Below are 144,179 nucleotides of genomic sequence, written 5' to 3'. Positions count from 1 at the left end.
CCAGATCTAAACTCTGGTTCTGGACCTTCTGTAGTGTAAAACCTTGACTCTCTATTCTTTACTATAGTTTCCCTGATAACTGATATTGGGTCTGATTATCATCTCTCAACCTGGCTTTACACCAGTGTGATAATCATGTAATAATTATGCCTAGCTTTTATCCAATGCTTTCCCGCAATAGATCTCAAAGTGATTTACAAAGGAAGTAAGCATCTGTATTTCTGTGTTACAGATGGGGAAACTGAGGCACAGAGCAGCAAAGTGATTTGCCCAAGGTCATCCTGTCGAACAGCCTTCGAGGCTGAAATAGAAACCAGGTCTCCTAAGCCAGTGGTTCTCAAAGCCGGTCCACTGCTTGTTCAGGGAAAGCTCCTGGCGGGCCGGACCGGTTTGTTTACCTGCTGAGTCTGCAGGTTCGGCTGGTCATGGCTCCCACTGGCCGCGGTTTGCTGCTCCAGGCCAATGGGGGCTGCGGGAAGGGTAGCCAGCACGTCACTTGGCCCACGTTGCTTCCCACAGCCCCTGCTGGCCTGGAGCGGCAAACCGCAGCCAGTGGGAGCCACGATCAGCCGAACCTGCGGATGCGGCAGGTAAATGAACTGGTCCGACCTGCCAGGGACTTTCCCTGAACAAGCGGCGGGCCGGCTTTGAGAACCACTGTCCAGAGCGCTATCCACTAGACAACACTGCCTCCCCAACTTAACTGGCTTCAGTGGAGGTAATGTAGGTCTGAGTTCTGTTCCCAGCTCTGCAACTGACCTGCTTCATGCCCTTGGACAAAGGCTTGCTCTGAGCCTCCGTTTCCTCATCTGTAAAATGGAAATACTGATGCTTACTTTCTTTGTCAATCACTTTGAGATCTATGGATGACAAACGCTACCTAAGAGCTAGGTATTATTATTAATCCTGATTTACACTGGTGTGAATGAGATCAGAAACAGGTCCCTTAGTGATAATTAAAACTCCATGTAAGATTAACCTATTTTTTAGCTTCTTATGACCTTCATCTGTGCAGACAACATGTCACAGAACAGGGTACAGGTTTGAAGATGAAAACAGCATGGGAAGCTTACAACCCTGAACATAAGAACAGCTATTCTGGGTCAGACCAAAGGTCCATCTAGCCCAGTATCCTGTCTTCCAACAGTGGCCAATGCCAGGTGCTTCAAAGGGAAAGTCCAGAAAAGATAATAATCAAGTGATCCATCCCCTGTTGCCCATTCCCAGCTTCTGGAAAACAGAGGCTAGGGACATCCCTGCCCATCCTGGCTAATAGCCTAACAGCTCTGTACATGGAACCGCCACTGAAGCCAACAGGAGTTTATCACGCAGGGTCAGGCCACAGGGACTAGTTCATCCAACAGCTTTTTGAGGTGGAGTATTTTAACTCTGGGTTTGGCAATGAGAATCCATTGGTGTCTGCTTTTCCTTGAATTTAAAGATGGGGAAAACTCAAATTCAAAAGCTTTTTTGCTTGGGCTTCTGCTAAACAGTCAGTATTTCAAAAGTGGATCTGAATTTCTTAGGTCTACAGAACGGGACTGGAAATCTCAAAAGAAGAGGCTTTCTTACAAGATTCCAATTCTGATCCAAGAGGACACAGACTTTCTCAGGACCCCAGACAGGCTGGTGCCTGGTTTTGTTCCTGTCTGGAAAGAAAAAAGGAAAGGAAACTGTATGTAAACGTCTCAGAATCTTCATGTAAAAAGGTTTGATTCAAGTTCTAAAAATAGGTGACACTCTGTGGCGCTCCTGATCATGTTCACTCAATTCACATAGCTAATTATTTGCTAGTCATACACCGTGATAAAGTGATGCTAAAGCTTCATTCTGGAAATAGCCTTGGTTCTTGACACCCCATGAGCCCATACCTTTCACATCATTAGGAGATGACAGTGTGCGCTTGCAGCTGACCAAACCTCATTTCTCCGCACTGTGCGAAGAATCACAGCACTGTGCATCTACGGCCTGTTAATCTGTATAATGACAAACTGAGCAGGATGTCTCAGGGGCTGGCATCTACACACAGAAGTCATTAATGGCTCCAGCTTCCGTGAAAACTCCCCTGCTTTGGCCTGCCAGATTCTTTCCAACCCAGTAGTGCTTGGGAAAAAGAATTCTGTCTCTAATAATAAAGTGGAATAATTATCTGGATGAGAGAGTGACAAAAATCGTTAGCTGCAATGGATGCAGAATATGTGAAGGACTAAGAGGGTACTAAAGATGCTAAATTCACTTTTCTCAGACTACTGTCTGAGTCTTGGATTTGCCTCCATTCACACTGAACTTTTTAAATGCAAAGCATTTTGATGGTGAATGCTGTTTTACATATTTTCTCCCCAATGAAATAGGGGGGCAATGCTCTGTGTATAACTGCAGCGAGCCATGCCTGCAGTGTGATAGCCATTTGTAGGTATCTTTAGTATCCCCTATTGGGTGTGGTGGGCCTCCTCCAGAAGTCATGCATGTTCAGGCTCATGTATGCAAACAATTCATGTCCACACATGAGCCGTGTGAACACATGTGCATGCAAAACAAATGCAGATACATACAGAGAACACCACACATGTTTTGATCTATATATGTGCTGTACCATGCATGTATGCAGGATGGATGTGTGATGCATGTATGCAAGCCGGAAGGCTGACCAGGTAATTTCACAGTACCCTTCACTCACTACAGAGAAGGAAAGGGTCACTGCAATTTTGCTTACCAATATTTCCACTCTGTCCTTGTTCATTAATAGTCTGTACTAGAGACTAATAACAAAGAATTACACAAGCAGGTTTAACATTTGATTAATGGGCCATCCATCATTCATTGAAACAGTTTTACTTGCTGTCTAAGAAAAAGCTAAGATTTGTCTATTAGATCTGCACTGTTTAACTAATGGTCAGTTCCACCAGGAATTAATCACATTATCACAATTTAAGATAAAATGTAGCAGATCACAGGGACATGGATGGAAAGATCAGAGAGACCGTGGAATATAAAGCATGCAAGAACAAGCTCATGGGCTAATTGAGTGGCTGCTTCACTTAAAAGCAAAGATTTATTTAAAATATATCATGGGAAGGCAATGACAGGAGATGATTTTGCCCCACTAATCTGGTACAATATTTCCTTGCTTGCTAAGGCTAGAGAGAGAACCAAGCTGAGAAGTTCACAGGCAGAGTTTGTACTGAACTGGAACTTTCCCAACGTTCAGGGTGTTCAGACCCAGAGTACTGGTTTGGGCAAGTGTTAGAGAGAAATCTAGGAGATGCAGATCTGAACTTTCCCAAAGTTCAAAAGATGAGCGTGTTTTTGTGGGGTGGGGTGGGGGCTGAGATTTGGGGAGAATTCCTCAGTGTTCTGAAGCTTTTTAACTTTGTTAGTGGGGAAAAGTAGAAAGGCAAAAGTCTTCTGTTCCTCAAAGTCCTCGGATGCCAGTTTTTAATCCATTGTTTTGGTGTTCAGTCTACTTCCTTCTTAACAAGACATATATATCCCACTCAACCCCAAATACTTAAACTTGGCTTCATAAGCCGTGCACAGTCTACACCCATGTTTTACATTCTCATTATAAATACCATAAACACTCTCAGAGGTGCTCATAAAACACAGGTGTCATCTTCAGGACATAAAGCTCTTGAACCATGAAGACTAAGATGAAATATTTACGTCGCTTAAAAAATATTGTTGCATATTCCCACAAATCTCACACAGACAAATTCAACCGCCACCCGTTTGAGCTTGTTTGTCAGGTCATCAGTTTGATTACTCACCACTTAGACAGAGCAGCCACCATTACCTTAATGTTTTCAGTTAGACCCACAGCTCCCTGCAATCTGGAAACCAAAGTTTTCCAATGTGTCATTTATTGAGAACACTGTAGCCTGAACCACATCCGTCCACTTACTTAATACCCTTAGGTGTCTTTCCTTAAACAAGTCTGACCTGAGTAAATCAAATCCATATCTCCTGATGGCGTGAACCCCAGAGCCTGCATGTCCATCTCCTGGCTGATTCACAGCAGCGTGATGCTGACTCTCCCTGACATTTCTCTCTGGAAAACATTATTGCTAACTTCATGTTTAGTGCCACTTCCGTCAGTCCAAAGCCTGAGATCCTTCCTCAGGTAAAATGCCATTGACTGCTTCTTAAAGGAAAGTTGGGTGTGGTGTTCAGGAACCCACTCTGGGCCGAAGCTGGTTCAAACACATCCTCTGTATGCAATACCTTTGCAGGGCCCTCCCCCAGGACCTTTTGTCTGGGAAATTGCACCCATTAAAGTTACAGTTTCCAATACCAAAATGGGATCAAGACATCTCATTCATTAAGGATTATAGGATTTGGTCCAGTCAGAATAATTGAAGATTACATGTTGCCAAAAATATTCCCGATATCTCAGTTTCACTACTTCACCCTTTCCTGCTTCCAATTCCCAGCATGTATGTAGGTGGTTGGTTCACAGCTGGGGGGATGATGAGTGTTGTTGGAGCAGGGAGCTCTAAGACATGTGCTTCTAGCAGATGGAAAGAAGGAATAAATTCTTACCCAGAAGCCCCTCACTTCTTTATTACCTGTTTTACTGTAACATCTAGGAGCCCATCATAGACCAGAACCCCAGGGCTCTAGGTGCTGTACAAACAGAACAAAAAAGATGACCCCTGCCCAAGCAGCTTACTCTATACATGTAAGACAAGAAATGTCAGATGGGGGAGTACAAGGAAATAATGAGATCAGTATGTAACAAGTGGGCAATAGAGGCTGGTATCATGGATTGACTGAAGGTGAGCATTGACAGCTCTGTAGCAAATGAGAGATGATCGGTAGGGTGGGGTTTGGCCTTGAAGGGCCTTGAAATTGAAGACAACCACTTTTTATTTCTTTATTTCCTTATTCGCTACATATGCCTCATTGCATTAAACAACTTGATATTTACTGTTTCTTTACTCAGCAGCTTACCAGGAGAAGCTTCTTGCGAGATACCCTCCAAATTCTTATTTCTGAGAGTGGTCAGCTGCATCTAGATCCAACCAAAATGGAACCTTAAATCTGGAAGAGGATTATCTAACCCAAAGACATGGGGCCAGATCCTCATCGTTTGCTGTTCCATTTGTGGAGCGAAGAGAAAGGACAACTGTCACATTATGGGAGCTGGGGATTCCCCTTGTGTAGAACAATCCTGAGGTGGCACAAAAGGCCAGTGTAGCCAGCTCTATCCCACTTCCTTGAGAATCTGAAAGTGGAAGGCAGCTAGGGTGAAAGTGATCATGAAATGGTAGAGTTCATGATTCTAAACTAAAGGAATGGCAGGAAGGAAAACTCACAATAAAGATAATGGAGTTCAAGAAGACAGACTTTAGCAAACTCAGGGAGTTGGTAGGTAAAATCCCATGGGAAGCAAGTCTAAGGAGAAAAACAGTTCAAGAGAGTTGTCAGTTTTTCAGAGACATTATTAAAGTCACAGGAGCAAACTATTCCACTGCTTAGGAAAGATAGGAAGCATGGCAAGAGACCACCCTGGCTTAATCAGGAGATATTCAAGAACATGAAACTCAAAGAGTCCTACAAAAAGTGGAAACTAGATCAAATCACAAAGGATGAATATAAACAAATAACACAAGTATGTAGGGACAAAATTAGAAAGACCACGGCACAAAATGAGATTAAACTATCTAGAGGCATAAAGTGCAACAAGAAAACATTCTACAAATACATTAGAAGCAAGAGGAAGACCAAGGATAGCGTAGGCCTGTTACTGAATGTGGAGTAGGAGGCAGAATAACAGAAAATGTGGAAGTGCTAAATGACTTTTTTGTTTCAATTTTCACTGAAAAGGTTAGTAGTGACTGGACATCTAATATAGTGAATATCACTGAAAATGAGGTAGGATCAGAGGCAAAAATAGAGAGAGAACAAGTTAAAAATGACTTAGACAAGTTAGAGGTCTTCAAAGTCACCAGGGCGTGATGAAATGCATCCTAGAATACTCAAGAAGCTGACTGAGGAGATAGCTGAGCCATTAGCAATTATCTTTGAAAAGTCATGGAAGACTAGGGTGACCAGACAGCAACTGTGAAAAAGCTGGATGGGGATGGGGGGTAATAGGCGCCTATATAAGAAAAAGTCCCAAAAAACAGGACTGAACTGTCCCTATTAAAATGGGACATCTGGTCACCCTATGGAAGACACAAGAGATTCCAGAAGACTGGAAAAGGGCAAATATAGTGCCAATCTATAAAAAGGGAAATAAGGACAATCCGGGGAATTACAGACCACTCAGCTTAACTTCCGCACCCGAAAGATAATGGAGCAAATAGTTAAGCAATCAATTTGCAAACACCTAGAAGATAATAAAGTGATAAGTAACAGTCAGCATGGGTTTGTCAAGAACAAATCATGTCACACCAGCCTGATAACTGTCTTTGACAGGGTAACAAGGCTGGGGGAGATGGGGAGAAGCAGTAAATCTGGTATATTTTGAATTTAGTAAGGCTTTTGATACTGAGCCGCATGACCTTCTCACAAACAAACTAGGGAAATGCAACCTAGATGGAGCTACTATAAGGTGGGTGCATAAATGGTTAGAAAGATGTTCCCAGAGAGTAGTTATCAGTGGTTCACAGTCATGCTGGAAGGGCATAATGCGTGGGGTCCCGCAGGGATCAGTTCTGGGTCCAGTTCCGTTCAATATCTTCATCAGTGATTTAGATAATGGCATAGAGCAGTGGCTCCCAAACTAGGGGCACCGCTTGTTCAGCGAAAGCCCCTGACAGGCCGGGCTGGTTTGTTTACCTGCCGCGTCTGCAAGTTTGGCCGATCGCAACTCCCACTGGCCGCGGTTCGCCATTCTCATCCAATGGGCACTGCAGGAAGTGACATGGGCTGAGGGACATGCTGGCCGCTGCTTCCCACAGCCCCATTGGCCTGGAGCAGCGAACCGCGGCCAGTGGGAGCCGCTATCGGCCGAACCTGCAGACGCGGCAGGTAAACAAACTGGCCCAGCCCGCCAGGGGCTTTCCCTGAACAAGAAGCAAACCTAGTTTGGGAACCACTGGCAAAGAGAGTACACTTATAAACTTTGCAGATGATACCAAGCTGGGAGGGGTTGCTAGTGCTTTGGAGAATAGGATTAAAATTCAAAATGATCTGGACAAACTGGAGAAATGGTCTGAAGTAAATAGGATGAAATTCCATAAAGGACAAATGCAAAGTACTCCACTTAGGAAGGAACAATCAGATGCACTCATACAAAATGGGAAATGACTGCCTAGGAAGGAGTACTGCGGAAAGGGATCTGGGGGTCATTGTGGATCACAAGCTAAATACGAGTCCACAGTGTAACACTGTTGCAAAAAAAAGTAAACATCAGTCTATGATGTATTAGCAGGAGTGCTGTAAGTAAGACTCAACCCTGTGCTGATTAGGCCTCAACTGGAGTAGTGTGTCCAATTCTGAGTGCCACATTTCAGGAAATATGTGGACAAACTGGAGAAAGTCCAGAGAAGAGGAACAAACATTACTAAAGGTCTAGAAAACATGACCTATGAGGGAAGACTGAAAGAATTGGGTTTGTTTAGTCTGGAGAAGAGAAGACAGGGGACATGATAACAGTTTTCGAGTACATTAAAGGTTGTTACAAGGAGGAGGGAGGTAAAACTGTTCTCATTAATCTCTGAGGATAGGACAAGAAACAATGGGCTTAAATTGCAGCAAGGACAGTTTAGATTGGAGATTAGGAAAAACTTCCTGTCAGGGTGATAAACACTGAAATAAATTGCCTAGGGAGGCTGTGGAATCTCCATCATTGGATATTTTTAAGAGCAGGTTAGACAAACACCTGTCAAGGATGGTCTAGATAATAGTTAGTCCTGCCGTGAGTGCAGGGGACTGGACTAGATGACCTCTTGAGGTCCCTTCCAGTCTGATGATTCCTCCTGCCCCACTCAAAGCATAGGGGGGACATGCCAGTGGTGAGAGGGGGTGTGGCTGAAGCCTGAATTGCTCAGGCAAATTTGGGCTGCCACTAGCTAGAGCATCCTTCAGTTACCCCACCGACTCTTTCCATCCTTTTCAGATCTGCTGGGAGGGGCTCAGACATCAGAGGCTCTGGAAAATCATGCCGATAAGGGGGAAAGAGAGTGGAAATGCTCACCGAATAACCGTAATTTGGGTAGGTTTCAGAGTAGCAGCCGTGTTAGTCTGTATTCGCAAAAAGAAAAGGAGGACTTTTCGCACCTTAGAGACTAACAAATTTATCTGAGCATAAGCTTTTGTGAGCTACAGCTCACTTCATCGGATGCATTCAGAGGAAAATACAGTGGGGAGATTTTATATATACAGAGAACATGAAACAACAGCTGGTGCCATACACACTGTAAGGAGAGTGATCACTTAAGATGAGCTAATACCAGCAGGAGAGCGGGGGCGGGGGGAAGCGAGGGGGAGAAAACCTTTTGTAGTGATAATCAAGGTGGGCCATTACCAGCAGTTGACAAGAACACCTGAGGAAGCGGGGGGGGGGGGCGGGCGGGGGCGGGGGGAAATAAACATGGGGAAATAGTTTTACTTTGTGTGATGACCCATCCACTCCCAGTCTCTATTCAAGCCTAAGTTAATTGTATCCAGTTTGCAAATTAATTCCAATTCAGCAGTCTCTCGTTGGAGTCTGTTTTCAAAGTTTTTTTGTTGAAGGATACTCACTTTGAGATCAGAAATTGAGTGACCAGAGAGATTGAAGTGTTCTCCGGCTGGTTTATGAATGTTATAATTCTTGACATCTGATTTGTGTCCATTTATTCTTTTACGTAGAGACTGTCCAGTTTGACCAATGTACATGGCAGAGGGGCATTGCTGGCACATGATGGCATATATCATATTGGTAGATGTGCAGGTGAACGAGCCTCTGATAGTGTGGCTGATGTCATTAGGCCCTGTGATGGTGTCCCCTGAATAGATATGTGGGCACAGTTGGCAACGGGCTTTGTTGCAAGGATAGGTTCCTGGGTTAGTGGTTCTGTTGTGTGGTATGTGGTTGCTGGTGAGTATTTGCTTCAGGTTGGGGGGCTGTCTGTAGGCAAGGACTGGCCTATCTCCCAAGATTTGTGAGAGTGTTGGGTCATCCTTCAGGATAGGTTGTAGATCCTTGATGATGCGCTGGAGAGGTTTTAGTTGGGGGCTGAAGGTGACGGCTAGTGGCGTTCTGTTATTTTCTTTGTTAGGCCTGTCCTGTAGTAGGTGACTTCTGGGAACTCTTCTGGCTCTATCAGTCTGTTTCTTCACTTCTGCAGGTGGGTAATGTAGTTGAAAGAATGCTTGATAGAGATCTTGTAGGTGTTTGTCTCTGTCTGAGGGGTTGGAGCAAATGCGGTTGTATCGCAGAGCTTGGCTATAGACGATGGATTGTGTGGTGTTGTCAGGGTGAAAGCTGGAGGCATGTAGGTAGGAATAGCGATCAGTAGGTTTCCGGTATAGGATGGTGTTTATGTGACCATCGTTTATTAGCACTGTAGTGTCCAGGAAGTGGATCTCTTGTGTGGACTGGACCAGGCTGAGGTTGATGGTGGGATGGAAATTGTTGAAATCATGGTGGAATTCCTCAAGGGCTTCTTTTCCATGGGTCCAGATGATGAAGATGTCATCAATATAGCGCAAGTAGAGTAGGGGCATTAGGGGACGAGAGCTGAGGAAGCGTTGTTCTAAGTCATCCATAAAAATGTTGGCATACTGTGGGGCCATGCGGGTACCCATAGCAGTGCCGCTGATCTGAAGGTATATATTGTCCCCAAATGTAAAATAGTTATGGGTAAGGACAAAGTCACAAAGTTCAGCCACCAGGTTAGCCGTGACATTATCAGGGATAGTGTTCTTGATGGCTTGTAGTCCATCTTTGTGTGGAATGTTGGTGTAGAGGGCTTCTACATCCATAGTGGCCAGGATGGTGTTATCAGGAAGATCACTGATGGATTGTAGTTTCCTCAGGAAGTCAGTGGTGTCTCGAAGGTAGCTGGGAGTGCTGGTAGCGTAGAGCCTGAGGAGGGAGTTTACAAAGCCAGACAATCCTGCTGTCAGGGTGCCAATGCCTGAGATGATAGGGCGCCCAGGATTTCCAGGTTTATGGATCTTGGGTGGTAGATTGAATATCCCAGGTCGGGGTTCTAGGGGTGTGTCTGTGCGGATTTGATCTTGTGCTTTTTCAGGGAGTTTCTTGAGCAAATGCTGTAGTTTCTTTTGGTAACTCTCAGTGGGATCAGAGGGTAATGGCTTGTAGAAAGTGGTGTTGGAGAGCTGCTGAGCAGCCTCTTGTTCATATTCCGACCTATTCATGATGACAACAGCACCTCCTTTGTCAGCCTTTTTGATTATGATGTCAGAGTTGTTTCTGAGGCTGTGGATGGCATTGTGTTCCGCACGGCTGAGGTTATGGGGCAAGTGATGCTGCTTTTCCACAATTTCAGCCTGTGCACGTTGGCGGAAGCACTCTATGTAGAAGTCCAGTCTGCTGTTTCCACCTTCAGGAGGAGTCCACCTAGAATCCTTCTTTTTGTAGTGTTGGTAGGGAGGTCTCTGTGGATTAGTAAGTTGTTCAGAGGTATGTTGGAAATATTTCTTGAGTCGGAGATGTCGAAAATAGGATTCTAGGTCACCACAGAACTGTATCATGTTCGTGGGGGTGGAGGGGCAGAAGGAGAGGCCCCAAGATAGGACAGCTGCTTCTGCTGGGCTGAGAGTTGTTGTGTGGTTGCTGGTATTTGCTTCAGATTGGGGGGCTGTCTGTAAGCAAGGACTGGCCTGTCTCCCAAGATCTGTGAGAGTGATGGGTCGTCCTTCAGGATAGGTTGTAGATCCTTGATGATGCGTTGGAGAGTAATTTGGGTCGTATTATTGGTTAAAAAGAGAGAAGGATTACATCAGTCTGGACATCAGACCCAATTATCTCTGTGCACCAGACCAAGAAGAAACATAGAAATTGACAGGGAGACCATTGTGTTTTAATTCACTTCCCCTTTTAAAAATGAGCATTTGTGCTAATGAAAGGTGTCCCTCATCACTGCAGCCCTCTGTTTCCCCCAGAACAACAATACCACAGACAGCAGCCCTTGAGCTGGTTCTTTCAATTTTATTATTTTTCATTGAGGGCTCTCAGGTTGATGCACAGACTTACAGAATTAGACATCTTGAATGATACCCCTGGAAATTAGGGGCTCCAGATTTACACCAGTGTCATTTAGGGGTGGTTTGTATGCAGAGTTGCACCAGTTTAACTCAAGGTTTGACTGTAAAGAGATTGTTAAATCAATGCAAAAGGCTGGGTAGACACTCTTATTTCACTTGAAATCGTGTTTATTTTGGCTTAGCTGAAACTGATTAGGAACAGGGTTAAACTAAACCAAAATAATCCACTCAACCCAAAGGCCAAGTCTACGTTAGAAACTACTGTCAATAGAGCAATCTCAGGTATGGGAGTGATTTTTTATGCAACGTTTCTGTACCGGCAAAAGCTCTAGTGTAGACAGTTAGACTGGCTTTGACCAGTAGAACATATTTCATTCCCTGAACTGGTATAAACTCTACTGTCAAAGGCACTTTTGCTTAATTGCTTGCATAAGCTGCATCTACATTAGGAAGTATTGTCGGCATAGTTATACAGGCTCATCTTTTCAATGTAGACCAAGCCTAAGCGTGTCCACACAGGAGCTTTGAACTAGTTTAATAAACTGGTGCAAGATTGTATGTAGAGAAGCCCTGAGAGTAGAATCTGGTCCTTTGTTTTCTTGAGACATGTGTTTTATTTAGTGTCATTCTTTGGCAGCACATAGCATCTCAGAGCCTTGTTAAGAAGCTGGATTTGGACCTGGTTATTAAACTAGGAGGGCTAGGAAATCAATGTGAAGGCCAATTTCTTCTTCTTCAGGCTCAATATCTGCTCTCCGATTTGCACATGGCTGTGATGGCTGCCGCACATTCCACTGGTACATGCAGAACATTCCTCGCAATCTAGTCACTGATTATTTGCTTTTTACTCATTTTAACACATCCACCTTCTCGCCATTATTTTGTCAACATATAGGATCCTGCACTTGCTCAGATAATTGCTGTGGGAGCATCTGTTTCTTACTTGGCATTGTTTCCCCCATGTTAGGCTCCTTAGCACAATACACCAAGGAGCTTAAAGCAGTCATAAAACTAGCTGGGAAATGATGCATCGCTTTTGACATGGCATTTCCACTGTGCCCATGTTACCAACTCCAGCAAGTCACTCTCCCCCGGAGGCCCAGAAATGCCCATTTTAATTTGGTTCTTTCAAATTCCTGCTGCAGTTTCTGGGTTGTGAAAAGGGGTTGCAGCCACATCTGCAGCTTGAACGTCATGCTGAGCCAAACGAGGGCAGCTTTCTGCAGAGTTCTCCTTCCGCTAGTCACCTATCATCCCAAGCTTGGAGAGGTTCTGCTTTGAGAACCAAACAAAGATCATAAAGGGGTCTGGTGCTCTCAAATGAGGTGGCTGAGCTCTGGTGGTGATGTCTACCAACCCTATTTAAACCCAAGCACTCTACTCTGCTGGGCTCTTATCATTTGATACTGCTGCCCATCACCATAGTACTAAGCACCAGCCACATAAAATCAACAGCAAAATGCCTAGTGGACTGGCCTGGTCCTCTGGTTTCCAAACCTGGGAGCTTTTTTGTGTTCATTATTTCTGAGCAGCAACCAAGGAAGGGGGTAATGTCTCCCAATTCCTTTATTCCCACCCCACCATCCCAGATCAATCTATTTCTTTTCATTTTTGTGGAAAAAAGTCAATATTTTCCCCAGGCAGCAAATGCTCTTTGTAAAGAATGTCATTTTATCAAAACCGCAAATTCCCTTTAAGAAAGAGTTTTGATGGAAAACTGGCAACCAGTTCTAGTGATTTAACAAAAGGGGTTCATTTGTTGGGAAGGACATGGATGGGACCGAACACAGATTTTGTCCTCACCCCAAATTACTAAGCCGTTATGATTTGTTCTATAAAATAAAAATAAAATCAGCTTTCGCTACAGAAAATTCTTTACCCTCTAGATGTGTTTAGAACGTATCTGAACAATTTCTTGGTTTTTGATTTAACCCTTGCATTACTCAACCCCTATTCACTCCCACTCTTCAGTGGTTTGAGCATTGGCCTGCTAAACCCAGGGTTGTGAGTTCAATCCTTGAGGGGGCCATTTAGGGATGTGGGGCAAAAATTGGGGATTGGTCCTGCTTTGAGCAGGGGGTTGGACTGGATGACCTCCTGAGGTCCCTTCCAACCTTAATATTCTATTATTCTATGATTCATGATACTTCTGGGGCTCAATATGCTGGTAAATGGGTAAAATGCTCTGGCCTGTTATGCAAGAAGTCAAACTCGCTGATATAACAGTCATATCTTGCCTTCCAGTCTATGAATTAATCTAGGACTACTCACTCATCTGTTTTGTCTGTTGTTATACTGTACGATCATCAAGGCAGGGATTATGTTTTACAATATGCTTACACTGTGCCTAGCTCCGCTGGGCCTTGATTTCAGTACATGGCTCAAGAATATTCCAGCAGAGAGGCTGCCTGCATACTTATTCCCAAATGACTCCAGATAAAATTCATAGAATCATAGATTATCAGGGTTGGAAGGGACCTCAGGAGATCATCTAGTCCAACTCCCTGCTCAAAGCAGGACCAATCCCCAATTTTTGGCCCACATCCCTAAATGGCCCCCTCAAGGATTGAACTCACAACCCTGGGGTTAGCAGGCCAATGCTCAAACCACTGAGCTATCCAAGAGACAAACTCTATTTTAAATTCAGATAAGCCTTCTCTGTCATCAGAGAGAGGAGCTAAAACCCACACCCTTGATTTTCTTTAGCTGAACAAACTCTTGGCTTGTGAGGAGATTTTAATTAGATTTTTCTTCACCGTCATTGCCGATCCTATGGCAACCTAGCTGGAAATGAAAAGATCAGACAAAGACACAGTATCCTCCTCCGAGAGAAATCTGTAACCCCAGCTTCACCCTTTTGGGGTGCCATGCGGAGTGGTGTATGGACAGAGCTGGGCAGAGGGGTTTAAATGCAATGACTTGTTCATGTTGTCTTGCATTGGGAAAGGGTATGTGGATGAAAGGGACAAATAATTGGAAAAAAAAATAAAGAAAGACCATTACAGCAACAGGATGGTTAACTGAATCCTTCCTAAGGTCATTTCACTGGGGCCTCGGCTTGTGAGCAGAGGATGGGACACATTTGCACCCATAGGCAGAGGTTGAGTGTAAGTTTTGAGGACTGCAGCAGGTTGCCACATATTGATTCCACTCCTAGCAGCAGCCAGTGTCAAAGGCTCCTAGACGCTGCAAAGCTCTAAAATGTAAACTGCTCTGCAAACACAACACAACACATCAGGTGCAGAGGGGGCTGATCCTCTAGGCTTGATTGTTCCTTGCAACTCATAGAGCAGAGCAGAGGTGCTAAAAGCCCGGGTGATGTTCTCCGGGGAGGGAGCCAGAGAACATGAATCCTGCCTGCCCAGAGGCTTTTTTGTGGGTGACTGTACATGAGTGGGGTCTGCATACTGGCCCTGATTCACAAAGTCCTTAAGCATTTGCTTTAGATTAAGCATATTCTTAAAGGCTTTGATGACTCAAGACCTCTGCAACCAAAGCAATACAGACACAAAGAAGCTTCTTCCCAAACAGTCCCCTTTCCCAGGGCTGATTTCTATTCAGCTGCTTCAGTGATTTAACTCAAACAAGCAAAGTCTAGAGACAGGATTTTACTTACATAAGCCAGCTGCTCCCACAGTTTGTGAGTCTTATGTGTCTCTCATATGTGAATGACTGTCAGCTATTTGTCTTGCTGATTTGGAGCTAATGAGACTCACCTGGTCTGACTGAGTCAGCGGGTAACTCTACATCTCCCCAACAAGTTCCTAAAGCCCTGTCACAATGGCCTTAATGAGCTGCCAGTGCCTCTTATGCTTCAGGTTTCAGATAGCAGTCCTGTTAGTCTGTATCTGCAAAAAGAAAAGGAGTACTCGTGGCACCTTAGAGACTAACAAATTTAAGTGAGCTGTAGCTCATGAAAGCTTATGCTCAGATAAATTTGTTAGTCTCTAAGCTGCCACAAATACTCCTGTTCTTATGCTTCAGCCATCCTAGGTGCAAAATTAAAGCAGGGACATCAGGGCAAATGGTTGCATCCTTGAAACAGGAAATTAATATTCAGCTATCCTCAATCCAAGCTACAATCTTGGGCCTCTAGTTTTGCATAGGCACCTGAGTACAGGTGTGCTATGTTCTTAAAATTTGGCATTTGCTGTCCTGCGGCAGAAGAGTGTGGCATCTGAGAAAGTACAATACAATTCTCATTCTGTACCTTTCAGCATAGGAATACTATGAAATTCAAAGTACAAAGCTGGAAGCAGGTGCAATAAGCAACAGTACTGAGATGGGAAAGCAGGACAAAATTCACAAAAAAAGGGATCTAAGATGTAGAATGGGGAAGAAACAGTCTAAGGAGACAATGGTCTTTGATATCATTCTATTGTATGAAATACAATACCCCCAGAGCGTACACCAATTAAGGTATAATTCCAGCATGAAGCTCTAGTTACTCCAGCTTTTCTTTTATTATTTATGCTGTCATTAGGATCCTTTGATGGAATTACAGCCTGATTATGTGCACTTGGAGAGTAAATTATACTTTATATTAGATTATTATTATTTACTATTATTAACTGCCTATATAAATAGTTGAGATAATACTTTTCTCACTGCAATACTTAGTGGTGACTTAGACACAAAAGTTGCAAGGAGATTAATGGCTCTGAATCTTTTATGAAGATTATTATTGTAATTATTATAATTATAATTCAGTACAAGGAACTATGTTAAGTGAACTTTAAGGTTCAAGTGAGAACTCAGAAGTGAAGAAATGTCACTGTTAAGGCACACCCACCCAGGCTCAACTCTGTCCCTTCCAGTACATGCATATTGATGATCTATAATTAAATGATCACATATTTTTCAAATAGTAGAATACAATTGCTTGATGGCATTTACATCACATTTTGTAATTGTTTTTCATTCCTTTATACTTCCGGTAATTGAGCTGTCATTGTGATGGAATGACACTATCCTGTAATAGCCCAAATTAACTTTACTGAATTAAATTAAACCTGATTGAATTAGGGTTAACACCCTGAACTATGACAGGGTTTCATCCCTCATTTTTCAAATAAACTTTTGGTTGCATTTGCAAAATTGGAGCTTGCACATTTTGCGCCTAGAACTGAATTTGTGGGCACAAAGCTGAGGATTTGCATCTCCGTCTGCTCAACCCCGGGCACCTCATCTCTGGTTGCTCGAGGCAGAGAGGCTCAGGGCGTGGCTACACTTGCAGATATAGAGTGCTGGGAGTTAAACCAGCCTTTGGAGACTGCAGCAGGGACAACGCGGCCTTGTGTTTACACTGTCAGATTCAAGCGCATTGGTGTGGCCACATTAGCAGCTCTTGCAACGCCACAGAGAGCAGTGCATTGTGGTAGCTATCTCAGCGAGCTAGTGGCTGCAACATGCTCTTCAAATGGGGGAGGAGGAGGAGAGTGTGACAGGGAGTGCATTGTGTGCATGTGGGGGGAGAGACAGCGTGTTTGGGGGGGCTGAGAGCATGTCAGCATGCTGTCTTGTAAGTTCAGACAGCAGCAGGCCCGCCTCCCCCCAACTCTCTCTCTCTCACACATTCACATCAGCAGCATTCCACAGTAATGGCTGCTTTGTCCCGGAGCCGATAACCAGCCGGCTGTCAGAAAGGGAGCTTTGAATGGGCATATCCGCATTCCTGCAGCCGATTCCAAAACAATGAGAAGAGTGGCCACTTGACTTCAGGGGATTATGGGACGTTTCCAGAGGCCAATCACGGCACAGTAACGCAACACCTCGTTCACACTGACGCCCGGGCGTTTCAGCTTCTCATGGAGGTGGATTACCAGGAGCGCTCCAGCTGCAGAGTCTGGGCCTCCAGCTGCAGAGTCCTTGCCAGTGTGGACGTGTCTGGAATTAGGGCTTCTGGGGCTGCGTTAATGTGCTCTAACTTGCAAGCGTAGCCAAGCCCTCAGTTTTGTGCCTGTAATTCATTTTGCCTTCATGACAGTGGGGGGAGGGGCACGTTGTGGGTGCTAACTTCAGCATGGAGAAAGTGAGTCCACCGTGCAGTTAGGGCGTTTGATCAAATCATAGTAGCGAGGAGATGCAGGAAAGGTTATTGGCCAAAAAATATCTTGAGCTAACCCTGCCTATGGAAGATATCATGTGAAGTCACCCACAACTGCACAAGGAGGATGTGGTTAATGTGTCTCACCAATGTACATTTCATGGGACGACAGTTCCTTTTCCTCATGAAAATTAGCAACACAACGTTTACCCCAGTGTCTACCTAATTACGTAGAGTATGGAAGGCTCAGCCAAGCATAGCTCAGCCTCGTGCTAAATCTGTTCATAATTATCACAAAACCCACCAGAGTGTTTGTAAAAACAACCTGCTTTGAAACTGAGAGAGTTTGCCGCTTTCAGGCATCAGAAATGGGTAGAACCACATATCCAGTGCAGGCTTGGGGAGAAGCAACTTATCCTAGCTTCAGGAGAAATGGAGCACATCTGAGTTTGTTTAAGGCACCACTCTTGGAGCTGAGTAGGGAGAAATATAGATATGCAAAGGAAAACCACAGCCCTCAGGATAAAGAGCAAAACCCCACAAAGTAGACAAACATGACTCACCATCCAGCCTCGGACACCTAAGGCATTTATGAGCTAGAAACAGCTGTAGTAATTTCTCCTTCTCTCCTCTAATCCTGACATTGCCTGAAATGAAATAATGGCTCTGTCCAACTGTTGGCTTCTACCACCTATTAAACAGTAATAACCTTTTGTCCACAGGCTTTTACTTTGCCCCGGATACCGGTTGTCTCATTTCCCAAAGTGGAAAGTCATTAACTAGAAATGCAATAGCACAGCTCATCAGCACATCACTCGCCTCCATCTCCAAGCTTTCCTGTCCTAACTGCCTCCTGCTTTTCAGCATAAATTAGTGCATTGAGCCTGCAGCTGTGGGCAGTTCTTTGCTCTTGGAAGAGAGAAAGAAAAAATTATGATGGCATGTCTCTCCTATTGCAAATACCCCGACTTGCACAGTCACCCTGAGTTGATGGTGACCTCAAAGGGCCCAATAGGTGGAAAGTCTGCAGATGGAGAGGTTATGGCTCTGGAAAGTGTCTGCCCTCAAGGAGACCCATAGTATGAAAAGTGGCCATTGCTGGCTGGGGAGCAGGAATGTCTAGGGAAGAGGGGCTGATTCCATGCGTCTGGTCAGCAGCCTCTGCAGTCCCGACCCCCAAGTGGACTGAGGGCTTGTTTACACTTAAAACACTACAGCGTCACAGCTGTCCCTCTGCAGTGCTTCAGTGTAGATGCTACCTACACCGACGGGACAGGTCCTCCCATTGATGTAGGTAATCCACCTCCCTGGGAGGTGGTAGCTAGGTCAATGGAAAAATTCTGTCCACTTAGCACTCTCTACATGGGGACTTAGCTTACCTACCCTGCTCAGGGATGTGGGTTTTTCACATCCCTGACCGACGTAGTTAAACCAACCTAATTTTCTAGAGTAGACCAGGCCTCTAATCCAGTGCTTCTCCACTGAAGCATTCTATTAGAGACTAAGGGCTTGTCTTCATGTACAGCACTACAGGTGTACCACTGTCCTGTTTGAGTGAAGATGCTACTACACCGACAGGAGAGCTTCTGCCATCGGCGTAGTTAGTCCACCTCCCTGAGTGGCAGGAGTTAAGTCGATGCAAGAAGCTCTTGTGTTGACATAGTGCTGTCTACATGGGGGGTTAGGTCGGTATAACTCTGTCACTCAGGAGGGGGATGTTTCCCCCCCCGAGCTATGTAGTTATACTGATATAGTCTGTAGTGTAGACCAGGCTAGATTAGGTTACAGAGGAAGAGAGATTAGATCTGATCAGATTAAATTAGATTCAACCCTCAAAAAATTTAGGGAGAGGCGTTTCTTGGATAATCATCCAACCTTTCCCTATTATGCTCACAGTGTAAACACACAGATAAATTAGATAAAAAAATAAAATACTTTTGCTGGAAAATTGCAATGTAACACAACTTTATTTCTTAGAATTCAGAACCCTACCACAAAAGAACCAAAACCAGAGAGAGACAAAGCAGGCTGACCCTCAAGCTGACCCTCAAACAGAGAGGCAAAACTCACCTCACCTTGCTCTAAGCTGGCTCTCTTACAATTGACTGCCGAGGAGACAGGTCACACCCTTTCCTACAGATCTCACTGGCCTGCAAGCAGAACCAGGAAACTCCTTAGGATTTAAGGTGACAACTTGTAAATTTTGCACAGTTTTCAATGCACCATACTCTGAACAGTTCAAGACACCAAAAGTGAGCTACCAGTCTTAAACATGCAAGGTTAAACTTTCTGGGCTGATATCTGCTGGGGATGGAATTACCCTAAAGAAAGTATTTTTTCCAATAATAAAAGGCAAATTGTCCTGCAGCTAAACTGCACAATATGAAAATGATCCCAAATCCTCCAAGGGCTTAATATGAAACAATTAAACAGTTAGCAGTGTTTTCACAAGATACGAAGGAATTAAGATGATATTATGGGCAATGGAGAGGACAAAACAGCATTGATAAACTCTGAGAGAGGGGGAGATAATATCTTTTATTGGACCAACTTCTGTTGGTAAAAGGGACAAGCTTTCAAGATACACAGAGCTCTTCTTCAGGTCTGGGAAAGGTACTCAGAGTGTCACAGGTAAATACAAAGTGGAACAGATTGTTAAGCATAAGGAGTTAACACGTGTTTGAATGGTAGAATCATAGGGTTAGAAGGGTCATCTAGTCTAACCCTGCCACGTTGCGGGATTTTGGTGTCTAAACCATCCAAGACAGATGGCTATCCAGCCCCCAGTGAATGAGCTTCCACAATCTCCCTAGGCATCTGTTCCATTGGCCCACTGTTCATACAGTCAGGAGGTTTTTCCTGAGATTTAATCTAAATCTACTCTGCTGTAGTTGGAACCCATCGCCTCTTGTCCTGCCCTCTATGGCAAGAGAGAACAACTTTTTCCCATCTTTTTTATGGCAGCCTTTCAAGTATTTGAAGACCACTCTCATGTCCCCCCTTAACCTCCTCTTTTCCAAACTAAACCTACCCATTCCTTCAGCCTTTGCTCATATGGATTGGATTCCATCCCTCTGATCATCTTTGTCGCTCACCTCTGGATCCTTTCCAATTTCTCTACATCCTTTCCTTACGTTGGTGACCAAAATTGGATGTGGTACTCCAGCTGAGGCCTAATCAGCACCAAGTAGAGCGGTTCTATCACCTCCCATGACTTGCATCCTATGCCTCTGTTAATGCAACCTCAAATTGCATTTGCTTTTTTTGCAGCATCATCACATTGCTGACTCATGTGGAGGCTGTGATCCACCACAACTCCCAGATCCTTCTCAGCAGCGCTGCTGCCAGGCCAGTTATCCCTTACTCTGTATGTGTGCATTTGGTTTTTCTTCCCTAGGTGTAGCACCTTACATTTGTCTTCATTGAATTTCATTCTGTTGTCTCTAGCCCAGTTCTCCAATTTATCAAGCTCCCTCTGAATTTTAGCTCTAGCCTCCAAAGTATCGGTAACCCCCACTCCAACTTTGTGTCATCTGCAAATTTGATCAGTGAGCTCTGTATTCCTACATTAATTCATTAATAAAGATGTTAAACAACACCGGACCGGAATAGATCCCCCTGGAACCGCATCTGAGACCTCCCTCCAATCCGACATCATTCCATTAATAGTTAGTCTTTGTCTGCAGTTGTTTAACCAATTAAGTGTCCACATAATGGTAGCTCTGCCAAGCCTGCATTTCTCCAGCTTACTTATCAGAATGTCACCTTGGACTGTGTTGCAAAGAGATCATTCAAAATGAAGTGGGCAATTAACAGTCTGTGACACTGATTACTTTCCCCACATCGGAAGAAGAGCTCTGTGCAGCTGGAAAGTTTGTCTCTTTCACCAATGGAAGCTGGTCCAATAAGAGGTATTATTTCACCCAACTTGTCTCTTTAATATCCTGGGACCAACATGGCTGCAACACTGCAAACAACAATTCATAATCACTTTGATGCTCTTTCAGCATCTCATGCAGAGACTTCTCATGGGGTAACGTGTTGGTGAGCCACTTCCCTCCTTTGTTAGAATACTGGCAGCTGTGTTTTTTATGAGAAGAACCTGTATATTGATTTATCTGGGAATCAAATGAGAAGAGAGGAGCAATAATCAAAGCTGGATATTATGAAAGCATGAATCAGAGCCGCCAAATCAGAGCTGGGAAGACAAGGGCATACTCTGCTAATGTTCTCACCAGAAGGCAGAATCAGAGCCACCAAATCAGAGCTGGGAAGACAAGGGCATACTCTGCTAATGTTCTCACCAGAAGGCAATAGGAACATGTAGAGAAAAAGATTCAAGGTATTCCTGTACCAGAGTTTTAAACAACACTCCGGAGATCCTCAGGGATGGTACTGAAACAACTGGGGCTCTTTGGGGCTGGGCCTGTCTGTTTGTTCTGGGTTTGTACAGCACAGTGGGGTCTTGCTCCATGACTAAATGATACTACTAATAAAATTGCAACCATAGAAAGCAATGTGAGTATAACAAAACCCCATCACAGTTCCTCAGTGGGGACTGAACCTGCAACCATTAACACCAAAAAGCACAGTTGCCCCACCTTGGACTAAATGAGTAACTCCATTAACTACTACAAGTAGTAGGCTTTTTTACGCTTGGCATGAAACAGCTTCTAGAGGGTGACATGACACATTTAACCAGTGGGTCATATAAGCAAAGGCAACACGATTAATAAACACCTTATATTTGTGTGTGACGGTCATTTGGCTTGGGGTGCAATCCAGACAAGAAATGGCTTGTGTCACTGCTTGCCCTGTAACCCAGGTTGCCTCACAATGCTTTTCTGCTGTAAACCCCAACTTGGGCTGCTCACCATTAGCCTACCAGCATGCACGTCACACCCAGAGCGTCTGTGTGTAGCTGCAGCCTGGGTCCAGGGACACTGACCCCAGCAGTCTGCCAGCAATGTACCAGCCTCGGTTACATCCAGCAAGGTGACCCCAACACACTCCCAGCCCTGAATTTCTCCAGAAACGAGTGCCATGCAGGGTACAGCCCTCTCTTAGACAGCGTAGAGAAAGAATATGGTTCATTGCTCTCATTGAGACAAAACCTCATGACAGCATATTAACTTAACTGGGGTAAATGCACCCTTACCTTTAAACACAGCACTAGTGGCTTAGATTAACAGTAACCTGAATTTATTAAGAAAAGAAGATAGGGTGAATTTTAAGTGACTACAAGTATGAGGAATAAAGATAGAGGTACAAGTAAAGCAAAATATGCTTCTAAAAGTCAAAAATTTAATCTAGAAATCTACAGGCTTTGTTCACCATGGTTTCTCTCACCAGCTGTTCTTTCCAGCCTTGGCTGACTTTACCTCAGTCAGGACCTGCCACAAAGAGTAAAGGGTGCAGGCTTTTCTTGTCTTCTTAGGTGAATGACCTTTGCCTACGCAGGTTTCTTACCTATATTCAGTTCCAGAGACTACAACTCCCCCCACCCCTTTCATTGAAGGACCCATCTTTCTCGGCTTGCAAGAGCTCTGTTCCCTTGTGTCTTTCTAGTCATGGATGGCAAAGATGGCTTCTTTCCTTGCTTATATCTTCCAAAGTTCAATGACCTTATTTCAGTGGTTCTCATACTGTGGATCGGGACCACAAAGTGGGTTGAGACCCCATTTTTAATGGGGTTGCCAGGGTTGGCTTAGACTTGCTGGGGCCCAGGGCCAAAGCCTGAGCCCCACTGCCCAGGCCAAAGCCAAAGCCTGAGCCCCACTGCCCGAGGCTGAAGCCAAAACCAGAGGGCTTCAGCCCTGGGCAGCAGGGTTCAAGTTACAGGCCCCCTGCCTTGAGCTGAAGCCCTTGGGCTTTGGCCCCCTTGCGCGGGGCAATGGGGCTCAGGCTTGCTCAGGCTTAGATCCCCACTCCTGGGGTGGGTAGTAATTTTTGTTGTCAGAAGGGGTTCACGGTGCAATGAAGTTTGAGAACCTCTGCCTTATTTCAAAAGGCAGGATGATGTCATGCTGTTCTTCTCCTCCCGTGAGCTTCCCATCCCCTTGGCTCCCAAATAGGGCTTCCATTGTTTTGACTGGTTTCAGAGTAGCAGCTGTGTTAGTCTGTATTCGGAAAAGAAAAGGAGTACTTGTGGCACCTTAGAGACTAACCAATTTATTTGAGCATGAGCTTTCGTGAGCTACAGCAACCGATGAAGTGAGCTGTAGCTCACGAAAGCTTATGCTCAAATAAATTGGTTAGTCTCTAAGGTGCCACAAGTCCTCCTTTTCTTATTGTTTTGATTGCAGTTTACACAGGAGACAGGTAAACAGCTGCCTTCTCTCCTGTCTGGGAGGAAACCTGCTTCTGCATTTTTGGCAGCAGACTTTAAAACATAGTGTCATTCAGTATCCATATTTCCCCATATAACATTAATACCTACATTTCACAATTATATTAATCACCCATGTCATTAGCTTTCAGAAAAGACCTCATCCTCTACACACTTATAATACAGTGATATTGTACGTAGTCACTTGCTTCAACTGCTTATCACTTGAAGTTCAGCTCCCCCTGTCTTTCTAGACCAGGGAACCTTTGCAACATACTTTTTGAAAAATAAAACCCAGACAAAGGTTCTCTCTCCTTGTGAGTGTAGACGCCATGCTGTTCCCCCCTCGCCGCATTGTTAGTGTGAGGTTTGCCTCCACACCTTGTTAGCTTGATGGGTCTGCTTACACAATATGTAAATACATTCTCATTATCTTTTAAAGTACTTTGGAAGTAACTCCCAGCATTCTCTGATGGAAAACTGTTCCATAGGAAAATTTTCAGCTGACTCTACTCAGACCTGTACTCACACTGGGAGTTAGTAGAAACCCCCACTTCCAGTATCCCACTGAAACCAAACGAATCTACTTGAAGTATAAGTTATTTCTCAAAGTGAGTAAAGGTATCAGAATCTTTTCTCCATGCTGTGTTGAGAGATGCTGGAAATTAAAATTACTTGTTTGTTTCTTTAAAAAGAAAAGGAGTATTTGTGGCACCTTAGAGACTAACAAATTTATTAGAGCAGTCTCTAAGGTGCCACAAGTCCTCCTTTTCTTTTTACGGATACAGACTAACACAGCTGCTACTCTGAAACGTGTTTGTTTCTTGTTAGTTGCTTGCTGAAGCCTACCTGTTTAACTCATCACAGACTTATTTATCTATTTAGTCACTGCATTAGATGCACTGCTATTTCCTCACCCCCTCCCCTACCACTCCCCTTCCCACCTCGCGGCTGGAGTGCTGAAGCAGTATAAAACACCAAAGGAGAGGAGAATAGAAGACCATTATGAGACTGCTGGGAACATAAATCAAAGAAGGAAGTGCATAAATGATGAAGCAGAATGTAAGGGAAAAAAATCTTTCAAGATTTAAATTGGGGAACTTTTTGATAGTGACGAATGCACTGTCTTCTTGATAAATTGCTGGTAATTTAATTCTAATAACTCTATGGCATCAGTGTCCGCTCATGTTCAGCCCTTCTGTTTCACTCCACTGCATTGTGTGGGCTTCACTCCTTTGCTAAAACCATAACTATAGCACTGAATCAGCTATGCTCCAAACCCTGGACAAACAAAGCCAAAGAAATCAAGACTGTGATCAGAAAGAATGAAGAAGGTGGGAGGGTGAGCATCATTCCTTTAACAAAGACGATAGGAACTTAGGATACTGGGAATTGTCCAGCTGAAACAGGCCAGGGCCTGTTTGGGCCACTATCCTGTCTCTGACAATAGCTAGAGAAAAAATGTAAGAAAGCTTCCATTAGGCAGTTTTGGGATAATCTGCCTCCCCATGGAAAGTTTCTTCCTAGCTCACATAAATCAGAGATTGGCTTATGCCCTGAAGCATGATGGTTTATATCCCAAACTTTTTAAAAGCCTCATTAATGTAACTCTAGATGTCTGTATATTACTATCATTATTTATGTGTATTATGGTAGCAACTGGAAGTCCCAGTAGGAGTCCTACTTTGCTAGATGCTATACAAACACATAACTAAAAGACAATCCTTGCCCCAAGAAGTTTACAGTTTAAGTATAAATGTTCATCTTCATTATATTCCTGCTTAGCTCTTGGTCTTAATGAGATCTTGTGGCAATGAGTTCCTCTGATGAATCGTAACTAAGAATCACTTCTATAACTTCACTTTCAAGAATCTATCTTCATAGTACAGATGAAAAATATACAAAGGGAGAAAGCAGAAGGGAGATAAATTTGGAGTTCAAATGAGGAATAGCTCACTGCAGTCAGCAGGGTTGTTTATGTGGGCAGAGTTGCTTGTGCATGTGGGTATTTCCAAGATTGGACTCTGTATTTGTAAAACTGAAGTGTTGCTAGATGTAGCAGAAATCTCTGTGATACTCCTTGAATGCTCATTTACATAAAGAAATTTTGAAAAAGATGAGAAACTGCCCACATGAAGAAGAGCAGCTAATGGTTGCCCCTACTCATGAAGTTTTAATCAGGATTATCTGTTTATTTATTAAATATGTTGCTCACTGAAACTTCAAAATATGGTCCCATCAGAGGTCTTTGGAAAGACTTCTGCCACTTTATTGTCTTGAGAATACAGGCTATTCCAAGACACCATTGAAATTCAGGACAGATTTTCTTTTCTCCTTAAAGATATGAACAGTCCTTTTGGGGCCAGATTCTGACATCCTTACACTGAATAGCACCCTACTCCTTGCATAGTTACATTACTTCAAATGGGACCACTTATTGAATGAAGTGGAGTGAAGCATGAGTAAAGGTCCCAGCATCTGACCATTTGACAATAGTGATTTGGCAGGCTAAATTATCAAAGGAACCACTGAGGTTGCATGTGAAGAAAAGCGTGCACACAGTAGCTGGTTTTTGCAATGACCTTCCTTTGTGGGCACATTTGTGTGATAGGTACTTCCAGAAAACCACCCCCCCGCCTCTTGCCCCAACCACCAGAGGAGCCTCCAGATCTCCTTGGCAGTTTGTTCAGCATGGCTGCACCCCAGAACTCAAAAATAATGGCTCTTTTCTTTGCATGTTTAAATACCAAAAAGACCTTCATTTTCTGTATTCTCCATCACATTCATTTATTAAATTGGCTTCTGTTATTTACAGTAATGAGGTTGTTAGGATGATACGTGTATATGTGTACAGCTATCTTAAATGTACCCACCTCGAGCTTTGTTCATGCAAAGAGTGGGTAGTTGATCTCATTTGCGAGATGAAAACTAATGTGCTGGGTTGAAATGTCAGAAATAATAATGGGTGGTTAGCTCCCTCGATGAAAGAAATACATCTCTCGGTGAAATAACCTGGATTTAATGTTCAAGATTGTTACACTGAATCGGATGCCAACCCTTGATAAGTTGCCTACAATTGAAAGCATTGTGGAAATTGAAAACATAATGTATCTCACTTAAGTGATTCACGCTATTAATATATAGAGTTTCCAAACTCCTGTTTATCAAAGACAAGCAGACTGGAGTATAAGTGCGTTTAAAAAAAAAAAAGAAAGAAAGAAGGAAGGAAGAAAAAACAAGAAAAGAAAACAAATGCATGTGCGTACAGAGATGAAAGAAGAAGTGAAATTATTTCTGAGAAATGAAACTTGGCATAGCTCTAACAGAAGCTGCTCTGTTTGGGCGAGATGAAAGAGAAGAGCACTGGGAAATACACAGCTTTTTAGTAGGGGAAGAGAATTGCAGAAATATCCCTGAACAACAGTGTTGATTTTAAGCACATAAGGAGAAAGGCAAGTCTCTTCAATTTGTTGCTTCCCTGCTTCACTGTGAAAAATCTCATGGCACTAACAGCTGTTTCAAATGGCTACCCAATGAATGGAGCATCCCATCTAGCCTCCCTATTGCCACATTGTTTGCAAATGCTGGCAGGAAGTCAGAAGCAAGACTGGAGAACGTTGGAGTTAAGTATAATTCTAGGTGTCATAGGCCAGTTAGCTTGGCATGGAGGGCAAGAATAGTATAGGAAAGGCTAGGAATTGTTGACCCTGAGATTCTTATCACCTTTCATGAAGAGTAGACATTTCTCATACACAATGGTGACGTTGATTCTTTAGGGCCATGACCCAACAACCCACTAAAGTCAATAGGAATCTTTCCATTGATTTCAAATGGACATTAGGTTTGGCCCTTCCTGAACATGACCCAGTACAGAAATATCAGATTTGCCACATCTGGATCAGAAGAAGTCATCGTGTTTGTTGCAGCTGACGTGGCGTGGCGTGGCGTGGCTTGGCTTGCACAACGGTTCTGAGTACCACTTTTCAGAACTCTGTACTAAGACTTGCCGTTTCCTACCAGCGTGGCAGTGTGGGTGATCCAGTGACTGGCTGGAATTGCTCCCACTTGAGCCCTTTCATTTAGGAAAGTCCTGCACCCAGGGCATGGAGATCCTTTTCAAGTGAGGGTTAGATTGGTTTTAGAGCTGGTCAGGAATTTTTGCAAGGCAACATTTTTTTGCCAAATGATCCTAATTTTTCAAAACTCAAGCTGTGCGTGAAACAGCATCAGGTTCAGTAGACTACCTAACTCGAACGATGGTTGGTTAAAAAAACAGGTTTTGAGATTGTTGAACTGGGAAGTTTCTTTATTTTTTTTTGAGTCAAAATGTTTTTTGGCTTTTGAAATCAAAACAAAATGTTTCGGCTGGCCCAAACGGACATTTTTATTTATTTATTTATTTTGGGGGCTTGGGTCTGAAATTTTTTTTTGAGATTTTGACTTTTCCTGATAGAAAAATCTTTTCCCATCCAGCCCTACTTATAAGTGACCATTATGGCGAGTCTCAGGCTCACCTCTAATCTCATACACCCACTTTTGCCAGAAAATCTGCCTTCATGTCAGCTTAACTGGTTACATGGTGATTCCCCTATTGCAGATGAGTCCTCAGGTGGCATAGAGCCAATGAGGCCCATTCTGTGTCCCCTCATTCCTGTCTGGCCATGTTATTAGGGATGCAGTGGAGGGTTAGGGCATGTTGCCACTCATGGCTGTGTTCCAGCAATCCCTGGCTTCAGAATGGAGGCTGTTGTAGCCAGGCATAATTTAGAGCAGCTCTGAGGCTGCTCCAAGTTACTCTGGGGACCGAACTGGACCCTGGCTGACCTAGCATTCAGGGCACACAAGGTCAATTAAAGTCACCTTTGCCCCCACCTTCACCTCAGCAGCACAGAAAGGCAAATGAAGATCTGACCTCAAAGCAGCAGGTTTGGTTTGCTCAGATGAAGTGGTCGGCTTTGCTAGAAAATGCAAGACTGGACAGGAAGGGAGACAGGAAGGCAGAAAGGGTGATTTGGGAATTATGAGTGTAGGAGTAGAAGTTTTGTTTTTAGCCTGTAGGAAAAGAAAAATGAGTTTCTTAAGCTTTAGTTTCTCAGGGAAACCTCGTTACTTTGCATTGAGATAAATGCTGCTCCTCTACTCACATTGCTTCTCTTTCAAAGTTAGCTGACCTGGAGTAATACATTTTGATTTTGATTTTAAGTGGTTTCACTTACCAGATGATAGCAAGCCTATTCCTCCTTTATGTTGCTCCAATGTATAAGTGGCATTTTATTAGCTTTATTACCTTGATTCTTGAGTAAGACTTAAATGGTTCCTGACAGTGTCCCACTTGCATCAATTAATTCCCGGGGCATTCGGATCTTCTCTGTCATTGAATCTCCACCACAGTCTGCATCACGAAGGGGTTTCTAATCATATTTAAGAAAGTTATAGTTCTATGCCTTCCTTATCATATTACACAGGAGTATCTTTTCATTGATTTCCTGTCCAGCAACCTGTTAGCCGGTCAATTAGCTCTCAAGGTTGATTCACAATATGTCCCTGAAATAGATAAATGCCCTTCTCCATCTTGAAATTCCCTTGATATGTATGACAACGATTCACCTTGTCCTATAGCTACTTAATAATATGTAACGTATAGAACAGCCTATATGAAAGAGCTGGTGACAAGTGCTCTCCAAAATATGCTTCTGTAAAACATGGCTGGAACTTCTCACGGAAGTTCTCAGAACTCAGTAAGAGAAGTTGAACCCTCAGAAACAATGACTGCATTTTAAAATAGGTGTTGCTGAACAAAACGGGACACAAGATTCTTGCAAAAGATAATGGAGAACAGGTAACCTAGAGTACCGTGTACGTAGAATCCATACAGCTATAGAGTACAATTTACAGTACCATGTATTGACATGGAAACGCAAGTGAAGTGTCCGTGATCAGCAGAGATAACCTCAGATCAAAACCTGGGGTCCAAACACTCTGAAATTTGCCTTTTTCTAAAACAGGCCATTAAAATCGAAGGATATATTTCTATGGACTTCAGTGGCTTTTGCATCAGGATTGGAACATTTCTTCTGGAAGGTGAGTTTTGTTTAGAAATTCTGACCCAGATCCATATGCTCTGATTCAGGTCCCTCTATACTCATCTGTGTCTAGCTTTGATCGTGTTTTCCCTTGGAGCCAGAATAAGCCATGGTTTGTTGCTGCAATTAATGCCATGGTTTTCTGGGCACTACAGCCAACATCAGAACTAGTGAAACGAGGCCTCCGATGGGCAGCTTGAACAGTGCAGACAATGTTTCCATTTTGCATGGCAACTTCCTTCAAGGTGATTCACTTGTAGGAGAAGAGTAAGTCAGAGACATTCCCCTTCAAGCATCTCAACCCACCCAAAACTGTCTGCCCTAAACATTCAAAAGTTTCCCACATACCTCCCCTCATTCCCTGTATGTTTTTCTATAGTTTGCACTTTCACTTGCTCACCTTGGTCTGCAGTTTCCATACTTTTGTGAAACTCCCCATTATCTAGAAATTTCACCAACAGATTGCATTCCAGTCCCTCTTGTGAGCAGCGTTGCTTTCAGTCTCAGGGTCTCGTCTCTCAGGGCCAACCTATCCTGCATGCATTCAGCCCAACTAAATGGACTCTGAGGACTGTAGAGCAGTGGTTCTCAACCAGGGATCTGGGGCTCCCTGGGGGACTGTGAGCAGGTTTCAGGGGGTCCCCAGGGCCAGCATTAGACTCGCTGCACAAAGCTGAAGCCCCACCGCATGGTGCTGAAACCTGGGGCCCTGAGCCCCACAACTCAGGGCTGAAGACAAAGCCTGAGCAACTTAGCTTTGCAGGGGCCAATGTGTCATGGAGCCCCAGGGAATTCCTCTGCTTGCTACCATCTAATGCTGGCCCTGGCTTTTAAATGCAGAAAACCAGTTGTTGTGGCACAGCTGGGCCATGCAGTTTTCATAGCATGTTGGGGGGCCTCAGAAAGAAAAAGGATGAGAACCCCTGCTGGAGAAGATGGGGGCCCACTGAGGTCCATAGAGTCATTTTGTAGCTACTACTGTTAGCCTTGCAGTTGCAATAGCCTCCACAGCTGCTATGTGCCTCCACCCCAGTGGATTTGTCCAGTGGATCCTCCTGCATCATCATGAATCTCCTATCCTGCCCCATGCCCGTACGCCCCTTCAGAGAGCCTCCTGCAGCATAGCTGCATGGTGCATGTGGGGTGCAGAACCTCACGTGGGCTACCCACATCCCCCTCCACTGTGGACCAATTCCAGTGTATTCAAGGCCTTCTATCATGCTTTTTTGGGCCACAAGATCTGGGATAAAGTTGCTGCTTTAAACCATCTCTCCCAGTGCAAGTCCTTTATGAGGGTGCTTGTGGCAGATGCTGTTCCCAGCCCACTCCTGCTGGCGCGGGCCAGCCCAGCAAGCTCACTCCCTTCTCCTTTCCTTTCTCTCTTGGGTCTTCCCATGATTTACTCTGACACCAGAGCCTTGTGGGGTTTCTATATTAACTCTATTGCATCTCAAATCTACCTTCCTCTGGGAGCCTGGGGGGCAATTCAGAAAGGCCCCCTCTCCTAAATACAGGAGTCTCACCGTTTCCCCCTGGGCCTGTGTAATAATTCAGGTGCGATTACTCTCCTTATATTCAAGAGTTCCCAGCCCCCATTCTGGGGCGTGTATGCTAGAAACCAGGCAGGCTTCTTCTCCAAAATCAGAAGTCCCACTGCCCTCCTTCTGCAACTGTGCAAATAATTCAGTCCTTCCAGCCTATGACTGGGAGAGCTCAGAAGGTGAGCATCCTCCTCTGGGTAGTGTCCCTCTTGCTATGAGGGAGGAGGCACTGGTAGCATATCAGCTACCATCCTTCCCAGAGCTCATCCTGGTTGGGTCAGGGAGAGGGGAGCCTTGCCCCACCCTATGTTACAAAGTTCCTGATCCTTGGCCCTCCTTAAACAGTGTTTTTTTCCCAAACATTAACTAATCCCCTGACATCATTTCTTCTCTCCCAATAACTGCCTCTGCAATTCCCTAGGTCCTCATGCACCCCAAACTCCTGGAACCTCAAAAAGCCCTGGGGTTGGCTGACCGCTAGTCCCTGCTGCCCTGAAAGGACAGTACCACTCCTGTTACAGTGCCATGCTTAACCCACATGTAAGATCTCACATATTTTATCTTGTAAATGCTCCCCGAAACTGTGCAAAACCCCACTAAACACTGGTATGTTTAACCCAGAGAGAGGAAAGAGGCCATTTTCGTTTCCTCAATGCCAAGGCAAGAAGAAATGGCTCCATATCCTTTCCTTTAAATGCATCTCTTCCAAAATGGCTACACAAAAAAGAAAAGTCCCTTGTGTGCCTGTCTCCTCTAGGAGATCCTGCTAAACAGCGGTTTCACCACATGGTCTTAACTCGAAGACGAAAGCTCACACTGCAGCCCAAGGGGCAGTTTTCACTACATTGTCTGGTTTCCATAACATGGGGATCCCTTCTGCCTGCATTCAAAGCACTTCATCTCCAGCACACTGTTGCTGAAGCATAAACTTGGTCAAATGACTTCTGCCTCTGATTCCTTTCGTTGTGTCATGTGGGGTAAATGTTCTGTAGAACTCCAGTTAGTCAGAGCCAAACTCCAATGTGCTGCATGTCCCCTTAATCTTAATTCAAAGTCCACTTGGCGTGATCTAGATGAAATAAATGATTCCAAGAAAGAATTCCCTACTATCATATTTACATAAACATGCTCAGGCTTCAAGCACGGCACGAGAGGGTGGGGAGTTAATATGACTTGCTGTTTTCACATGCATATGCAAGAGGCATTTAGAAAAAAGCTTCCCAGTTGTCCCCAGTGAATGGATCCACACCACTGCCAGGCAAGTATTGGTGTTATCTCCCCAGCATACAAAATATGTCCCCTTTGCAGGCTGTCAAGGTGGAAGCAGAGCCTTGTTCTGTGACACACACACAGATAATGGTGTGCATTGAAGAGAGTCTTTTTCACTTTTGTTTTACTTGCCACCAGGCTTTTTAAAATTTTGTGCTAGCCAAATACATGCTGTGTTTGATTCTCAAGGCATCATCAAGGCTTGCAGATTTTAACTTGAGGTGTGTGGGGGCATAGTCTTATCCCTTTATGATTTCCCCTGACAATTTGTTTTTTTCTGACTCAGGGAGAAATAAAACACAACCACCACAAAAACCCAGACCTCTCCAGATTCTGAGAGCAACACAAAACACTTGAGCCAGGCTCTCATAGTTACCTTGATGTCATCACAACCCCTTCATGTGTTTGTGTATCCTTCTCACTCTCAAGTGCCTGTGCAGTGTCACAGTCAATGAGTGTGGAGGTGTTTCCGTGTGTTATTTTCTAGCTTAGCAAGCACTTGTTTTTATTTCAGTGATGGTGAATTGCAAGTTATTTATGGGCCAACAAGACTCATGACCTTCTCATCCCTGCATTTTACTCCATTTCTATTCCCCACCCACCCACGGTTGTCACCTAGAGCATGGTAAATTCAAACAACATGGCTGGTGTTATAAATGGGCTCATTAACTTTATGAGCAATATTACCTTTATTTTGGTACCTCTGTGGTCCCAATCACTGTCATATCTGAGCACCAGAATGTCATTACAGAAGCGAAGATACTGGTCATCCACTCTCGTGCTTCAGGACACAAGTTCAGAGTAGTCAGGAAGGAATTCTACTCTGAAAACTCAGTTTCAATGCTGAGGAAAATGGGGGTGGGGGTGTGTATAATATTGTGACATTACCCAGGGTACAATTGGGACCACTGAACAGCTCTGTCCCCTTAGTTTGGTAGCCTGGGGTGCCTTTTATACTGCTTTTCTGTCAGAACTGCCACTCCTGGCCTACTCACACGGCCTTCAGTATTCAAAGTCACTCCCAGCTGAATACATGAATGCTATGGCCAGCCACTCATGAATTACATACAGCACAACACTAGCAAATCCCTAGTCCCAGTCTTGTTCCCCAGAAATGTGTGTCTGGTACTGCTGAGCACCCTCCTGAACAGTGCAAGCTCACAGAAAGTCCATCATTTCATCAATGGAAAATGATATTGCACCAGCCTTCTTATCACTGATGGAGTTTCCCACACACTCGAATTCATCGGTTAAGATAAAACAATACAACACATTTATTAACGACAGAAAGGTAGATTTTACGTGAGTACAAGTGACGATGCATAAAAGTCAGCATTGGTTACAAAAGAAAATAATCGCAAGCTAATGGCTAACTTAACAATAACAGAAGGTTTTCCTCACCAGACACTGCAGTAAATTTCACGGGCTGCATCCGCTTTCAGCCTGGGGCCCCTCCCTCTTAGTTCAGTGTCTTTCAGGCATTCACTGATGTCATGAGAAGAGAGATGGGAGGAGGAGAGGTGAGTTAGAGACCACTGTCTCTTATTCTTATACCCCTCTCCCTTCTTCGATTATCCCCAGCTGGGATGCTGATGACAAGCAGTCTCTTGTGGACAGGAGGTTTGAACCATCTCTGTGATAAAATGTAAATTTCTTGTTTACTTCTTGAGAATAGCTGCTTAAGCAGGTGATAGCCCTTTAACACCTGGCTGGAGCCAGAGGGTCTTTATCTGTGAAAAACTGTTTTGTGAGTGTTACCCAGAATTACAGCATATTTCAGTAACCATCATACAGTAGAATCTTATAACTTCACATATACTGTTGCTATGCATATTTCAACAGGATAATGATATTCAGCAGATTATGACTTTTCAAATGATACCTCACAAGGCATACTTTGTACAAAATTTATCATAGTCTTGTAAAAGTGGTGAACATAATGGTACAGACTGTCACAATTATGAATCAATAATATACAAAAGGTAGATTTCTCAGTTCTGATAACATTCTCCCCCCATGCATACACTTACAAAAAGATGAAGAAAGTCAATCATTTCCAGATCACTTGGTCCCTCTTGTCCGCTGAGGTGGTGCATGTCACAGCTGAGATCAGTCATCCTGAGTTAATATTTACAACAGTTAAAAAGAGGTTTCAGAGTAGCAGCCGTGTTAGTCTGTATTCGCAAAAAGAAAAGGAGTACTTGTGGCACCTTAGAGACTAACAAATTTATTTGAGCGTAAGCTTTCGTGAGTTACAGCTCACTTCATCGGATGTACTCTAAGGTGCCACAAGTACTCCTTTTCTTTTAACAGTTAAAAAGGTCATTTGCTTTCAGCAAATTATAACAGGTTTTTGCTAACCGGAACTGATCCATCCATTTTTCAGGGGGACTTGATATAGTTTAGAAAGGATCCCCCAAGGGCAGGTGTTCCCTGACTTTAGACCGTACAGTCTTTGGTCCAGGGCTTCCAAGGTATTTAGGCATCTCACTCCCATTGCACTATTTGTCAAAATTTAGGCAGAATGTGGCCTTAAAGGAGTAGTCTTCCCTTCCAACATAGCTGCTTCCTGAGAACACAGGGTGGATTTCAATTAACAAATAGCTAAATATTCCTGGGTATTTTTACCAGACAGTACACAGCAGATGGTACATTCCCCTGGGACCGCACATGCTAGAGGTAAAACAAGGCACACACAGGGACACAAGCTTTAATCGCCATAGCTCTATTGAATTAAACAGAGCGATGCCAAATGACATCAGATCTGGCTTCACAGCCCTTAACCCTTTAGGTTATTAAGATCCCATAGCAGAAATTGCTTTACTGCTTCTATTACTATTTAATAATACTCCAGTCAGGAGCCTGCAGTGAGGACAGAGGCACCATTGTGCTGGATTCTGTACAAAGATAAAGACAATCCCTGACCCTTAGAACTGGGTGAATAATGGATTTTTTGGTTCACTGGCAAGTCTGATTTTTCAAAATTATTTTGGGTAAAACAGAAAAGGAATTTTTAAAATCTGTTTGGTGAATTGAAAAGTCAAGAACCGCTTTGTTTTGGATTGAATGTATATATATAATAATATGGAGATATACCTATCTCATAGAACTGAAAGAGACCTTGAAGGGTCATCGAGTCCAGTCCCCTCCCTTCACAGCAGGACCAAGTACTGTCCCTTATTTTTGCCCCAGATCCCTAAAAGGCCCCCTCAAGGATTGAGCTCACAACCCTGGGTTTAGCAGGCCAATGCTCAAACCACCGAGCTATCCCTCCCCTCTATCATCTTGCTACCTGTAACATCTCATTTCAATGTCAAGCTTTTTTTCTTTTACTTAAAAAATTAAAGGAAATTTCAAAATACAAGTCATTTCAAATTGAAAAAATCCAAGTGTTTCATTCAGAAAATGTCAAAATAAAACTTTGGGGTTTTTTTTGGAACTGCGTTTTGGGCAGGTTGACGGAAACAGTCTGGTGAAATTGACACAAATTTACAAAATCTTTGAGCATTGCTGAATCTTTCTTTTTCACAGAAAAAAGTTTTGGTTGAAAAATTCACCCAGCTCTATTCACAATCTCCATTAGCTTTGAGATCTAATGATGAAAATCACTATATACACGCTAGGGACTGTATAATAATTATTAAGAACACAAACAGATGCAGACGCGGGGAATGCAACATGTAAACAAATTACTCTGATGAAACTGTCCATTTCCTATGCTGTCCACTGTGCTGTCCCAGCCCATGAGAACTGCTATTCAAACACTGGTGTGGATTCTGTAGTTCTTTGGATTGCAATCACTCAAACAGTGGAGTAAGCATGTACGTTTGCGGCTTTAGTAGTGGCTATGGTTTCATTTCTCGCTCTAAAAATGATCCAGAGACTTAAAAAAAAAAAAAAAACAGAAAAAAAACCCCTACGGCTCCTTCTCCAACTGGCTGGGGGGAGAGAAGCAGAAACCTCCCTGATTTTTTTTTTTTTTTTTTTTGGTATGTGTCACTAAATCAGGAGAACTGCAAAGCAGAAAAAAGCCACGACCTCTGTTTTCAACTGGATGAACAGCAGGATTATTTGGAGAAGATAAAATGCAAATGTAGGAAGGTCCACTGGGCCCAGCTCGTGCCATTCACACCCCTGTAACCGCACCCCACAAACTTGGCCCACTGGCATTTTTTTAACCACCAGAGGATTTTAAAATGAGTGACTGATGCTGAAATGTCACAGGGGCTCTTTTATTTTGCCATCTGGAAAGATCAAGACTGTATTTTTCTGACAATATATTTTCCAAGTGGAAAATCCATGAAATGAAAAACAATCTCAGCAGGGTCTCCTGATTGTTTGGAGGTTCTGCAGGCCTGAGTGTGCACTGACTGATGATAATCAGCAAAACTCACATGGAAATAATCACAAAACTCACTGAAAAAGCACAGGAACAGATCTGTGCAGACACATGCCTAGAACCCCGACCAGGGGTATTCTGTTTGCTACCCAAGATCCATAAACCTGGAAATCCTGGACGCCCCATCGTCTCAGGCATTGGCACCCTGACAGCAGGATTGTCTGGCTATGTGGGCTCTCTCCTCAGGCCCTGTGCTACCAGCACTCCCAGCTATCTTCGAGACACCACTGACTTCCTGAGGAAACTACAATCCATTGGTGATCTTCCAGAAAACACCATCCTGGCCACTATGAATGTAGAAGCCCTCCACACCAACATTCCACACAAAGATGGACTACAAGCCATCAGGAACAGTATTCCCGATAATGTCAAGGCAAACTTGGTGGCTGAATTTTGTGACTTTGTCCTCACCCATAACTATTTCACATTTGGGGACAATGTATACGTTCAGATCAGCGGCACTGCCATGGGTACCCGCATGGCCCCACAGTGTGTCAACATTTTTATGGCTGATTTAGAACAACGCTTCCTCAGCTCTCGACCCCTAATCGCCTACTCTACTTGTGCTACATTGGTGACCTCTTCATCATCCGGACCCATGGAAAAGAAGCCCTTGAGGAATTCCACCATGATTTCAACAATTTCCATCCCACCATCAACGTCAATCTAGACCAATCCACACAAGCGGTCCATTTCCTGGACACTACTGTTCTAATAAGCGATGGTCACATAAACACCACCCTATAACGGAAACCTACCGACTGCTTTACTTACCGACATGCCTCCAGCTTCCATCCAGGACATACCACACGATCCATTGTCTACAGCCAAGCTCTACGATACAACCACATTTGCTCCAACCCCTCAGACAGAGACAAACACCTACAAGATCTCTATCAAGCATTCTTAAAACTACAGTACCCACCTGCTGAAGTGAAGAAACAGATTGACAGAGCCAGAAGAGTACCCAGAAGTCACCTACTACAGGACAGGCCTAACAAAGAAAATAACAGAACACCACTAGCCGTCACCTTCAGCCCCCAACTAAAACCTCTCCAGCGCATCATCAAGGATCTACAACCTATCCTGAAGGACGATCCCTCACTCTCACAGATCTTGGGAGACAGGCCAGTCCTTGCTTACAGACAGCCCCCCAACCTGAAGCAAATACTCTCCAGCAACCACACACCACACAACAGAACCACTAATCCAAGAACCTATCCTTGCAACAAAACCCCGTTGCCAACTGTGTCCACATATCTATTCAGGGGACACCATCCTCAGGCCTAATCACATCAGCCACACTATCAGAAGCTCGTTCACCTGCACATCTACCAATGTGATATATGCCATCCTGTGCCAGCAATGCCCCTCTGCCTTGTACATTGGCCAAACCGACAGTCTCTACGCAAAAGAATAAATGGACACAAATCAGACATCAGGAATCAGAACATTCAAAAACCGATAGGAGAACACTTCAACCTCTCTGGCCACTCAGTAAAAGACTTAAGGGTGGCAATTTTGCAACAGAAAAGCTTCAAAACCAGACTCCAATGAGAAACTGCTGAGCTTGAATTAATATGCAAACTAGATACCATTAACTTGGGAGTGGTTGGGTCATTACACATATTGAATCTATTTCCTGAAGTTAAGTATCCTCACACCTTCTTGTCAACTGTCTAAATGGGCCGTCTTGATTATCACTACAAAAGTTTTTTTCTCCTACTGACAGTAGCTCATCTTAATTAATTAGCCTCTTACAGTTTGAATGGCAACTTCCACCTTCTCTGTATGTATATATATAACTTCTTACTATATGTTCCATTCTATGCATCTGATGAAGATGTAGTCCACGAAAGCTTATGCTCTAATACATTTGTTAGTCTCTAAGGTGCACAAGGACTCCTGTTCTTTTTATGGATTTCAATGATGCAGGACCAGACCCTGTATGTGCTTATCGTGGGGTGACTGGGAGTTCAAGGGCTTCATAAATTCTTTCTTTCCTTCCAGTTTTCAGCATGAAGAAAGATAACCCATTTTCAGTCCCCAGGTATATTTCAACTGGCCATTCTAGCCTAACCAAGTTCTCAGTGTAATTATTCATAAAAGAGGTAGGAAGCTGAAGAGCTAATAGTGATCTCCCACTCCCTACTGACATCATGCTTAGCCTAGGGCTGTTTCTTATTTTTAATAATCAGGCAACATAGATTCAAACAGGGCATGTGTCGAGGGCTGAACTTTCCTTTATTTGTTCCTTTAAAAGTTTCTGGCATGCACGCCCTCAGGACTAAGCAATACAGTGAAGCATAAGTTATTCTCTAGCTAATTCTTGGGAGCTGCCACTGTTAGGCATTGAATTTTAATAGGAAACGTCGGGATAATCTCCTTGTACCTGGAAGCTCCTCCACGGGATGACTTTTTCTAAACAGAATTAATGGCTTTTTCCCCCCCCAAAATCAGCATGATGTACATCTAATCCTGCTTGGCAGGCCATTTGTCATGGAGTACTCGTCTGCATTTATAAGGCAAGCACCTTTGGGTTTTTGCAGGGGGAGGAGTGGGTGGCTTCTCTGTCTTTGAATTGCCTTTACCATTGTGGGAATCAAACTCAGGCAAGTTCAAGTAGCTGAAGAAGTAAAATACTGACTACAGAGGGTGGGATTTCCAAAAAGTGCTCCCTGTTAGCCTAAACTTGCTCCCACTGAAATCAATGGGCTAACTGGGCTCACACTGAAGTCAACGTTCAACCCAATGTGATGAGTGTTTTTCAAAATCTCATGCAGAGTTTCCAGAGCTCAGACATTGTTCTAGGCTTGATTGGCTGTGTGCAAAGAACGTAAATATGTGGAGCTAAGGCTTAGGAAATAGCTAAGACAGGCAGAGTGGAGAGAGAGAGAGAGAGAGAGAGAGAGAGAGAGAGGCCCATTGACTTCACTAAGCTTTGGATCAGATCATATGAGAATTAGAGCTGCTCAAATACTGCAAAAATCATGCACATGAACATTGTGTTCCAATTCTGAATGGTTGGTTCAGCCTGGCCATATCTAGATCTCTTCTTTGCTGTTCACGAGCATTTCTGAGCACAGGCTTTCCTTCACAGGCTGTCTAGTGAATGATTCGGTTTTACACAAAAACACCTGTATTTGTCTGCAAACAAGAATATTCATTATTTGTTATTCTCTCTCTGTCACTCCTTTCCCTCTAGTTTCAGTCATCAAAACTGGGAATAGAAACAATACCGTGTGCCTTAGGTGACTAAGCCCACCCCTGGAATAACAAACGGCAAAGAGACACTGTCTCTAACACCCTATAGGCTGAAAGTTGCTCATACACATTCTTTGGCAAATACTTGCACATAAAAAGTCCTTTTACAAAGCTCTGATTGATTACCAGCAAACAGGCATCTGCAAGGAATATGTCAACCAGCACTAATGAGAATGGTCTGAGTTCTGAAGAGAGCTCCCAATAATAGTCTCTAAGGGCCATCAGCCTTGAGAGCGGTTTCCTCACTGAATCTCCAGAGCAGAGAGCCACAGAACACTTGCAGCGGGACTTCCTGACACCCCGTCGCAATGTCTTCGCCAAAACAATGAGTCACCAGGGTACAAGTCTTGACAGGACGACACACGTCAGGAGGTACCGCTGCAGTAATTTCCAGTCGCTTCTGGCTCACGCTCTGACCTCTTCCCCCATCACCTCGACTCTCCAGACGCATGGGCACATTCCGGGCCAGTGGGAGTCAGGAGGTTCCTAGGAGGTAAGAAGGGGTGTTTCCCCCTTTAGTCTGTTGCCCTCCTTGTTGTTAGGAACATAAGAGTGGCTATACTGGGTCAGACCAAAGGTCCATCTAGCCCAGTATCCTATCTTCTGACAGTGGCCAATGCCAGGTGCCCCAGAGGAAATGAACAGACCAGGGCAATTTGGTGTTTGGTGGAGGCTGGAGGAGCAGCAGCAATCACTGCCCCACCTCGGTTTGAGGGGCGGAGGATGTGGAAGGGGAAACCTCTCTCCCCCTCACTGGTACCCAAGGAGGGCCACACAATGTGATGTACTAGAAATCAGATGAAAAATGTTGAGTTTGCATCTCATCTGTCCATTATTACTGTGGGCACTGTCAGGGACAGACTCTCTGATGCTGTAAATCATCATAGCTTCATTGACTTCAGCTGAGTGACACCGATTTATACCAGCTGAGAACCTGGCCTTTAGTTTGTTTTCCAGAGAGCAGGGTACTCAGATACCACAATGATGGATGACCCTAGTCGGGCTTCTGATCCTTCAATGCACCCCCTTGTGGCTGAGCGTTTAATAGTCTGACCCCAGTTTCCCTTTGCTTGGGACAAGGTGGCCTATAGAACTTGGAGTCTCTTTAAGGCTCCAGCCCTCCGGCTGGGTTGTTTGAGTCAGCCCTTTTGGGGCAGTAAAGGGTCTCACCCCAAGGTCCTAGTGGCCCTGTGATGGGCCTCCATTCGCTGTTCCCGGGGTCATCTTCCTGTCCCTTCTTCATCAGGGAAGGGACAAAAGGAAGTCAAAACAGGGCCGGGAATAAAGTTCAATAGCCGGAGTTAGGACAAACAGCCCCAATCTGGGGCTTTGGCAGTCTTTGCCCTCCTTCAAGGTGGGGGACGGAGGCCCGCCCTCCCCTCTGGGTCCCAGCCCAGGGGCTCTATAGGCAGTCAAGGAGGGGGTGCTTAGGTCTCCTGCTGCCCCCCTCCCAGGGCTGCTTCCGACCTATGGCTTCTGCAAGTATCTGCTGTCTGGCAACTTTCCCTGAATCCTTCTGCCAGGAAACTGGCCTCGCTGGCTGGCTTTTTCCTATCCGGTGCTGTGGAGCTCCTCAGCGGCTCTCAGCCTTTCCAGTGCCCACTCTGCTCCGGCTGGGTTGCAGCTTTTTATCCCAGCTGTCACTAACCAGCCATTTAGCTGCAGTGAGGGATTGTTCTCTTCATTAACTCTTTAGTGTCCACTGCCCGGTGGGGCCTACATACCCCATCACAGTGACCCTTGTAAAACCTTGATGAAACCTAGGGCATATGTCTGCACAGCCCCGCAGTTCAGATTACGGGTGTGTAAATTGCAACACGCACTAGGGTGCTGCTCTGTAACTGCTCCATGTAGGCCCTGTGAGCACAAACTAAAAGGCACCTAGTTTACATTAATGTGTCCTGTTTCAGCTAGTGTGTGCTGCCATTTACACTGCCATAGACCAAACTGTGGGGCCATGCAGACAGGCCCCCAGATAGATGATAGATCTGAAACCAGCATGAGGTTTCAGCTCTCTGACCGCTACTGAATCTTTTGAGATGCATGCTGCATTTAACACTGTTCCTGGATGAACAGGGGGCATGAGTAGTAAATTATTCCTCCTTCTATTTTCATAGCCAGCCAACCAGTTACAGTATTTATGTTGCAAGCAGGGGGTCTGAGGGAAGCTCTGACCAATGCCATCCCGAAAAAAACAACGGGCAAATCAGACAGCCAGGATCTGCAGCAGAATACTAATGACTGTTGTTATTATTTAATTATTTAACTGCATGGTGTCCAAAACTGCACTAGGGACCATTGCCATCAATGAGAGTTAGGTGCGTAACCTGCTTTGGGGCATCTGAAAATCCCACCAGGTGCCTGTCTGAATTTTAAGACATCTAAATACGTTTGTAAATCTGGCCCTAAAAGCTTTTACACACAGGTAGTGCCCCAAAGAGCATACGATAAAACCCGAGCCTTTGGAGCCTGCCTCAGAAATCAGAAACTGGTGCTACTTAATTCCCTGCTGTTCCTGGTTCTCACTGGGAAGTTTTCTTCCCAGAAAAGAGATGCTCTTAACCCAAGCAGTGTGTATTATGAAAGTATGAATTAATGGGTTTAAGAGCCAGCCCTACTTGCTGTAAAAGTTCTTCTTTCAAAACAAGTCCCAGTAAAATGATTTAGTTATTGTTTCCCCCTAAAAGCCAGGGGTCTCCTTAGACGATAATGACATTTGTGTCTTCAGCTGACAGCCAAGTCAACAGAGGAAACAGCACTGAGGAGCTGGAGTGAAAGGCAGTAGCTCCAACACCCCTTTGGCTTCATTCGAGAGGGAATGAGGAAATGGTAAGTGCAAATGGACAGCGAGCAGTGAGAAATAAGCCTGCAATACTTCTCCTTTTGTTGTGCTCAGGAGAAGAATGAAAAAGATTCATTTCCGAGGAAAGTTTTTGCAAGATCTCTTGGTGGATGTTTTCAAGTTAGTTGCTCTATTGACCTTTCAAGAAATGAAACGGGCTTCTAGTTCTTGAAGGGGGTTTCTATAGCATGGTGGTTATAAAGCAGCACCTTTGAACCACTCACAGAAATGTTAAAAGCTACGAGATAAGATGGTTAACAGTGGAAATTTAGGCCTTTCAATTATTGGTCCAATGCCTGTTAAAGTCAGTGGGTTTAATGACTTCAGTGAGCATTGGATAGAGCCCCTGCTGATCAGGATTAACAAGACTTCTCCATTCCATAGCACTTCATTAAAAGCATATTCAAACACTGAGACAGCACCATTTCTGTACACAGTAGATCATGATTTGTGAGGTTGGAGAAAACTCCAGGATCAAGAAAAATAGATCTCTGCAAATCTCTGATCACCTCCATTGGAAGGGAAGTAATCCCCACAACATGCTGTTCAGGGACCTGTTGCTAAGCATGGTATTTGGGTGTAAATGTGCTGCTACACTGAGATGAAATTTGAGTGGAAGGGAAGAGTGGTGGAAATGGGTTTCTCGTGCTTCTGCTTCCAACTGTTCCTGCCCTTCTGGTGTGAGAACATGCCAGCGCAAGAGTGCAGGCTCAATGAGTGCCTTACCTCTTCCAATGTACAGTATTTTAAAGGGACAATTTGTTCTTTATATAAAAAAGGGCCACTGCTTTGTGATAATATGCTCACTTCCCACTGAAGATGGAGGTTCAAATCCTGATTAAGCCATAATGGACAATTAGTCAAATTTATCTCCAGTGAAGTCATTGGAGTTATACCTGGTATGAAGCTTGCCCAAAGAGTTCTATGATCTTACCTGTATCTTTGTGCATCAGAAATGATTGATTCTTTCATTTACAGGATAATTTTTAGAACTGCAATATGTAGATAGTAAACTAATGGGGGGCAGTGGGAACTTATCTAACTATATGGTCTGTGAGGTGCCTTTCGGCATGATACTACTATTAATTATTATTTATTATCAAAACCTAGCTCTTGGATAGTATAATAGTGAATCCTAACTATAACCCATAGCTCTATTCCCTCTATCCTGCTGTAGTCTCTTCTCTTGTATATCTGACATCCTCTCTTTTACTGCATAAGTAACAGCAGTCAATAATACTGTTTATCTTTAAGAGAAACAATAAGTAACCAAGCCTCATGCAGTAATATGCTATGTAGAGTGCTAATTCCTAGGTATTAAATCAGGCATGCAGCTCTCATTATTGCAGCTAATTCCCAGTTCTCAACAAAAAATTACCCAATAAAACATTATGAAAATAAAGTGTTTCCTAAGTGACCAAAATGTGAGCTGACACTGTAGACAAGCTAAGAGATGTGCAAACACTGCTGGTGATGCATTGTTTATACAAGAACATTGGAGACTTTTGAAAGAAAGAAATAATGATGCCTTGTTACCAATTAATTTGTGTCTCCCATCCCATATTAGAGCCCCAAAGGAGAGAAAAATTAGGAAAAAGTTATTAATACACATACACATAACATGCAGCCTTAACTATGCTGTTGTGACTAGCTCCAGCATAATGGATCAAATGGGATAGGTACAGAATTCAAATTAATGTATAAAGAGATGGTTTAAAGATGTTATAAAGATTTTATTGCCTCTTGTTTAGGATGACCTGAATAAGGTTCTGATTCAGCAATTCACTTAAGCACATGCTTAATTTTAAGCATATGAGAAGTTCCACTGAAATCAACGTTTATAGCTCGGCGCATGTTTAAGAACCTTGATGCATCAAGTCTGAACTCAGCAGGGTTTCTTCCCATTATACACACCGGATTTCATTCTTATGCTACTAATGCTAAACTTCTTTTTGTTTCTATATATTGGGACCTACCCTATATTCACTGCATTCCTCAAATCCCCATTGAGGCCTATGGAAATGCTCAGTATAAAAGGAATTCAGAAGTGGGCCATGGGACCAAATTAATCTCTGGTGCATTTCTACTGACTTCAGCAGCCTTACAGCAGGAAACAGAGAACCTATGGAGTGAAATCCTGATTCCAGAGAAGTCAATGACAAAAGTTCTATTGACTTCAGTGAGGCCAGAATTTCACCCACAGTGCTTGAAATGCTTTTCAATATGCTAATCAACTATTCCTGCTTCCACAGGAAACATACAAAGCTCCAATTTCCATCAAAACATGCCATCTGGTTATAAAGCCTTTATGATATGTTGGGATAGGCTGCTGAATAGAGGAAGGATAACAGTCATTCTATAATAGAATTCATTCTTTTTCATTTTGCATGTGTCTGAGTTTGTGAATATAATTCATATTGCCATTATCAGACCATTCATATCCCGATGTTATTAAAGGCCAAAGTGCCTTTTATTTCCTTAGTGTGTTCTGCACACAGAGGGCTGGTACTATATTTAATTTAAGTTCTATAATAATGTATATATTATAGTTGCTAACTTCCCCAATCCTACTTCCCTCTCTAGATGGAAAGAGAAGTAGATAGATAGACAGATATTATCAACATAATTATATACTATAGTCAGAGAAATATTTATAAAAAAGTATGCATGATTAATAAGTATTGCCAAAGCATAGTCACAAAAGATTTTAGAAACAAATTATTTGAAATTATATATAATTGCAGGTATGTATATGGACAATACAACACACACACACATATGTAATATACATTTTGAACACCAATGCAAGAAGGTAAAAAACAGATATTGTCAATATATAATTTGTGTGTATTTGTAATACATATATATGTATGTATATAATTTTTCTCCCTTTCTTACATTGATATTGAATATTTTATATTGTTATGAGAGAGGCAGATTTATTAAAACAAAGAAATCGTTATAGGCATCAAATAAAGAATTACTGTTTGACAGCATGAGAAACTTTAGCTGTCTATTGTGCCTTTAGTTCTGACAGAGCTGAGGTTTGTGCAAATGCCTTTAGCAACTTGTACCAGCAGAAGGATTCATCGGCTTCATGGAATTTGCATAAAAGCAGCCTAATACCATTGGCTGGATAGAATGGATAAAGAACTGGGGAAGAGCATAAGCTACATTTTAAATGATTTCATTAAAGCAATGTGCGATGGTCCGTGGGTTTCAAAGAGCACAAACGCTGAAAGGCAAAGTGATAAATGTTTGTTATGAGCCCCTAGAGTTGCAAAGCATAGTCTCCCTTAAACAGAGTACAGAAAATCCCGTGGGCGCTCCAAACCAGTATGTATGCTGATGGGTTTGCATAGTTACTGTGTGATTGTGATTCTTAGACTGTTTCCTATTCTGAAATCTTGAGCTCTCAGACCTTGAGACCCATTCCTGAATATCCCCACTCCCAGTCCTAAACCTGCATTTTCTCTGCGGCAGCTACAGGTTTTGGTTACCTGAAAGAGTCACATGGACAAAATTGGGAAGAAAGTATTAAAACAAACTGGATTTAGTGCTTGGGTATGTCCCTCTTATTTTGTAAGTTTCATTTCTCCCCATGTGGCGTCTTTATGCCCCTCACCACCAATTCCCTCACTTCTTGCCAGTGGCCCCCACTGTTCTAACTTTTCAAGTTGCATCTGTTATGTGATCCAGCCCTTCTGTGTGTTTGCTCTGCCGTCACTTTTGGCACTGTCTGCCAGTCTGATTACTGCTGAATTTACACCAAAGGAACACACGACAAGGAAAGAGACAAACCAGCGTAGTTGGGCTTTGTTGATTTTCTTTAAGTCAAAAGAGTCTCTGAAATCTGTAACAACTAAAATGCCCAGGCTCAAAGACAGATCGATGCTGTATAGTCTAAGCTCTGCAGGCCATCTGGGATTGCCTTGCGGAGCACCACAAATACATGGGCTGCTGCTCCAAAAACAAAGAGTACTGGGTTATTATATTATTATTATTTCTATTATGGTAGCACCTGGAGATCAGGAATCAGGGCCCCATTGTTCTGGGGCTGGACAAAGGAACAGTAATAGACAGTCGCTGCCCCAGAGAGGTCACATTGTAAACAGACAAAGGGATGGGATCCGAAGCAGAGACATAGCGAGAGGCAGTGACTCACCCAAGGTCTCACAGTAGGTGAGTGGCAGAGCTGGGAAGAGAACCCAGGTTTCTGGACCCTGAGTCCAGTGTGCTGGCCCCTAGATTAGGCTTCCTCTCCATTGTGCATGCAGGCCTTAAAAAATGGCATTGAACAAGAAATAAGTGCGGTCTAATGCTGTGCCATTCCTGAAAATCGGAAACATATAAAAACATTACAGCTAGAAAGAGGCTCTGATTGCTGTTCCAGAGATTGTATCTAACTAATAGCATTACTGTGACCTAAAATCCCTCCCGGCTATTAGTTAGTCCCCGTTTCAGAGATCATGCTTATATAAATTAGATTTTCTAAGCTGGTAGGTGAGAAGCAAAGCAATGTTTATGAATGGCAATTTAGCCTTAGGCCAACGCACAACCCCCCTCCCCCCCAAAAGTATTACAATGAAACTTAAACCTAAATCTAACATTATAACATATTCAAATGCTTAAATAAAGATGAAAAAGGACATACAGCATTAAATCAGCGCTGATCACCAGGCCACTTGCCTTTTTCTTATTTGAACAGCTGCTCATAGGCAGATGAGAGGGTTGTCCAATGTATTCAAAGACACCTCTCTCCTTTGGCAGCCCCTCTTGCTAGAACTTGCTGTCCAATCTGTGCCCGTTCTTTTCCAGAGGCCAACTTGCTGGCCCAGGGGAAGACAAGGGGAAGGGAGGCATGAAAGGGAAAAAAAATCTGCAGAGAAATGATGCATCAAAACGGTCAAGAGTCCTGGTAATTGTCAGAAAGTGTCTTATCATCCAAAAAATGCCACAGGGTCCCAGTTCCTGAACACCAGGGCATTCTAATCATATCCACTTCAGTGTTTCACAGCTGGAATCTGAACTTTAGCAAGCATGAGAACGTAATTTCCCACAAGGCTCATAGTTAACTGACAATTACCCCACATTTCAGTCTGAACTGGTTTGAAGACAATGACCTTTGGATTTGTCTCATGGTTTCTCTAAGGGAGGAGGAAGATCAAGATTCTGAGGTATCGGTTTAATTCTGGAGGTTGCACGAGGAGTAGAACTGTGTGCAGAACTGTTGCCAGCTCAGCCGTAATAAAAAATTTTCCAAATGCTTCAGCGAACTGAAAAGTAAAGAAAAAATTGATTTGGGGTCAAAAATATTTTGTTTCCATTTTGATCTTTTCAAAAAACTTTTAAATAAAATTGAAGGACATTTAAAAAAAATCATTTAAAAGCGGAAGTATGAAACATTTCATTGAAAAAATGTCAAAATGAAATGTTTGGATTTTTTCAGATTCCCCCGCCCCCAATTGAAGCACTTTGGTTTGGTCAATCCAAATCTGCATTTTTCACTGAAAAAGTTTTGGCCAATAATTTCTCCCAGTCCTAATGAGAAGGAAGGGCCTGTACCTCCTTGCTTTTGACTGAATGACAAAACTCCCCTAAATCCATTCCGCGTTTGGCCTTTCTCTTTCACTACAATTCTAACTTTTCTGAACCCAGAGTCACTAAGAGCCCTGTTAAGTAGTTATGTCTTATCTGAGATTATGGATTAAAGTATTCCGTGTATTAGCAAAAGTCCCGTCCAGACACTCACTTTAACTCTGATGTTGCTGTTAAAGTGGAAGGTGAACATAATTCAGTTGAGGGCTTTTGAGAAGTGGGGAGGGACGTAGGCTTTGGAAGGCTTTGAACATCCCTCCTTGAAGTAGCTCTGACATACAGCCTCCTCCTCTATTCCTCCAACCCTGGGAGCACTAAAAGATGACGCCACTCGGCGTGACGTGACGGTCTCTGACAAGGTATCAAGCTGCCGGAGTGACCTTTGGTGAGATAACTGCAGTTTTCATCGTCTGCTGCTCTCATCCTGTAGGCTCACCTGTCTGTGAGTGTGTCCAATTATCTCAGCAATCCTGAATGCCTTTGAGAATACCCTCCAAATGAACTGGCACTTAACTAAATGCCACTTGTGTCTTCCTTCTCCGCTCTGCCGCAGGAGCCGTTTCTCAAAGGAGTGAGAGCGAATAAGGACACCTTTTATTTGCTGATAGGGAACCATTTGAACATTCTCTCATGAGTGACTTGGTGGGCTGTGCATAGGCGGGAGGAGGCTGAAATGGCTGCCATTTTCTGCGCGTGTTTGCTGACCATCAGGGAACATATCAGACACGAAGTTTACCTCAAAGGAATCGGCCGCGTGACCTTTTGCGCTGAAAGGTCACACAGCACATCTGTTTCCCCTGAAGCAGATTGGGATTAACTTGTTACAGGGGCCTTTGGTGGCTAGAAACATGTCCTTTAAAAAAAAATTAACAACGTGCTCTGGTTCTGCATCACCCCCTCATTAATCAGGATAAGGGGCTCAGTATGGGAGGAAAGAAAAAGTATTTCCATAAACAATATTTGCTGCCTGGCTTTCAAGGCTGCACCTTGGCACATGGTCTGATAAGCTCCGGGTAAGTAAGCTTCTAGGGCTAAGATAGACCATTCGTGGAATACTGTGGAGAAAAGCCCAATTGACTAGGAGGTGGTGCTGGTCACCAACATGGCAGCACTTTTCTACTTGAATCATTACTACCGATCACGAAAGTGTTAAGAGACACTGTGTTGCTGAAGACACCATCTTTCTGAGGAAACTTCTAAGTGACATCCTGGGGGAAAGTTTTCAAAGGCACAAGGGCAGTTGAGCCTCCCATCTCCCATCTGTGCCTTTCAAAATCTTCGCCCTGATCAATTATCATGAAAAATTTCTTGGGACTTTTCACAGAACAGTGATGTCAACCAAAAGCAAAGCCTCTATCAGGAAACTGAACCACTCTGAAATGGAGCCCTGGTTTATGAGCGAGCTCCATGTTCTAAACCATTGTAGAGGGATGACTCAGACTAACCAATTTGACCTTTTGTGGACATATTTTTGGAAACTGGCAGAACATTTGTCCCTAATTGCATAGGTCTTGTCATTGATAATAAGAACAAATTCATTTGATGCTGAGGATGAGATCTACACAAAGAATAGACAAGCTCTAATAATGTATTTTTAATGTATGGTGTTGTGCAGAGATGGCTGCGTTGGACGAGGTGATAGAACCTCCTCTGTTACTGACTAGACTATTCAACGTAGCTCCAGCAATCAGGTGTTACTGCCAAATATTGCTGGGTAAAGCTGGTCTGAAAAACTGTGACAAAACCATTTTCCTTTGAGAAATTCAGTTTCAATTACATGGAAATATTTTGCGAAATCCTGTCGGTTTTGCCAAAGTTTCATTTTGGAGAAAAATATCAGGAAGAAAAAGTTCTGAAAAGGGACAGTTTTGATTTTTCCTTTCAAAATGATTTTTGGCTTCAGAATTTTTTATTTTGTATTACATTATAGATTATTGTTGAGATAAAATGTTTTTTTTTTTTTCAAAATTTTCTTTCATGGAGAATTTTGGGTTTCGTTGCTCATTGGAATGAAAACAAATGTTGAACTTTCCAAATCTTCTGTGAACTGGAATTTCTGTTCTCTGGACAGCTCTGCTGCTGGACATCCCTATGCTGGGGAGTTGTTTTATTCTTTTATGGGGACTTTGACTGTAAGCTCCTTGAGGCAGGGCCTGCCTTTTTTTCTGTGCTTATACATAGTACAGTGGGGTTCTGGTCCATGACTAGGGTTCCCAAGCGCTATGGTAATTGAAATAAATAATAAAATAATAATAATAGTGACTGTGTTTGTAATGTTTTTGACTCCTAAAGGAGAGGACAGCTATAGAGAGCCAAGTTTCTCTCCCTCTTACACTGTTGCTGCTGAATTGTTCAATATCTGAGTAGAAAAATCTGTTTTCTGAAAGATCAAAAGAAAAAGAGTAATTTAAGTGGGTGAGCGAGCAGCTTTGAGCTTTTATTGTTGGGTAGATTTGTGATAGTTCGGATGAATTTTAACCACTTCTTCCACACAGCTGCATTAGGAACATTAAAAATAAAAGCAAGCAACCACCACAACAAAAACCCCACTAGCTATCATTTCCTTCTGTTAATGTTTTATGGAGCTCTCTCATTCTGTCATCAGAGGAAATTCTCAGACACACTCATCTGGCATCAAAGGGATTCATTTTGTTCTATCCTTGGCAGAAGCTGAGGGCTGCAGCTGAGAGGAGAGAAGCAAGTTTGAATGAGGAAAGGGATGCAATTCCCATGTGAGGATCAGGTGGGCCCAGAGCCCTTTAAGTTCCATGTGCAATTCACATGTATTGCTTTTATTCAGGTTACACTCATTGCCCCGAGAGGTGACATTTTTGGTTCTAACCCTCTACAAGGCTGTATGTGGCATCTACATCTTACTGCCTTGCGTGTTACGAGAGAGATAAGTGGAAAGTGTCTCACCATGCCCTTTCAGTGAGTGGTGGCTTGCGTCCCTCTGACCCTTCCCTCTCCACCTTATTTACCACTGCAGTAACCCAAGAGGAAGTGAGGAAATAGGGGCTAGTGAAAAGGTTAAAGTTGGTGTCTGTGAGTCTGCAAATAGGTTATAGCTTCATTTGAGCTGGATCTGAAATACTAGCTGTCTGACAGGAGGAACTGCAGAAGGCTGACCATGTCAGTCTGGAACAAGCATCCTAAAGTTTGGGTGTTTAAAACCTACTTCTTGTGAGATTTTCAGCATCACTTTTCAGACCCAAGGTGTTATGAATAGTTGGAATCAGATTTGATTACCCATTCAAATTTCTGGGGGCTTCTTTAATTGAAATCTCCAAGTCTTCCCCCCTCCCACCCCAAAGTTGTCCATTATAAATGGAACAAAAACATTGACTCCTTTGCATGATTTGCGAAACTGGGGTTTGTAAAATGACGTCAGACTTGGAAAATTCTGGGTGAAAATCTCCCACTGTGTGCATGCCGACAGACTCTTAGCCACAGATATTTTGTGTTGTTTCTAGCAGATATTTCACCAAAAGCTTTCACAACTAATCCAGGGGCTGAATCAGCAAAACAACAAAGGTAAAGCAACTTTTTGGAAAGGCTGCTCAATGCATTGTATTCTAGTTTCTGGCACTGCCCAGGAAATGAGATATCGAATCACATGCTGCTCAGAGACATTCGGTCTTAAATTTCTGCCTGAGTGCTTTCTGCACATTTTGGATTTTCTCAGTGATTACTGTGTCACTCAGGTGGTCCCCAAACTTCTGCTTCAGTAACACCCTAATGATTTTGATGCACCGCTCATCCATCATGGGCTTAGCCTCCCGAAAGGTGTTCCCTCTCCTTCCTGTGATGGAGTGGCTCTGTATATAGTCGGACGTGAACAGCTTGTAGAGTAGTGTTTTGCAGGCAGTGCTGATTTTCTGGTCGAATCGGATGGCCTCTTTCAGCTGCTCTTTCGTGTATCCATTAAAGAGTTCCACCACCTCGCATTGCTGCCTGTGGGGTTCTTCCTGAAAGGACAGTGATTCCAGCCGCTGCACCTTCCGTTTCAGGGAGAGAATCTCTTGGTGAAGATCTACTATGATTCTCTCCAGTTGCTCAATCTTCTCGGTCCTAGAAAATAAAATAAAGCATATAACATGCATGCCTGTCACAAAGCGCCATTCTCCTTCAGCTAGCAATGGGTGTGACATGTCAGTTCAGCGTGCATTGCCCACTGAATACCCAAGCTACCTGAGTCTGAAAAACTGGGCTGGGAAGAGCAGACCTGCACCTTCACTTTTCATTAATTACCTTTCCATTTCACCAGGGCCAAAATCTTTCTGAACTACCTCAAAATCATCTGTTTCTGGGGAACCTTCAGTCTTTGGTTCATCACAGCTAGAAAAAAACAAACAGACCAACAAGCAATGGAAGATGGTTCATATTTATTTCGTAAGTGCTCTGTGGTCTAAAGTGTACAACACAGCATTTTGTGAAAACCCAGCCAACTCCAATATCATGTGGCATCCCAAGTAAACGAGGTAGATATCTTGTAATACAGAATACTGCCATTCATGGTTTGGTTCACACTTAAATGATTACATAAGGGACAGGGCAGTGGAAATTCAGGCCCTAACTATGACTTCAACTGAGTTATTCTGGATTTACACTGGTATAACTGAGGGCAGTTTCTGGCTCTATGTGGAGGGCAGGAAGAGCTGCCTCAATTTCGACTTTGTCCTTCATGGATCCTTTGTGGTCGGAATAGGCAGCTCTCCTCAATTGCCCCAGATCCCCTGGAACTCCCCTTTGTCCTCAAAGTTGTGTCAACAAGGCAGGACAAACCAATCTATATGAAGCAAGCAGCATCAGGAAATGGAACCACAGCTAGTGAACCAGAAGTGGAGACTATGAGAGGCACTTTGAAACCTTCATTGTCCTTACGGCTTATGGGAATATTACCTGTTGGTATGGATGTGCTGCTGACACTTAGCTAGAATGCCATCTGACTTCCTTTTCATTGTCAGGGTGATGTACTCTAGAAAGAGGGTCGGAGCAGGAAGCAAAAGACAGATGTGAAATTGTCATCACCTGGATACCTTGGTCTCCAGAGCATGTTCATCTAAGTACTTCTGTTTGATGTTCCCAAGTTCCCAACAGCATGATGTTCCCAACAGCATGGCTCAAACATGCTGTCTTTGGCTTGAACTGTTGGAGTTTTGTTACAGGCAGAAAGAAAAACCTTCATCACAATATATAGTTGTAATTCAACCACAATATCCTTAGCAAGGCACAGTGCCATCAGTGAAGAAACTGGACGAGGGGAACATGGATCATGAAGGTGAAAAAGTCTATGGACACTAGTGTAGTCATTTGCACAAATGGCAAACACACAGAAAACAAGATGGTTACTTTCAGGGAGTTTTAGTATGTGTATATGGATGAATTGATAGGTAAACCTGAAACAGGTCAGATGTTCAGGTCAGCACACTTTTGGGTACTTTACAATTAATTAAACAAATAAATTATATTAGGAGTGTGCTTCACTGGCTTGTGTGGAAAGAATTGTGAGCATATGAGAAAAGAGCTGGTGATCTCAGCGTGCTTTGGATCACACAAAAGCCACTACCACAGAGTTGTCACCTTGGTGAGCAGCCCCACTGGAGAACAGACACCAAGGATGGAAAGAACTCAACTCTCACCATTACAGTTCTCACTCCCAGGGAAAATACATGTGCATTGGTCTGCAGCCCACACTGCAGAGAAACAGGAATTCAGAGCCCCTCTGACACTTTTCACTAACACCAACATTAAAAGTTAAAAATAGCCAAGCGTGGAATAAAATAAAACATTCGACTCATTCACAGACAATAATCCCAGCTGGTTTACCTCTGGTAGCTGTACCAGGCCTTGCTTCTTCATTCTGGGATGTGCCAGGCACAGCCAGGGTCAAGAACGGAGATGGTGATTTGAAGGCCGTGGAAGAGTGATAAGGTGCTGACATGGTGCAGTGGGATCTAGTCGTGCTAGTCAGGATGCGCCTCTCCTTTAAGACAGAAGAGACGGCAGCATCATTCTCGAGCCCTGCGTCTTCATCCCTGACCAGCGGTTTGACGTAGACGCTCCTGTCATCGTTGTATTTGCGAAAGGAGCTTCCTGGCATCCATTTTGGAAAAGTCTTCCTTGATTTTTTAGTTTGGGATGGCAGCCCACTGTGCACTGCTGGTTCTTCTTCTGAAAGCAACATGGGGCATGTATGGTAAATGGCAATACCACAATGACATATATTGCAACATTACACCGCTAGAGCCCTACTGCCCACAGCAGTGTTCTCAGTCCTTGCCACATGGACGCTGTCGGATGGTTCATTAGGCATGGGATAAGGATATATTTATGATCCATCCATTAAAGAAAAATGCACCGGGGTATAAGGTTACTATATTGAATTACTTTCCTCCAGAAATACACTGCCTGCTGAATATTAATCCTCCTGTGCAAAACCCCACACTTACTTAGCTTCTCAAAGAGTTGTCTATTTTCCTGCAGCCTTTTCTCTAAGATATCTTTATGCTCTGTTGGAAGAAAAGGGTTTTCAATGTTCATTTCACTTGTTTCTAGAGGCTGCTCCCAAGAGGCATAAGTCTAGGATGGATAATGATCACTTACCGCTTATGCCTTCCACGACCCCCCAATACAGACCACTGAAGCCAGGGCAGCGGGCTAGCACCTGCTCACCCACCGCATACAGATGAAATGGCTTTCGGGGTTCTTTGATGTTTTCGATGTTGATCACACGGCTGCCGTCTGGCCAGCTGATTAGAACATAAAGCTTGGCAGCCATTTGGACCAGCACCACCTAGAAGAGAAGATAAGGAACAAGAATCCATGCCAGGGGTATTTCACCTATGTTCCAGAGCACACCCACTTTAATTATTAGGGATGCAGAGGAAACTGCTGATTGCCTAGAACTTTTGGAGATCAGGCCTCTCATTTGGGTGCCTAATTTCAGATTTAGGTACACCCATCTTTGAAAGTCTTGTCTATTATTCACTGTGAATAGTGTGTTTAGCCTCAGTGAAGTGCTTGCTTACAGTGTTATTATGATGTCTTTTTAATGTCTGATGAATGCGGCGTGTTTATCAGCAGCTTATGGTCGTTCATTAAAAGGAGTAAATTCAAATATTGTACATCTATTCAAGGACTTGCTTCAGGGCAAAAATAATGCTAACAGCATGGTTGTCCTGGAAATAATCAGGTTAACTGGGAGCTCAGCTGCTGTAGTGGTGAGTGCTCTGATAATGCCTACAAATCACTAGAATTACAAAAATAACCAGGCCAGAGTGTCTGTAACCACTCTCCAGTTCCTGACAGCAGATCGTTTTTGCACTGGTATTTGTAATCTGGCAATGCTGGGATCACCTTGCAGTACAGAAGCATGCCAAAACGCTGCCCGCTGTGATCAGGAGCAGCACAGAAACAAACCCTACCTGGGAATTTGTATTGACAATGAGAGTAGCACGTGGAACACTTGCCCCTGCAACAAATTCCCTTCCCTCCTTTCTGCTGTTCCCCTGATTCTCGGCGTCGTTTGTACTGAACTCTTCCAGTTTTCTCCTGGAGATTGCTCATTGAGGGGACTACAGGTACAGGCCTGCGGGGATGTCATTGTTGTTGTTTGGTATTTTTTTAAAAGAGAAACTGCAGTTCCAACAATGACCTATATCGTCTCAAGCCATCCAGGGCTGGCCGGAGCGGTGAGAGCTATTTGTCAATGCAGAGAATTTTATACAGCATCAGACTTCAATGGAATCATGGCAATTTCCCATCTGCTGAGACTCAGACCCACTGTACTTGAAAGGCAGCACAAAACCAATAGACCGTTCGGACTAAACCAAAATAACCTAGGAATGAGAATATTATGGTCTGAAGGCATGTTCTACCCCAGCCGAGTGACAGCCATACTGCAAACAACATTTGAAAGCTAAGTTCTTTGGGGGGGGGGAGCCAATTAATTCCTTCAAACCCAGAATTTCAGGAAAGTGCATGCACTTTTGTGTGCCTGGTTTGCATGCCCGGGTGGCGTATCCGCTCTCATGACAACTGCAAAGGAAAATTCGGACATGTCACTGGTCATTTGCACAGGCGGTGACAGCACTGCATGGAAAGCGCCCAGTCCCCCTACCCAGCACTCAGCACACTTTGGGCACAGACAGCCCAAGCCACGCACCACCCTCTTCCAAAAATCAAAAGTTACTTTGAAAGAAGTTCTCTTGTGACCAGCCAGGCTAGGTGGTCAGTGAAAAGACCATGTGGCCCAGTGGCTAGCCATGAACTAGGAGACAGGAGATTTGAGTTCTATTCGATCACTGGCCTGCTGGATGAGCTTGAATAAGTCCTTCCGATCTCTGTACCTCAGTTTCCCCATCGGTCAAATAGGAATAATGACACTGCCCTCCATTGTAAAGTGCTTTAAGATGCATGAATGAAAGACTCTCTATAGGAATACTAGTATTATTGCACGACTTGATCTCTTTTTAAGCACGCTGGAGAAAATGTGGGTGTGGCTTTTCCACAAAGAAAGCCAACTCTGTATGAACTCCTCCACAGGCAGAGTGGAAAGTGTTGGTCACGTTAAAACTTGCCTGCCGATGAGAGAATTTATAGGCCCAAAACCATCGCTCCATGCTCTTCTTTAGCTTGCAAATTCTGTCATCTGTGCACACAGCAGGAATTGTGCTAAACTTCTTTCTGCCAAAGGACCACACACTTCATGGACTAGAACCTCAAAGTCATTCTACTCTATTTAAAACGGGTGACTGTTTTCTCTTAAATTTGCTTAGAATACTCCCTGTTAAAATGTTATGTAGTCTTTCCTTTACAACTGGAACTGCACAAGTTAGTTTCCAGTGTAAGTGGACATCCATTGTTATTATTATTTGTATTACAGTAGCACCTAGAGGCCTGAATCAGGGTCCCATTGTGTTAGGAGCTGTACAAACACCTAACATGAGTCAGTCCTGCTCTGAAGAGCTTACAAACAAAACTGACAGGGCAGACAAAGAGGACAATCTGCAAAGTACTCCACTTAGGAAGGAACAATCAACTGCACACATAAAAATGGGAAATGACTGCCTAGGAAGGAGTACTGTGGAAAGGGATCTGGGGGTCATAGTGGATCACAAGCTAAATGTGAGTCAACAGTATAACGCTGTTGCAAAAAAAGCAAACATCCTTCTGGGATGTATTAGCAGGAGTGTTGAAAGCAAGACACGCTCTACTCCACGCTGATTAGGCCTCAACTGGAATATTGTGTCCAGTTCTGGGTGCCACATTTCAGGAAAGATGTGGACAAATTGGAGTAAGTCCAGAGGAGAGCAACAAAAATGATTAAAGGTCTAGAAATCATGACCTATGAGGAAAGATTGAAAAAACTGGCTTGTTAGTCTGGAGAAGAGAAGACTGAAGGGAGACATGATAACACTTTGCCAGTACATAACAGGTTACAAAGAGGAGGGTGAAAATTATTCTTGTTAACCTCCGAGGATAGGACAAGAAGCAATGGGCTTACATTGCAGCAAGGGAGGTTTAGGTTGGACAACTTGAACAAACTGTCCAGTGAGGTTGTGGAATCTCCATGGGAGGTATTTAAGAACCAGTTAGACAAACACCTGTCAGAAATGGTCTAGTTGTTGCATAGTCCTGCCTTGAGTGCAGGGGGCTGGACTAGATGAACTATTGAGGTCCCTTCCAGTCCTACACTTCAATGATTATATGATTTAAAAGATGAGAATGTGAACCAAAGAGAGATTAAGTGACTTGCCAGTGGTCACACAGGAATGTATGGTGGAGCTGGGATTTGAAGCCAGACGTCCTGAGGGCCAGTTCAGCTCCTTAACCTCAAGGTCATCCTTCCTCTCCAGTATTAGAATTATTAACGGCATTTCACCGTGGTGCCTGGTACTCTGGCTTGGATCGCTGCAACACAATAGGTGCCCCAGGAGTAACTGGCACAAGGGGAGGAGCATGTACAGAGCTGAAGCAGTGGCGTTGCACCGCTGGCCTGTGGACATCCTCCAAATGGGAGCTTACAGAACAATACGGGAAACACGAGGGGAGCCCAAGGCCCTGCTGGTGACTCTGATCACACAGAAAAATGGAACGGTGGGGGAGTCTGGGTTACGCCCTGAAATGGAAAGTTGGGCTGTTTTTGTTCCAGGCATTATTGCATTGCATGGTCCCTGGATATAGGAAGCCTTTAACAAGCTCACAAAGATTCTGATGGCCTCAATGACACTCAGCAGTACTGTCCTCCAGAAACACACCCATTTGTTTGAACAGGAGCACAAGGGGAGGAAGGTAAGCCCCACTGTCTGGTGGTAAAAATCTATGGCAGACACCAGACAGGTTTATTGGAGACAGAGGATAACCCAGAGCATTTACACACGGGAGCAAAGACTTGTTACAGCACAGAACAAGAGGGAGAAGGGAGCAAACAAAATGCATAGGTCAGACCTCACCCAATCCAAACTGGTTTCCTCTGGTTTCATGACCACCACCACCCTCCCCCGATTAAAGGCTTGGTGTTTCCTGCCCCATCCACATTGATCCCATTCACTCTGGGCGCTGAATCATTCTTGGAGAATTCAGAGTAGCAGCCGTGTTAGTCTGTATTCGCAAAAAGAACAGGAGGACTTGTGGCACCTTAGAGACTAACTCATTTATTTGAGCATAAGCTTTCGGGAGCGACAGCTCACTTCATCGGATGCATACAGTAGAAAATACAGTGGGGAGATTTATATACATAGAGAACATGAAACAATGGGTGTTACCATACAGACTGTAACCAGAGTGATCACTTAAGGTCTCTAAGGTGCCACAAGTCCTCCTTTTCTTCTTGGAGAATTGTTTCATCTTCCACCCATTCTCAAAAGGAGTTTGCTTGCAAAAGCAACTAACTTTCCGAGTCTTATGTACAATAGCTGCCCTTCTAGTAAATACTAGCCCCTGATTCGTTCCAATTCCACTCCCTCGGCTAGGCCGTGTCAATGAGTTTTTAATATGGTATAATATTTTATCTTGTGTTAATTGGCTTGTCTCCAAGCCCCGGTCTGCTATCGCTGTACAGCCTTAGAGCTTTACAGCACTAGGCTGCAGATAACCCTGCTCTTTAGACCACAAAAGGTTACAAAGAGACTAAGCTACCGGTTGGGATGAATGCACAGCTGTGACTTCACCATCCCTTAAATTAACAAATAGGTTTCCAGATCTGTTTTACCGCAGCTAATGATCCAAGCAACTAACAACTCCAGCCTGAAAAGGAACTTTTAAAAGATGTTTTCCTTTTCACTAATCTTCAGAAGCGGCTCTTGTCCCCTCCAGCCCCACTTGCTCTCCTAATTTTTATTTCATTTTAAAGAATACAACTAAATGAACAATCCACATAGACAAAGAGAAAGAGCAAGAGAGAGAGAGAAAGAGAGAGAGAGATCAAATCCTGATAACAATAGATCTCAGTCCTTGCCTGGTTAGCACTGCTTCAGTTGCAGAGTCTTGCAAAATGTCTCCTGTCTATCCAGCTCTCAGCTGCCTGCTGCAGAAGAGAAGGTGATCGTAAAATTCTTTTGCCTTGTGTGTGTGTCCCCTCACCACAAGTCCTTGCCAGGTTTCTGTTGTCTGGATAAGGAGCCCCACACTGTAAAACAAATATTCCCCCCCCCCTTCTTTCTTTAGCCTCTGTCAGTCTGTTTCTTACACGAAGAGTGAGCAGAAAAGGAGAGGAAAAAGCCTTGGGTTTTTTGGAGCATGAATAAACCTTGCATTTCCATGAGTTATTCATGAATAATTCATGAAAATACATGATTAATTCAGGTTCATGAATTATTCAGGCATAATTCTCGAACATTCCTGGTTAATTCATGCTTGCACAGTGAGTAAGGGAGTCAGGATTCTTTTCTCCCCGAGAGGGAAGAAGAAGAGGCTCGCAAACCTGCATGTACACGGCCCGTTTCTGCACTTATAAGAAAACATTCTCCAGGCCCTTTGGAAACGAGAAGAGGAGGGAGAGCATTAATATGCCTGCAGCCTTCTGGTTGTGGGGAATAAAAGGAACTTGCACACAAAAGAAAAGAGCTTGGCAGCTAGTAACTCTCTTTCAAAAACACCGCACAAGTCTGATTATGCATTTCCTTCTATTCCTGCTGCCGAATCCTTCCCTAGCTGAGATTCCTCTCAGTCATCTGATTGGGTTACATAGTAACCTGCCATGTAAGGAAAACAACAACACCTACAGGCCTATGGTTGAGGAATCAATGCCCTTGCAAACTTGAAAAACAAATTGATTTATTTTCACAGTCCTTCAAAGCTCGGGCTCCAGGTTGTGCTTGGCTTGGCTGAGTAATTGTGTTATTCTCGGTCTCAGCAAACAGTGGGGCACCCTGACTTACACATCAACCTATCGGACATATCTAGCTGGCAGTTCGCAACTCTGCTGGGAGTCTACCATTACAATACACTGGGTTCATTTACAGAGAACTGTTGACACTCAATTGCTTTAATGACACAGGAAGTGACATACATCCCCTATGTGAGTCAGGCTTACAGCGGGTGGTAATGACCTCTTGGCTATAGTCAGACAGCTAGCGTGTGGTCTAGTGGTTAGATCAGACAACACACTCAGGACTCCATTCCCAGTTCTGCCAGTGGCCCTCTTGGGTAAGTTACAATGCACAATCTTACTCACCCTGAGAAGCACTTTACTCCTCAAGTAGACCCATTGAAAGCATGAATAAAGGTACTACAGTCTGGTCCTAACCCTGTTTGCACCTGTGAAATGGGTGTAATAATGAGAGATCCAGCTTGCTCTGGATTTGGGGTTTGTCTTCAAAACCCCAGATCCAGAATTCTCCCCTCAAGGGTTTTGCGTCTGGGCTGGCTTAGGAAGTAGAATTGGTTCAGGTGTTGCCAAGGATGTCCAAAAACTCATTGGACGAGCTGATTTCACATCCTTTCTGGCACTGTTCAAGGTGGCCGACATCCCGTGAGATCGACTGGCCTCCCAGGATTTCCTCCATTTCAGACTGAGAATTCAGGAGAACAGCTTGTGAGATTTCTGCTCAAGTTGATGGGCGAGTAGCACAGAAAGCCCCTTTCAGAGGGAACCCCTGTCAAGATTATCTGGGTCAACAGTGAGTGATGATCTCTGGGAGGTCCTGGCTGTGACCTGAGCTCAGTTCTAATATCAGTGGCAGCTTCTGGTATCAGCAATAGCTCAGAATGAGGCAATTAGGAGAGTCAGCTGAAAAAATGCCAGGAGTCAGCAGATAAGGATTCTACAGACACTTTTAAAGGCAGGGAAGTTAAAGCTTACGTATGTGTTCAATGTTCCCCCCAACACACACACAGATTGGTCAGTGGGGACATGCAGCATAGAAAGCTATGCTTCACTCAGCTTGGATGTTTGAGGTGACTGAACTCTGTAACAAAGCTGGGAGTGGGACCTATAGCCCCTAGGCAACACCCCCTCCAACGTAGGGGACCAGATAGCAAGTATGAAAAATCAGAACACTTTTTTTCAGAGGGTGGGGGGGATAGTTGTGTATATAAGACAAAGCCCCTAATCTTGGGGGGCCTCGTCACCCTACTCCAGAGTCACTGAGTCCTGCAGTTCTTGGGGGGGGATATATCAGAGGGGCATCTTCCCTTGAATTTATAGCAGCAGGATGAAGCGAGCCTTGTACATGCCAACCCCAGGGGCACAGCTTATTCAAGGGATAGGCACGCCATTACCCAGCATTTAGAATTCATCCGACCTGCCCACTAGCAGTGGCATCATGTGATTGCACAAGCTAGCCCCGGCTATCTGTATTGCTTGGAGAGGTGGGCTTTCCTGTTTTGGGGTAACAGCTACCTACCGGTATAATGGTCTGCCTCTTTTTCATGCTCAAAGCCTCCCTGCCCACCGACAGTCAGGGGCCAAGCATGTGTGCTCATGGCACTGTCTGCGAATGAATAATCGGTGGCTCACTGTCAGCCTGGGACTTGGTCATGAATTATTCATTGCCATGCCTGGGTCATTCACACATGCAGAGTCAGGCATGGGTTCTTCATATGATGTCAGAGTGACAGGACAAGCCATCCTTATGTCTCTGTATTCAGGAAGGAAGAGGGTGCACAGAGAACATAAGAACAGATGAGTGTTGGCCATCCTGGAGAAACACTGGCTGGGTCGGATAGTTAATGCTATTTCGGATTGTGTACCCCGAGCATTCAAAAATCATGACTCTGGCCCCAAGATTGGAAAAATAACACATTTGGGGCACTATTTATTTGCCTACTGGTGGCTGAGTCACATTTCCAAGCTTTTCTTTGCAGCCATGAGGGCTAGGAAACTTATTTAAACAAAAGCTGAGATTCCCATGAAATCACAGGACTCCAGGAGCTAGAGAAAAATATTTCCAGACCCACGATAAAATAGTAACAGATGTCAAGGGGCCAGCACAAGTTCTATATCTCTTTTAAGTACCACTCACACCCTATTTGAGTGGAGAATCAGTTTTGTGCTGCAATTTTCCTTCTTTTGCCATCTGGCAGACTTCCCCCATCCTATTCATTAAAGTTAAAGCTACTGAATTGATGTCTTTGCTTTGTTTTGACAATGAGTGTCGTGTTTTTGCACTGCCGTCATGGCTGACGTCAGTCCAATTCTGGAAATAAGCTTTAGAAGTGAACTCTTCCAGTCAAGCCAGTAGAGAGGGCAGAAATGCATTTGTTCTAAGTCCTCCAGCACATATTGGCTTGCTGGCTACCTTGCTCTTTTATTTCTGGGTGACAGAGTTGGGGATTTTCAAATTCCTTATTCACCCGCTTTGTGGTGGGTTTAATGAAACCTCACAAAAGCTAGAGTCATGTGAAACTCCCTCAGTTTGTGGATTTGTGGCAAAGTCAAAATTCAGCTGTAGCTCGTTCATCAAAAAGTGACACCAGTTTAGTTTCTAGACTTATTGCATCTTGCTTGCAATTCGTTTCACCTCTGAATTTGGCCTTATGGTAGCACAGCTGTCAGAGTTTAAAGTGATTTGACCAACACAAAGCTGAGAGCTATGAAACTGTGACCGCATATAGATATTAACTGGAGAAAAAGGCTAACACAATATTTTACCTCTGCTCCTGATCCTTGTTAGGCTTGGCTTATCATTCTTTGGGGGTGAAAGATTTGGGGGTGAATTCTTTCTTACCTTAGACAGGGCCAGGAAAAGACGTTTCCTACCCATACCGTCCTGGAATGCAGATGCTGCTATTCTGAATGGCCTAGAAGTGTCTGCAGCAATGTGGTGTGCATCAGTGGGGTTTACTCAATTCCTTTTATGCTCATTAAAAATAATACACTCTCATTAACTCGCTGGGCAGCACACAAGCTTCCACTGCTAACTTTGTTTTGCTTCTCAGTTTGCATCTCGCTCCCCACTGCAGTGACATGAGACAGGGGATGGAGCGGAATCCAACGTATAGCTCTGTCTCGGCATCTGTATTTCCCACCAGATAAACATCCTGATTTAACAATCTGAACTCTGCAGGAGGAGTTAGTTAGGGCTAGGCTGTATCAGGTAGACACATTCTAACAGTAGGGGGCAGCGTGGAGACATCACCCCAGAGGGAGTTCCCCAAAGCTTCATGGCTCAGGCAGACAAAATGACTGTGAGCAGAGGAAACATGGTCCAAAGTGGCACAGCATAGATTCTTCCCAGGCCAGGCACTCATGGACCCCAGAGACAATAGCTGCTGCCCCACCATTGAAAAGGGTGCAATGTGGGATCCCACCCAAACAGCATGGTGCTATCCAAGGTAGAAGCAATATACAAGAACTAAGCTGGTGGGAGGCGGGGAGCAAGGATCCTTGCCCTCTCTCTCCGCTTTGTACCCATCCAGGGGCTGGGCACAAGCTTGTTCTAACTCCAGCAGGTAAGTAATGATGAGAGCAGATATGGTAGCAGTGCAGTTGCTTTAAAATGCCCCCATTCATTTTGAAAACTTACATCCCATCTACCCTGTAATTCCTATTGTGATGAGTGACCCGACATGATAGCCTCCTAGTGTAGCTCGTCATCGAGTAGGACCAGAGCATGTGCTGAACTGTGTTACCATTCTGCCAAAGCTCAAAGCTGTAGTATAGTTCAGTCCCACGAATCCTTGTTCACCATGAGGAGGTGGATGAGGCATTTCTAGAACAAATAACAGAAGTATCCAGACCACAAACCCTGGTAGTACTGGTGGACTTTAACTATCCATACATCTGTTGGAAAAGTAATACGGCAAAACGCAAAATGTCCAGTAAGTTCTTGTAATGTACAGGGGACAGCTTTTTGTTTCAGGAAGTGGAGGAAGTGACCAGAGGGGACAGACATTTTTTACTTCATTCTGGCTAACAGGGAGGAATTGGTTGCAAATCTGAAGGCAATTGGAGTGACAGTGATCGTGAAATGAGCGATTCCATGATTCTAAAGCAAAGGAAGGAGTAAGAGCAGCAGTCTGAGGACAATGGACTTGGTAGGTAAGTTTAGAAAAACAGAAAAAGATAGAAAAATATAAACAATGAAAGGATGAAAGACAAGAGACAAGATGTGGGCCTTGGATGACTGCACCACACAGAGCAGTGTGGGTAGATAGAAAAGCTGATCAAAGCACTGTGATAGCAAACAGTTGTCTGGATTGCTTGTAAATTCAAATGAAATCCAGGACTGCTGGAATACCTGAGAACCTAGTGAACAAGTGGTAGGGATCAGATGAAAACATGGTGCCAATCAGCGGCAACGTTCAACTGAAATTCTCAGATTCATTTGGATCTCGCCCACCTTATCATCAGCTCACTTTATACGGGTAAAATTTGCATGTATCATTTTGTGCCCTCGAAATGAACTGTGGTTGTGTAGCCAAGTATTTGCCCCTCTTGTCTCCCCCTCTGACTTGTGCCCTCAACCAAGAAGCAGAAGAGTCTGCATGTAGATTTGTGCCCACTGCTGCAATGAAGGGGCAAATTCTACACCCACACCTTGCAGCCGCAAAGAGGAGGCAGCCCTTTGGAAAATTCAACCCACCGCAGATGAATGAAGAAAAGGGTCAGCTGGCAGTCTGTGGGGTTGAACAGTGCAATACAATGGCGAGGTTGGATGGAAATAAAATTGGCTGGAGATCAAAGCAACACGCAGGCAGAATGTTGATGAGTGCCATAAAAATGCCTGTAAATAATTAAGGCCAGGAAAGAGTTCAGCTCCCAGAAGAGCTGCAAGATTTTCTAAAGGACTCTGTATGCTGGGTGAGCCCCTAAAATTACTGCTAGCGGATGGAGATTCACTATTAGCTGACGTGGGTCTGTGTTATGTTCCAAAGACCCATCGCTCTTGTGCCCCTGTGGCATTTGTTCTCTCCAGCTCGGGGTCTATATTTATGCAGCTCACAAATCCATTACAACAGATGCTGCTCAACTGCTGTGTTTGTTTGGTTTCCCTGCTGCTCCATATAGGCAATTTGTTTAATCAGATTTTGGTCCAAACAGATAAGCATGGAATAAGGGTTGCCATATGGCTTTTTTTTTTTCTTTTAAACCTTCTTGTGTGCTGGGGTTTGGTTTATTTGCTAGGCAGGCTGGGATGTATCAGATTTTATTGTCTTTAAATATTAAAGATCCTGCAGCATGTGAATAAAAGAGAAAGGCATCTCTGGATATTTGTGCAGTTTGCAAAAACAGTCTCAAGTCTCCAATGAAGTTAACATCGCCTCAATTTCTGTGAAAAAATTCAGCTCAACAGAGAAGAGATTTGCTACCCATGTTGCTCAAGCCATCCTACAGAGAATTGTGGGTGGGAGATAGTTTTCATTCCTATGGGAAGGAAGAAATCTTATATGAATCCTGGGAAACCTTTTTCAGGAAGCATTCAGAGTGACTGGTGCACTTAAGGAGACATCTGCTCACCATATTCCATGGGAGGAGGATTTGAGAAGGAACTGACTATGCTCTGTGCTTTTTGGGGTTCCATATTTGGTGTTTTACAGTGATCACCTTTCCCCAGACTATTTTCTTTCCTACACATTTACCTGCTATGTTGGTCAGCTGTAGCGAACAAAGGGACTAGATTCCTAGCCATGCTTTACCCACTTTGCATCAGTCTTCAGGCCCAATTCTATTAACCTTCCTCAGATGGAACAATATTTTACTCCATACATAGTCCCACTGAAATCAAGGGAGTACCGTGAGGAGTAAGGTCCTATTTAGACAACAAGAGTAGCCCTGTCAAAATCTGACTGTTTTTTCAAGCAGACTCTCATTAAGTCTTTCCCCTTTGGGACATCAGAATGCACGTTCTCCAGGGCTGGTCTCATCTGATTCAATGCATAAGGTATGAAAAACCTGAGGATCTCATAAATCATATGGAATCATAGAATTATAGGACTGGAAGGGACCTCGAGAGGTCATCTAGTCCCGTCCCCTGCACTCATGGCAGGACTGAGTATTATCAGTATCAAATATAGTATATCACCACAATTTCTGTTGTATTCTTTAAAGTTCTGCAAATTCTATGCTTACATTCATAAATATACAGGATTCCACTTCAGAGAACCTAAATCCATTTCCACCTCCTCAACTGCCAGCACATGAAAACGAAGAATTCTATTCTAGGTTAGCAAAAGGGAACTCTGAATATTGGTAGAAAGCGTGTATTTATGCAGACTGTGACATATTAAAAACTGGAACTCTATTTCATTTACAAGTGGATTAAGAAAACACAGTGTCCAAGATTTGCAATATTGACAACTCAAAGAATATTTCAGCCCCAGCAAATAGAGAGAGAGAGAGAGAGAGATATTTTTCAATGTTAGAAAAATATATCAGTGCAGATATGAGTATAAAAGAAGCAGTATCTGGATTATATGAAGCTTTGAATAATTTTGCTAAAGAGTAAGAACTGGCTTTCATAAAGAGATGATACGATAAAAATTGAGGGAGAGGCAGGGAAATAGATATGGGGTCTGATTCTGTTTTTATGCAGGACCCAGTCCAACTAACACATGTTTGCATGAGTTGCTTTACTCAGATGCATATTCCCTCTCTTCCACTGGAAAATCAACAATATTTAAAACATATTGAATTAATTCCCCACCCCTTAGCAGCAGTTAGATGTTCTGTTGTAAATCTCTGGATGGGAAAAGATGACATTATCTTACTCTAACCAAAATTGGCAAATATTCATGATAGGAAGCCTTAGTAACTAAAAAAAAAGAAAGTGGAAACATATTTTGAAATGTATTTAACATTTATTATAATAATTGAGGAAAAATCTTTCCAGATGTCAAGTCCACAGAGTTTCAGTCAATTAATGACAACACTGTGGTCTTGTTCAGTAAATTTCCTTTGTTTTGTTTTGATATGAAAACCTCAATAAAGGTACATAATTACCAACAATCAATAATTATTTGTTACCTAACTGTAACCTCTTCATTCCCTGACTTTTAAAATCAGACTCCATACAATGGAACACAGATAATAACACAGACATACATATTTTGCACGGAGAGCTATACTTTGTGAAACCAGTATTTAAAATTTTGCAACCGCAGAATGATGACTTCATTTTAAGGTTGTCTAGCAATGAAATGAGCAAACTGAGTTCTGTGTTTTGGGAAACCAAGATCAGGAGTTGTTTGGATGCGGATCCTATCTTTATCAAAACAGACAAAAATGATGGTTGTAGGAAGGGAAGTCTGGATAAAAAGCTCAAATTTTTATCATTTGCTGTGTAGAATTAATGTTGCTTTAACGTATTGTTAGCAGCAGATACACCCTCACTACTTACTAAAGGCAGCCATTTTAGTGTGCAGTAATATTTCAGTAATTAACCCTGGTGAATGTTGGGAGTTACATTGCTCATTAATTTTTTCTGCTACTGTGCAGAGGAGTGAGATCCATAAAGCTCCTGCTGTTCGTCAACCACCGAACTGAGATCCGTGCTACAACACAGTGTCCTCAGCATCTTATCATAGAGAGCAACCTGCTGACTCCTCATATCCTTCTCAGAACACCACCACTGGGGAGTGAAAAGGGGAATGTCTCCATCCAAGCAAAAATACAGGCTATTTCCCAGACCAGTGAAGAGGCCAGTACGACAGTGGAGCATGTCTGGAGGCCTGTAGTGGGGGTATACACTGCAGAAGAGGCTGGCTGAGTGTCTGGGATGGACCAATGATGAGGAACATGTCTACTGTGGCCTGTGCTTGTGGCATAGCATCCCAGCCTATGACTCAGTGAGTCCACCCCTGGGTAGAACTGCTCACTGTGGATCACCAGGGAAAATGCACTGCTGTGGTACAAAGGTCAGGCCCACAGAGAGCCCAGATGGGGAGGGATACTCAATCGATTAGCAAAGTCTACTTGGTCTATCTCCTCTTTCAGGTGGAAGACGCAACAGACAGATTCATTAGGAATGTAGAATGGAACTCAATCATTATTTATGGGCCATGTGCCAGACATTACAGAAGTCACTGCTTGTACCATAGAGAGACCACATGGTGGCATATTACATTTGTAATAAATGTAGGAACCGAGGCTTACATTGTGGGGGAAGGGGGATGCGAAGCAAAATTTGACCTAGATTAATGAGGCTGGACTAAGCTGTGTTTTAAGTACAGTTGACAGTATACTCTATCAGAGGATAGCGAGCACATGTTCAATAACCAGCAATGGCTAATAAGGATGTCGCTTCTGATTCAGCGAGCCAGCCGTACTCAGCAAAGCATTTAAACATGATGTGGAGAATGAGGGCAATATCTCAACTGTTTGTATAGCTATCAGGCACATCTTAATTTACCTAGTTACTATTATCCTGTCTGACTGCACAGAGTTAAATCAAAGGAGGCTGTTGGGGGAAACAAACAGGGAATTAAACAATGATAGAGGTAAGATACCTTAATGAAACAATGGGGGGGCGGGGTTGGAGGGGAGCTATTAATTGGGAAATGCCTTTGCCTGGGTCCAACCAGGCTAGCAAGATTGATCCTTCCCAGATCCAAACCGAGGCTCCAAGGGGTAACCAAACCTTTCTAGGACCCTGGACCTAAAACAGGAAGGTGTTATGTGGCCAGCAGTGGCTGGAGAGGAATCTCTGGCCAAGAGACACGGAGAATGTTTCCAGGGATTATCTGTTATCCCCAGCCCAGGAATAGGCTGGTTTAGGCTAGTGAAATTTACCAGCCCTGGCAGGGAAAGAACAAAGTATAGGTAAGAGGCAGGCATTGTTCTAACTCTTGTCTCTGATCACCACATACCTTGGATGAACAAATAGCTCATGCTTTGTTTTGCAGGAGCTGTTTTTGAGTCACTTTAATTAGCTGGTCCCAGAGTAAAAGGGCGTACAGATGTCAAAGCCAGTTGGGCTTGTCACATTAACACAGCTGGAAAACAGAGGGCTGCCCAGTCCCAGAATGGCTGAACTGCAGGGCTCCACCCTTGAGAGAGGGGATGGAGGCAAGGCCTGTCACTGCACAGGGGGGCACTCGAAAGGGACAAAATGGAGTCTCACCCTGTAACCTGTTTGCACATATGCTTAACCCACTGGCTTCAGTGTGTTTAAGTGCTTTGCTGAATAGAGTTGGATGTAAGCATTTGTTTAAATGCTTTGTTGAATTGGAGCCCCACTTACTACTATTTATTATTTGTGTTATGGTAGCATCTAGAGGCCTCAGGTGAAATCCAGGCTTGGTTGTGCTAGGCTCTCTGCAGACATTAAGGTTTCATGTTATTAAAATTCCTTCTTACTAGCATAGCATGCCGCCCACTGCACTGCTTATTCTAGCATTTCCTCAGGCTACACACAAGCCTCCTGCCAACCCAACACTTATCTGTATTAGTTCCTTTTGTCACCTTCCAACTACTGACAGTGTTGGACTAACTTGTAAGCCTTTAGTTTCTAATGCTGTACCTGTCTGTCCTGTGTGTTCACCACCCCCTTTCCTCCTGGGGAAGGTGATTCCAATGGCGGAATGTTTCCCTGCTAGTATTTTAATGCACAATTACATATCGTGGCAGTTGGTGATTTTTATGTCATTCTTTAATTATTGCTGGAATTGATATATTCAGCAATCACAAAACATCTTGGGGTGGCTCTAGTATTAGAAACTTAAGAAACCCAATTCTTCTTCTTATGTGATGTCTCCATTACTGGAGGCTTGCTACCATAGTAGCCCATTCTGTATGATCCTCTGCTAAACTCTTTGTGGATGAATAGACCTTTAGACTCACCCAGGACACCATGCTGTCCATCCAAGATCTTCTTTTCTTGTCTCATGTTCTTCTGACATCAACTTTCCCTTCCAGTGCCCATAAACATGCATCTATCCTTAAAATGTGCCCTACAGATCAAAACTCTCTTTTCATACGATCTCCAACTAGCATTTGCTGAGTTCCAGTCAACCCGAGTTATATACATTGATTTAGCTTGCAATCTAAATAGATAAAGAAACAAAATCCAGGAATCCTGAGTCTGAAACCACTGCCCAATCCACAGAGCCACTCTGCCACTATTATAGTGAGTGATCACGTCCAGGAGATTCAAGAACAAGTCCAAGTTAAGATTCCAATCCAAGTTTCGTGTTCAATGGGATACTTGTATTTAGGATTAGCAGGACTAGCCCCTCAGGGAGTCTTTTCATTGACCTTACATGGAATTGGATAGGAATGTGAGGAGGGCTTTAAACTAGGTTCACCGGGGGAAGGAGACCAAAGCCCTGAGGTAAGTGGGAGGAAGCACAGGCAGGAATGTCTGTGAGGGGAGGGCTCCTGCCTCATACTGAGAATGAGGGGCTATCAGCAGGTTATCTCAAGTGCTTATATACAAATGCACAAAGCCTTGGAAACAAGCAGGGAGAACTGGAGGTCCTGGTGATGTCAAGGAATTATGACGTGATTGGAATAACAGAGACTTGGTGGGATAACTCACATGACTGGAGTACTGTCATGGATGGATATAAACTGTTCAGGAAGGACAGGCAGGGCAGAAAAGGTGGGGGAGTAGCACTGTATGTAAGGGAGCAGTATGACTGCTCAGAGCTCCGGTACGAAACTGCAGAAAAACCTGAGTGTCTCTGGATTAAGTTTAGAAGTGTGAGCAACAAGGGTCATGTCGTGGTGGGAGTCTGCTATAGACCACCGGACCAGGGGGATGAGGTGGATGAGGCTTTCTTCCGGCAACTCGCAGAAGCTACTAGATCGCACGCCCTGGTTCTCATGGGTGACTTTAATTTTCCTGATATCTGCTGGGAGAGCAATATGGTGGTGCATAGACAATCCAGGAAGTTTTTGGAAAATGTAGGGGACAATTTCCTGGTGCAAGTGCTAGAGGAGCCAACTGGGGGGGAGCTTTTCTTGACCTGATGCTCACAAACCGGGAAGAATTAGTGGGGGAAGCAAAAGTGGATGGGAATCTGGGAGGCAGTGACCATGAGTTGGTTGAGTTCAGGATCCTGACACAGGGAAGAAAGGTAAGCAGCAGGATACAGACCCTGGACTTCAGGAAAGCAGACTTCGACTCCCTCAGGGAACGGATGGGTAGGATCCCCTGGGGGACTAACATGAAGGGGAAAGGAGTCCAGGAGAACTGGCTGTATTTCGAGGAATCCCTGTTGAGGTTACAGGGACAAACCATCCCGATGTGTCGAAAGAATAGTAAATATGGCAGGCGACCAGCTTGCCTTAACGGTGAAATCCTAGCGGATCTTAAACATAAAAAAGAAGCTTACAAGAAGTGGAAGTTGGACATATGACCAGGGAAGAGTATAAAAATATTGCTCGGGCATGTAGGAATGAAATCAGGAGGGATTTCAGTCGCACCTGGAGCTGCAGCTAGCAAGAGATGTCAAGAGTAACAAGAAGGGTTTCTTCAGGTATGTTGGCAACAAAAAGAAAGCCAAGGAAAGTGTGGGCACCTTACTGAATGAGGGAGGCAACCTAGTGACAGAGGATGTGGAAAAAGCTAATGTACTCAATGATTTTTTTGCCTCTGTCTTCACTAACAAGATCAGCTCCCAGACTGCGGCGCTGGGCATCACAGCATGGGGAGTAGATGGCCAGCCCTCTGTGGAGATAGAGGTGGTTAGGGACTATTTAGAAAAGCTGGACGTGCACAAGTCCATGGGGCCGGACGCGTTGCATCCGAGACTGCTAAAGAAATTGGCGGCTGTGATTGCAGAGCCATTGGCCATTATCTTTGAAAACTTGTGGCAAACGGGGGAAGTCCCAGATGACTGGAAAAAGGCTAATGTAGTGCCAATCTTTAAAAAAGGGAAGAAGGAGGATCCTGAAAACTACAGGCCAGTCAGCCTCACCTCAGTCCCTGGAAAAATCATGGAGCAGGTCCTCAAAGAATCAATCCTGAAGCACTTACATGAGAGGAAAGTGATCAGGAACAGTCAGCATGGATTCACCAAGGGAAGGTCATGCCTGACGAATCTAATTGCCTTTTATGATGAGATTACTGGTTCTGTGGATGAAGGGAAAGCAGTGGATGTATTGTTTCTTGACTTTAGCAAAGCGTTTGACACGGTCTCCCACAGTATTCTTGTCAGCAAGTTAAAGAAGTATGGGCTGGATGAATGCACTATAAGGTGGGTAGAAAGTTGGCTAGATTGTCGGGCTCAACGGGTAGTGATCAATGGCTCCATGTCTAGTTGGCAGCCGGTATCAAGTGGAATGCCCCAAGGGTCGGTCCTGTGGCCGGTTTTGTTCAATATCTTCATAAATGATCTGGAGGATGGTGTGGATTGCACTCTCAGCAAATTTGCAGATGATACTAAACTAGGAGGAGTGGTAGATACGCTGGAGGGCAGGGATAGGATACAGAGGGATCTAGACAAATTGGAGGATTGGGCCAAAAGAAATCTGATGAGGTTCAATAAGGATAAGTGCAGGGTCCTGCACTTAGTACAGAAGAACCCAATGCACCGCTAAAGACTAGGGACCGAATGGCTAGGCAGCAGTTCTGCGGAAAAGGACCTAGGGGTGACAGTGGACGAGAAGCTGGATATGAGTCAGCAGTGTGCCCTTGTTGCCAAGAAGGCCAATGGCATTTTGGGATGTATAAGCAGGGGCATAGCGAGCAGATCGAGGGACGTGATCGTCCCCCTCTATTTGACATTGGTGAGGCCTCATCTGGAGTACTGTGTCCAGTTTTGGGCCCCACACTACAAGAAGGATGTGGATAAATTGGTTTAGGTTGGATATTAGGAAAAACTTTTTCACTAGGAGGGTGGTGAAACACTGGAATGCGTTACCTAGGGAAGTGGTAGAATCTCCTTCCTTAGAAGTTTTTAAGGTCAGGCTTGACAAAGCCCTGGCTGGGATGATTTAATTGGGGATTGGTCCTGCTTTGAGCAGGGGGTTGGACTAGATGACCTCCTGAGGTCCCTTCTAACCCTTATATTCTATGATTCTATGAATGGACACAGTTTGTGAAAAACCCTCACATAATATAAAATTATTACTATCAGTGAGTGAAGATGATGTGTTTGGTGCTGTACAGAACATGGAGGGAATCCCATAAATAATCTTTGATCCAAGAAGCAGAAAAATAAGTTCCATCTGTCAGAATGTTCACTGTGAATTTTCACTCATCTTCCCATGGGATCTTTAATTATCACAAGTGGGCAGGACCATAGGTTCATAGTCACACCTCAAATTCAACGACTTCAGTAGCACAGCATCCCACAATGTCTCTATGGTGCAGTGGTTACTTCAGATTCAGTGGGAAGAGGGCCAACTTGTGAAACACCAGCACCACTAGAAGCCTTGCATCTCAGGACTGATCCATGTTGTTCTTGCTTATAGTTATCCTCTCAGAAAATCAATAAAACTCCATGTTAAGTGTGTGATACAACTCCAGGGGCCAATTCTCCTCTCACATCTGTTTTACACGCCACTGAAGCCGTTCCTGATTTACACCAGTGCAAATGATGTATTTCCAGAGTGCAATGGGTAGAACAGAAACAAAAAATATCCAGCTTCAATATCTAACAGTCTAAGAAATATTGTGCCATTAAAGGATACAAAGGCTAACAGGCAAGTCACTTCATTAATGCTATGTTTGTTTTTTTCACATAAGTATTGCTATGCGCTAATGTTGTCTCATTGTCAGCTGATAACAGTACCACCAACCTGATACCCCTACTGCAACATATCACTAATGTATGGAGTCCTGAAGAGGATGTCGTGTGGGGCATTCAAGACTCAGTGAAATCCATGTGCTGAAGCATCAAATACAATTATGCTCAGATTCTGTAAAAAAGGCACTTTGTTATTAAACAATCAATGTCTTGCAGGTCATATCTCCCTAGATATTGACAAATCTAGTTGCTGGAATTGTTAGAAGCACCACAGAGAAAAAATAGCAAAAGAACAAGTTGTTTTGTATCCCGTCCCATGGGCCACCAGCAGAATTTTAATTCCAGACTCTGTTGCCACTGCTAATTAATGAGGTATAAATGGAAAGTACACACCAGTGACTTGTCACACAGTGAGTGCCTGAGCCAGGAACAGAACCCAAGAGTCCTGGCTTCAACTTGCAAGAACCCCATTATAATGACTCCATTAAAGAGAGTGAGCTCACCTATAATTATGTTTAGCCACGTTTCCCTGATTCTTTCTTGTTCTGGTGGGGGATGTAGAGGACTGTAAAGAACAGAAGTATTTTACATTTAATGAAGCATTTTCTTTCATCAACAGTAACACAAATCTGCTTCTCGAGTGCCAGGATTTCCCTGCGAACAGCAAACGCAAATCACAGGCTGGGATGGCTGGATGTGATTAGGAAGAAATTAGCACTGTCTGTGGAGGGAAGAGAAAGGAAAGGCAGAAGGGATATTTTGAGCAAACCGGTGCATTATGAGTCTATCTGTGGCTCTATCCGTTGTCTGAGAATTGTACTGGTCCTGGGTAATTTGCAACCTTAAGCAAATTTGAAAATATCAGTCCTCATGCCCCCTTCATGTCACTCCTGTGCTAAAGCACCCCTTGGGATTTTGCAGCCCTTGACAGCTGCCTGTTTTATTTGGTTATGCTTTGTTCACAGATGCTGGGACTAGGGGTGCGTGGGGGCTGCCGCACCCCCTGGCTTGAAGTGCTTCCCATCATATCCAGGGTTTACAGTTTGGTTCAATGGCTCTCAGCACCCCCACTGTACACATTGTTCCAGCATCCCTGTCTTGGTTGTTTACTCAGCATTAAGAATACGAGGAAACACACAGACACAAATAACTGTATTTACTAACTCAACACAAACATACAAGACCTGGCTACATATGTACATGGCTGCTCTGGTAGGTTCTGGTGGCTTCTGCAATATTATGCCAAAATATTGAAAGGGATGTGACCTAATTCCTAGACACAGTGGAGTTTGGGGGTAAAGAGAAATCGGTGGAGGCCTCTGCAAGCTGGAGATGTGGTGTTCAGGGATCACTCTGTGCTAAAGGAGCTCGCAAAAGCTCTGCTTTATTCTGTGGCCAGTTGCAACTGGCTGTGTCTAACCCAGGGATTGGCAGCCTTTGGCACGCGGCCCGTCATGGAAATCCACTGATGGGCCGGGACTGTTTGTTTACCTGCAGCATCCGCAGGTTTGGCCAATTGCAGCTCCTACTGGCTGCAGTTCGCCGTCCCAGGCCAATGGGGGCTGCCGAGGGATGTGCTGGCCACCGCTTCCTGCAGCCCCCATTGGCCTGGAACAGTGAACTGCGTCCAGTGGGAGCTGCGATTGGCTGAACCTGTGGACGCTGCAGGTAAACTAACCATCTCAGCCAGCTAGCGGCTTTCCCTGACGGGCCACGTGCCAAAAGTTGCTGATCCCTGGTCTAACCACAAGAGCTCCACAGCGCCTCTGTCTGGGATGCTCTCTGTCTGGGATGCTCAGCCCTTAAAGGTGCAGCCTCCCTCCCCCATATACCACAATGGCATGTCCAATGCCCCCCATTCAAAAGCCATACTCAGATTTGGGACAGTTCTGGACAGGATCTGCTGGCAAACTTCACAGATGCCCTCTCAGCCCTTCACACCACCCCAGAAAGGAACAGAGAGAGAAAATGGATCCAAACATCCCTAAACTTTGGGGGAATGTAGTTCTGGATGTGCACGGCTACCGATGTTCATTGCCTTGTCCTTTTCCAACATCTAGCCACAGTGTTATCTCTATAACACTTACGGCAATGAGTCTGTAGGCTGATTATACACGTGGTCTCCAGCCCTACCTCCTCCCATGCAGGGGGCAGTCGGAATGCTACTGCTCATGCTACTGGGTATAAATGAGTGAGTGTGGTAGCCAGTGCTACAGATCTTAAAGGGGATGTGCCTAACCTTAACCATGCCGTGGTCCCCAGGGCAGCATGGCTAACCCAGTATAGCCAGAGTCCCTGCTCAGTGCCCTGGCTCCAGCACCCGCTAGAGATACCAGAAAATGTATCAGACAAGTGCTTTGTCAAATATTATTTGGCCTGCTCTGTCTACTTTAGACTCAGGACCGATTGCAAACCCCTTCCATGAGTGAACAGTTGCTCTCATGAAGAGTTCCATGGAAGTCAATGGCTTTTCTTGGGAAAGTAACTGCTCACCAATGTAAATGGTTCCCAACCTGGCCCACAGATACCTCATGTGCCAACACTGTGGTATCAGCATGCTTATCAGGTACAGGCGATATGCTCCTGAATTTGCTCAGTTGACAACATTGATTTCTTCATCTCAGGAGACAGGCTGGCCCCCACCTCCAGCCTTTTCAGTCTTGCAAAGACGGTTCATAGCAATGAACATTTTTCTCTTTTGTTTTTCTTCCCTGGGACCCTCACTGACCTTTGATTTTTAATATGACAGCTATTTTCACATTGCCATGTTAACTGCAGAAATTCACTGCCTGTCACATCAACGGCCAATTCAATAGCACCTGTTTCTCTGCTCATGGGGATCTCCTCAAGGAATAGCAGATTAGTAAGCGGGGAAGAGTGGGTGGGAGAAGCGAATTGACCGGAATAGCTTCTATAGATTCCCTCTTCAGAGGAGTGCGTGGTAATCTGAGGAAGAGGTGGAGGGAGCAGGGGTTGAGGAGAGGCTATTGGTTTAGCGTTCACACTTACAAAACACAACACAGCATGTGGGGATGTGTGGGTGTACACAACCCATCTGGTGCGTTGACACAAGCCATCACCCTCATGAATGGGTCTGGCAATCTGGGCCCCAGCTTCTAATCTTGACTTGCTGGGTAAATTACTAAATGTCTCTCAGCCTCCCTATTCCCTTGTGTAGAATGAGGACAATGATCCTCGCCTTATTCACGTCCGAGGATTGTGGAAAATGTCACACTTCTAGGGTAGTTGCTCCTGTATTCCCCTGCTGTGGTCCCTCGAGAACACCCACTTAAGGTTTCTGGCTCCCAGCTGCCACCTAATTTGGGTGGAGACCTGTTTCTCTCTCCTTCCTGTCCAGAGGTTTTCAGGCTGCACAACTCCCTGCCTTACACTGTGATAACCCCAGCAAGTCCGTCTGCCTAGTGGCCAGCGCCCGTGCTTTGCTTTGCGAAGACTATGACCAGTATATAGCCAGTAGTTACAAATTACCACACAGCTCCTTCTAAGCAAGCACATTTGTTGTCAAGGTAAAAGGATTACAGAGAAAACATGTAAAAACAATGGAAGTTCCAATACGCCTGCTAAAAGCTCACCAGAGATCACCCGTCTGTCTTGTGGGGCCCTAGTAGGCCAGAGTCTTCCCAACCCTTCTGCAAGGGTTGGGACCCCTTGCAGAGAAGGCCCTGTCTGTTTGCTGGATCTGAAAGAAGGCCCGAGTCATTTTAAATGCAGCCTTTTTATGCCCAAAAGTCCTTTCTTTGTCCATGGGTCTCTGGAAAACTCAGTTTGAAACAGCATGTGCAAGCCTCCCCACCTCTCTGGAGGTGTTTACAACCTCAGTGATTCACTTTAATCACCCCCCCCCCACACACACACACACTGTTTTTAGCTCCTAGGGGAAGCTGTGGCAACCCTCCCCAGAGTTGCACAGGATCCCTGGCCACAGAGATACAAACACACACCAGTCACAAAGGTAAGACCATATGTTTCCCCACAGACACTGCATGTGGTTGCAATACCTGTCACATAAGACGTAACCAATCAATGTTTGTAAAGAGCATAGTGTTAAGGCTAGTCAGCGGCAGAGGAAGGAATGGAACTTCAGTACCTCCTAGAACCAGATCATTGCTCGTTGCCCTGGGATGAGACCTTGCAGCCCTACCTCATCCTTGCTGATAATTCCCAAGAGTGGATGGTTGAGGAGAAAGGGTTTTTCATGCCTGCATTTGGATTCTAGCAACACGCAAATGAACAAAAAATAATTCAAAATTCCATGGACACTGAAATTTTGTGATACAAAAGCTGCTCAAAACAATAAGGGGAAAATATGTGGAATCAAGTTTACGAAATGTCAACAGTCGCACCCAGCTCTCAAAAACAGTTTAGTAAACAGAGAGAGAGGATTTGTCGTGCCAGTCCAGGTTATTAACCTATGTAGCCCATTATCCTGCCACTAATTATCTAGGGATCATAAGCAGGTGAAATATGTATTGTTTTTATTCCCAGAGCAACTAGGGACCCTATCAGTATTGCATTAGCACCTACAGGCCCACATCAAGCTCAGGGCACCATTGTGTTGGACACTCGATATATGGGGACAGTCAGTCTTTGTCCTGAATAGGTTGCAATCTAAACAGACAGATAAAGAGGGAGAAAAAGGGACACAGCACATAACTAGAAGATTGTAAACTGAGGCACAGACAGATTAAATGAACTGCCCGAGGTCAGACAGGAGCCTGTGGCACAACTGGGAATTGAGCCCAGGTGTCCTGTGTCCTAGTAGTCCATGCCCCATGCACAAGACCATTCCTCCTCCATGGCAGGGTACATTTGCAGGAGGGCATTGTTCCTCACTGTGGGTACAATTTGCACATATAGAATAATTGGCATCTATTCAATTGTGCAATGCTGTACAGAGGGGAGCAGTCGGAAATCCCTTTCTGCCCCCTATAATTCATACCTTCATAGATTCCAAGGCCAGAAGGGCCTATAGTGACCAACTAGTCTGATCTCCCAAATGACACAGGCCGGAGAACTTCCCCGAAATAATTCCTAGAGAAGATCTTTTAGAAAAACATCCAATCCTGATTCTAAAATGATCAGTAATGGACAATCCACCATGATCCTGGGTAATTGTTCCAACGATGAATTACTCTCTCCATTAAAAATGTACACCTTATTTCCAGGCTAGCTTCAACTTCCAGCCATGGGAGGACATTATACCTTTCTCTGCTAGACTGATGAGCCCATTATTAAAGATGTGTTCCCCATGTAGATATTTATCGACTATAATAAAGTCATCCCTTAACCTTCTCTTTGTTACGCTAAATAGACTGAGCTCTTTGAGTCTATTCCTATCCGGCATGTGTTCCAGTCCTTTACCTTTATCTTATTCCCTGCAGCATGAGCTTTGAGTCACTCCAACTGCTGCTATTCATCACAAAGTTACCCATCCTTTCCAAGCATTCTAGCCATTGTGTCTGACTCACATTCAGGCTTGATATCACATTCATCTGTTTGAGAGAAGTGACTAATGAGATGATGGGGGGGGGGGGAAGAGGGGAGACCCTTCATTAGTCGCAAACAAACAACATTTCTGGAAACTGTCTGTTTTAAGAATGGATTTAGTGACAATGAAAATGAAGGACTAAGCAGCATCTCCGAGGGTGGGCAACTTCTGTGCTATTTACCTCCACATAGCTCTGTCATTGCAATTCATTTATGGTCTGCAAAACCTGCTGCTGCTACAGTTCTGCCCTTGTGCCCCACTTCCCTGTCCCACACAGTTTGGTCCTGACTTTCAATTCCCCAAGTAATTCTGAGTCCCCTGTTTGCCGATCAGTGATGCTGTATTGTGCACACAGATGCCTGATGATTCCATTTGTTATGATGGAGACCAAAAGGACATAATGATTTGCTGTTTATTGTAAAGTATGGCAAAGAAAAATCACCCCTTCTGCCAAAATAGCTGAAATTGCCTTATTATTTCTGACTGATTTTGTTTCCCCCGATTCTGGGGCAGCTCCTCGGCTGCTGTTAATAAGCAAAGCTCCACTAACATCAACGGAAGGCAAAATGATTTACTGCATTTTGCGTGGGTAGGGAACTGACCCATTCTGTACAATCATTTGCATGTTAAATAAACAAATACCCTTAGAACAGTTTTAACAAAACCTATCACTAAAGCTGCTTCTGTCAATCCACTTTCTTACCTGATCACTCAGAAAGCAAAATTTTATCTTTAGATTGATTAAAGCATTAAAAGAAAGCAGGAAGTGGTTTGTTTCCTAAGGATTTAGAATGATGTGAAGCAGCTGGAAGGAGTAATTTTTACCTAAGGCCGGGCTGTCCTTATTTACTGTTCTTTCAATTATTTTGGCATCCTGTTGTTTTAAAGTCTCTCCTTTTATTCTGTTCTTCAAATTTTGATTGATCTTTTCAGACTCCCATAGTTTGCTGATAATTTAATGCTCAATAAACGGTAAATGAAAATGAAAGCTGAGCTAGAGATGAAATAACCCATGTAAAGAACTTAGTACCTGCTTTGGAGGATAGAGTTGTTTGGAGCCGAGAATTTGTGTGTGGTCTATTTGGAGGTGAGGTTGTTTTGCTGACAGAACCCTTCCATGCTTGAACTGGGGTCACCAATATTTGATGCCTTATTCAAAGAATCCTGCTTCCAGTCTGCCCTGGAGAATGACATCACAGCACTGGAAATGCGAGTGGGCTGTTATTAGAATATAAATCCTGGACGAACTGTACTGTGCCTTTCACGTAAGATTGAGGGTCCAATTACAGCAGAGAAAATATCTTTTGTAAAGAAGCATGCTGAATGTGATAAGGACAGTGATTATAAAGCTCTGTAGAACCAGATCTGTGCCAGAACATTAGGGGGCAGGCCCGCTGGAGGGAGAAGAAGCAGCTGATCTGATCAAGTTCCTGGAGAACTTGGTTCCACACACCCCACGCAGCTGATATAACCAGGGATCCCACAGACAGATGTAGGATGAATCTATTAAATAAATTAACCACACAAGTGCATGCCTAATTTGTGCATATAACTCCTGGGAGTATTCAAGCAAATCAGGCAACTGGCACACAAATGACAACCACAGTCCATTTGTGCATGCAGTTGTCCAGGTAGTTTGCACAGGCACCGTGCTTATGTGCAAAATTTAGGCTCAGAATAGCACCCTTAACTTGTTTAAAAATATGGCCTGTAATTTCAATGTCTCCGAGTCCTATCCAGGCTGACACTGGATCCAGTTCAGGTGCCAGACAGTGCTTAAGATCCTCTTTTAGCACCGTGTATTAGAGACCAATTAGCCATCTAAAAATCAGCTGTTGTCTGTCACATCAAAGGGACCTAATCTGGAAAGGCACTTCCCTCTTCGTTTTTTATAACAATCTATCTCATCCTTAAAAGCGGCAAAGAGTCCTGTGGCACCTTATAGACTAACAGAAGTATTGGAGCATGAGCTTTCATGGGTGAATACCCACTTTGTCGGATGCATGTAGTGGAAATTTCCAGAGGCACATATAAATATGGAAGCAAGAATCAGGCCAGGGATAACAAGGTTAGTCAGGGAGGATGAGGCCCTCTTCTAGCAGTTGAGGTGTGAACACCAAGGAAGAAGAAACTGCTTTTGTAGCCAGTTTTGTAGCTGGTTGCAAGTATAAAGAAAGATTACAGAAATGGCAATGGAGGATAAAACAAATGGCTTCCACTTTAAAAAGTGAGAATTTCAAAGTCTGTGGACAAGGGCCACAACAGCACTGTCAAGAAGAGTTGCAATTGCTAACTCTGGCTGTAATGGAGGTATTTGCTGTCCTGAATGACTTATGATTCCCTGAAGAACAGAAGGATATGAACTATGAAGATTTGATTGAAGTTTGTACCCCAAACTAACTTCCCAGCTGAGAGACAGTTCAGTTCTAAATGAACTGGGGTCATTCAGGAGAAAGACCGTTGGTCACTGCGGACAGCTCAGAGAAACTATAGGCTCAATCTGCAGAAGCAGTCAAAAGAGCAAAAAAATGCTCGTATGTACATACACAGGGATAGAAAATAATATGGAGCATATTCTAAATGCTTTCGGCACATTGATGATAAACCCTCCTATCCTCATAGCAGGAATGACGCATTCAGTTCTGATCAGCCCATCTCTAGATAGCAGAAATAGAAGGGATTTGGTGAATGGCAACAAAAATGAATAGAGGCATGGAAAGAGAGTTGGAAGAGATTGGGATCGTTTAAATTAGAAAAGGGAAGGATGAGGCATGATAGGATAGACGCATGTCAAATACTAAATGAAATAAAGATAAAACCGATGCTGCTGTTTAGCCTTTAATCACAACAGGAGAACAACAGAACATCCAGTGCACCTACACTGCAGGGGGGGAAGAGGGGCGAGGGGGGGCGGTGGATGACAAAACAAAACACATCCCGCAGCAGCAAGTGTCAGAGCCTGGATCAACTGACTCGGGCTTGCAGGCCTTACACTCTGGGGCTAAAAACAGCACTGCAGACATCCCCCCTCAGGCTGGAGCCTGGGCTCTGAAACCCAGCCCAGGCAGTAGGTCTCCTAGAGAATGTCTGCACGGCCCTTTTTAGCCCTGTAGAGCAACCCTTGTGAGCCCGTGTCAGTTGACCCAGGAGTTGAGACTCCCTTATGCTGGTTTTTTTTTGTTTGTTGTTTGTTTCTTTTGTAGAGTATATGTACCCAATGAAACGGAAAGGAAATACTTTTTAAAACAACCCATAATTAACCTCTTGAATTCACTGCCCCAGGGCACCTTGGACCCAAAGGCTTAGCAACATTCAGAAACAGGATTAGACATTTCTAAGGGTAATGGGAACTTCACAGTTACCTCAGAAGGAATACTTTGGGGCAGAAGCCAACCACACACTGATGAGTGGAAAAGTGTAAAACAATTTGGGCCTGTCTGCGTGGCTTGTTATTGACTCAGAGCTGTTTGTAGTGCAGAATAAAATGGAATCAAATGCTCCGCATTGGGCTCGAGGTCATATAACTAATGCAAAATATGAGAATGAAAACGTGTTACAGTGTTATTTCTGAAGAGGCCTACAAGACAACATTTGCTAATGCTATTCTGGCAGAAACTGATACAGTGTTGAAAATCTATAGTCAAGGTGAAGTAAAGGCCTTCAGGTAGCTATTGGTCAATGTAAAGGAGAAGGGTATTTGGTTGCAGACTGCCATTCATTGATACAGAAGGCGAAGGGCATTCACTAATCAGCAGAAATTGGCTTAACAACATAAAGTTGGACTGAACTCATGTGAACCATGTGTTTTTGATTGAAACCAGACTTGGGCTTAGTGAAAGGCAGAAGAGCCTAGCTAAAGGTAGCATCAAATGCCAGTCTGAGTTTCATAAAAGCTCTGTAAGCCACAATGCGCTCTTCATGTTGGGCACATGAACTCTGCCTTACACCCTGGTGATGATTTCTCACTGTGGGGAAACCTGGCCCCAGCTCAGAGCCATTCTTCTCTGTCATTGCAGAGAATGTCACTTGCTTTGATCCAACGTTACCTACATTCCTCCCAAATCTGGAGCCCCAATTCTTCTATTGTCAAAAATCAGCCATACAGAATCATGAAAGCAGGACTGTAGAAAAAGCCGTTTACACTAATGGAAGGAATCAGGCTGCATTGTACCTTTCCTAAACGTTTTTTGTCTCTCTGATTTTGGAGCTTGGTCATGCAGTTGCACCTGCATTGGGACCGTGGTGAGTTGAGATGTATGCTCCCAATCTTGGTATAGTGAGGCAGGATGGATACATATAATGGGCTGGATTCGCTATTGAGACCTATCCCTTATCTGTCATTTAGGGGGTGCAAAGAGACTGTAAACTGGCTGCAAATTGCCAGCAGACTTTCCTTGTGTAGGTGAGCTCCCTGTTGGCAAAAGTGTCAGCTCCAGTCTGGTGTCTGATGCTCCTGATCTAAGGAGCATGTCAGGGGTAGAGTACCAGGAAGAGGTCATAGAGCTCTTCTCTGCATCTATCTGCTGCTCCAGAGAGTCCGTTAAGGATTCCAAATCAGAGGTGGAACTTACAGCCGACTGGCAGTCACTCTAAGTGGCATCAGTGGGGGTGAGGCTAGTCCCAAGAATCAGGGAGATGGAACCAACACCGGGAGCTCCCCGACACCACCATCACCCCTTTTCCTGTGCGGAGCAGAGCCTGGGCACCGGACAGAATCGGCCTCAGGGTCTCCTGTCCAAGGAGAGTGCTGCAGTTACTCACAGTCATCAAGCTCCACAAGAGCTCTCCTGTCGACATAATAAAACCTCCTCTGCAAGAGGCAGTAGCTATGTTGGCAGGAGAAGCTCTCCTGCTGACATAACGCTGTCCACACCAGGGCTCATGTCGGTGTAACGTATGTCGCTCCGGGGATTGGTTTATTCACAACCCTTAGTGATATAACTTCTGCCGACATAAGCTGCAGTGTAGACATACCCTCAGCCTCTTTTCACTCTCAAAACTTCCGACTGACAGTTCTCCCCCTCCCTCTCATTAGTGTCCATTAAATGGCCCTCCTTACTCTACCCAGCTGTAACATTAACAAGCTGCAACAGACTATCTTAATGACCAGGCCTCAACTCGCCAGGCCTCAGGCTGGATGCACGATTCTGGTTACCATGGATGCAGAAGCTTGCATGCAGTTGACAGAATGAGATAGCCCGCAAGAAGCAGGGAATGAGGATTCTCAAGGCTTGTCTGGGGTTTTGCCTGTCTCTGTTTTTTACCTCACATAAGCCTCTTCTTATTTCATCCACCTCACATACTCTCCCTCCTGCTCTGGGACTTGATAGCACCTGAAAAATTTGCATGATCAAAATACAGCTAGTGATGTAGGAAGCTTCCTCTCATTCCCCTTCACAGCAACTGAGATCCTCAGGCCGCTGGATTAAGAAGTGTCTGTGGAGATGGTGGAAGGGCATTCTCACTTCAGCCAGATAGCAAATGACTTTTAAATTTGGAGTTTTCATCAAAAATCAGCAGAAAAAACAATTCCTCCCACACACCTAAGATTATTGGTTTGAGAAGTGAAACATGCAACTTCTTCCTGTTTCTTTCAATATAATTCACTGTAGGTCACACAAGGGCCTTTCATTTGTATTGTCACATGGTACCATGGATACAACACCTTTCCAATGGACTCTCCATAATGCAGATTGTGATAATATATTTATGAGAAAAGGTTATGGATAGGCAGGATTTATAATTACTGAAATCTTTAGCTTTGCTGAACATACTCTCCAGAATGGAGGAACTTCTCTTGCTAGAGCCAGTGGGTTTTCAGCTCACCTTCTGTGGAAGTGGGGTTACAATGAAAGACTTGATCAAGGCACATCAAGAGATGGAGCCCCAAGAGATGTGAGTAGGTGAGCTAAGCTTCTCTAAAATGTCCTAGACAACCAGGCAGCGTGTCCGTGTTTGGTTTTTGCAGTCACTGCAATCTATGTGTGCTCGCGCATTAAACAAAACTCTATCTGCACAAACATACTCTTAACAAGATGCTCCATGTGTGTGCACACAGGGCAATGTCCCTCTGCGTGTGCACAGGCTAAGCAAGATGGAGGAGGTGTGTGTGTGTGGGCACGTGCATAACCAATTATCAGACTCTTCCAGCTCTGCAAAATAAATTAATAATCCAGTGTACAGAGTGACAGAAAAATGAGGTCTCAGCTGAGCAATGGGCTGTTTTGAATTCTCCTCATTAGGTCATTAATTATCGGCTTCTTCAAACTGCATGTGGACAAAATGTAATTGCTTCATTGACACTGCACATTCAATAGCCATTTCAGTTTATTAGTGTTCTTCCTGCTGTGGATGCTAACACTAAAAAGTCTTTTCAATATAACTTGTAAAGTTTATTTCTGCTCTGGAAGAAAGAATGCCTGGATAACGTTGAGACACTGATATCCCAAAGGAATGCCTCCATAGAAAGTGGTATAATACATGGCCCAAAACCTACCCAGGATTTCTGGGTCTCAAAATCTGTTGCAGACTTTAATCCTCACTGAGATAACACTCTTGGAAACCACTAACAGAGTGCATGTTGCAGCTGGTCCACTGCAGGATAACTGCCTGGTACTGCTGCCACCTTGTGGAGCCTCTTCTTTAGCTGAAGTGATAGAGGCCTGTGCTCTGGTAGTGAAGGTCTACAGATCAAACACTGCTGACAGCTGATGCGGGAAGGAGGGTCCCACTGCAGTACCATTCATTTTAGTGGGAATTATATCTCAGTAAGGAATTGCTTTGTGGGGGGAGTGGTGAATACCTTTCATCTGAAGGATCCCAGAGCATTTCACAAAATTTGTAGTGCCCTATTTATTACTGGGTCTGTGCTGATTTCCACCAATGCAATTTCAGCCAGGAAAACAGACCCAACAGTGGAAGGTCTGTCATGGGGAGAGTAGTGTGGATGATTTTCAGTTTGCTGGCCGTTCTGAAAAAAAAATTGTTTTGGATCAACACAAAAAAAATATTCAAATTTTTCCCTGAACCAAAAACTCAGAACCCGAAATGAAATGCTTTGTTTTCATTTTGAAATTGACACATTCTTTAAAATAAAATATGTAAAAATAACTTGAAAACAAAAGTTTTGAACTGAAAAATCAACACATTTAGAATCTTAGGAATTTTTTTGTTTTGTTTTTCAGCTAAAACAATTAGTCAAGTTAGACATGTGGCAAAACATTTAGCTCAACACAAATCTGCATTTTTGGCTAAAAATATTTTCACACAGCCCTAGTGTGAGGCTATCACCAGCAGAAAGCAACAACAGTGAATCCTTTCTGGGGCAAGCAGTACTTGCTAGTGCAGAAGGATACAATCTGCAAATTGCACCTTCTTGCACCAATGGGTCTTAAGACTGGTGGCTCTTATTTACTGGGGCTATTTGCACAGGCAAGAGAGGCTGGTAGAGTTCTGTTTAAATCAAGAAGCTCTTTAATTGACATTGGTCAATGTGTTAAATGTGATTTTATTATTTTACATTGGTATTTAAATTGTGCTCTCAGTAAAAGACTTCGCCTAAGTCCCACCTGCTTTTCCATTCCTTTCGATATTAGCCTGTTAGTTGAGTCTCAAATCTGCCAAGGCGGAAAAGGGTGAGAAGCATGTTCTTTGTGCCAGACATTCCTTGACATGCTACTACGTTCCAGCCTCACCATAAACTCACACAGATGGTCCCCTGGAGACTTTCAGAGCAGTTGCTTGGAATTCACTGCATAATCCAACAGAACATGATTGCTTGTACATTAATCATAGCAAGGATCTCAACTCGTGCTTGGCTGTGCACTTACAAGACAAATTTCTTAATTATTACTCTTCCCTTTTTTGTTTTTATCTTGTCCATGAGGAAGGGAGACAAATCTTCCATTAAGGTGAATACATTTTTCTACTCGCTGTGTTGGATAATGGTGTATAATAGACTTGTCACTTATCAGCCTGTTCCCTGCCTGCCTCACACTCAAAAATTCTACAGTCACTTACAAACTGAACTAACTGATTCCCAGGCCTTCCTGAGAGAACTCCTCCTCTTGTCAGACTTATGAATTCATCCCAAAACTCCATTTCGCATCTCATCCATGAAATGCAAAGAATACGCCGGCTTGTTTATCTTCCCTACGCAGGAGCCAATGGAGTGTGCGGAAGGTCCTTGAAGGTAATGGAGTCAGTCCGCAAGCCAAGGGGGTAAGTGATTCCATCAGCGCAGTCTATTACCTCATTTACAGAGAAGAGAATATCTGGAAACTATGGGATTTACAGGTCACTAGTATATTTTACAGGAGACTCTAGAAAGGGTTAGAGATGGATGCATGGCCACAAAGCTCCGATCCAGCCCTGAGCTCTCACAAACCTCAGAGCTATTCAAATGGAATGTTCTGGTTGGAACCCACCTCTATAAAGCACCTGTTCTTTTGGTTCCTGTTTGAAGAGGACTACATTAATGTGAACTAGGAACCTTTTAGTAGGTGCTCACAGCATCCACATGGGGGAGTTACACCGCAGCACTTTGATGCGCACTGCTATTCACACCTCCATAGTGTGAACTGCGGGGCAGTGTAGACAAGCCCTTCATCGAGCACTGTATTAAGGGTCACATGAGTTGGGGAGCACTATCTAACATGCTGGAATTATTGGAAAGGGTGCTCCAATCAAGACACTCAACTATTGTTTCAAAATATTATCTGATTTAATCAGAATAAAAATGACCAGAAATCCATACTGGCCCACTTCACCGGTCCATTCTCTAATGGTCCCAGTTCAGTAATGAAGAGGAGTGCTGTGTAAATTCTGGTGTACATGAAGGAATAAATTATTAAAAGGGTTTTGACCAGGACTTCTATTTTGTGTGCAAAATTTGCACCTGCACTAGGGTTTCTGGGGCCATGAAAGATCTCTGAGTTTTTAAAAAAAAATTAACAATTTTTTCCCCACATTTCATTTACTGACAGAGAAAGATTGCACATACACATATTCTAAGTAGAATTAATCCTGCTCTAGGTATACTTACTCCTGTTTCAGTGCAGGGGGATAGACTAGATGACCCCATAAGGTCCCTTCCAACCATATATTTTGATGATTCTATGATTATCTCATGTTCAAGACATTCAAAATTTCTTTCTAAACTACATGACGCTACATTAGCTAAAGATAGTCAAAACCTTCATTGTAACTCATTTTGAAGAGACATTTGTATTTCCTTTTCCTAATAATAAGCACTAGAACAATTAAACTCAGCCCATCAGACCTTTTATGTTCATTTCCAGTGGTGCATATGGTGAGAGTTTCCCCATCCCTGTCCTATTGCATCTACATTCTGCTTTCGCGGCTTTTCTGAATCATTCATGAAAACTAGAATGTGACCCTTGCTCTCCCTTGTCTTCATCTGCAGGTGTCTGGAGCTGAGTCAAGGTCAGCCAGATGAAACCAAAGCACAAAAGGACAATTAGTTGTTTATTAGAAAGGTGGGAGGAAGGAAGTCTTTGCTGTGCCTACCTCGTTAAATCATCAGCAATATTGCAGAGATAATGGAAGGACAAGGTGATGACTCTTCCCAAACTGGCTTTGCAATGTCATCATTACTGTCATTAAGACAAAGAATATCACAGTTGAGTCACAATGGCCTCTCCTCTCTGTCTGTTGCCCAGCATCTGCCATGATGAAAATGGTACCTCAGCCTGTCAGAAAGAGGTGTGTTTGTTTGTTTTTTGCTGGAGCACTGAGTCTGGTTTTCCAGCTTTCTCCTGAACAAGGAGTATTTTGTAGGTGGTGAAAATGAGGGTGATATTTGACCCAAAATGAGTTTTTTTATCTGAGGCTTGGTTTTTCAAGTTTTGTAGACTTTCTACTTTTCTTGGGCTTCTTTGCTAGCCACATCTCCATGGATTTCCTAGGATTCACCTTATAGTTTTATGCCTGGGGGATCACCTCTCCCCCCATGAGATACTGCCACACCAGCAGTCAGCAGAGGTGCATGAGCTGGATTCTCTTCACTATAAAAGAGAGGAAAGGAGCTGGCAGGGAATACTTTGTGAGGAGCCCTAGAACTTGCTCTTCCACCTTGGTCTGAAACAGCCTGAATTTGCTGACTTTCCGTGTGTCCTGCAAAGACATTGTTCTCTCTGCATCATAAGCACCATGGAAGAAAGAGGTGGAATGGACAAACAGCCAACGTACACATCACCATCACCACTTGCTGTTGATATCAGTCATTCAATGTCAACTGCACTGTCCCTAGGACAGTGATGATTATGAGAGTAGAAAATGGGCACAGTTGAATCCTAGGATCTTCTTTTATTTGTTACCCTTTTTCTGCCTGAGGTTATCACAAAATAGCCTTTTTCTACTGGCCTAGACAATAGCTATTGTTATCTTCAAAGGCTCTGGTCACTGGCTCTCAATGGGTGAGATTTGCCCCTGTGCAGAGATCACACACAAGGCCTTTGCATTTTATTGATAGAATCTTAAAAGATGCTCATGGCTTGTTCACAGGGCAAATTTCACACTACTTGAAATAGTTGCCAGGAAAGGACTGGAGATACCTGTGTTGGCAGTGGAATAACTGATATGGTCCTTACAATACATTCCCTCAATTCAACCTCCCTGAAATGAAGTGGCTAATGTAACTTTGAAGAGTTGGCTAGACAATGACAGAAGCGTTACTGCTATAAGAAAAAGCCCTCATTTCATGACCATGTCCTCAACACCAAAACTTCATCCCTACAGAGCTGTGCAATGAAGCAGACATGTCCAGGGAATGGGGTTCTGAAGTTAGGTTAGATGGACCTAGTCCATTCTGAAGCTTCATTGAGAATAACTGCTGACACCTATGTACGTGGTCCAGCAGCAGTGAGGGAGTTAGTATGAATATATCTAAGAAGTGACAGTCAGAGAACAAATAGAAAATTGCCTTGGAGAATTAAGGGAGAAAAGAAAGAGAATACATTAAGTAATAAAACACAATAAAAATGCATTGTTCCAAATGGCTGGGAAGAATGCAGATAAAAAAACCAAGAGAAACAAATTCACATCATAGCAAAACTAGCCGATAGAGACTGTGGCAATCAATGCAGAGACAAGCCTTTCAGAAGAAAGGCATCAGAAAGTGTGCGCTCCATACAATGTGTCAAATTGAAGAGAGCTCATGCTAAATAGAAACAAAGTGAGCTCCTGACAAGTCAGTCCACCTTTCCATTATAGAAGAGACAATGATACTTGGGATGATTTTTGATATCTCCAGGGGTATGGATGGGGTATAGATAGGAATCTCTCCTTCTTCGAAGTGCCTGAACCAGAATGCCTGTGTTTGCTCTTTATGTTTTTTGTAACTTGCGGTTTCCTATATTATAACTAAGAGAATTGTACCTCGGTGATTCATTGAGGTTCAGTACAAACACAGTGGATAAAAAAAAACATATTCTTCAAATGTGTGATATGTACTAACAGTATTGCCCAATATTCATGTTCCTCCTTTCATCCTAATGCATCCTAAAATATTTCACAAAATGTATTAACAACTCAGTCAACTGTTAACATGCAGCCACCTCTGGAGTGGAGCGTAACCGCTAGGCGCACAACTAGATCACAGCACAACCAAGAAGGAAGTGAAATTTCTGCCAAAGACACTGCTACACATATGAAGAGTGCTCTGTGGTACCTTTAGCCTTAACATCAGTCCCCCAACCAGGGCACCTCCTTCCCTCTGGCCTCTGGTTGATTCTCACATGTGCTACAAACGCACAGTAGCCACAGAACCAGGCTGATCCCTGGGCCTGGCCCCCACCCTGAGAACAAACCCTCAACTGGCCCAGCTGTGCGCCCACAGCTGGGGCAACAGCAGCGCCGCATGCCCCGTCCAGTCCCTTCTCAGATGGCAGTCCCATGCTCCAGTCAGATGAGAGCTGGCCTGGGAAGTAGTGGGGGGGATTTTCTGCTAGCTCTGTAGTCAAATAGGGTTCTGGCCAATCCCCTAACCACTCAGGGCTCTGAGACAGGGTCAGCCTTAAACAGTTGCCAAGTTTCTACTCGCACAGAGCCAAACACACTTGCCCCACCCCCTGCCCTGCCCCTCCTCATAGGCCCACCCATGCCCCGCCCCTTCTTTGAGGCCCCGCCCCTGATCACTCCATCCCCCCTCCCTCTGTCACTCACTCTCCCCACCCTCACTCACTCGCTCATTTTCGCCAGGCTGGCTCGGGGACTGGAGTGCAGGAGGGGGTGAGGGCTCCGGCTGGGGGGTGGGGGCTTCAGGGCGGGGCCAGAAATGAGGAGTTCAGAGTGCAGGAGGGAGCTCCAGGCTGAGGCAGGGAGTTGGGATGCAAGAGGGGATGAGGGCTTCCACTGGGGGTGCAGGCTCTGGGGTGGGGCCAAGGAAGAGGGGTTTAAGGTGCAGGAGGGGGCTCTAGGCTGGGGAGTTCAGAGTATGGGAGGGGGCTCTGGGATGAGGCAGGGGGTTGGGGTGTGGGAGGAGGTATAGGCTCTGGGCTGGGGGTGTGGGTTCTGGGGTGGGGTCAGAAATGAGGGGTTCAGAGTGCGGAAGGGGACTCTGGGCTTGGGCAGGGAGTTGGGGTGAGGGCTCTGGCTGGGGGTGAGGGCTCTGGGGTGGGGCTGAGGATGAAAGGTTTGGGATGCACGAGGATGCTTCAGGCTGGGATCGAGGGGTTCAGAGGCTGGGAGGGGGGATCAGGGCTGGGGCAGGGGGTTGGGGCCTGGGAGGGGGTCAGTTGTGCAGGCTTTGGGCAGTGCTTACCTCAAGCAGCTCCTGGAAGCAACGGCATGTCCCCGCTCGCGCTCCTATGCGGAGGCGCGGCCAGGCGTCTCTGCGCCCTGCCCCGTCCGCAGGTACTGCCCCCGCAGCTCCCATTGGCCATGGTTCCCAGCCAGTGGGAGCTGCAGGGGGTGGCACGTGGAACGGGAGCAGTGTGCAGAGCCCCCTGGCTTCCCCTACACATCGGAGCCGGAGCAGGGACATGCTGGCTGCTTCCCGGGAGCTGCGTGGCGTGGAGGCTAGCAGGGTGTCTGCCAGACCCATTGCACGGTGCCACCAACCAGATAATCAATAGCCTAGTCAGCAGTACTGACCGGAGCCGCCTGGTCACCTTAAGCCTTCACAGCACTGCTGCAGATATGGAGACACCACATCGGTAGCAGTCTTGCCGTAGAATGTGGTGCTCTCTCGGTTTTATTGGCACATAAGCTTGAGATGACAGCATTATTCATGAGTGGCGAAGGCAGGACCGAATTATGCAGATGATTCCAAATGGCCGTGCTGTTCTGGTTAGACAATTGTTGGAATTGGTATTTTTTTCATCCATTCTGCACGGGAAGCCAGGTTGCCTGTGTTACTCCAGGCCACATTTTAAAAGGACAGTCTCTATTTTGCAGCCTCTTCCTGTATATTATAATGTGCATTGCACAGGTGTCGAAGAAGGGGACTAGGTTTCATTTATCACTAACTATCCTAATTAGTTTCCACAGTGATGAAGTCCAAGAGCTTTCTAGTGGACCAGCGAGCATACAGGAAAAGTCCTGCTGAATCAAACCCAGAGACAGAGAGGTGGATGGAGACATTTCGCATCTTCTTAACACATAAACGGACACATGGCACTTTCCTTGGTTCATCTGAATATCCTATAATGTACAGCTAATCCAATTCACCTAACATCTCAGGCTGGAAAGGATTCTATTTATGTCTGTATCTAACAGCAAAATTGCATCTATAGTCAAGAACTCTGTCTTGAGGAGGTATACGCCTGGGGATTAAACCATCTCTTTTTCTCACTTTCAGTAGTGCTAAAATCATATCATATCAACTCAGCAGCAGGCCTATAATATGTTTATAGATATATCTACATTTTTCAAGGAAGGAAGATACAGAACCCTCTTGTTGATAACCATCTAATCAAAATTTTCACATGCTTTTCAGAAAGAGTTGCCATCAAGTTTTCTTATTTATCCCCTTGTGGTAGATTATTTCCTTTTTGTTTTTATTATCTATACCAGTTTAATTCGAGAGCCTACTGGGGCCATTTAAAATTGCTTGGCTATATATATTAGGGTGGCGAGAATTTTAAAATCTGTGCTTGCCGGGGTAGATCCAAGTGTTTCTGTCACTAAAGGCCTGGAGTGCCCATCCTCTACTGAAATGTCATAGATGTTCCTAAACCCTGATGATTCTTAAGATATCAGACATTCAGACTGATAGTTGTCTAGGATGGAATAGAACAAATGTAGTTTCATAGCTCTGGTTTATCTGTTCAACAACTGGAAGGAGAAAGAAAGAAGGAAAATTCCAATATTTATTACAAAATAGCTTTTCTACATATCAGGGTATCACAGATGTAAGCCGCATACCTACAAATGCACACATGCATAACTTTACTCACTTGAGTGGTCCCATCAACTTAAATGGGACTACTCATATGGGTAACATTAGCCACATTTGTCTCTCACCATTGGTTCATCAATAAACAACAATAGCAGCTGCATTCCCTTCCCCCTCATGAAATGCAGAAACAGGGTTCGGTTTGATTTACATTTTTCTTACTGTTCTAAAAGGATAAATTTCAATCCAAAAAGTTAAGTCAGTTGAAAATCATACTTCAGCTAGTCCACTTAAATAATTACCATTCCATTCTTCATACTTGGTCCGTTGCTCATTGGGGTTCCTAATTCTGTCCTCTATTATTCATCCCAGTCTGAATTACTGAGAAAACATGCCTACCATGTGTTGTTTCTTTTGGCGCTACACATTCTGTGTTTGTCTTTTTAATGAAAGACTTTAACTGGCAGCCAGATACACAGTGGATATAAAACTAGAAATCATTCAAGACTGGAGGATAATTCTTTAATTCCTGTTCTTGTTTGCTTTCATTTTAAATGTGTGTTATAAGGGGGAAAAATAATGAAACAATGAGACTGCATTAGATTTGCCAGCGCAATTAGAGAGGTTCTTTATGGGCCCAGTTCTGATCAAATTGAAGTCTACAGCAAAACTCCCACTGACCAGAGTGGCTTTATAAGCAGGAAAAGAATCAAATTAGTTCTAATTAGGCAAAAAGTCAATTGCCCGTGTGCAATTAGCAGACTTCATGACAGCAGATGTTTATGGAGGAAACTTAAGCGAGTCTGCTTGTGATCTATGGATGTACAATACAGGGCACAGTTTTTTGTAAAGCAGAGTCTAGTCCTGCTGTATTGACATTGTGCCGTGAAAATAATTGCCTGACCATATGGGAGAATGACGTTAGAGGAGAGAGAACTGTGTTGTGTCCGACAGCTTCACATTCTGCTGCTGCCAGTAATGGCCAGCTGCATTGGAATGCTATGTTATATAGGCAGGTATTTTAGTGAATGACAACTGGGAGACAGTTTTCCCAATGTGCAGCTCTGCATAAGTTCCTGTTGACCTTTACAACCATCTGGAGTGGGATTCATCCCTGGTATCACAGAAGGAGAGAGCAAGTGTTAACTAAACAACCAGCATTTGCAAGCCAGAAGAGAAGATGAAGCAAGATAGATAGTCTGGGCATGCAGCCACAAATCTGAACTCAGGTGCATGGTCCTAAAGAGGACTTAAGTCCCAGCAAGGGTCATGAGAGTGCCTGATAACAGTGATCTACCAGATTGCATTCCACAGATAATGAGCAACAGATACCCATCACAGTGAAATTTCCATGATGGGAGACTGAACCAGTTCAGGATGATTTGCCTCTGTGCAGACTTTATGTATCATCAGAATGGTAAGTTGTCTGCTTAAGAAGAAAATCCTTGTCATAAATATAAAGGGAAGGGTAACCACCTTTCTGTATACAGTGCTATAAAATCCCTCCTGGCCAGAGGCAAAACCCTTTCACCTGTAAAGGGTTAAGAAGCTAAGGTAACCTCGCTGACACCTGACCCAAAGTGACCAATGACGGGACAAGATATTTTCAAATCTGGAGGGGGAGTGGACAAAGGGTTTTGTCTGTCTGTGTGATGCTTTTGGAAGGAACAGATCAGGAATGCAAGCCTTACAACTCCTGTAAAGTTAGTAAGTAATCTAGCTAGAAAATGCGTTAGATTTTCTTTTGTTTAATGGCTTGTAAAATAAGCTGTGCTGGAGGGAATGTGTATTCCTGATTTTGTGTCTTTTTTGTAACTTAAGGTTTTGCCTAGAGGGATTCTCTATGTTTTCAATCTGATTACCCTGTAAAGTATTTACCATTCTGATTTTACAGAGGTGATTCTTTTACCTTTTCTTTAATTAAAATTCTTCTTTTAAGAACCTGATTGATTTTTCATTGTTCTTAAGATCCAAGGGTTTGCGTCTGTGTTCACCTGTACCAATTGGTGAGGATTATTATCAGCCTTACCCAAGAAAGGGGGTGTAGGGCTTGGGGGGGGGATATTTTGAGGGAAAGATGTCTCAAAGTGGTCTCTTTCCCTGTACTTTGTTTAAAACGCTTGGAGATGGCAGCATACTGTTCAAGGACAAGGCAAAGTTTGTACCTCAGGGAAGTTTTTAACCTAAGCTGGTAAGAATAAGCTTAGGGGGTCTTTCATGCAGGTCCCCACATCTGTACTCTAGAGTTCAGAGTGGGGAAGGAATCTTGACAATCCTGTTTTAAAGTAGACTGCTCCTGAATATAGTTTAGAGACAAAGAGCAAGATTTGCAAGACTGGGCAGGTGTCAAACTCGCATGAGCAAATACAGAGTGTGCATGCAAAAATCAAGTATTTACGTGCATAAAGTAAGAGCCTCAGCTAGCATAGATCAGCATAGCCCAACTGAAGTCAATGCAGCTGGGCTGATTTCAATTAGTTGAGGATCTGACCCACATCAATGTCCAACCAGGATCATACTGTATCTGCCCCCATGTGTAATAAACAGATACCTGGTCTGTATGAGCACACTGGGTCTTTATGCACAGGGGTTTAAGGAGGTTGAAATAGCATGGGGAGCTCCCCTTGGCACTAGCCAAGGAGGAGAGGAAATGTGAGGGAGCCCAACTTACCCACACCAAGGCAGATACGTGAGAGCACTTACTCCACTTTTTAGCAGAGGCAGGGAAGCTATGTTCCTTCCCTGCCAAGCCCTGTTTCCTCTTACTCCAACACTTGCTTGTGCATATAGATTAGGTATGTGAACCTATACTGACAGATGTAATCTTAAAAATCTGCCCCCCCAAATGACTCAGCAATGGTATGTGGGGCATTAAGTGGTCCGCCGAGACCCTCGGCAATTTTCTAGTGGTCCGCGAAAAAAAATGTTTGAGAACCACTGTTCTAGCAGAATCGTGTAGTGTACACCCCCTTTTCATATTTAAGTCACGATGCATGTACGAGTAGTACAATGACTCTACAGACCCAGGGAGTAGTTATACTCCCCAGCAAAACCTCACACAATGATGCTGTTTTTATGAAGGGTGGTGTTGTACCAAGATCCAAGGCCCTGGGCAGTTGTACAAAAAGATCCATGGGGTCTTTAACAGCCCTCTAACCCCCCTGAGAGTAGCAGCGAGATGTTGGTGGTTTCACATATCATCCCCCAGGATGGCAACTCTCACGGTGCCACCCTATAATAGACCACAAAGGTTGTAGGCCTAACTCCTGAAATATGTGAACCCAACATTTCCATTTCCCAAGGTGAGAGTGGGACTAGCTGAACCCCAGGGCCACTACTTCTGCACTGATGAACACTACTTAAATGGGGTAACATTTACCAGCTGTCTCACTTTATCTAAAGCCAAATAAAGGCGGGAATGGGAATGGGTTTAATCAAGAGATTAAACCACAGGTGACTGTCCATGGTACATGATGTAGGGTGACTGCGAATGCACCTGTAGGCCCAACTAAAAGAAATAACAACTCAGCCTGTTGCGCTGCCAGAAAATGGGGAGGAATTTTTAATTTCCAAGCTTCGTTTCCTGGGCCAGATTCTCCACTGTCATAAATCTTCAAAGCTCCATTGAAGTCATTACACCAGCTGAGGCTCTGACCTTATGTTCAGACAAGACACAAACAGATTAAGGAAATTGCTTTGGGGATGTTTACATAATCTGGTTTTCTTCTTTTGCTAAGGGGAAAGGAATTTGCCCAGCTTTGTGCCTTCAATTCCCTGTTGGTTATCAGCAAGGACACCTAACTAAAGTTGTGCTCTAGGGGCATTGTTAAGCAAAGATAGCATCTGCCATTTTTTCTTCAATTAGCACTGGTGCCAATATATACTGACTTGTTGCAGATGGGTTTCTTCTGTTTAGTTCTATGGTTTCTGGGAGACAGCAGTCTGGTTACAAAGAAAGTGGCAGGCATAATGGCTGAGTGCCACGTAATAAGCTGGAAGGATAATGCAGAAGAGGGGACACCTGTGTGAAATGTGCTTTCTCAGTGCTGTCTGCAAAAGGACTTAGGAGAAATAAATCAAAGGAAAAGCTTGAGCTGTTCATCCAGTCCCAACAGTTTGGGGGTGATTAGAATGGGGGCCAAGAGCAGGATGCACCCATGGCAAATGCCTGCAGGCTAAAGTAAGATAAAATTGACTGATGAACTATGCAACAAAGTGTTTTTGGGGGCGGGTTAAATCTCTGTTGTCTTTGTTCCAAATCTCTTTCCTGTTAATGAGGTTTGTCGATCACTAGGAATTAGCTAATGGGGGATAAATACAGTGGGATTTGCTTTCTCGCCATACTGCTTGCAAGAGCACAGCACAGATCAAATTTGGCTCCCCAAAATCCAATTTTCACTCCTACTGATGAATTTGCCCTTGTTCCCATTGAGTGGTGCAGCCGCATTGTGTGCTGACTCAGTTACCCAATGTGCTGGAAAGTGGAGACAGACACGAAGGGGACACAACATTTGGGGAAGGGTGGATCTGTTTGTAGGGCTGAACAGCTAAACAGCTGGCTGTAGCCCATCTCTACTACAAAGGGAAAAGAAAGGAAAATGAACGAACCTAAGAGATGAGCTTGTCGCAGCCTTTGCTCAGTCATGCAGGGGCATAAGAAGAAGCAGAGCGCCCTTTGATCCTCCCGTAGCAACCCGCATGGAACCTGGAGGGTTCAGCATGTGAGCACATGGCTAGAATACTAGCTCCATTTGCAGGAGCTCTGCATGGGCCTCTTAATAAAAAGCCAGTTTAGTTTTACAAGCATTGAGTCCTTTCATGTTATTCCCTTGCGCAGGATACACAGAACACAGCTTAGCCTTCTCAGATTGGGAATGCAACCATGAGGGGCAGAGCAGCCACTATTCACCCCATACTTCCCCTTCCCAGGCAAGTAGTTGGGGTGGGAGTAGAGAGGGAAGAGGAGCAGAAGATACTAACAGTATTAAAATGTCCCCTCTTCCTTGGCACTTAAGTTCATGTCGTAACTGGTTGTCAAAAGTATCATCTTGGACTGGAAAAAATATTCTCACTTGAGCCCATGAAATGGCTCCAGTCTTAACTCCCTAGTTTGTCTAATGACTTCTACAGTAGCACCTGGAATGCCATTAAATCCAGAAGAATGGTATTCTCTGCTGGGTTAGAGGAAAAAGTAGCAAGTTGAACGTTGTGGGTGGGTGCCCACAAATAACCATGTTAGCAAAGAGGTTATTATAAAGAAGATGGTGATCAATTGTCCTCTGAGGGTAGAACAAGAAGAAATCAGTTTAGTTTTCAACAAGGGAGATTTAGATTAGATATTAGGAAAAACATTCTAACTATAAGGATAGTTAAGCTCTGGAACTGCTCATCTAGAGAGGTTGTGGAGTCCCTGTCACTGGAAGTTTTTAAGAACAGGTTAGACAACCACCTGTCAGGGATGGTCTAGGTACACGTTATCCTGCCTCAGCCCAGGGGGATGGACTGGATGACCTCTTGAAGTCCCTTCTAGTCCTACATTTCAATGACTCTATGTTACCAGAGATTTTAGAGAGTGGGTTTGCATTTTGGTCAGAAATGGATAAATGAAGAAAAACTATGTGCCATTGTGATGCTGTATGATTGAAATATGACCACGTATGTCATTGATGTGACTGGCTCATGTGACCTTGGACTCCATCTTCTTCCTGTACGTTTCCACAAACTGTACTGGGGACTTTGTTTGGGACGGTAAAATTCCATCCACATGGAAGAGGATATAAAAGACCCTGCTGGAAACATCTCCATTTTGTCTTCATTTCCGGCTTCATTTCTCTGGACAAGATTTCGAACAAGGAAGCTCTAAACAAGGACTAATGACCCCCAGGCTGTTTGGGTAATTTCCAGAGGGACTTTTTGCAGATTAGCAGTTTATTCCATCACTGCTTCAAACCTGACACAAGAACTTTGCAATGTTTCTATGTGTATGAGTGCTTTAGCCTTTTTAACTCTCTATTTCTTTTCTCTTATATTGTAGCTATCAAAGGATTGGCAACAGCATGACCATGGGGTAAGATCTGAGTTATATATTGACCTGGCTATGTGGCTGATCTCTTGAGATCAGAAGAACCCTTTTTTGATTAAATATTTTTCAATAACCGCTCATCATAAAATCTAGTGTCTGGGTGGTAAAATAAGTGCTGGAATGCCCAAGGCAACTGCATTCTTGACTTCTTGTTAACCAGTGTGGTGAGACAGCAGTTTACTTTTGTTACTGGCTTGGTATATCTAATGGTAGAATAACCACCAGTTTAGGGTGAGTCTGCCCTATTTCGCAGCAGTTTGTCCTGAATCTGGTATTCTCAGCTGTGACCCACTGAAGCACAGTGACAACCATGATTCTATAATAATCATTCAGACATTTCTAAATCATGAAAATAAATAAATAACAGGCAGCCTAAAATATGTATTGATTTTTTTAAATTGGTGTGTGCCAGTTCATCTGATTTTCTAACCATTTCTCCCCCTCCACAACCTGACAAAAGAAATAGTTCATGTCACTCAGGAAATCAACCAAATCAATTTCAATTATCAGCCCCCACTAGACACATCTATCACTCCTGAGAAGAGAAGGCAGCTGGAATATAACTTCAGGACTGACCAGCAGGCTGCACTTGAGTGACAGTTAAAGTTTGAGGATGACAGTCCTTGTCTGTGTTTGCGATATTCTGTCCAGATTCTAATAACTGAACCCTTCAATGCACAAAATAATTAGAAAACCTCTCTCCTTGTGCAGATGGATTTAGCAGCCCAACTGGGATTTGCATTAGTGCTGGACTAGAAGCGACGATCAAGGAGCGCTTCTATCATTGAACTTCTCCATAGTGATGATAAAGCTTAAATTAGGAAATGAGTTCTGAGTTTGGCTTTAGTTTCCACTTGGAATTCAGTACTTCTGAGTTTGCCACAACCACTTTTCTCCCTTCAGAGGCCTAGTGAGCCGCTCATGAACAACTCATAGGAGGAAACTTGTTTGCAGATGCTGTGTTCATTCATTGAATAACTATCACTGGTGATTAGACTCATAGAAACTAGTCTCTTTTGTGAATGAACTGTGAGCTGATAAATGGGACTAAAAATGCAATGATATTTTTCGCTTGCCCAACTGTAGCTGCCAGACTGTCATTCATACGAGCCCCAAACATGCCCACAATTGTTAAGAGATCCCTTAAAATCACAGCCAAATGTCTGCAAGCTTGAGTATGGTTTACTCTCCAAGTATGGAATCAGTCTCTTTTTGGATGTGAAGTTGTCTGGATCTGAAATCTTGCCATTGGAAATAATGTTGGATTAGATTCCTGCCAAGCTGACACAGCACAGTGCTACAGAGACTCTTGAAGGCCAGGTACATCCATCAGAGTTGGCCCTTATCATGCTAACTTTCAGCAGAAGACAGCGGCTTTGAACAGCAGTGACTGAATGGGGGTTATAATGGTATGCAATTAGGAGAACCATGGAGTGTATTATCCCAAAAAGCCCAGGTATATCTAATGGTTGGCTAATTGTGCCAATTAACAGTGGCTAATTCTGTGAAATGGCAAATCAGGGTCAAGTGATATTTCACTTGATAATGGGAAAGCAAAGACCTGATTGCAAAATTGTGGGTTTTAAAGGAATTTCAGAGGTTATCTGGGGATTTTAAATCGCCTTTATTCTCCATTCTTCTGAGGTGAGGATCAGCCACTGCAATAAACTCCACGGTCTACTGGTCCCTCTCCTCTTGGAACTCTGTGGCAAAGGATGAAAGGGTGGAACCAGGGCATTCTGGGGGAAAGTCGCAAAATTGCATTGGCAGAAATGACAATGCTTGTTGAGTTAAAATGGTGAAAAGACTATAATAAAAAGTGAGTGGTCTCTGAAAAGTATGAATGAGCTAGATAAGATCCATGACAATCTTGCTTAACCCTCTCCCAAAAGACAAGAATCAGAAGGCTCAGAAAAATATTAAAAGGCAATGTATTTAGGATGGAATATATATATATATATATTTACTGTGTGGAATACGCTTCCTGAGGTACTAGGTCAATTGGCTTAGGGTGTTCTACCCTTACAAAATCGTATCACAATAACTAACTTGGTGTAAAACACTTTAAATCAAATGACACTAAATCAAAATAGGACACTTTCATTTTGCAAGAAGGTTCACACCCAGACTTGCACTGAAAGAACACAAAGTGTGGATTCAAACCAATTCAGTTATTTCCAATGCAAGTTTGTGTGTAGAGTAGCCCTTAGTATTTTCCAGAAAGCGAATAGATATTTATATAAACAAGGATATTGTCTGAAACTATACTATCGAGAAAATAAGAGGATTATTAATCTTCATGCTTCAGGACATTAACTGGAATCAAGGGAGAAATTTCACTGCAAGGTATAATGTTGCGCAATTCGACTCATATGGGAGTTTTACTCCTTTCTGAGATACAGTCTTGGAAGTGTCTAGCATCGATCCCTATCAAAGGTAAGACACTAGACAAAATGGACTATTTGTCTGTTTCAATAAGCCAGTTCTTATGCCCCCTTCAACAAAATTCACTGGTTTTGCCTCATGTGTAGGGCCCTACCAAATTCACAGTCCATTCTGGTCAATTTCACGGTCATAGGATTTTTTAAATAGTAAATTTCATTATTTCAGCTATTTAAATCTGAAATGTCATGGTGTTGTAATTGTAGGGGCCTGACCCAAAAAGGAGCTGTGGGGGAGAGGTCACAAGGTTATTGTGGGGAGGGGTTGCAGTACTGGATGTCATTTTAAAGACACACTACAGCTCAGATAGAAGTTACTGGGCTTGATGCAGAAATTATTGAATGAGGTTCTCTGGCCTGTTTATGCAGGCGATCAGACTAGATGATCATAATGGTCCCTTCTGGCCTTAAAATCGATGAATTTATTAATAAAACTCCTCACAGTCCTGGCCTATGTGCTGCAGGACATAATTCTTTCCCAACTTCAATTTGGCAATCAATAAGGCAGCAAGAGCAGCCAAGGTTAAGTGTTTTCTCCAGTGGATACCCACCTTGAGAAGCCATTTGTTGAATGAATACAATGATAACTGGAGGTATTAAGTTGTACTAGTCTGCATGACCTCTACCCTGTTATCGTCCAGCAATTGCACACCCAGCTGTGGTGGCAAAGGCTATTTGGGAATCTACGTACCAATGAAAAGATAAAGGGCTAAGATGCCTTTTGTGTTCCCCCAGCTCTGGGGCTGTCCGGAAGTTGACCCAGCCCACAGAGTAATTAAAACCTCATTGGGTCTGCCCTAAATTCCCCACCACCACCAACCACCTCAGGCCATTCTAGCAGTTGGAGGTCACCGAACTGCAGGGATACCCTGCCACATCTCTTACGATGAGAGCAAGGAGAGTGGTTAGTATAGTACCACTGTGCTGGGTCTAGCCCCTTAACACACCAAGACTCCTCGGGGAGCTGTTGAAGATGGATTTCCAGTTGTTTTGCACTACAGGAGCAGTCTAAAGCAGCTGGAACGGACCCAGGAATTGGGCCCATCACTCAGATGATCAAAAAACACAGAATAAAGAGATTTTCTCCCCTTCCATCTACTTCAGCTTTCAGACTAATAATATATTCCTCATCCAAACTTCTTAATACCATGATAAATTATTATCAGCTGCCCTTCTGTCATTCGGGGACTGCTTGACATCTGCAAGTTATTCTAGAGGCTGTGTTGGGGTTTTAAAGATTTCCCCCCAATAGTTTTTTGAAAGATGTCATTTCCTGGTAAAAGACGGTCTCTCTCCAGACTAGGCAAAGAACTTCCTCCATCTCTCCACTGCTTTGCATTGAAAACAAACTGCCTGATCCACCCCCCAGCTGCTTCAGTGCATATGCACAGCCTCTGAACAGCCTGTTTGGTAAAGGTGCGAGCTGATTGTGTTTCATTTGGGTTTTGTAATTTTAAAGAATTGGTCAGGTGCTCAAAGCCTGTGAATGGGACCTTTTATTGATTCCAAATCAAAGTAAAACAATAAATCATCTGGGATGGATTTGACCAGAAACCAAGAATTAAAATACTCGGCATCCCAATTCCTAATCCAATCCTCATGGCTGTCTAAATCACCATTCCCACTCTTCACAATGTTTCATCCAGGTGCTATGAATGACAGATACTGAATGCTCACCTCGTCAGTAATCAGTCTGATTCTTCTGCTCTGGCTCTGGCTGGTTACTTGGATTGATGGCTCTTTTTTGCCGTTCATTTAGGAGGAAGGCTGAGAGTGGTAAAAGGCATCACTCTTTGTTCTGTGAATTCATTCCCTGTCCCATTCTTCTGACTGGTACGGCAAACCATGTGACGCCCGGTGTTCCACTAATTCATTGCATGCTCTAACTTTAGGCAGAGGAGGAGGAAAAGTGGGAGGCAGCGTGCTGCGATGACAGACAAAAATCTACAGGATTTTAAGCAATTGCATTTGCTGGGGGCTGATCCTCAAAAACAAGGGCTGGAGGTTCGAGCTGGTTGGGATTTTTTATTTTATTTTTTATTTTTATCTCATGAACATTTCCATTGAAAACACACCCATTTTTGACCAGCTCTACTGGAGGTCCATGCATCTTGCCTCCAATGAATGCTTGAGGAATGCTAATGAAGTTCTGCCACCTCTATGGAAACATACCTCACAGAGGGACACCACAGAGTTAAGCAGAGCTGTTGCTTGGTGTAGCACAAAGGGGATGAGGAAAGGGTTGCTATGACCCAGAAGCAGATCTCCGTCCCAGTATCGATAATAGCCGTATCACACAGGGAATGTTCCCATGCTGCCAGGCTATGGAAGCTTGGGAGTGAGACTGGGGAAAACGTATTTATTGCCATGCCAACTCAGATCATGGTCAAATTAATCCAATAGCCAGTCTCAACAGCCCAGCTGCTTCAAAGGAAACCTGCAGAAGGCAATTATGGAATAACCTGCCTATAGGGAAAGTTTCTTCCCAACCTTTATTAGTTAGACATCAGCTTATGGCTTCATTAGTGGATATAAATTATCGCCTACCATGAGGGAACTTTCCAAGGTGTAGAGGAATGACCTCTGTCAGGCAGTGTATAAAGGAAAAAAAAGGACCTTGAGATGCATTGTAACCTTTCCATGATAATAAATAATGTATCAGTACATTCTGTGAATGTTAATTATATTCATATCTGGAACAGCTTGCATGCAAAGCACTTAATTCCCTTTCAATTATTAGGCAAAGGAGCCAAACAGAAAAGGTCAATTAACTGGGTGTGGCCAAGAATCATTAGGGATCTCTCAAACCTAAGGAAGATCTGAGCCTGGCTGGACATAGACCCATTGACAGTTAGAGTCCCTATTACATAGGACACAGGACTGCCAATGACGTCCTGGGTCATCAAGTCCAGTGCACTGCTATCATAGGCAACCCCGTCATATAATCCTGTTAAAAAATTCATTGAGCTCCATCTTAAAACTAGTATGAAATTGTTTGCCCTTCCTACTCCTACTGGGAGGCTGTTCCAGAACCTCACTCCTCTGATTTCCAGGCTAAATTTATTCATGGCCAGTTTATACCCATTTGTTCTTGTGCCAACATTGTTCTCTAGCTTAAATAGTTCTTCTCCTTCCCTAGTATTTACCCCCCTGGTCAATCATATCCCCTCTCAGCCTGCCCTTTGCTAGGCTAAACAAGCCAACCTCTTTGAGTCTCCTCATGTCAGATAGGTTCTCCATTTCCCTGATCATCCTAGTTGCCATTCTCTGCACCTGTTCCCATTTGAATTCACCTTTCTTGAACATGGGTGACCAGAATTGTGCACCGTATTCCATATAACATACAGGAATGTTTTCTAATAGGTGTTGTCACCACAACAGATGTCTGTTGGTATTGCTCCTGCCTCCAAGAATTTGGCTTGTGTTAATGCTGAGGCTAGAGTGCAGGTCTAGGCTTTGTGGACTGCTGAACTGCTGGACAGAGCTCCACAAGGACAGGGTCCCTTCCACAAGGACCCCTTCTTGAAATGTCCCATATTCCAGGGGTCTGGAGCTGAAAATGTCCCCAAAACTGTGCCCTGGTTTCCAGCACTCCTTTTGCTAGCCCCAGCCAGACTCAGGAAGCTCAGAGGCATAAAAAATAAGCAAAACAATAACAATTGGGGTGGGGGGGAAGTAATCTGAACATTTGCGGTCCTCAGTGGATTTTATTCAGCATTTTGAGGGAAGGTTCTCGTGCTGAGGCTGGTTTTCATTTCAGTTGCATTAACTTCCCCATTCACGGTGATGAGCACTAAAATTATGTTGCAAACACAGGACATTACTCTCTTAGGTGACAGTGATGGGATTGTTGTGGGAGAAACAGAACCCTGAATCTGGATCTTGTCTCACCAGAAACTTCTTGCTTCACCTTTAACAAAGCTGACCCTATTGTCCCAACATGCAGGGGAGCTAAGGAGCATGAGATAATGGCCAGATTTCTCTACATGGTCTCTGCACAACTGGTATCCACTACATTGCACCGTAATGCAAGTTGAGATGCTCTGCATACAAGACACTGACATTAACTGAGCCAGTCTGGCACATCCTCCTGGATCACTGACTCTATGGTTCAGGAATGCTCTCTTGCATTGTACCGGAAATCCTTTCGTCTGTGAACATTTGAAGTAACTGACAGTGCTTCTCACAGGAATCTGAGGAATACAAAAGTTATTCCACCCACCCACAATGAAAAAGGCAATTCACAAACATGTGTATTTACTGGATAAGAAAGTGATTGGAAAACAGAAGCATTCTTGCATGGACAGGATGAGTCTTCTAACTATATACCACCCACTCCTATAATCAACAGTGCATCAAAAGCAGGGAGTCTTCAATGCAAGGCAAAAATAGCTCCTATTTATCAACACAGTGTTGTCGACAGCTGCACTAGTCATGTATCTTTGGGGGAGGTGGACATGGGGATAAGAGCAGCTTTGCGCTCCATGCAACTGCTTAACGGTAATTGCCGAGGTTTCACTTAGTATCTTTGCAGCTCTATCCTCTAACCCTAATTAAAGTTTAAATTCAGATTCCAGGCTGAATTCATCATCTCCTTATGATTCCATTCCATAGAAATGGGCAGTTAGATAGAACAGTTGAATGGCCAGAACCTCCGGACTGGCCCTTTTGTGCCCAGAGCTCACTGGAAACGGCTTGGCTGTGAGGTGGCTTTAAACTACCTCAATGTCCCACACAACTTGCGGGCACTAACTGGGTCCTGAGACACAACTAAGAGCAACCTCAGAGCTACTACAATTTGGGTCAGCTAGCAATGGCTGCTGGGATTGACTGGGTGTAGCAGCTTCTAGCCATTCTCACTTTCCCCCCTCACACATCCCCCAAACGAGGGGGAATCCTCAGGCAGTTAGTTAACCCAGCTTTCAGATAACCCACTGCAAAATTTGTCAGGTTCTCCAATTCAGACCTTCTGGGATGACGAAAAGTGGTTGAGAACTTTGCTTCTCTAGCACAATGGAACTTCCCATTCTAAGGATAAATCTTGTCTGTGCAGGAGACAGAAATTTCTTGGGGGCCAGCCTAAGACTGGGGAATGAACTCCTTGAGGAACTAAGGACTATCACAGTCCTCACCATCTTCCACTCTGAGTGCAAGGTGCATTTCTTTGAACTTGCCTTCTAACATAAGTATCTAGCAATGTGTGCATGTCTCTGTGTGTATGTTTATACATGTATATTATTTGAAAAAATCCCAAACAAAACATTCCCCATCACACATTGCTCCCCCTTTAAGAGAGGAGGAGAGAACAAACATGGGACAAATGTTAGTGAGTGTTTCTTAATGCGCAGTGGAAAGCACTCAGATACTGCACTGACAAGCGTGCTATTAGAACCTGTCTAAAACAGAACCAAATTAAATACAGATCTGGTTCCAAAACCAGATTTTATAAATCACCGCTTACTTTACAGGGACTCAGTTGAAGCCCTGGTCTAAGCACTCTCAAACAACAGGTGTCTGAAATGCAGATTTGGTTATAACATTTGAACCATTCTCTGGTTCTATATTTTCTACCAATCAACGTTAGAAAAGCCTGTCTGGTATATTAAAAACTCTCTCTTTCTACTATTCACAGAAAAATTTGTGACTAAGAGCAGCTATGTCTCTGAAAGAGGCATGCAGATTCATAGAGATCTTTGGCTTGTCCAAGGCAGTGGCTCTCAACCAGTGGTCCAGGGCCCACTGGGGGGCTGCGAGCAGGTTTCAGGGGGTCCACCAAGCAAGGCTGGCATTAGACCTGCTGGGGCCCAGGGCAGAAAGCCAAAACCTCAACACCTGGGGCTGAAGCCTGAGCACCTTAGCTTTGCAGGGCCCCCTGTGGTTGCTACCCCCTAACACTGGCCCTGGTTTTATATACAGAAAAACAGTTGTTATGGCACAGGTGGGCCATGGAGTTTATATAGCATGTTGGCGGCGTGGAGGGGGCTCAGAATGAAAAAGTTTGAGAATCCCTGGTCTAAGGTGTTAGTCTAGAGGTAATGCACCGTATCATGTATGTTATAATTCATGCACTAGCATGTTGAACATTGCCTGCAGCGTACATTTATTAGGATTTATACAAATTCTAAATAGATTCTACACAAATGATTGGGGCACCCGAGAAATATATCACAGATAATGCCTCAATATAACTGAAGTTGCAGCAGTACAAATCGATACAACCCACCACCTGCAAGCTATTTTAAAAGCTCCAGCCCCAGTAATTTAATTCAGATACACCCTAAATCTTTGGCTTGTTTGCTTTGTGGGAATCTGATGCACATTGTCAAGGAGGCTTCCCTTGATCTCTGAAAAAAGCAGCACTTTGGCATTAGTGACGGGTGAGTGTGCATCAACACTAATGGCTGGCAGTGCATCTGTTTCCCTCCACTTCTGATCCTCTCTGAATGGCAACTAAGAGATTTCAGGGTCCCAAAGAGCAGACACCGTTTCATTTCTCCCAATATGTGATCAGAATTCTCCACCTCTGCAGCCAATTTCTTTTTTGCTGCTGTTGTTCTCCTCCTTATTCTTTGGGAAAAGACACAATAAATCTCAGGCCCTGGTCTCGAAAGCAAGTGCACTTTTAAATCTCACATGTTTATTCTTCTCAAATGTTTCCTTGTTCAGACCGCCTCGGCATCCGTGCCCATTTCAACCCATGACCTGCTAACTCCAATACGCAGCTGGATTTTCTAAGGTTTCTAATTGGTTAATTTAGAGCAGGATGTCTCCCACTCCCCTCCTACAGCTGCCCTGTACCTCTCTGGGGTCAGTGATCTGAGCTAGACTGTAGAGAAATGGATAGTCAAACCCACAGTGCGTGGCACTTGTGTAACTCTGGGGACATACACTGGTTCCAAGGGCTGTAATTGCTTGGTGGCAGAGGGAAATGGAGCTGAGTGCAAAGGAAGATTCACTTTTCTTTCTTTGGGGAAAAGAAACTTTGCTATTTTTCCTATTTATCCTGAGGCTTGTTTGGCCATGGAGACAACTACAATGGTTGGAGGTACTGCTCATGCAGAGGGACCTAGACAAATTGGAGGATTGGGCCAAAAGAAATCTGATGAAGTTCAACAAGGACAAGTGCAGAGTCCTGCATTTAGTACGGAAGAATCCAATGCACGCTACAGACTAGGGACCGAATGGCTCGACAGCAGTTCGGCAGAAAAGGACCCAGGGGTTACAATGGACGAGAAGTTGGATATGAGTCAACAGTGTGTCCTTGTTGCCAAGAAGGCCAATGTCATTTTGGGATGTATAAGTAGGGGCATTGCCAGCAGATCGAGGGACATGATCGTTCCCCTCTATTCGACACTGGTGAGGCCTCATTTGGAGTACTGTGTCCAGTTTTGGGCCCCACACTACAAGAAGGATGTGGAAAAATTGGAAAGAGTCCAGCAGAGGGCAACAAAAATGATTAGGGGACTGGAACACATGAGTTATGAGGAGAGGCTGAGGGAACTGGGGATGTTTAGTCTATGGAAGAGAAAATGAGGAGGGATTTGATAGCTGCTTTCAACTACCTGAAAGGGGGTTCCAAAGAGGATGGCTCTAGACTGTTCTCAGTGGTGGAAGAGGACAGGACAAGGAGTAATGGTCTCAAGTTGCAGTGGGGGAGATTTAGGTTGGATATTAGGAAAAACTTTTTCACTAGGAGGGTGGTGAAACACTGGAATGCGTTACCTAGGGAGGTAGTGGAATCTCCTTCCTTAGAAGTTTTTAAGGTCAGGCTTGACAAAGCCCTGGCTGGGATGATTTAATTGGGGATCAGTCCTGCTTTGAGCAGTGGGTTGGACTAGATGACCTCCTGAGGTCCCTTCCAACCTTGATATTCTATGATTCTATGATCTTCAGAAGCACCTGCTCCTTCAACAACTCCTCCTTTGTTTTGAGACCCGACATAACGTACCAAAGAGGGATGTCTCGGCTGGAGGAGAAGCACCCTCAATGTTTTAGACCTTTTGTGGGGAAGAGGAATGCTAAAGGAGATGATGATATATGATATCACACCACTCATGGAAGAATATGAATGGTGGTGCATTTCCCACCGTCCATTTTGGATGGTATAACAACTTTCTGGCAATGGTATAAGTAACACCAGTATCAGAAGCTGACATTTTAAACAGGGAGGCTTGGTTACCCAAAGCAACTCGAAGGTGGATCAGTGTAGCACACCCATCTGCAGCATTATGCAGCTCTTAGGGGGCTTTCATATTATGAGACGATTCGAGGTGGAACAATGGATCTTTATGCTCCCACTTACAATTGCCCCCTGGCGGTTTATACCTTTGGCATTTCCCTTCCTATCAGGCCTCTGTATGCTTCAGCTATTTCTAAAAAGAGATTGGGCAGAGTCATGAAGATTGAATTCAGATTTGCACTCCTCCAGCTTTTAATGTTAAGACAAACACTACTCCTAAGGCACCATATTTATATTTGGAGCCATTTATTCCTTGTTGCCTTCATTTTTTCTCTTTTAAAGTCTCAGTTGTCTTTAATTAATCTCTTTCTGGGCTCCCACGCTGATGAGATGTGGCCTGGGGAGAGCACTGTGTGTACAAGTGTCTATCCCAAGTCCTTATTGCTCTCCTCAGAAGTCTCTTCGCTTGGGGCTGAGCTTTCATTTCGACTTCTTTTCAGGTGAGAACAAGAATGGAAACAAAAGGTGGTAATCAAGTATGAGTGCAACGGGGAAAGCTGCCAGGCTTCTGCTGTGTGGAATAAGATTATCAATGCACTGAGCACTAAGAGTCCTGGGCTTACAGTATTTTGAAAATGACCCGTTACAAATCTGGTGTTAATTTTTTCTCTCTGGTTCTGAAATACGTTCAACCGCCAGTGCAGAGCTGAAGATTAAAAGCAAAATGGCAGTTGGTTGAAGAGTTGACCTGAACCAAGGTCACCAAACAGTGTCAGAGCCAGGAACACAATTTAGAGCCCCTGGCTCCCAGTCCAATGCCCTAGCTGCCAGGCCACGCTACTTCCCATTCCTTTAACAGTCAAGTTTAATTCATAAAAAGACACTGATGTTCAAAGAAAAATTGAATATTCAGATCCTTTGTAGCCAAACACCAATAGAAGCCCTGGTCATTAAGACACTGTGATCCTTGTGATAATATCAGAGCTTTTTTCAAAATAATTCTGGAGCTTTGACCTCTTTATCTTTTTCCCCTAAGTAACTGCACAATGAATCAAATTACTCTCACTCCTACTAAACAAACTGCCTTTTTAGCCTGGTGTGTAGTTTTATGAAAAGGACAAAGAACAAATTTCAATTTAGCATATGAAAGATCTGAACATTGCACGGACATGACAAAAAGCTTTGGGGAACTGAAATCCTTTGTTTCTTTGTCTCTGACATGTTGTCATTGTGATAGTCAGTGCAATTATTGCCTTTTCTTGCCATTGATGAGTGGCCAGGAGACGTTCTTAATTGGATATTTTGCTCCTTTTTTTTTTAATTTCAAAAGCTTGATTAAACTTTTGAAAACTTTTCTTCTTAAAGCAAAATATTTGTATGTTTTCTAAGCCCTACCTAAGGGACTGTCTTTTTGGTTTGTGTTTATACAGCATCTGGCACAATAGAGATGTAGGCACTACCCAATACAAACAACACTAATCTAATAAAGTATCTGAGATATTTTCTCTCTCATCCAGGAGTCAAAATGACCAGAAAGTCTTTATCAGACCTAGGCAAAAAATATAAATAAGCGTTCTGCACTTAGGGCCTGCTCCAAAAGCCATTCAAGTCAATGACACTGATCAGACCCATAAAGTAAAAACAACCAGGTGTGACTGGTGGGCTGATTTTCACAAAAGAAGAGCATACAGATGTAAATTATTTCTGGCTGGGGCAAGTTCATCAAGGTTTCCAATCATTGCTGTTTCTATTCGCCAGCAGAAAAGGGAAATGTTGCAAAACACATCCCTGCAAAATGAGGATGAACGGATTTAATTTTACATTGGACCTTTTTGCACCTGATGCTAAAAAGATTCTCACCAAGCCAAAACAAGATAATTTTTCAGCTCCTCCACTGCATAGCAGGCCATCATCATAAGACCAGAACAGTTAGCAGTAGAAAAGACCTATTAGTTCATCTTGTATCTTCTTTCTAGTGCATCATTGTTCCCTATAGCATATGTGGCTGATTGCTTCATTTTGCATACTGCGCACACCCAAAACTAACATTAACATGAGTAACAGTTGAAGTGAGCTGTAGCTCACGAAAGCTTATGCTCTAATGAATTTGTTAGTCTCTACGGTGCCACAAGTCCTCCTTTTCTTTTTAGTTCTCAGTGTGTATGGATATAGGGTGAGATTGCACTGGTGTGCTTGTAAACTTAGATCTGAAGCTGACAGGTTACTCAGTGGGTAACTTGATGAAGATTTCCAAATACGAGCATGAAGAGAATTTGCAGCAATCAAGAACTGTCTCATTCTCTACCTTCTACTGTTTCTGCCCTGTTCTACTTCAGCTAAATGTTTCTAACCCTCTGCTCCTGCAACTAAGCAGACTTCAGCTGCTCTGATGAAGCTCTAGGTTAGCATGCCTGCTGCAGGTTTTGAGGCACAGGGGGGCGGTGTTACTTTTCAGAGTTTATGGCCAACTCAATGGTATTTGTATTTTCCTCCTAAAGAGCAATTAAAAGCGGTTTGTTGAAAACAGGATCAATTAGGATTAAAATATATAGGCTATAAAATATACCTTAAAAAACTACCTTGCTTGTGGAAAGCTGCTTTGCAGATATAAAAGCCTAGCTTCTCTGAGCCTCTTCATCTAATACAAGGATCAGAGAGCTAAGTGGGTGCAGCTGTGTTAATTGCCAGTTTCCACTGGAGTCAGTTATAGTGATTAGATCTATTAACCTTTACAGTATTTGTGGCCCAGGCTCTTTTGGGAGACCCAGGGCCAGCGGTCAGCACAGGACCAGAAGAGCGGAAGGAGGCAAGCTGGCTTTATGACAAATTTGCAGTGTCCTAATCTTGGGGACAGTGCAATTTGGAGCAGCTGTCCCAGCACTTCTGTACACCGTCCCTATTGGCTAATGGCCCCAAGTGCGTGTTCTGGTGATCCCAGTTAGCTGTAGCTTACCCTTTTTCCAGCACAGCTGTCTACATCAGGATCCGGGGAGGGGTGGCTTAGTGCTATGTCAAATTTGCACTACCCAGAGAGTCTCCTAATGCAAGGGAAATCCCCCAGTAGTTGGTTAAACTGGCTTCACAGATGCCTTCCATCACTGATTTGTAGGAGGGAATAAAGGGCCTATATTTTTAGAAGAATAATCGTATTTGTATCTCCTTTAGCATCTCCCTTCAAAGCACGTCGATGAATCAAACCTTACAATCTCCCTCAGATGTATCATGATCCCCTTTTATAACTGGAGAAACTGAGGCACGGAGCAGTCAGTGACTTGCTCAAGGTCATATAGGAAGTATCTGGTGAATCAGAATTAGGCTGTGCTTTAACCACTATGCCATTCTTCCTCGCCCCTTTGCATCACATAATGTGTATTCCCTGCAAAGGCATGACAGTGAAGCACTGAGAAGTTAGGAAGTGACACAGTTAAGGCTGCCTCTGGAACCTTAACTCTGCTGTGTGCGTAACATGATCACGTACTGGTTTTGCCACAGAACCCTGCCTCGCATACGGGCTGTGAATGGAGCTGAGCGGACAGGGCAGCTGTTCCATGTTTCTTTGCATCTTCATCGCTCGCTATCTGGCCCTCTGCCTCATTGTACTATGCACAATCCAAACACACTGCAAATAAGGATTTATTTTTCTGTTCCTTTGTAAACCATCCCCGCAGCGAATGGATGTGTGTCCACGGGAGGTCAAAAGGATTACCAACCTCATCTGGTGATGAGGATACTGAGATACAGAAAAATTAGGGGACTTGCCCAGTGGCTGAATAGGAAGGCGGTGGCCCAGGCATGACAAGTGCTGAAGCCACACCATCATCCTTCCTCTTCCACGTACCCCAGCCTCATTGACTAGAGGCCATAGAGTTCCTGTAGTGCAGGGGAAAGTAGTGCTCACCTAATCTGACCTCCTGCACGTTCCAGGCCACCGAGCCTCGCCCACCCACTCCTGTATGATGTGCCTCAACTTCCCCATCTGTCATCTTTCCTTTCTCCCACGCTTTGTCTGTCTGATCTGTTCAGATGGTCAGCTGTTTGAGGCAGAGACCACCTCTTACTATGTCTGTCTGTACAGCGCCTAGCAGATGGGGGCCCTGATAGCAGCTGGAGCTTCTAGGCAGTGCTGCAACACACATAATTAATAATAATAGAATTATCTATTCCCCCTATTTCTGCCCCCCGCACCCCATCCATTTCTGCTTGGATCTTCTTCAAAGTGCTCCTAGCTTTACTCATGTCCGAAGTCGTGTGTGATTTCAAGAGGGAACAGAAGTGTGACAGGTGAAAAAACACCACCAGTGTAAAGGAGCAGAGGTTACATCAATTTGTGGATGCTCATTTGTGTTCCTATATTATTAATTTCTCTCTCGAGTGCCCTGTCCTTGCCTCACAGGCAAACGGGCAGTTCAGTTTATTGGGGGCCCATTTATTTAAGCTATTATTGCCTTCATTTCCCTGCGGTGCCCTCTTAGCTATATTTTGGGACCTTGGTTTCCTTGACGAATCATAGAATCATAGGATATCAGGGTTGGAAGGGACCTCAGGAGCTCATCTAGTCCAACCTCCTGCTCAAAGCAGGACCAACCCCCAACTAAATCATCCCAGCCAGGGCTTTGTCAAGCCTGACCTTAAAAATATCTAAGGAAGGAGTGTCCACCACCTCCCTAGGTAACGCATTCCAGTGTTTCACCACCCTCCTAGTGAAAAAGTTTTTCCTAATATCCAACCTAAACCTCCCCCACTGCAACTTGAGACCATTACTCCTTGTTCTGTCATCAGCTACCACTGAGAACAGTCTAGATCCATCCTCTCTGGAACCCCCTTTCAGGTAGTTGAAAGCAGCTGTCAAATCCCCCCTCATTCTTCTCTTCTGCAGACTAAACAATCCCAGTTCCCTCAGTGGAGGCAGAAAGTGTACTCGGTATTATTAAGGTTAACAACCCACTCATGTACAAGATGAGATACATTATTAAGGCTCATCCTTTGTATGGTTTACTTTTGCTGAGCATCAGCTGCGTGGATTAGGCTTTTCTTTGCTCTCCCAAGTGGTGTGACTGGCTGCAACCAGCTCTGTTGTCTTTTGGTAATCGGCACTTTGAGAGTTATTTCCTGTACTCGGGCCTGATTGTAAAGGCAGTTTGTTGATTTAAAATGAAAAACATTTTTAATGAGACAGGCAGGCGAGGTGAAGTGAAATCTCTTATTGGACCAACTTCTGCTGAGGAAGGAGACCGAGTGTTCTAGCTACTCAGAGCTCTTCTTCAGGTCTAGGAAAGGTGCTCCAAGCAACCAAGCATTTTTAATAGCACTGAGGAGAGCCTGGTGGACAAAGCAATACACACGGAAGACAAAGGAAGGAATTAAGTCTTCTTTCTTTTTTTCCTGGAGACACTGAGAGAAAGAATCCAGGGAAGGAAAGAGAAAAAGGGCCAGACTTAATTTAAGGCCAGAAGGGATGGCCAGCTCATAGTTTGACCTCCTGTGTGTATCACAGGCCACCAGCATCCCCCAGCACCTGCATGCTAACCCCAACAACCAAAATGTTACAGCCCACAGGAGACTAGATATGTGCCACAGGCAGAGAACAGGAGGGACCGAGGTGCACCACTGCCCCAGGCTGCTGCAAGGACAAGGAACTGATTAAGTGAGATATACCCAGCCGATCCAGGCAAGCAGCTCATGCCCCAAACTGCAGAAGAAGGCCAAAAAAAAAAAAAAAACAACCAAGGTCACTGCCAGACTGATCTGGGGCTACCCAGTGGAGCTATGCAGATTTACAGCAGCTAAGGTGGGGGAGGTTTAGATTGGATATTAGGAAAAACTTTTTCACTAAGAGGGTGGTGAAACACTGGAATGTGTTATCTAGGGAGGTAGTAGAATCTCCTTCCTTAGAGGTTTTTAAGGTCAGGCTTGATAAAGCCCTGGCTGGGATGATTTAACTGGGAATTGGTCCTGCTTCGAGCAGGGGGTTGGACTAGATGACCTTCTGGGGTCCCTTCCAACCCTGATATTCTATGATTCTATGATTCTATGATCTGGCCTAAAAGGTTTAATAGGAGTAGAGGCCACAGACCATATTTATCCCCACCACTCTGGCAGTGATTCAGCAAAGTTCCACAAGGGATGTATTTGACCCCATCACTTTAAATGCAAGAGATTTTAAATGCAGCTCTCCAATTCTGGCCCAGATCTCTGTCTGCAGAGGGGTTTCAGGCTGTAGCTATTTTGTGCTTTGTTGATTGGAGAGACTGCATTTAAAGCGTTTTAAGCAGCTTCACAAGTTCATTCTGATCATCTTGACTAGAATTGGGGAAACTATTTGCAGTGAACGATTAATCCAATAAATTCAGCCCTTTTTCTGTGTGTGAGTTGGCCTGGAGTCAGCTGTGATTTTTGGTGTATTTCTGTGTGTTTCCCAATCGATTGAATACTTTGTGCTGCCATGTTTCAGCCTGTGGCCTATTTGCTTTGACTATGCTTTCAGCTCTCTTCTAGTTGGTATCTGTGATGAGTGCTTAGTCTCATATTGCTTTTCCTCTCGGACTTGCTGAAAATTTATAACCAGGAAAGGATCACTTCTGGCCTGATCCTCAATAGTCAACCCTTATGTTTGCACGAGAATGCTCTTGCTCATACGTGAATATAAGAACAGGCATTCCCCTACGTTCAGGTAACCACAAACTCATTCACAGGAATGTGCCTGGAAAAGTATCTGTACTAGGGCATTACTCCAGGGCTCAGGAACAGTGCTGGTTGGGAATTTTTTTCACTAAATGGCCTTTCATTGGAAAATGCTGATATGTCAAAACGGAAACTTTTTGCCGGAACATATCAGTTTAGACAAAACTTTTGAACTCACCTTCAAGTCCCTGCTGTGCATGAGGCAGATTTTCAGAACAGAGACTTTAAGCTGAGTGTCCTCCATGCCAGGTGAGTGCTCTACCCAGTGGGTTATTGGATATTCTAGGCAGGTGTCTCTCAATCTCTCCTTTCGGAGGTGTTCCACTTTGTATCAATAATCAAGTATGCGTTGGGCCAAAGAGAGAGAGGAATGGTTCTATAGCCTAGTTAAGGCACTCATCTGGGACATAGGAGTCCTTGAACCTGGGTCTCGCACTTCCATGTGAGTGCTCTAAGCATTAGTCTATTGACTATTTGGGGGCGGGTATCTCTTTCTGGTATTTTGTGAAAACTTTCTAGAGGTTTCATCCCAGTGTGGAATGGGAAAAAAACTATTGAAAGCTCAACCGTTTTCCCAGGACAGGATAGCCATTTCCCACCCAGCAGCACTCAGGGGACCTGGATTCAAGTCCCTGCTCCACTGAAGACTTCCCAGGTGGCCTTGGGCAAGTTACTTAGTCTCTCTGCCCCTCAATTCTCTGTCCATAAAATAGAAATCATAGCACTGGCCTCCCTCACAGGGGTGTTGTGAGGATAAATACCGTAAAGATTGTGAAGTGCTCAGGCCCAGTTCCTCAAAGGTATTTAGGCACTTACCTCCCCTTGAAATCAATAGGACCTGAAAAATCAATGGGAGTTAAGTGTCTTCATACTTTGAGGAGCTGGGCCTTAGAAACTACAGTAGTGGGGCCCATAAAAGTACCTAAGAGCGAGGGATAGAAAAGGGGTGTGTACGAAGAGGAATTCCTCCTAAAAATATTCCACACGTCTCTTCTTTAATGAAGTTGTTTTTTAAGAGTACATGATTTTCAGCCGCACCCGAGTATATTGGGAACCCAACTGCTGAGATGGGCTTCATGAAAGATATTGATAGTACAAGAGATTCCTCAAATCCCTTTTAATAACCTCTCTGCGTGAAAAGAAATCAAGAGACGGGTCTAAACAGCTGCTGCCAAGGGAGCATGCTTCTTCTGCTGTGCAGGCAATGGTGCAATGATATACATGATGGAATGTTACAATCCAGCCCCCAGAGAAGTGAAGCTTTTTCAGAGGAACTGTGTGCAAAGCACTCCCCTGGAGTTCCCCAGCACTGGATTTTGTCTGCAGTATTTTCCTGACATATGTGTTTTAGCTACCTAAATGTCTACTTGTTTTCATCAGTGAAAAACAAACGAACAATCAAAACCCTGTAGCCACAATCCCAGCAGACTTCATTAGATCCAGAATTCATCAGAAGTGTATCGTGCCCCATTAGAGCTCATTCCCAAAGGTCGGGGTGTTACATGGCCCCTGGTGAGGGGTGTAGAATGACACCAGTAAATCTCAGTTAAGACTGGTCAGACCTTCATCAAGACAACGGATGAGAAAAAGTGTGTTTAGTCAATTTCTCTGCCTAGAAATATACTACAAAATATTATTTATTCATATTTATATTACAGAATCACCTAAAGGACCCAACTGAGATCAAGATCTCATCGCACTAGGCACTGTACAAATGTAGAGACAATCCCTGCTCAAAACAGCTTAAAATCTGAAAGAGAAGGGAGACAAAGAGTAGAAGGGGAAACCGAGGCACAGAGAGGTGAAGTGATTTACCAAGGTCGCACAATGGCCACTCAACCATTTCATGGCTTCCTTTCCATGTAGTCTCACAACTGTTGACTCTTAGGTGCCCCTGTGATCTCAGAAGGGGTGACTTGCAGATGATAGGCATTGCTGTGATTGTTAGCTTTTGATTATCCTAAACCAGGATTTCTCAGACTTCCCCATAGTACAGGAATGTACTTAGTATGTGGGAGCAGACTACTGGTCTATCAAGTCCAGTATTCAACCTGTATTGGCAATACATACAAGCTTCAGACAGAGATGAAAATCCCCATAATGCATCTGGCCAATTGTACAATTCTCTTCAAGAAACCATCCTACTTGAGCCCTACCTTTGTCAGCTGATGCCCTGGATGATGGATAGGGACTGCCCTTACCTTAGCTTGCATCCAGTGGGATTTTACAATCCAGACCCTGAAGTACAAAATATTACACAATGGTGTTGTGGGAGGATGTCATCCAGGAAATGAATGACAAAGAAGAATGGTGTAACAGTATCATCATGACAGCTGGGTAAGTCTTCTTCTCTGCTGAGTCATTTCTGCTGGTGATTCAGTATCATCAAATACTGCAGAATGGGTAAATATGGGCCCACGGTCACACTCCTGCAACTCCAGTAAACTAAACTGCAAACTCATTCAGATCCATCCCACCTACTGAAGTCAATGTTCTTATACAGATGCAACTTAGGTCAAAATCTGGCTGAGTATATTCAATATTTGGGAGACAGATTTTCAACACAGCTCAGCACCCGGTGTGCTCCAGGCGAGGATTCTCCATTGTTCTCAATGGAAGCTGTCCGCATTGAGTGTTTTTAAAAACATAGCTAGTATATTTAGGTGCATAAATGGGAGCTGAGCTCTTTTGAAAGCTGACCATTTAGTCACAATTCAGTAGGCTACTGTGCTCTTATGGGCTTGCTATTACTGGATGAATTTCTTGGGCCGGTGTTATGCAGGAGGTCAAATTAGAGCATAATAATTCTGTCCGGGCTTAAAACCTGTGAATCTAAGCATTTTGCAGGGTTTAGGATAAAAGGATCGAGCAAGAAGGAAAGAAAAATTCCACCCCAGAGGTTTTCCTATGGGATTGCTTGAAACTCTTGAAAAGCTGAGTTTCTCCCTTGGAAAGCCAGCCACAGAGCTTTTCAATATACTTTGTTTTTACCTGCCAGGGTGAGAACAGAAAAGGTTTGCTTCTCTATAATATAAAGTGCTGCAGAGCCACTGGAGTGTTGACAAAACCTCTCCCTTTTCTTTGTATTTGAGGCACCATATTTTAACACTGTTAAAAATGTGAATGTTTTTAATTCCTCTCTCTGCCCAGCTCTGGCTGCTGTTCACGTTGCTGGATGTGCTGTGCCCACCAAACATCCATCACTAAAAATTAGCTCTTCTGCTTGCCGTCTGGGCCAGGTTTTAAGGAGAGCAACACAAGTTTCTGGTGACTTCTAACTACAGGGCACAAATAGAATATCAGCCCATGATAGTAAAAGAGTACCTGTTGCTATACGTACACTTTCTGCTTAGGATTAGTACAATTGTCTCTGAACTGGGACTCAAAATGCATCAGTCTGTCAGCCCTACTGTATATTTAGAAATTTTGTTCAGTGTTTTTACAGCGCCTAACAAAGTGCAGTCCTGGTCCATAATTAGGGCTCCTGTAATACAAATAATAAATACAAATAATAATAGAGAATTTTTGAACACATTCAGGTCTCTTATAGGGTCTCATTTCTAGGAGCTACCAGTTGTCTCATCGGCATGACAGATGGCTTTCTCCACGCAGATATTTTGCAGACCAAAACCATGTTACTCATATTGTCAAACAACCTTTAGGTTATGCCTGCATCTGTAATTTTCACTCCACACATCTGAAGTGGGTTTTTTACTCACAAAAGCTTATGCTCAAATAAATCTGTTAGTCTTTAAAGTGCCACCAGACTCCTCATTGTTATTGTGGATACAGACTAACACGGCTACCCCTCTGATACTTGACAACCTTTAGGAGTAGCAGTCAATGATGATCCTGGAAGTATTTCATAGACGAGTTAGAGTTATCAGAATTCAACACTTCTTCTTGCAGATTGTCACATGTCCCCAAGGAAACAGGTATGTCAACAGGATAAAAAGCGCAAAAGTTACTGAGTTAGAGAGACAGTTTAAAACAATGAATTAGAGACAGAATAAATGACCATTGACTCTTAACCTCAGATCTACAAATGATCTTGTTTGGGAGTATTGATTAATACAAAGGATGAGGGTTGTTCTAAAGTCTACCAGAGAAAATGTGTAAGTCACAGTTGCCATCAATTAATAGTGACACAATTGCCTGCATTAAAATCTTTACGGCATGGATTTAACACGGATTTAATGTTTATTTCCATGACCCTTGGTTGTGTCTCTTGCAGACCCATTTCTGTACGTCTAAAACTTTACCCCACATTTTGACTCAAGAGAAAAGATAGTTTGCCAAATGCATCTCATGGAAGTTTGGGCATAATTTTTTTAATGCATTCTTTAGTTCCAATCTGTAGAACCCTGCAAATCTGAGGCTATATAGGCAAGATGCAGATGTGGTTATCCGCAGACCATGTCTGCAGATCGTGGATGAATGCAGATCCAAATTTTGTATCTAGAGCCCTGCAAATCTGCAGATATCCACTTATATCCGCAAATATCTGTGGACCATGTTTGCAGATTGTGGATCGGATGCAGATACAAATTTTGTACCCATGCAAGGTTCTACCAATCTGTAACAGGAGGATGTCTTAACTTCAAATTCATCCTCACACGTCTTTGATGCTAGCACTGCTCACTTCACCAGTGCACATCTCTCACACAGAGCCTAATTCTGATCTTTGAGCAGTTTAAGCAAGAGTAATCTACTGAGATCAGTGGAGTTACACCATTGTGAAACCAGTCTACTGGATATCAGAATCGGGCCACAGATGCCACTTGCACTTTCAGCACCACAGACAGAGGCTAATAGTAGCATATAAGAGCCCGCTAGTTTGTAAGGCCTCAGCCCAGTCTCCAGTTGTTAATATACTGCACATGCATTAGCACGGCTCACAGCAGAAAGTTTCTAGCACTTGTGTGTGCAAGTGACAGAATTTTCAGGCACAAAATCTATTTATCCAAATGTATTGGCACACATAAACAATCTGTCACTTGCACGAACGAGTGAGAGGGCACAAAAGAGCAGACGCACAAGTATGTTCATTTGTAAAGCTGTCGGCACAGGAGTAATGGCCCAAGTTTGAAAATCAGCCTTTTTAAAACTAAAGGATGGATGTTTAGAAAGATGTGCAGTGTGCCCCAAACTTCACATGCAAAAATGCCCAGCTGTCTAGGCATGCTCAAAATTACAGCATGATTATATGTGCAATTCTAAGCATGTCACTTAGGACAGTTTGCAGTAATCAAAAAGACCCTGGTTGAACACTTTCACACACACACACACACACACCCCTTGTAAGTGTGTTTCAAAGGACCATTATACTTAAATTAAATAGTTTTAAAAATTAGACCTTTTTGCCTTATTCAGGTAGGGTGGATAAAATTGCATTTTGTTATTGGTAACACAGCTTGCTTTATATTGTCTCAGGGACATGCTAAGCAAGCCTGTCTGACCATCAATTAATGAAAAAGGCATCTTAACCACCTATAATTATACCCCCTTTGTGCATGTGTTCAGATTGCAAGGGATGACAGAGGGAAGGCTGAAACAGCTGGCTTCAAGTGATTTCAACTACTGCCAAACCATGTCTAAGCAAACACTTTACTACCTATTTACACTGTGGTTTAACAGAACTTAGAAATGGGAGCGATGCAAACAACTTCAGCGAGCTGTGCACAGGGCCAGTGATTCAGCATGCCCCCCCACAAAAAAATCAGCCCTAAAGTCACCAGCTCCCATCTGTGGCCTTGACCATCAGACTAACTTGGCATGCCTCATGGGTGACCACCTGTCTTCCACCACTAGGTCTCCGTGTCTCATGTCTTCCACATCTTGCACATCTATCTGACTGGTGATCTTGATGATCACAACAAGTTCAAGACCAGATTTTGCAACAAATTAGGTGCTCAGTTGCACCTGATGGCATTGTTTTAGTAGGGGTTGGTTAAAGCCCTTCTCCCAGTAGTATTTAACCATGGATCTAGCCTTAGCGTTCTTATTCACTTATTTTTTCCTCCTCTCATTTCCTTTCAGTTGTTCTTTCCACTCAGGAACGACTTGATGTCCAATGTGGGTACAATGGATGCATCTGCAAAAGACATACACCCTCTGGGCCTGCAAAAAAATCTTCAACAGTGTGTCCAAATCAGGTAAACGAACGTGCAGACAGAGAGTTAGCCACACAGCTACCTGATTTGCACATGCAAAAGCTATTTTCCAAGTGCAAATAGAAGGAACTATCATAACCAATCTATTTCCACCTCTTGAGATTTCTCCAATTGATGCTCCCTAGACTTCATGTTTCAATCACTGCTTTTCTTGAGGAACAAGCTTGACCCCTTTCCCCCAAGCTTTCACGGTAAATATGTTTGGAACTATAAAAAGTCCATTTTCCTACCTACAGAAAGAGGCAAGTTGAATCACCAATTTATTTTCACATTCTGCCTTGTTTCAGAGCATGAAGAAGAACAGCTAGAAAGTGACTGATTAATAAATCTTCTCCGAATGAAGCCAGTGTGTAGATGAGCCAACTGTGTTCATTTACAATTATCCCTGGCACAGTCATATTTAAAGCAGATCAGATGGAGAAGACACAGCAGGAGCCTAGCTGGCATGATCGGGGTGCCTGGTTTATTAATTGCAGTAAACTGCTTGGAAAATCAGCAAGTGTTAAACCTGGCCACAGGGCATCTTGGCGAACTGATGGAGAGTTCAAAAAAGACATAAGCAGAGGCTAAGTGAGTAGGCCTTCTCCAGCCAAGCTGACTGTAACATCTAATGCACTGCATGGAGCTAAGCCATGAATGACAAACAAGTGTTCCTAAGAGCAGTGAGAGTAAACATTCTCTGACTTGGGTATTAACCTTTGGAAACGATCCACGTGGTTTGGAGCAAAGGAAGGGAATTAGATGGGTTGGGAAGCTGTGTACAGAATTTCATGTTAATGGTCTAGAATTCCACAAGAACTAACAGGCCAGATCCTCAGCTGGCGTGCATTTGCGGCGCTCCATTGATGTCAACGAAGCAGTAGCTGGTGATCTAGCCCAATATTTTAAGCTCTTTTTCCCTCAGGAGCACCAAGTTATTTCTTCTATAACCAACTTTCATACATGGAAACAGGTTGTTCACCCCTACCCAGTTACATATATTTGCATACATCCTTGTATTACCTGCAGGAGTTAAATCATCCACCGAGCAACATGCTAATGTCTGTTGATTTCTTCCACGTGCTCTCTGTAGCAGCGAAGGAGAGTTCATATACTGCACAGGGGGTTGTGAGCTCAAAGGCTATACACTCCCCCCCTCCCCAGAGGATTGAGATGTCATTTACATATCACTCCATTTACTCAAGCACGCTGTACCATCAATAGCAAACCTAAAGGCCAAACACCCTTTCAGGAAACATCCCTTCACGTGTTTGTCCCCTTATGAAAGCTCCTATATTCTTTCCTGGACTAACTTTTCTAATATGCCTACCTATCTAATATGATACCTCCCATCCCACAGATTTTTCTATCTTGTTGATTGGGCTGCAAGCTCTTTGGGGCCGGGGCTCTCTCACACTGTGTGTATGCACAGCTCCTAGCACAATAGGGCCTCTAGGCCATGCTGTTATAAAAATAACCAATAACTTCCGTACATCATACTTATGTTCCTTACTGTCACTAGAGGCTAGCACATAAGTGACAAATGTCTCCCAGCACGGGACAGTGTGCCCATTTATTGATCAGCTCTCCAAGATCTGTGACACAAACAAACTTAACGGCCATGGGTTATAGTCTCCAAAGCACTGTGGGTCCTGTCCTATAGTCTATCACAAACTGACAGAGAGAGTCCATGCCTGCCAATCCCCCTGCTGTATTTAGCTATACAGCCCCCACTCTCCCTTCTCAATCACATATAGCATCTTAATGAAAACCCACTTCTTCCTTCTTCTGTGCACTGCCTGGAACAAAGGCAGGATTTGCTCATTCTCTATTTGGAAGGCTGGATTTCTAGGCAGTCTGATCGTAAATGTGTTTGGAAGGCAGCTCTCTCCAATCCATTAGGTGTGAATCAGCATTTATTTTCTTCCTCTCAAGAACATCTAAATTAATCTCTCCATCAGGGTAGCACATGTATATTCATATAACTGTTCACTGGAAGCTTTCTTATTTAACTCCCTCCCTCTGTACATTTGAAACCCGTTAGTGATGGGGAAGGTACAGCTGACATGGCTCAGACTTAGCACTGCAGATGATGTGTACAGTTATGATGGAGCGGAGAGGGATCTATCCCTGAGCTTGAAAGATTCAAAATGCTAGAAAACTGCTTGCAGGGAGAGGAAGGGGAAAAAGCAACAGGACACATTTTGAGGTGCTTTCTAAAGTATTATTTTCTTTCTGTGCATCGCATGAGTTAGTTCAGACAATCCTCCCGAGTTACTGAGGCAGCCATAAAAATGAAAATGCTCAGCTTTTCATCCATTCTCTTACCCCATTAGGTCCATCCCATGTTCCTCTAGCTGGATGAGTTACTGGCTAGGTGGGCCTGCTAATATTCTGTCTCTACTGTGTTTGTGTTATTCTTGCTTGAAGCAGGTCAATTGCTTGGACACAAAAATCCTTCTCTCCATAAAGCGCTGAAGGAACAGAGTATGGACACCGTGTAGAATCACGGATGTGGGTTTATTACGCACAGCGCTGGTGGAGTGTCACCTTGCTTATTAGGTTCAGAGACACTGCGAAACAATTGATTACAATGGATTATATGGATTTTCCATGGGAGGAGACAAATGATGGGATAGGCAGTCCCAAACCCCTGGATAGGTCTAGCAGCAAGACAAGATAAGCACAGTAGCCAATAGTCAAAGATTACATAATGTCTTCACCCACAGTTTCAGGTTAACAAGTAACATACACAGGTGTTTTCCTTTAAACAATGTATAAACTGTGTTAGTATAAAATATATATGTTGAATTCTGATTTGGGGTCCATAGGAATGAAGTAGCTCCTCTGATTGTCCACAGGTACATACCTAGGGGTTAAAGCAAAGAGACAAATGAAAAGTACATGGCAATAAAGATTGCTTTTTAGTTGCTCATCTGTGTTTCTAAGGCAGGCACTGGTAATGGCTTGGAGGATGGGTGTACATCTGTGAGAGGGAGAATGTCATCTCTCATACTGACATGTTTGAACCTCTTCCATAAACTCAAGGTTGGTGTATAGGAAGGCACCTCTTGTACAAAAGAAACAGGGCCCCTTTCATTTTTTAGGTCTGTTTGCAACTTTTAGATAAAGCCACCAATTATAATTCTCCATCTGGCATCTTGCTAACCAAGCTTATCTCAGCAATAAGCAAGGTTGTCTTTTGTTTGTTCTGCTTCTTAGCTCATATTGTTCACTATTTGCCTTAGGTCTCTGGCCTCTTGAGCAAACTCTGGACTTTGGGCCTGTAAAAAGAGCTGCCGTGGTCTATGTATCAGGTTGTAACATAAACAGCATATGGATTTTGGCCCTTCAGCGCCCCCAAAAATGTAGAATGCGTATGCCAGATAGAAGCCGCTTCACAATGTGGAGAAAGTCAAGTGGGAAATTACAATCCATAAATACAAGGGGTGACCCTGGGGCTCACTGAAATCAATGGCAAAACTCCCATTGACTTCAGAGGGGCCAGGACTGCCCCCAGATGTCTGGGATATTTTAAACATCCCTTATTCCCCATTTTTCTGTAGTTGAGTGAATTCCTGAGTACACCTGGAAATTGGCAATCACAGTTGTCCAACTAATAAGTATGCAAAAGGTCTCTTGATCTTTTGTGCATGAGACTTCCAAATCATCCGTGCTGGGAGTAGAAATATGCAATGTAGCAGAACCTCATCTTCTAGAAGTTTAAGCCACTAGTATCTTCACTGCAGAGCTAGCCCAGGTGCTCAGCATCCCTGCTAGCCTAGCCCCAATGTGAGCAGCCACACTGCAAAGCACTACTTAAGTAACTGTGTCCTCACTGGTACTTCACTCCCATGTGTGTGTCACTAGGACTTCTGGAGGCACACCCCCTGCTTCTTAGTCCTGCAGTAAGCTGGGCTGCTCTATGACTGCAGGGAATTGTAGGAGAATTTGTCTGTCCTGCTGGGCACACAGGAGGAATTGCAGGAAGACACTGGAGAACTACCAGCACTTGAGAGATTTGGCCTGACGCCTCACTGTGAGATAGAGCTGGCTGGAATACTTTCAATGAAATTGAGAATGGTTTTTCGGGGCTGGGGTGGGGGAGAGAGATGTGGGAGTCCCAGGTTCGACTCCCTTCTCTGCCTGAATCCGAGTGAACTGGGGCTTGAACCTGGTCTCCCATATTGCAGGCTCGTGGCCTAATCACCACGATGCAAGACATTCTCTTTCGCTGACATTTTGACGACTCTTCCCGAAATGAAAATGGACATTGCCACACAATTCTGTTTTGGTGACAGGTTCTGGTTTTGTTCCCGTGCAGACTGAAACATTTTGAACCTTCAAAAGCTATCGCAAAAGGGAATTGTCATCGTGCGGTCAGCAAAACTGCAAAGTGTGTGTGTGTGGGAGGGAAGGGGGTAACCAGCCCAAGTGAAAATGGAACCCGAGCTCTCATCCACCCACGCTCCCAGCCATGCCAGCTAGCCTAGGCTACAAGCACCGCTTAACTCCGGGGAGAGGGGTTTAGGGCAGCCCCTGAGTAAGAGCTTGGGCTAACTCTGCAATGGAGATGTACCTGTGGGGTCTGTCTACACGTCAAGCTGCAGGTGTAAACTGAAGCCTGAGGAGACATGCCTTCACTAGCTCTGAGCAAGCTAGTGCCCCCAAATACAGTGTAGCTGCAGCAAAGCAAACAGTGGGAGGGGCTAGCCAACCCAAATCCATACACTATGTCCATGACTCTTGGTAGAGTTGAGGGTAGGGAGATATATGCTAGTTACCACAGACCAGAAGGTCTCATCTCATCTTGTGTTTTGCCCAAACGTCAGGTGACATTTAAGCTCTGAAATACAGCGTCAAGTACCTTGTGTTTCTGCTAGTGCTATGCAAGCTCAGTCCTATGGCTTGCATGTGTTCTGACTGTTCATGTTTAATAATTTGGTTCACTCCTGTCTGCCTGTTATCACGCAGTAATGCCTAACTGCAGGGTAAGTAGTTGATTACATCTATCCTTTACATTACACTGTGATTATTTGTGGATCTATGCGTAATTAATTGCCAAGTAACTTGCAGGGACACGTAACAACACTGCATTTACTTGGTAATTTACAGAGAAAAACTAAAGGGTTATCAACACAGGTAGAGAGTGTTTCTGTGCCATTTATGCTCCTGTAACGTGTGGCATCCAAGGAAGAGAAACTGGTTGCTTAGCACTTACAAGGAGAAAGAAATCATTCCGGTTATAAAAATCAACGTCTTAGCGAGGAGCCTCCAGCAGGCTTTGCAGAGCTCTGTAGAAACAGGCCATTTACAAGAAATGTATTTTCAACCCCCTTCAGGTGAAATTAAAAAGCACATAGAAATGTAGTCTTCTCAGAGACTCCAAGTGTGTTTCCTACTGATAAAATGGCATTCCATTATATTACTTAGAATCACTGGCAGTAGAGATGGAAAGGAATATTTGATTATAATCCGACCCTTAGAGACAAGTGCAGGCTTTCTCCATGAACTACATTTTCTCTGGCTTTGTCTGTTCCTGTTATAAATTAGGCACCTGATTGGAGCCGCTTGCACAGGTGATTAGTCTCAAGCTTGGGAAATCATTTCCAATATGCCGCCTACAATTTTCTTTTCCTTGGTTCTATACCATTATTTCTACTCTTTTAGACCTTCTCTCCATCCTGATTGATTACACCCTTCAGATATTTACACACAGTGGCTGGGATTTCCAAACAAGTTTACGGTAGTCAGGGACCCAACTCAGTTGACTCCTTTGAAAACAGCAGCCCATCACCCCAACTCCATTAGTTAGTTTCCCGTCAGTTCAGTTCCTCTAGGGTTTGACTGGGCTCCACTGAATGGGAGTTTTGCTACTGACTTCAGTGGAAACAGAATCAGCCTTTCCCAATAAGTCAAGTTCTCCTATCCCTCAATCATTTTCGTTGCTCACGTTGAATTCCTTGCATTTTATATATGCCCAGAGCTGAGTATTCCAGCTGTCTCCATTGCCGTATAAAGAGAGATCTGATGACTCAGAGTATGCAGCCTAATGTGCAATAATGATTTTTTGCCACATTGCATTGTATTTAATATTTAAATTTACTTCCATTGCCATGCATTGGTTTGCCCCATCGCTCTATACTGAGAATTTCAACAAGGATTATATGGCTCTATGAGGATTCACTTAACAGAGGTTCTTTGGTCAGGTGAAATAGAGAGCAATGTAAAATAGCTTTGGCAGGCATGGGTTGCAAGCATGAGCTGTAATAAATTATTCTGTTGGAAAGCTACACGGTCAACCTTGGTTAATGCAATATTTGACCTATTCCATTTCTTTTCTTCTGAACAGTACAATTGTCTTAATTAGCAGTCCCTGTTGGCGTGAAGACCATGCCAAGAAGTTGACAATCCCGCTTACTGGTCCTGGAACACATTGTGGCAGGAGACAGATTTTGTGAGTTTCTTTAACAATGAACATTGTAAACATACATAATATAGTTGCGGAAAAGGCTAATATCAATCTGTGGCATATTAACAAAAGAGTCATATGTCAGACACTGGAGGTAATTGTCTCTCTCTACTCAGCACTGACAAGGCCTCAGCGGCAGTCCTGTGTTCAGTCCTGGGCGCCGCACTTTAGGAAAGAAGTGGGCAAACTGGGGAGAGGAGAGCAACAAAAATGATAAGTCAGGTTTAGAGAAACCTGGCCTATAGGGAAAGGTTAAAAAATCTGGACATGCTGAGTCTTGAGACAAGAAGGTTGAGGAGGGACCTGATAACACATTTGAAGACTGTTAAGGGCTGTTCTCTAGATCTGCTGAAAGTAGGACAAGAAGTCATGGGCTTACTTGGCAGCAAGGGAGATTTAGGTTCAAATCCCCATCATGGGAGGTTTTTAAGAAAGAGGTTGGACGAACATCTGTTGGGGCTGGTCTAGATTTCCTTGGTCCTGCCTCAGCATAGGGGGCTTGTAGCAGGCTGACGACTCCCTGGCATGGCACCTCCTGCTGGTCATCTTGGGAATTAGCTCTTCCAGCTTGGCACGTCCTCTGCAGGCTGGTGGTTTGCCTGCCGCTGGCCCCATGTCCCTCTCGGACCCCCGTGCCTCCTCCCCCTGGCAGTGTCCCCACACTCTGGGTCTCCCCTCCCTGGGGAACCCCCAACCCTCTAAACCCACCTTACCTCAGTGGCTACTGCCAGTCATCATCCAGCCCCTGCTCACTGGGGCAGACTGCAGTGTAATGGCCACTCATCATTGGCAAGGGGTTAGGACCTGCTGCCTTTGCCTATCCCCAGGCTGCCCCTCTGCAGCCCCAGTACCTTTCTGTGCTTTTACCAAGGCCTGAAGCCTGGGGGTTTACCAGGCTAGAGCTCCCCAGCTCTCTTTGCCCTTCCCCAGCACTGCTCCACTTAAGGTATCTCACTCCCAGGCAGCTAGCTCTTCCCACTGCAGGGCTATAGTGAGACTCCTTCAGTTCCTGGCCCTCAGCCCTCTTATAAGAGCCAGCTGGGCCCTAATTAAGATGGCCACAGCTGTGGCTGCTATTCCAATCAGCCTAGCTTGGCTGTTTTAATTCCTTTTCCCCACCTGCAGCCCTCTCCAGGGCTGCTTTAACCCCTTCAGGGCTGGAGCGTGGTAACCACCCCGCTACAGGGCTGCACTTGGTGACCACTCGAGGTCCCCTCCCACCCTACATTTCTATAATTTTAAGTATTAAGACATTTTCTAAAACATAGTATTAAGGCAAATGTGAGTCATCTGTCTGTCATAACAGAGCCGGGAAGACTCTGGAGTGAACGAAATGTATCAAAATGGCAAATTCATTAAGCAATTCACACTTACTTTACCCTACCATGATTATTAGGCTTATATACCATTCCGGTTGTGCCACTTAAACAGGTTAGGTGATGCATTTATCTGTTGCTTAGAGACATTAAAGTATATTGCGTTGAATCTGTTCCCTGGCAGTCATCCCAGGAAGTGTGTGTGCTGTTTATCAGGGGGCCTATTTAGTCTATTCCAATGTAGTTGCTTGCAAAGTCTCTATATTTTTCAAAGCAAGTCAGTCAATGCTATAAAAAATGCTTCCTCATGAAAAAAATCCTATTGTACATAACCAGCATGAAAAACCCAGTACTCATTAGCAACAATAGTATAGCCATGGTGGGCAACCCACCAGCCATGGACAGCCCTTTAATGACAGGTAACATGTGTGCATCCTTGGGGTTATAAGGAAAAATTCAATAAGAAGTTGGTGTGTGAGTGGGTGGATGGATAGGGGAAGGCAGAATAGAGAGGAATCCTATTTGTGTTCCATTGATCAAACCTCTCCCCCTCCCATGACAACTCATCCCATTTCACTGTCCTCTCTCTGATATCCCTTCCTGGTGACTACTGAATTCCTTTCGCTCCCCTGTTCCATTTCACTTTCTTCTGTTGGATGTGTCCCTTCTGCCTCTTCCTCTGTTTCATCTGTAACTTCATCCAACCACAATGAAGAGGCAGTGAACCAGTTGATATTTGAATTAACATTAGGTTAACACACCACTGAGTTAACACACCACTGAGCTGTTGCTTGAAGCTGATTACAACCTTGAGCAGTAGGTCATCCAGTGAAGAATGTCCAGTGTTGCCAATTTGTGTGATTTTATCTCAAGTCTCACAATATCTGGGGGGGTTCTTATAATCCCAGCTCCTGGATTCATGTGATTATATGAGAATCTCAACTTTCATTCTTTAAAGTTGCCCTTCTAGCCCTAGTGGTTGCAGGAAAAGGCTTGAAAATGTGAACCATAAAAGTTCAAAAACCAGAAGCCAAATACAAAGAGCCACAAATACATTCATTTATAAAATCTCAAGATTTTGAAGCCAGTCTCAGGATATTCGGAAGCCTGACACATGATTTTTGAATGCTTGGGACTGGCAATATGGTTAGTCATGTCTCATTTATGTCGTGTGTACATCAACCTATTCCATGGGTGAGTAATCCAGGCCAAGACTTAAGCAGACCCTGTGTGGCCACACTGTCCAGCACACACTATGTTCCACAGTCTGTGAGCTACAGAACCTGGGTAACTGAGGGGCTGGTGTGTGTGTGTGTGTGTGTGTGCCCAGCATGCTAAGTAAAATACCCCGGTTGGGTTCACTGTGCCTGAGTCCTGCCTTTTGTCCGTCACAAGGGGCACGGTCATGTGGAAGATTCATTTCAAAACCATAAGGGCTAGAAATACAAATTGAGAATGGCTTCATGGTATCACCTAGAATAAGCCTCAATGATTAGGCCCCTGTTGTGTTAGATGCTGTACAGACAGTGAGAGACAGTCCCTGCAATCTAGTCAGACCTGACAGACTAAGGTGAGAAGGGAAACAGAGGCACAGGGTGGTGAAGTGACTTGCTTAAGGTCAGTGCCAGGAACAGAAACCAGATCTCCAGACGTCCAGCCCAGTGCCTTATCCATTACACTATACTGCCTTCCTTCTGGTCCATTTCTATTTATGGAGAGCCCTGACTGCAGGGGAGAAAAAACATTGCAGAAAAGAAATGGGGTTTGATTTAACTCTTCGAGGAGGTTGTCTGAAGAACTACGAAAAGTGCATTTCTGACTGCATCCTTTTAATCATAAGCATATTTTTAGACTGTAGCTAGATTGGCAACTCTTTGCAGTAAAGACCATGTCTTTTTATGTAAATTACTGGGTACATTTACAGAGCTCTATTAATTAGCAACAACATTTTCTGCTTAAAGTGAAATATCTCCGACAACACTCCCTCACTGTTCAGTTGCAGATGGCTGCGTACAGCAACTGAATAAGTTGAAATACCTAGCATTATCTGGAGCCCAGGTTGCTTCTTGACAAATGTTTGAATCAGAGATTATTAAAATGGCGCAGGATCCCTGGGATTAGCTGGTCATCTTTAGCCACAGAGGTGACCTATAGAATTAAAGGCCCGCCTCTTCGCTGCACATGTTGTCAGCAACCCATTCCAGGTCTTGGACTGATCATGCTGCAGCTCAGTGAAATAGAATGAGTAAATGAATCACTTTCTGACGATATTAATAAGCACTTAGCTTTCTCAGAAGAGTTACATGGAGGATACTGCCCTGTAGACTGCAAATGGATAGGAGTCTGTCCAGGCTCATACAGGTCATAATATTGGATGCAGACATATTCTCATACCTTATTTGTGTAAAAAGAATAAACAGATCTAGCCAGCCACGTATCTATACTTGTATATATCATTTATTTTCAGGCACTGCTGGTCTGAAATACAGACCTGAAAGAAAGACAGAATTGCTTTTAATTGTTTGTTTGCAGCAGGAAAGATGGGGTCAGCTCTGGCAGAATCAGTTGTCTGGCACATGCAAGGCCATGAGTTGAGCTGCGTGACTCACAAATTTTTCAGTTCAGTGGCTGAAGTGTAAGATCAAATCAAATTCTGAGTCAACCAGAAACAAAATAGTTTTAAATATTTTGGCAAACCAAACAAGTTTAAAACGATAGTTTTGGGGCAAACAAAATCTTTTGTTCCACCCGAAACAACAGGTTGCATTTAATTTTTGAGGTCTTTTTACCTTTTTCATTGTATTAAATTCAACGAAAACAAAGTTCAAAATGAAAATTCATTTCAAATTGAAACGTCAAATCATTTTGTTTTGAAAATGAAACCTTTCCACTTTACTGATTTTATTTTTAACCAAAACAATTCTGCAAATTTGACACAAATTCATGAAATGTTTCAGTCTACCCGAATCTGCATTTTGGGGGCAAAAAAAGAAGTGTTGTCTGAAAACTTTCACCCAGCTGTAGCCATGACCAAATGGGTATGGCTCCATGACTCTGCTTTTCTTTAAAGTGCCTTCAAACCCAGGCCTTGTCCACTTGGGCTGGTGATTTCAACATAGGATGATTGATTGTGTTACAGGCTGCTGGGTCTATTACAAAATACCTTTTTCATCTGGAAGCATTATTTTACCCATAGGGGATTGTTCATCAATTTCTGGATTAAGCATGAAGCCCAAATCCTCTACTGAAGCAATGTGTGATCTAATGGCATTTCGTCCTTGCTTGTGCTTCATTCCCAGTGAGCTACAGTGTGGTATTTTATAGCCATCACCCTGTTAGGGGGGTGTAGAAACAGACAGCCCCATGGGAAGCTCTGGGAGGCACCATGCCCCAGGAACACCTATGACTTCCAAGAGCCGCTAGGAAAAGCAACAGCCTTAATGAGGAGCAGCATGCCTCCCCTTGCACCTAGCCATCTTCTTTGGTCAGTAACGGTGGATGGGGTCATGGCCCCACCTCTTTTGGGTAACAACAGCAGCATGGAGCTGGGCATTCACTCTCAAACCACAAGCAGTGCAACTGGGACCAGGCAATGCATGGGGGCAGAGACATGCACAGGAATAAAAATTTCGCTGTTTTTGGAAGGGCATTTTCTGTGCCCCTCGCAGCTGGGGGGGCTGGCTCTCCCCTGCCCTCACAGCCCCATGGCTGGGGGAACTGGCTGTCCCCTACCCCACCCCCCTCCAATGGTCAGAGGAGCTGGCTCTTCCCACCACGGCCGTGGGGCCAGTGAAGCTCACTCTCCCACCCCAGCTCCAGAGGAGTTCTCTGCCTCCACTGCTGGGGGGGGGGGCATGCCCCTGCTTGCCCCCCCCCGTCACACTCCCCTGCGTGGGAGCAGAACAGGGAGGACACGGGCCCACCTAGGGAACAAATCGGGCCCAAAGAAGGTGGTATAAAATCTGCAGAGCATGGTATAAAATCTGTTTCGATCAAACCCATGTATGACAAGCCCCCTCTTGCCCTCCATCTCATCTCTATTCTCCTCACCTGGTGTTAATTCTATAGGACAGATCTGTGACTAAATCTGAACAGCTAATCCCTAACCATTTTAAGATATGTCTACACTGTAGAGTGAGTCCTGGTCTGTGAGACCCAGACTTGTGGAGTTGGGTGTTTCCAAGGCCGTGCTGGAGCATCCACACTGTGTTGTAAACCGGACCTTACGGTTGCTCGACCCAGGTCTCACAGTTCTTCTAACATGTTGATAAGTTCACTGTTCCAACCTTCTGACTCAGGTCTGCAGCTTGAGTGGTGTCCACACTGCAGAATGTGAAGCGGTGTCGACACTACTTGGACCTGAGTCCCAGTGGGACTGGGGCCTGACTCACCCCTTGGCAGGGTCCTAGCACCAGGTCTTGAGTGCTTGCTGACCCAAGGCAGATTGCTATGTGTGTGGACAGAAGGGGGCTTGGGCTCAAACCGGAGACAGAGCCCAGGCTTAGTATGCAGGGTAGACATATACTTCAGTATTTATATGGCCCCCGTGACTATAGTATCTGAGCATCTCTCAAACTTTTAATAGATTTATCCTGCGGGAGACAAGGAAGTGCTTTTATTCTCATTATACAGATGAGGAATTGGGGCCCAGCAAGACTAAGTAACTTGTCTAAGTTCCCACAATAAGGCTTTGCCAAAGCAGGGAACCTCCACCCTCCCAAATCCAACTGGATCATCTTTGTCATCTGCACCCAGCATTGTAGGTAAGGCAGAGTTCTCCCAGACCCTGGTGAATTGTGGGCACCGAAGCCCAGCCTGACCTGCCCAGGTAACCCACTGCACAACCTAAAGTCTGACTGCCAAATATTCCAATTACAAAACAAACCAACAGGCTGAAAATTTTGGGGTGAAACTTCTGGCCAATGCTTATAAATACACTAGCAGGAATCAGTGCTGGGCTAGGAATAAATCCCTCACTAAGGCAGGGGCTGCATTTCTAATGAATAGTGAATGGCTTGACCAGCCACACTTGGTCCTTTTGTTCTGTTTTTCAGGATGTAACATTTTCAATCCGTTTGCTAGATCAGTTCTAGATATTAAGCACTGTATGTAAAGATGGCTATTGACAAGCCTGGACATCTCCTAGAAATAAATTACCGTGATGGTCTGTGATTGCAAAGTAGCCCTTAGGGTACATTATGTTCAGTGAGAATAGCGTATTGATTGCATGTCTTGAAATGAGCTTGGCTCTTTAATGTCAACAACAGCCAAATAAACTAGGATTCTCCCACCTAGTTCATTACCTGCAGGATGTTTTTGTCTACACTGCACTCGTCAAAGAGCAGCCAGTTACTAATCTCCTTTTCTGATTACCACTTGGACTTCCAAATCGTGGATTGCATCAGTGACATAGACTTATTTTGGGCTGGTGCTGGTTAGATGGGCTGATAGAGTGACATTGACTCCCTTGTCTAGGGAAGCTGCATATACCTTCCTCCAAGACTGGGGAAACAAAGCAGTGGGGACCAGCAGCGGGGGGGCGGGGGGGAATCCCATAATGAATCAGGTGGACAAGGAGCATAATCCAGGAAAGCAGGAAACAGTCATAGAGTGAAGGGCATTGGGAGGTCTCTGACATACGGAGTATGTGCGATTGCACAGGACATTACCACAAGCCATGCCTTACTGTCATGCACACCTGATTAGTGGCTGCTTTCCTGTCAAGCTGGCCCTCCTACTAGGTTGTTTTTTTCAGACCTTTTCATAAACAGAAGCACTGCTCTGATGAAGAGCTGAGCAGTGCTAACACACATGGACTGAGGAGCGAAACCTAATGTGGAAAAGTGGGGAGGGAGACAAATTATGATCGATGAATCCTTTGGCTGAAAGCCAGTCTGCTCATCTCTCCATAGCCAGAACCAAAGTGAGACAGGTGCTCTGGTTCCGACCCCTTAAACAGAGAGGGAGCAACATCCATTTTGCTTTATTTGAGGCTCTTCTTGGCATCTCGTTGGTCCCTGGAGGAAGGCAAAAAGACACAAATCTCTTTCAAATGGGGAGAAAACTCCCTGATGAGCAGAGTCTGTCGGCACTGTCTAGCCTGCAAGTCATTATTTTCCCTGTCAGAGAATGGCCTTCAAATGCTAAATTATTTCATTGATATAGAAAACGGTGATGAGCTCTGTAATGATGAGCCACTTAGGGGGAACCAGAGGACAGCCTGTTACTACTTGAAAGGGGAATTATGGGGAGGAGCTATAAATTTCCCACTCGCCTCCTGGAGCTCAGTGCTGGTACTTCCTTGGTACATTTCCGAGTAGAGTGGAGCTATTTTATTACTTATTCATTTATTTTTCTGTTTTCTTTTAATGACCTGATTTATTGTAATTGGTGAGCTTCTCACAGCATCTGGCGGCTTTTGCTTACTAGCAGCTTCGTCAAAGTAAAGTGCCCCCCCCCCCCTTTATGGTAAATGCACATTGTGGCAGGATCTACGTCCTGTGAGCCATTCTATTGTCTGTAGATACTCCGCATTAGAGAAAGATGCCACACACTGCATGCTTTTGGTGTCAGAGGTGTCAGGTGTCAGCACCTATTTACTATCCTGCATCACTGGGCATGGCCTCTCCAGGTGAAAGTGACAAGTAATGCTGGCAGTAGATGGTAAACCCTGGGATACAGCACATCATGCCAACCCCAAAATCACACCAGGCATTGCCACGGATGTAGGTTTGTTTTGCCTTTAGGTCCTGGTGAACGGTGTGAAACTGATACTTCTTGTCAATCACAGGACAGGTACAGACCAGTCAGCAGCACCCATGCAAGCTTCCCCAATCCACCTTGCCAATGGTCCCTAGACCCTTGATTTGGCAGAACCACGACAGTTTGGTCTCCATGTCCCATTCAATTCTTGGCCTCTCTTCTGAGCTTGCCAATAAGGGTACAGATTAGTGCCGATGGTTCCGGGAGCCGTCATCCAAGTGCATTTGTATCAAGGAAGACTTTGGTTCCTTTGCTAACAATTGATGTCTCATCACAGAAGATAGTTTCATGGAATGAAGCCAATCATCTCACAGACTTAAAAAAGCCACACACCTGGAATTTCTCTCAAGCGGTCTTCAACCCTTTGACACCACTCAGTGCATCACATCCCCCTTCACATCTTTAGAGAGAAAAGGGAGTGAAAATAGACATGAAAGAGGAAAAAAGGTTGCTTAGAGTGAAGAGAGTGGAGATGAAGAGAGAAAACAAGGAATGAAAAATGCATGAATACAGAATTCAATGGGTGATTTAATGAGCTATCAATTGAGGAAGCAGATGGCAAGATGACCCTCTGGCCCAAAGGTCAAATTTCTGAAATAGATGTTGGGTTTTCTCTGGCTCACCAGCAGTGAAGCTTCAGAAATGAATAGGATCCATCGATCTGCTTACTCCTGCCTCCAGTGAACATCCAAGAGGATTGGAATAAATTGGGTAATCTGGACGTTTAACACAATGATTCTTTCAAAATCTCATTAAGACGATTGAAAGGTCCTTCATGAGACAGCCCCACAGCTAGCACAATGGCACGTTATGGTCTGGATTCTCTTAGCACCGGTCACAACATGCAAAAAGGGTGAAGGAACTGGACACCATCACTGGCATGAGAGAACATTCTGGTTTAGATGTGCTGCTTGCATGCAGGCGGAGTATCAGGGTAGACAGAGAGTGAGGAGCTGACATGCTAAGGGTCTGCTCAGTTACACCTTCCCTCCAGTGTCATAGGCCCATTAAAGACCTGAAGCCAGCATTGGAATTTAAAGCTGCCTGTCGTGTTGTGTCTTACTTTGAAAATTTGGCTTTGAACGTTCAACTAAAAGCAACAAAATGCCAGTTTCCCTCCTTCTCTCGCTGCATAGGCCCTCCCCTATTGTGTCAAGGTATTGCAAGGCTCTCGGAACACGGCTGATACCACACTGTTTACCCAACATGGGGTCAGACACGGTCACGGTGGGCTGAGCAGAAGTAGCACTTTCCGCCTTCCATTTGACAGCCTGAATTTCAGAAACTGAACTCCACTTTTGCCTGCACTGTTGTGTGCACCCATCTGAGGCACCTGCATGCTCCATTGACAGGCAACCCATCTGCTGAAAGAAAGAGAGAGAGAAAAAGCAAAGATTGAAAGGAAAGGAAAATGGAGAGTGGGAGAGAGAGAGTAAAAGGAGGGTAAAAAAGGAGAAGTGAACTGAGTTCCAATTTTCAACTGGCACATTCTGCCTGTTTTGAATGCAATTTTAAATGCAGGCACACAGCTTAAATGCAGCTTAAATGCAGGCACCAATCAGATGAATTATGCCTCTGCCAACTTAACTGCAAGCACAAGTCAGAGAATTATTTTTATTCACAATCAATTTTGCAAGAATAAAACCCTTCCATCATTTTGCAGGTGCGGATTGTTCCCAACTGGAGTCTTTGGAAATTGTAGCCCTTGAAAATCCATCCCTTCATGAGCTGTTGGCTGGAGGGCTAGAGGGGAAGCTGGCAGACGCTTGTGGTTTCAGTTCACAGGGGGGCTTGCAAACTTTTTCTTTGTTTTTGACCTGTGCTAAATTTGCACCTCCTAATATGGCACTGAGTTTTGGCTTTGAAAGAACCTGAAATTTACAGCACACCACCATCAGAACTGGTCAGTTTTTCACCCCTTCAGTGGGAAGGATAAATCAGTTAATTAGTTCCCTCAAAACTGGGCGGAAGTCCGCTGGGAAAGTTTGCAACTCTCAGCTGACCTTTCAGTGATGTTGAACTATGGTTTACATTTGTAATGAAACCCTAACCCTCCCTGTGCACATTTCACAATGGTCTCCGAATCTAAGCTGTCCCAAGGCAGCTATTGTCACCACCATCTTAACCCTTGTCTCTGCTCTGACGATGTCTGTCCTATTGCTGTGGAACTTGAGTCTGGCCATCTGTCTTGGTTTCAGACTGTCTCCCCGTCAGCCAGCACTGCAAGCAGAACATTTTGTGTTTGTCTGTCTGGACAAGAGAGCTAGATGGGAGTTGATAGCACATGCCAGGCTTATGAAGGTGATAAAATGCAATTGATTTGGGCATCACAACAGCTTTCCCCTTCCTTAAACAAATGAATTTTGTTTCTTAATCTGAATAAAGCTGAGCTGTACTAGTGTGGGTTGCAGGAAGCAAAACCTGGCTCTGACAAAGGATGTGCCAGGGATAAAACGTGTGTCAAACCTTTATTTTAACTTGTATCATAATAATAACATAGGGTATTCAAAAGAATGGGTCAGAACAGTTTTAAATAGTTTTAAATCAAAAAGAGTCTGTAGGTTTTGTCGTATCCAAGTATCAGACCATCCTTTCTCCTCCTTCAGTCCCTTCCGTCACTCACTACACACCTTCCAGCTTCTGCAACAAATGAGGCCAGGGTCTTACAGACAAAGTCTCCTTCGCTAGGCACCGCTGATTCATCTCTGGAGCAGCTCCACCTTCTACACTGAATGAAATCTGTGCTCTGTGGGAAAAATAATCTGTAGTCGGATAATCAATGGCCGTGTCATAATGCGTACACACAAGAGGGCCAAATTAAAGTTGCACAGGATTTAGTCTAGACCTAGTCATTCAATTTCAGTGACATCCAATCTGCCTGTATGTCAGTCTCAGCAGAAGGGTAGCTAGAGGGCAATGGAAAACAGGTGCATTAAGTTTATATACCTGGTATCAGCTTGGCCACGCATACAGGATAGGTTGGAGTGTTTTTCAGTGCACACCTGTAGAGACCATTTTGCCTCGGGAGCATTGCCACTCCGGGGGCAAGGAGCAGGGGCAATGAGCAGCATCTGTTGTCCCTATACCTCTCCATGTCACTACAAAGCAAATGCCTCGTTAGGAAACAGAGGTTTTCTTTCAATGCAGAGGTCTTTAGTGATGGGGGAGGAGAAGTGCAGAAGGCAAACGGTATAAGCATCTGCCTCTAAAGTTCTTCTGCACGCTGCCTGCCTGCCTGCCTTTACAGAAATGCAATGAGAAAGAACAACTAACCAGATCACACAGAAAGACTTAGACAGTCCTTATTTGGTAAAACAGCAGGGCTTAGAACATTCAGGTGTCTCTTCATCATGTTCTTTTCCTCTATGATGAACACACCAACACCACAGGACACCAATTCAAAATGACCATGCACGGCTCACACTGTAGATAAGTTCCCACAGGGATAGCTCAGTGGTTTGAGCATTGGCCTGCTAAACCCAGGGATGTGAGTTCAAACCTTGAAGGGGCCATTTAGGGGATCTGGGGCTAAAATTGGGGATTGGTCCTGCTTTGAGCAGTGGGCTGGATTACATGGCCTCCTGAGGTACCTTCCAGCCCTGATATTCTATGACCCAGTGAACTGGCTACCTGTCAGCCTACAAACTCTCCTCTGACTTTCAGCAACAGCTAATTGGGCTCTCTTCTGCCTCCACTGACAGGCCAAATATGTTCAGAGAGCAGACAGTGATGTGAGCAAAAGCCAGGCTGGAGACACTTGAAGTATTTTCAGACTTTCACTTTTGTGCATAGCACACAGAAAATAAAATAACCCCTTTGTATAAACCAAGTCAGAGAACTAATTCCAAGGGCACAAAGTAAACTCTTATGATGAGATAGAGAGTTATGTAATTTCTATGGACATGGATGCAAATTCATCCTTTGTGTATTTCTATTCCTGCTGATGAAGTGAGACTAAGGATAAATACAGTCAAATTGATTAATTTTCTAAGTGTGTGAGTCTAAATTGCTGCTGATAAGTTGGTGTGCAAATCTGTTCCCCCTGCATGCACAAGTACTGGTGGGCACTACTGTTGTCCATTTGCATTAACAGTTGTCTATTTGCATGTGCAAAATTGGGATTTGGAGGTTTATCTTGGCTAGTCACATTTCATCCCTCCTTAGATATGTTTTCCATCTGTGACTGACCCTTTGAACAGTAAATTCAGTGGTACGTATCTCTGAAATACGCCTTATACTCCATTTCTGTTTCTCTGCACCAGATCTAGAAAGTAGTTTCCAAACACTGCATTTTCACTGAGCAGTTTAAATCGCATAATACATTGCCTGAATCCAAGCCCATGCCTCTAACTGGATCTTGGATTTAAGGTCTGTTGCCTAAAATGAACACTATTGCAGACAGTGAATGCTATAGCTAATAGAAATTATTATAATTGTTTAGCTAGTAACTGTTATACATTTTTGTCTGGACTTTAATTGGGGAAGGGGGAAAGAAAGCAGACATCATATAAATGGAAGAAGAGGAGACAGAAGAGGAGGAGCATTGTGACACCTGATTCTGATCTCTCATCTTGTAAATAAGGAGTGACTCCACTGAGGTGAATGGAATCACACCAGTGTGAAAAGAGTGTGAGTGAGGTCTTGTCTACACAGGAACATCCAGGAAAGTTAATCGAAATGAACCAAATGAAGTGGATCAGTTAAACTATATTAAACCCATGTGTGAATACCCTCATTCAGAATTAAAGTGGCATTAATTCAGTTCACTTTAATTCAATTCCAAAGTGAATTAAGCTAAACCTAATAAGGCAACTTTAATTCTGAATAACAGCTGTCCACAGAGGGATTTAATGTGATCTAACTAATATACTACAAATTTGCATCTTTGGTTAATTCATATTATCTTTCCTAGATATCCCTGTGTAGACAAGGCCCCAAGGCTCCCTTTCTCTTCCTTTTTCTACCACTTGAAAACCCCAAGATGGTTCAGTTCCTTGTAGGATTGCCAACCCTCCAGGACTGGTCTGGAGTCTCCAAGAATTAAAGATTAATCTTTAATTAAAGATTATGTCATGTGATGAAATCTCAAGGAATACATCCAACCAAAATTGGCAACCCTAGTTCCTTGGGGGCAGGGATCAATATTTTATTCTATGTTTGTACCATGCGTAGCACAATAGGGTCCTGGTCCATGATGTGCTATCCTAAAACAAAAAAATAATCAATCATCTTCTTCTTGCCCACTTTTCATCTCTTCTCCTCTTCCTCAGGACTGGGATGGTCAAGTTCTTATGATGTTTTTTCAGGGAATTCTGATGATCTTCCTAACCCTAGGAAATTTTTCCAGGAAGTTTAATTGCCCACTGAATACTCAACCTTGTGACTTAGACCGGGCACTCGTTTGCATGTAAACATTTTATGTGGCACCTCCATGCTTGTCTATGCTAAGCACTTTTGCACCACAGTAGATAAATCAGTTTATCCCCATTGGCGTAAGCCCCAAATTTCCAAATTAAAGTAACATTGTAAATCTTTGTAGCAGGCTAACGCATCTATATTAGGGGGCTGCAGAGGTGTAACTACAGCAAGCAATAGTTATACCAGAGTATATTTTTTA

General features: G+C 43.9%; 1 protein-coding gene and 1 long non-coding RNA gene across 2 annotated transcripts; both read right to left on the bottom strand.

Moving 5' to 3' along the window:
• Positions 1-33,742: 33,742 nt before the first annotated feature.
• LOC311530080 lies at positions 33,743-50,343 on the bottom strand. Its single transcript, XR_014713926.1, has 3 exons — positions 47,101-50,343; positions 34,461-34,548; positions 33,743-34,063 (listed from the first exon to the last, which is right to left on the bottom strand). It is a non-coding gene; the product is annotated as an uncharacterized lncRNA (long non-coding RNA).
• A 495-nt stretch (positions 50,344-50,838) lies between these two features.
• LOC311529612 (uncharacterized protein) lies at positions 50,839-104,725 on the bottom strand. The gene is made up of 7 exons (XM_084645692.1): positions 104,678-104,725; positions 55,140-55,329; positions 54,986-55,045; positions 54,363-54,707; positions 53,436-53,511; positions 52,785-52,871; positions 50,839-52,604 (listed from the first exon to the last, which is right to left on the bottom strand). The coding sequence occupies exons 2-7, from the start codon at positions 55,312-55,314 to the stop codon at positions 52,157-52,159; spliced, it is 1,191 nt and encodes a 396-aa protein (XP_084501818.1). The 5' UTR covers positions 55,315-55,329; positions 104,678-104,725; the 3' UTR covers positions 50,839-52,156.
• Positions 104,726-144,179: the final 39,454 nt, after the last annotated feature.

Source organism: Lepidochelys olivacea (assembly GCF_965140295.1).
Source record: "Lepidochelys olivacea isolate rLepOli2 genome assembly, chromosome: 13".
Classification (NCBI taxonomy): domain Eukaryota; kingdom Metazoa; phylum Chordata; order Testudines; family Cheloniidae; genus Lepidochelys; species Lepidochelys olivacea.
The sequence above is the reverse complement of the archived record's forward strand: the minus strand, read 5'-3'. Positions and strand labels throughout refer to the sequence as shown.

Coding starts and splice junctions, on each gene's coding strand:
- LOC311529612 (XM_084645692.1), bottom strand. CDS start 55,314: ATGGCTGCCAAGCTTTATGTTCTAATCAGCTGGCCAGACGGCAGCCGT. Junction 53,512..54,362: donor GCCTGGTACAGCTACCAGAG/GTAAACCAGCTG, acceptor CCCTCTTTCTAG/AGTACATCACCCTGACAATG. Junction 52,872..53,435: donor CAGCACATCCATACCAACAG/GTAATATTCCCA, acceptor GTTTTTTTCTAG/CTGTGATGAACCAAAGACTG.